Source organism: Akebia trifoliata, chromosome 1 (assembly GCF_017979445.1).
Source record: "Akebia trifoliata isolate Shusen 1 chromosome 1, ASM1797944v1, whole genome shotgun sequence".
Taxonomy (NCBI): Eukaryota; Viridiplantae; Streptophyta; class Magnoliopsida; order Ranunculales; family Lardizabalaceae; genus Akebia; species Akebia trifoliata.
This window is the reverse complement of record NC_141375.1, coordinates 6,225,758-6,369,936: the sequence shown is the minus strand read 5'-3', so window position 1 is coordinate 6,369,936 and position 144,179 is coordinate 6,225,758. Positions and strand designations below refer to the sequence as shown.

The 144,179-nt window shown below is 34.9% G+C and overlaps 6 protein-coding genes across 11 annotated transcripts in view; 1 reads left to right on the top strand and 5 right to left on the bottom strand.

Annotated features, from left to right (window-relative positions):
- The first annotated feature begins 7,163 nt into the window (after nucleotides 1-7,163).
- Nucleotides 7,164-8,378, top strand: LOC147410560 (uncharacterized). The gene has a single exon (XM_086435854.1). It carries the CDS (start codon nucleotides 7,164-7,166, stop codon nucleotides 8,376-8,378), a length of 1,215 nt encoding a protein of 404 aa, XP_086291980.1.
- A 28-nt stretch (nucleotides 8,379-8,406) lies between these two features.
- Nucleotides 8,407-11,643, bottom strand: LOC147410559 (uncharacterized). Its single transcript, XM_086436795.1, has 2 exons — nucleotides 10,240-11,643; nucleotides 8,407-10,150 (listed from the first exon to the last, which is right to left on the bottom strand). The coding sequence occupies exons 1-2, from the start codon at nucleotides 10,973-10,975 to the stop codon at nucleotides 9,183-9,185; spliced, it is 1,704 nt and encodes a 567-aa protein (XP_086292921.1). The 5' UTR covers nucleotides 10,976-11,643; the 3' UTR covers nucleotides 8,407-9,182.
- Nucleotides 11,644-43,057: 31,414 nt separating this feature from the next.
- LOC147410558 (protein S-acyltransferase 21-like) lies at nucleotides 43,058-59,835 on the bottom strand. 3 transcript variants are annotated; one of them, XM_086436774.1, is made up of 4 exons: nucleotides 59,432-59,538; nucleotides 58,980-59,325; nucleotides 44,953-45,066; nucleotides 43,058-44,410 (listed from the first exon to the last, which is right to left on the bottom strand). In XM_086436774.1, exons 2-4 carry the CDS (start codon nucleotides 59,022-59,024, stop codon nucleotides 44,279-44,281), a joined length of 291 nt encoding a protein of 96 aa, XP_086292900.1. In that variant the 5' UTR covers nucleotides 59,025-59,325; nucleotides 59,432-59,538; the 3' UTR covers nucleotides 43,058-44,278. The 3 variants fall into 3 exon arrangements, 1 of the variants encoding a protein (XP_086292900.1); XR_015176938.1 differs by having other exon boundaries at nucleotides 43,058-44,828; nucleotides 58,980-59,547; XR_015176939.1 differs by lacking the exon at nucleotides 44,953-45,066 and having other exon boundaries at nucleotides 58,980-59,835.
- A 3,264-nt stretch (nucleotides 59,836-63,099) lies between these two features.
- Nucleotides 63,100-72,053, bottom strand: LOC147410557 (glycine dehydrogenase (decarboxylating), mitochondrial). Its single transcript, XM_086436763.1, has 15 exons — nucleotides 70,299-72,053; nucleotides 69,525-69,770; nucleotides 69,352-69,429; nucleotides 69,149-69,249; nucleotides 68,874-69,069; nucleotides 68,463-68,588; nucleotides 67,846-68,031; nucleotides 67,643-67,756; nucleotides 66,899-67,051; nucleotides 65,925-66,113; nucleotides 64,936-65,013; nucleotides 64,723-64,848; nucleotides 64,540-64,638; nucleotides 63,880-63,997; nucleotides 63,100-63,340 (listed from the first exon to the last, which is right to left on the bottom strand). Exons 1-15 carry the CDS (start codon nucleotides 71,553-71,555, stop codon nucleotides 63,246-63,248), a joined length of 3,162 nt encoding a protein of 1,053 aa, XP_086292889.1. The 5' UTR covers nucleotides 71,556-72,053; the 3' UTR covers nucleotides 63,100-63,245.
- Nucleotides 72,054-80,238: 8,185 nt separating this feature from the next.
- On the bottom strand, nucleotides 80,239-116,062 carry LOC147410556 (DNA double-strand break repair protein). Of its 3 annotated transcripts, XR_015176932.1 has the most exons (7): nucleotides 115,961-116,062; nucleotides 114,754-115,291; nucleotides 114,301-114,446; nucleotides 113,514-113,593; nucleotides 113,202-113,390; nucleotides 108,414-108,511; nucleotides 80,239-80,774 (listed from the first exon to the last, which is right to left on the bottom strand). XR_015176932.1 is itself a non-coding variant. In XM_086436741.1 (5 exons), exons 2-5 carry the CDS (start codon nucleotides 115,278-115,280, stop codon nucleotides 113,307-113,309), a joined length of 837 nt encoding a protein of 278 aa, XP_086292867.1. In that variant the 5' UTR covers nucleotides 115,281-115,291; nucleotides 115,961-116,062; the 3' UTR covers nucleotides 113,042-113,306. The 3 variants fall into 3 exon arrangements, 2 of the variants coding, with proteins under 2 accessions (XP_086292867.1, XP_086292879.1); XM_086436741.1 differs by lacking the exons at nucleotides 80,239-80,774; nucleotides 108,414-108,511 and having other exon boundaries at nucleotides 113,042-113,390; XM_086436753.1 differs by lacking the exons at nucleotides 80,239-80,774; nucleotides 108,414-108,511 and having other exon boundaries at nucleotides 113,042-113,390; nucleotides 115,982-116,023.
- Nucleotides 116,063-137,907: 21,845 nt separating this feature from the next.
- Nucleotides 137,908-144,179, bottom strand: part of LOC147410555 (Transducin family protein / WD-40 repeat family protein) — a 16,758-nt gene continuing 10,486 nt past the window's right edge. For both annotated transcript variants that reach the window (XM_086436721.1, XM_086436729.1), the window contains exons 8-14: nucleotides 139,748-139,916; nucleotides 139,518-139,624; nucleotides 139,239-139,378; nucleotides 139,061-139,133; nucleotides 138,581-138,693; nucleotides 138,319-138,436; nucleotides 137,908-138,229 (exon numbers count right to left, since the gene is read on the bottom strand). In XM_086436721.1, the coding sequence (XP_086292847.1) occupies nucleotides 138,098-138,229; nucleotides 138,319-138,436; nucleotides 138,581-138,693; nucleotides 139,061-139,133; nucleotides 139,239-139,378; nucleotides 139,518-139,624; nucleotides 139,748-139,916 (852 nt within the window). In that variant the 3' untranslated portion in view covers nucleotides 137,908-138,097. The remainder of the gene's footprint in view (nucleotides 138,230-138,318; nucleotides 138,437-138,580; nucleotides 138,694-139,060; nucleotides 139,134-139,238; nucleotides 139,379-139,517; nucleotides 139,625-139,747; nucleotides 139,917-144,179) is intronic.

Below are 144,179 nucleotides of genomic sequence, written 5' to 3'. Positions count from 1 at the left end.
AAAATTCTAGAAAATATTTTCTTGAGAGTTTTCAAAAGGTTGCTTCTCGCATGATTGCAAATTGAGGTCGTGTGTTACAAACTCCTCCAAGCTCAAGTACTTGTAATTTTCTAAGTAAATTGGATGAATTCATCAAGTAAATCCAGTCGAAAAGACAAAGGAAGTTCACCCCGATTGTTTTCTCTAGCAACAAGTTCTCAAGGAAGCGAAATGTGATTGATCTTAAAATTGAGGACCTTCACTAGGCTTCAATAGCTTGAAAGACAAATGAATTAAAAACACACTACAAGGAGATCAGATGAAAATGCCAACATAAAGGTTACTCTTCACTAAAGCATTTACACTTCTTACAACATGATCAAGGAAACATCGTCGTTAGCTACGCATCCGACAACGCATCCTTGAGGGGGCATTTGTAGGCATCAAAATTTAAACGGGTCTCTAAATCCTTCTAAATTAACAAAAAGCTCATCAAATCAAAATTTGGCCCACAAATGTAAATTGAGGGACAGGGCCTCATATAGTTTGGGTTTGGGTTTTCGCAGATAAAACCCATGATCCAACAAATTCAAGTGATCCACACATTAAGTATTGGGCCTTATATCCAAATAAATAAGTTTGACCCAATAATAACCTATAAAATCCTTAAAATTGGATTTGGACAAATTTAGCCTTTTAAACAAATCAATTAAACCTCTTTAAGTTGGGGTATAATTGGAAAGCTAAATTACCTTTAAGTCTATAAATACAAGAGCCTCTCTCATTGAGAGGGCATCTGGATCACTTTCTCTCAGAAGACAGAAGCTCTCCCTCTAGAGAAGAAGAAGCTCTCAAGCCCTCCTCCAGAGACAAAAGCAAGGTTCTTCAGAGATCCGGACTCCGACTAAAGAGAAGATCAAGCATAAAGCCCTTCTCCGGAATCCAAGCAACCTTCTCAGCCGATAAAGCGCGAAGCCCGGAGAGAAGAAGGTCTACAGAAGCCTCTACAGAAGATCAAGCACAAAGCAAAACCACCGTTCAAGCAACCTTCTCAGCCGATAAAGCGCGAAGCACGGAGAGAAGAAAAGCTACATACGTCATCACTATTTTTGTACTTGACTGTTAATCAGAGGAAACACTGAGATCTGTATCCACTTTTCATCAAAAATCAATAAAATCATTTGCGATCATATTTCACGAATCTCGAGGTAGATCCGTTGAAATTTATTGTCGACAAATTTCTGGCACGCCCGGTGGGACTATCTCAACCTCTCATCTTTCAGTCAACTGCAAGAACATCACCTAAAGCATCAATGGCATCTCGCAACGTCAACGCTATCGCATCTGCCATTACTGAGAAAGGTAAGAAAACCCTTTCTTCCAATCTTGAATATGATCAAGTTACTAGTCGCGATCATCATGTGACACGAACAAAGACAAAGACTGGTGGAATCAAGCTAATGGAGCCTCTCCAGAATCACTCCAAGAAACGTGCCACGAAAACGGCTCTTACCACGAAAGAATCGTGGGCGGACATGGTAGAAGACGACTCGTCAGATTCTGGATCTGATTCGAAGTCAAGCGAGGGATCATCTAGATCTTTATCGATCACTTCTCCGTCACAAACTCACACATCCATCAGAGCAGTGATGACAGCTGGAGCGTTAACAATGGAGGAACAAGTTGCCCAAATGGCAGACACCATCAACAAATTAACAAAAGCAATGGAAGACAAAGACATTCAAATTGCAACTCTCGCCAGCCGTTTGGAGCATAAAGACAAGGAGAATGAATCGAGTGCCGGACCTTCCCATCCTCCAGGATTCACCCCTGAAGCATACATGGCTCCGCACGAAGAGGAACAACGAGCAGACTATTCTGGTTCACGAAAAGCTACTCGAGATCCACCACAAGGCTCTGTTGCTTCGCTTTCCGTTCAACAACTGCAAGCAATGATTACTGACACCATTCGTGCTCAGTATGGGGGCATGCCACAATCCTCATTGGTTTACTCCAAACCCTACACTCAACGCATCGAACAAATGCGTCTTCCGGCAGGATATCAACCACCAAAATTCCAACAGTTCGAAGGAAAAGGCAATCCAAAGCAGCATATTGCCCACTTCATCGAAACTTGCAATAACGCCGGTACATTCGGTGACTTCATGGTGAAACAATTCGTTCGCTCCCTCCGCGGCAATGCGTTCGATTGGTACACTGACTTGGAACCCAATTCAATAGATAGTTGGGATCAACTTGAAAGAGTGTTTCTCGGCCGCTTCTACAGCACTAGAAGAACAGTAAGTATGGTGGAGCTCGCTGCCGTCAAACAAAGAAAGGATGAACCAGTCATTGAATACATAGAGCGATGGAGAAATCTTTCCCTCAACTGCATGGATCGACTCTCTCAATCTTCTACTATCGAGATGTGTGTTCAAGGGATGCACTGGCAACTCCTTTACATCTTGAAAGGAATCAAGCCACACACTTTCGAAGAGCTTGCTACTCGAGCCCACGACATGGAGCAGAGTATAGCTGTGCACCAGACTCCACGACCAAGCGAGCCTCGAAGGCAAGAAAAGAAGGATGGCAAGTCCTTCAAAACTAAGGAAGTCTTATCCACCACTACCAGCAAACCTGTCAAAATCACAGGTAAAAGAAGAGAAGATCAGCCACGAGCTGATTCAACACAAGAAAAAGGAAAAGCCTGGAAAACTCTCAAAGAGCTTGAGGCAAAAGAATACCCTTTTCCCGATGCTGATGTCTTGGGCATGTTCGAAGAGCTACTGAAGTTAAAGCTCATCGAACTTCCAATACCCAAACGACCCGAAGAAGCAGGTCGCGACAATGATCCGAGGTATTGTCGTTATCACAGGGTGATTAGTCATCCAATTGAAAAATGTTTCGTCTTCAAGGAGAAAATCATGGATTTGGCACGTCAAGGGAAAATTGAACTTGACTTTGCCAAAAATGTTGCTACTTCCAACATGACGTCTGTCACATTTGGATCTTTTGATCCAATATTCTTGGTAAGTCAGTATGCAACGCAGATTTCATCTTCACAAATCCCAAAAGTTCTACCTCAACCATCACAACTCATACCCGTACATTCCGATGTTGAAAAGGCCCATCCCACGTTGGGGGCAAGGCCAAATCAAAGAAAAATCATCACATTTCCTACTTCACTTCAACAAGGACCACAATCTCATCCGACTTCAAATTCAAAGTCGAGTATCTCACAATCTACTTCAGTTGACGACGAAGGGTGGACGGTTGTCACTCGTCGAAAAAGACGTCCTACATACGTGCCAACTCTTTCTACTCCAAAGCCAAAGAGAAAGAGAAGAAAGTCAAAACCAAGTACAGGGTCAAAGAAACGAAAGAGAGCAACAAAGAAGAAGGCTTTCCGAGTTCCGCCCGCAGACCCTGAAGACATCTTTCAACAACCTCCCCGTGTGCCGGTTACTCTTTTAGAATTCTTACCAAGGAAGCTCTTGAAGGAAGCCTGCACGGTTTCATGTCACCAAGTGGAAGCGGAGGTGCTTGAAGATGATATCGATAGTAGATCAGAAGAACATCCTGGATCTTCCTGTGATGGAGACCAGAAACTGGAGAAAGACAATAACACCTCGAAAACAGAAAATTCGCAGGTCGACTGGGATTTGTCCAGTGAATTTCAAAAAGTTCAGCTTACTTCAAAGCAAAGCTCAACTGAATCAAAGCAAGAAGTTCAACCCAACATAGATCTACCAGAAGATGGTCTGTGCATGGCCACAATCACCTTTACTGACGAGGATCTCCAATTGGGGTCTCGACCTCACAATAGGCCGCTTTATGTTACAGGTTATGTGAGGGAAACTAAAATTCAAAGAATCCTCCTGGATTGTGGTTCTGCGGTCAACATCATGCCAATTCGTACTATGAAACAAGTTGGCATCTCATCGGATCAACTTGCTCGCAGTAAGTTGATGATTCAGGGCTTCAACTTGGGAGGTCAAAGAGCGATCGGCATGATAAGAGTCAAGCTCTCTATTGCAGATTTGGAGTCAACAGCACTCTTTCATGTGATTGATTGTAAAACTTCATATCACTTGCTTCTCGGCCGACCGTGGCTGCATGAAACTGGAGTAGTACCATCCACGTTACATCAATGCTTCAAATATTATCAAGATGGTGTACAGAAACGTGTAATAGCCGAAGATCAACCGTTTGATAAGGCAGAAACGTATTTTGCAGATGCGAAATTTTATTTTGGAGGGGACGTCATTCAAGAAGCACTTCCAGTTTCGGTACCTCCTTCGAGTAAGCAAAAACCTGACAAAGGAAAGCATGCTATGAATGACGCCGATAAGATTTCTCCCGGTCCTCCGCTTCAAAAAGAACGAAGTAAGAAGCAAGAACCAGAAACTCGACAAATGAAGGTGGGTCAATCAATGGTGGACGCGTCATCCACAGTTGTATCGCCAACCCCAATGCTTCGCTATGTGCCACAATCGAGACGGAAGCCGGGACAATCACCTTTCGAAGAGATTTCTTCAAAGACTATACTTCCTGTCTCTAAAATCGAATTGGAGACGTTGAAAGAAGAGTTGACATTCCCGGTTACACCTCTCCAAAAATCTTACATAGTGAGGACACCAGTGGAAAACGTTGTCCCAACTACGTCAATTGCGAAGAACCATGAAGACAACCTCGCAAAAGTAGAGTCCAAAAGTTGGTTCGGTCCTAAAACTTCAAAGTTATTCGAAATTGCTGGTTATGGAAAAGGTGAACCCGTACGATTGGGTGTACTACTACCAACTGATCAAATTCATGGTTTAACTTCAACACAAGTCAAACTCGTTCGAGCTGGAGAAAAGGTTTCATTCACACGAGCGGGGCTAGGGTATACGTCAGAAGTTCCAATCAAAATTTCTAAGATGAAGACGGCTGCTTCGCAACATACTACAGTAGAAATCATTGATGAGTCTGAAGAAACACCAGTTCCACGAACATCGGTCTTCGATCGAATTGGTGGCCACGTCTCGACCACGTCGGTATTTGATCGATTAGGTGCTTTAGATGATCATCATGATGTACGGATTCATAAACCTCGTGCGTCTGCTATATCTAGACTTGGTCAGAATGTTGGGGTAAAAATACGAAAAGAATCGCGACGTCGACCTAAGCCAATGAATAAACATGTGGAGCATAAAGATAGTAGTGGCTTGCATAGCACTATTCCATCTCGCATGAAACGACAAACGACTTTAGAAGTCTCGATATCAGATGCATTGGTTGTGAAACGACGCACCATCATCCTCACAAACCAAACGAGCAACAGCAGAACTTCAACTGTTGAAACAGACAATTCCGAAGATGTCGTTTCGGTAAATCATATTACCATTGAGGAATTCCCTGAAGAAGATTCTACGTCGTCAGATGAAGAACTCGAAGATGCTCCACCAGTTTTTGAAGAAGGCGGACAAGCCACTGTAGACGACTTGAAAGAAATAAATCTTGGGACAATTGAAGAGCCGCGACCCACGTTCGTCAGCACTCTTCTAAACCAGCATGAAGAATCCGAGTACCTCAAGTTGCTACAAGAATACAGAGATGTATTTGCTTGGACTTACAAAGAAATGCCAGGACTTGACCCGAAGATCGCTGTTCATCAGCTCGCAGTTAAACACGGAGTTCGCCCAATAAAACAGGCACAACGTCGTTTTCGACCAGAGTTGATACCACAGATTGAGACAGAGGTCAACAAGTTGATAGAAGCTAGCTTCATCCGAGAAGTAAAGTATCCAACCTGGATTTCTAATATAGTTCCAGTAAGAAAGAAGAATGGACAAATTCGAGTATGTGTCGATTTTCGCGACTTGAATAATGCATGTCCAAAAGACGATTTTCCGCTCCCAATCATAGAACTTATGGTTGATGCAACCACAGGACATGAAGCCTTGTCTTTCATGGATGGATCTTCTGGTTACAATCAAATTCGAATGTCGCCAAAAGACGAAGAGCTTACAGCCTTTCGTACCCCAAAAGGTATATATTGTTACAAAGTTATGCCTTTTGGACTTAAGAATGCTGGTGCCACTTACCAGCGAGCTATGCAAAAGATCTTTGATGACATGCTACATGACAAAGTCGAATGTTACGTTGACGACCTAGTAGTAAAGTCCAAGAAAAGGGAAGATCACTTACAACATCTACGTGATACCTTCGACAGATTACGGCGGTATCAGCTCAAGATGAATCCATTAAAATGTGCTTTTGGAGTTACCTCAGGCAAATTTTTGGGATTCGTGGTTCGGCATCGTGGTATTGAAATCGATCGAAACAAGATTGAAGCCATTCAAAAGATGCCGGCACCAAAGAACATTCATGAACTCAAAAGTTTACAAGGTCGACTTGCCTACATTCGTAGGTTCATCTCAAACTTAGCTGGGCGTTGTCATCCCTTCAGTCGATTGATGAAGAAAGATACACCATTTGAATGGGATGAAGCTTGTGAGAATGCTCTTAAAAGCATCAAGGAGTATCTTCTCAAGCCTCCCGTTCTTTCTGCACCAATTCCTGAAAGGCCACTGATTCTCTATATTAGTGCACAAGAAATGTCACTAGGAGCATTGTTGGCTCAAGAAAATGATGAAGGAAAAGAAGGTGCACTCTACTACTTGAGTCGAACTCTTGTTGGAGCAGAAGTAAATTATTCACCCATTGAGAAGACATGTTTAGCGCTCATCTTTGCCACAAAGAAACTCCGGCACTACATGTTGTCGCACACAATTCGACTCACTGCGCGAGCTGATCCACTCAAGTACATCATGACAAGGCCAGTCTTGTCGGGAAGACTAGCTAAATGGGCCCTTCTCTTATCAGAATTTGAAATTATTTACATCCCTCAAAAGGCTATAAAAGGGCAGGCGTTAGCCGATTTTCTTGCTGATCATCCTATTCCGGCTGAATGGGAATTGTCTCACGACTTGCCCGACGAAGAAGTATTCTCTATTGATGTGCTTCCAGCTTGGAGAATGTTCTTTGATGGCGCAGCTAGAAGAGATGGAGCGGGGGCAGGTGTAATTTTTATCACCCCACAAAATGAAGTATTGCCATTCTCGTTTGTCTTGACGAAACTATGTTCAAACAATGTTGCAGAATATCAATCGTTGATAATTGGTTTAGAACTCGGGCTAGAGATGAAGTTACACCAACTCTATGTGTATGGGGACTCACAACTTGTCATCAATCAACTCTCAACGGAGTATGACGTTCGAAAACATGAATTGGTACCTTATCACCAATATGCTACACAACTTCTAAGTCAGTTTGAAGATACCATCATCAAGCACATACCAAGAGCTGAAAACAAGCAGGCTGACGCTTTAGCTAGTCTTGCTGCAAGTTTGGCTATGCCAGAGGGAGAGACAATGAGTATCCCTATTTGCCATAGGTGGGTACTACCTCCTTTGATAGAAGAAAATTGCGAGTCGCATGAAACAAACATCATCGAAATAGCCGAAGTCAAAGATTGGAGACAGCCACTTATCGACTATCTACAGCATGGGAAGCTGCCAGACGACTTAAAGCATAAAATCGAAATACGTCGTAGGGCACCTCGATTTTTATATTTCAACGATAAGTTATACCGTCGCTCTTTCGACGATATCTTAATGAGATGTCTCGGAGATGATGAAATCCGAGATGCTTTAGAAGAAGCACACTCTGGAGTGTGCGGTTCACATCAGTCAGGGCCGAAACTCCATCACAGTCTGAAGAGGATGGGATTTTACTGGCCAACTATGGTGAAAGATTCTTTAAACCATGCGAAGAGGTGTAAAGCTTGTCAATTTCATGGAGATTACATTCGTCAACCACCGGAGCCATTGCATCCTACAATCGCATCTTGGCCCTTTGACGGGTGGGGACTTGATGTCGTTGGACCACTCCCAAAATCTTCAAGGCAACATCTCTATATCCTCGCCGCAACAGATTACTTTTCTAAGTGGGCAGAAGCAGTTCCCCTTCGAGAGGTCAAGAAAGAAACGGTAGTTGACTTCATCAAAAGTAATATCGTCTTCCGTTACGGCATTCCACGATATATCATGACAGATAATGGGAAATCTTTTAGCAATACGCTGATGGATCAATTCTGCATGAAGTTCAACATTAAGCAGAGATGTTCTACAATGTACAACGCTGCAGCAAATGGACTCGCCGAAGCCTTCAATAAAACTCTTTGCAAGCTTCTTGAGAAGGTTGTCTCAAAATCGAAAAAGATTGGCATGAACGAATTGGAGAAGCATTATGGGCATACAGAACCTCATACCGCACCTCCACACAAGCCACACCTTACTCATTGGTTTATGGAGTTGAAGCTGTTCTCCCTTTGGAACGTCAGATACCTTCATTAAGAATTGCAATCCAAGAAGGTCTATGATGAGAATGCCAAGCTACGTCTGGCTGAACTTGAAGCATTGGACGAAAAGAGATTGGAAGCACAACAACGACTAGAGTGTTACCAAGCCCGTTTATCACGTGCGTTCAATAAGAAAGTTCGACCACGTTCTTTTCAAGTTGACGATTTAGTTCTCGCTGTACAACGACCAATCATCCTCTCACACCGTTCTGGAAAGAAGTTTGATCCGAAATGGGATGGGCCTCATGTAGTAAAAGAAGTATACACTAATGGTGCATATCTTCTTTTAACACCAGAAGGGTTACGTCTTGGCCCAATTAACGGCAAATTCCTCAAAAGATACTATGCTTGAAAGAATACGCTCCCCAGCACGAGCCTAAACTGTTTGACAACGCTCCCCAGCACGAGCCTAAACTGTTTGACAATGCTCCTCAGCACGAGCCTAAACTGTTTAGCAATACTCATTATCGTTCGAGCTTAAACTACATGATACTCCTGACCCGCATGAGTTAAAACTGTGAACGGTCCAAAAAAAAAAAAAAGAATTGAGCTCGCTAGATTGAAAACCCGAGAGGGCGATCTAGGCAAAACTTAGAGCATCCATCTGAACTACGTTATGGTTTGATCCCGTTTTTGGGTACGTAGGCAGCCTGTAAAGTTACTTCAGGTTCAACCACATAAAAAAAAAAAAGATATACTCGTATAAGGAAAAGGGGGAATTTTATTAATTTCAAATGAAGTGAACAATGATATAATTTCCTAAGTCCTATACAGTAAAAAATAAATAAATAAATAAAACTTAATATAAAGAAGTAAGGTTCCAAAACTTCTTCTTCAAAGACTCTCTCTCGGCTTCGCAAGCAGCTATTTCATCATCATCAATGATTGGAGCATTAGATAAGCGAGTACACTCCGCTTCAACAGTAAGTAGAGCCTCCTCCTCTTCCTGAACTTGAGTATTAAGAGATTCTTTAGAAGCAGCGACCTGTGGTAGCATTTCTCTGATTTGAGTCAACTCGATTTCTATCTCAACTTCTCGTTTAGTCAGTTCAACTTCTTTATCTTTAACTTCAGTCAGTTGCGTACGTAAACTATCCACTGATTGACGTTTTAGTTGAGCTTCCTGATCCAAGACAGATAGCTGAAGATCCCTATCATCTGCTGACAAAGATGATAAAGCCTTCTCTCGTCTTGAAAGATACGCTTCTACTCCAGTTATAAGTGATTCGAAGAAGTTAGCAAAAGGCATAGGATCAGTTCTGAAAGCATTCTTGAGAGAAGAGATGATGGCCGGCATATGAAGTGATTGCCATTCTCTTAGGTTGGAAAAGCCAATATTGAGCATCAACTCAACCCTAGATCGAAGGAATTCATCACGAGCTCTATGTAATGCTTGTTGAACGCATAAGTCGATGTCACTATCATGTAAAGAAGCTTGTCGAGTTTGGGTAGAAATAGTAAGCATTCCACGTGACTTCGGAACAATCACAGATGAATCAACCAACTTATTAGAAGTAGGTAAAGCCAATGCGGTAGGAGCCGTATGTGTAGTTGAAGTTGATGAAATGCCATGAGAATTTTGACGAGGACATGAAGAAACCTCATCCCCATCACTCTTTGAGGGGTCTTCAGTAGCAATCAATTCCGAAAGCCCTCTACTAAGATGACTGACATTCAAAACATCTCCCATACCCGAGAAGGCAGGGAAGATTGGAAAATCTTCTGAGGCGAACAAATCGGCAATGGAATGTATATTGGTTGATGATTCTGCGAGATCAATTAAATCACAAAAGATTATACATTTAAAAAAAAAAAACATGAAATTTCTAAGAAAGGAAAAAAGTGTGTAAAGTTACCTTTCCTAGGAGACACATCATTCTCAGCTTCAGCTTCTTGCCTATCCGGAGTCACACTCGTATCTTTAGGCTTAGTCTGAACAACAGGCTTCAAAGAACTAACGGGACTTGATTTATGAACAACTTGTTCTACATCTACCCCAAGAATGCTGGCCTGTTCTGTTCGAGTAGTCGTTGGAGTCGGCAGTATTTTTTTGAAACGCAATTTCAATCTACGTTCTGCAATGACATTTTGCGTATCATCAATGCTAGTGTGTTCTATTCTTCTTTTTCGAGAAGGTTTTTGCGTGACAAGCAAAGCACGACGTGCCTCACGATCTTCAAATCCTTTTCTTTCATCAAAATTAAAGTTCGGAACGGAGACGCTATCTTCAAGAAGACGAAAATTAAGGGCATCCAAATGAGGTAGTACATCTTGAACCCACCAATCCCTATAACTCTTATCAAATTGTCGGTTCATGTCTTGCACTTTTGGAGGAATAAAAAAATTGACTCGACTTTTGGTCTGAGTCAAAGACAACCATAAACTGTATAACTCTATCCCATCCACGGATCTTGTGAAAGGAATCGGAGTTCCAGGGATACGTTGACGAAAGCCTTGTTGACGAGCAAACCTGTGAGGGCTATACATTTCCACCTCGTAAACATCACCATATCGAAACATAACAAATCCAGGACGACAGCTTATCATGAAAGCTTGAATTTCAGAAGGATCATCACCATCATCAGTCCGCATCCTTCTATGACCTTTTGGCGGTCAAATCTCTTCCGGATACCATTTAAAATCACTAGAATCCATGGTTCTTATCAGATTCCTTGCATCTTTAGCACTATCTTCCCAATAAAAGTATGAGTTGGAAACACCAGCTGTGCGAACCAAATACGGAGGTCCAAAGTCAGCATCAATGCTACCAAATACTCCCCGAGGAAAATGAAGTCCAACCCACCCAAATAAGTAATGAAGGGGACAATAACTCGTGGAGGCACCTACAACTTTCTGTGTTTTCATACCCCAATAAGTCTGAGTTAGACCTTTGTATAAACAACACAGAAGTGGAGGTACCAAGCTGAACGTAGTACCTCGGGCCATCAATGCTGCCACCTTGAAAGTACCTGGACGAATAACATCACCATTCTCACAAGGGAGAATAAAACGACACAACCACAAGGAGAGGTATGCAGCTGTCATAGCTTCATCTTCAACATTCTGATTTGCAAGAAAACCGAGCCTGATAAATGGATTTTCTCCCTCCTTACGACCCCCCTTAGCCAAAGAAACTCGAGAAGAAAAGGGTCTTTGTAATTTTGTTCTAGGGTATTGACGGCCATTACGATTAATGTAGAACGATTTTGCCCTTTCTTTATACTCTACTGTCAGACGAGGATTAGAAATTCGTTCAGCTTTAACGTACCAGAAATCAAGCCACTCACTGTGACTAACATAGTCACTCCCTTTTTCAAGAATCAGTAAAGTATATGCCTTGAACAGATACTGACAGGAAAGAGGAAGCCCTGAAATACCGTTGCAACCCATGAGTTCATTGAGACTGGGTACTACTTCTTCATAATACTCACCGGTGATAGAAAGCCCAGAAATCTTTTGCATTTCCCATAAAGAAATGCCAACTTCCCCACGACCTGTCACAAAAGTATTGGTTTCAGGACACCAAAACTCACACAAAGCCCGGTACATACCGTTAGGACGACTGTACTCCTTACTAGCTGCAAATATAGCTTCACCAAGGGAAGCTGTCGACTTTCTGCTTTGTAGTTTATGGCTCACGTCCAAACTCCAGTCCCAAAAACCACTGAGATATCGAATGTCGCCTCGAGGTTCAATATCCGAACCCCATCGAGTGAAATGTTGCATGATTTTCTGTGCCAAAACAGCCTGTGGACAATTAAGAGTTCGATCATGATGTGGAGGATGACATAAAGATGGCTGACGCTCCGTATCAATATCATCTCCAGGAAGTAGGTCAACCGTTGAAGGATATTCACTCAAAGCTGCCAAATCAAGTGATGTGTCCCTTTCTGTATCATGTGCCTTCAAAGGACCAGTCATCGGTGTGTGCACTACAAGTTTCAGCTCCATAGATGAAATATTTCCTCCTTTTGAATGACCAGATATCATAACATGGGGAAAACAAAGCCATTTTCCTTTCTGAGAAGGATCTGCATGGTCATCTACCCAACCTTCACGCGGTAAGCTTCGTATGGAACGATTCTTATTCCTTAAACCTTTGGAAAGGGTGTTCCTAGCCATCTCTGCGAAATTTCAATGAAAAAGAAAAGAATAAACACATTTATTCAAAAAAAAAAAAGTCTTACTAGGTACTAGTGTCACATTGACTAAAAGTATATAAGAGTATGAATAAAAATCCATCATGTTCAATAGTGCTATGGCGTTAGAGGTTAGCCAATTGACGTTTGTCCACTCTTAAGCACTAATGATAAATGACTGCTTTAGAGCTTGGCCAACTAACTGGACAAATAGATCGTCGCATGATTCTTCTACTTGAACAAATCCTGCTTCAAGTAATTTTTCAAGCCAATTGACGTTTGTCAGCCAGTTGACATTGTCACCTCTTAAGCACTACTGATGAACAGCTATGCTAGAGATTGGCCAACCGGCTGGACAAATAGCTCGTCGCATGGTTCTTCTGTATGAACAAATCTTACTTCAAGTGATTCTTTAGCCAATTGACGTTTGTCAACCGATTGACATTGTCCACTCTTAAGCATTATTGATGAACAATTGTTTTAGAGATTAGTCAATTAGTTGGACAAATGGATCGTCGCATGGTTCTTCTGTTTGAACAAATCCTGCTTCAAGTAATTTTTCTAGCCAATTGACGTTTGTCAGCCAGTTAACGTTGTCACCTCCTAAGCACTACTGATGAACAGCTATGCTAGAGATTGGCCAACTAGCTGGACAAATAGATCGTCGCATGGTTCTTCTTTTTGAACAAATCCTGCTTCAAGTAATTTTTCTAGCCAATTGACGTTTGTCAGCCAGTTGACGTTGTCACCTCCTAAGCACTACTGATGAACAGCTATGCTAGAGATTGGCCAACTAGCTGGACAAATAGATCGTCGCATGATTCTTCTTTTTGAACAAATCCTGCTTCAAGTAATTTTTCTAGCCAATTGACGTTTGTCAGCCAGTTGACGTTGTCACCTCCTAAGCACTACTGATGAACAGCTATGCTAGAGATTGGCCAACTAGCTGGACAAATGGATCGTCGCATGGTTCTTCGGTTTGAACAAATCCTGCTTCAAGTAATTTTTCTGGCCAATTGACGTTTGTCAGCCAGTTGACGTTGTCACCTCCTAAGCACTACTGATGAACAGCTATGCTAGAGATTGGCCAACTAGCTGGACAAATGGATCGTCGCATGGTTCTTCGGTTTGAACAAATCCTGCTTCAAGTAATTTTTCTGACCAATTGACGTTTGTCAGCCAGTTGACGTTATCACCTCCTAAGCATTACTGATGAACAGCTATGCTAGAGATTGGCCAACTAGCTGGACAAAGAGTTCGTCGCATGGTTCTTCTACGGATTTCATGATCATCCTTCCATATACCATGTATGGAATTCTCTTCTACATATGTAATAGAGGTACAGATGTTCTTTCAATCCCTAAGAAAGCTACACATGTGTTGGAGATAGATGAAGAAAGAAATTCAGAATCATCAGTGTTCATAGGTGGAAATCATTAAGCAAGTGTATTAATGCTGAAGCAAATGCAGCAAAGGAATCTTTCGAGTCTATGTTTGAAACACTATCAAGAGCAATGAAAAGAGAAGCCGATGCAGCCTTTTTTTTTTATTAAATGAAAAATTGGGGATTGCACATGCTATATGTTCATGTCTGTATTCCAGGACCCATGAAAAGTGAGCCTTGTTGTTCTGATGAAGAAATCAGATATGCCAACAGAATCATGACTTCCTTCTCCCCAAAATTATGCTCTGTTAGGTCTCTTCAACATTACCATTTACTTCAACATCCCCAAAAGTTATGATCTGGCCTGCCTCTATGGTGCACTACATCTTTGCCATATTATTATTTACTTGAAAAAAAAATCAATGTTGTCACCTCCTCATCATTACCATTAACATGGGTAGTTCATGTAGGAGAGAAAGGAACACAACTTGCTCATGAACGTGATCTCTGTTACAACATCAAAATTGTTGGATATGGATCCCTCAATTTCAGCCCTGAGACAATTAAATAAAAAAAATTTCTGGAGAGGAAGTAATGGTTTTAAAAGCTATAAAAAAAAAAAAAAACTTTCCTTGGATTACAGCAATACAAGAAGAAAGAAGCAAAAACTCGGAAAGAACGTACAAACAACCCTTTCCAATAAAAATGGGATGAGGATTCCTTTGGCAGATATTAGGGAGAGATCACTTACATATGATCTGATGTAAACGTCACTCCTACGAACCGTTGCAAATGCCTTCCAAGAATCTGTGTTGTGTTCTGTTTATAAGAAAATAGAGCCTTCTTCAATAAGATCTGATGTGTCGAATTAAAAAAACACTCGCTGCAAATCTCTTCAGGAATCAACCATCACTGGTAGCAGTCTTGTGTTGTATTTATAAGAAGATAGAGCCCTCATCAATGAGACGTGATGTGTCGAATTAAAACTCTCGTTGGTGGTGCGCTCTATTAATGAGAAGACTGGAGTTCGAATGTTTTTCGGACTCGTTGTGGAGTTTGTATGGGACTAAAACTCTGTTTGGAGGAGTAAGATTAAATAAAGAATGGGAAAGAGCTACAAAAGCTAGAGTTTTAATTGAAATAGAAGACTAATGGAAGATCTCGATTCTAAATTGATGAAAGATTTCAATAATAAAAAAAAGTGAGTCCGCTTTTTATATAAAAAAAAAAAAAGGAGAGTTTGCGGCCCAGTATGAGTCCGCTCAACTGGACTCAATTGATATTGAGATAACTCAGTCAAAATTAGAGGTTGGAACTTCTCGAGATCAACCCAAACGAGTCAACCTAAACAAGAATGATCGAAAATATATATATATATATACGAGCAAATCTTTCTTCAATTCTAGATTTGAATCGGATTTCAAACGAAAATATATATATATATATATATATATATATATATATAAAATAAATAAAGAAAAGCTTGAAGAGCGAATGGCCGAGAGTTGCCGAAATCTGTGGAGACGACGAGAGAACTCATAAAAAATGGTGCAAGGTTTCGTCGAAAGCAAGAGGAAGAGTAGATCCATCGAGATTCAAGAAAGCTTGACGAATTCGGAAGCTAGAAACGCCTTCATCCTCAGCCTTGGCAGCAACTCCACAATGGCTAGGGTCGTCGATCGAACCAGATCGGCAAAGATGGAGACCTAAATCTCTAGATTTCGACTCTACGGCTAACTTCTTGAAGCGAAAGCTCGCTTAAGCACCTTCGATAGATCCGGATGAAGGGTTTGAAAGGCGCCTTCGCTGATGAGAACTTGATCCCAATCGAAGACAACAGAGAAACAGAGATTTAGAAGTTTGTTTTGTTACAATCTCTATTAACACCCCAATTTTTAATTGATAAGTCTCAAAGGTTTTGCACAAACCCGTATAAAACAAACAGCAAAAGAAAATACTATCTTCTTGAAAGATAAGAAGCTAAGTTCACCAGCTTAGTAAGATTTCTTATCTTACCAAGGGTCCATGGTTCATTTTCAATAAACCTGAAGCCCATTGTGAGTCAACTTAACTTGGCTCAGTTGAAATTGAGGCGACTCGGTAAAACCAAATGTGGGAATCTTTCAGGATCAACCCAAAAGCTTGACGAGTTAATTCAAACAAGAATGCTCCAAAAAAAAAAAATGATAAAAAAAGGGGGAGACGTCAATCCTTCAAACCAAATGTGGGAGTCTTTGAGGAAGAAAATTTTGGATTCCACGCTATAAACCCACCATCAACATCACCGTTACTATTCTTATCAAGGTAGGAATTCCAATCTAATTTGGAACAAAATCTTCGAATATTGAAGGGGGTAATGCACCGTGTGAAATTTGAAGCCTGTGTGTACGTTTGAACCTTTGCTGAAATTTTTTTTTTGATGAAGTAAAAAGGCTTGGAAATGAGAGTAGAAGGGTGTGATCATGTGCTTTTCATTTATACTCAACTTTAACTTTAGTTGAATGAGAACAAAAGATATGTTCCTGTGCTTTTCATTCATATTAAACTTTAAGTTTAGTTGGATGAGAACAAAGGGACATGATCCTATACAACATACACCATGGCTTAACCAAACAGAAGTTATTCTAATGAGATTCTGCTCAAAAAAAGAAAAGTTGCTCATTTAAGTGCCTGAGTTTGTTCCCATACTTCGCATACACACCAAAGATGGTGTTCACACCTAAACCAATTCATTTGAATTCTTTTTTTTTCTCAAGGGTTGATCTCATACGTCTCAATACACATGAAAGTGTTGCTAGGCAAAGGAAATGAGGAGATAAGTATGTGATCCCATACATCTCAAACACACCAAGACCATATAAGCAACGGCTTTGGTGTCATTGGGTTCAAGAAAATATAGAGATTCTGATTAAATCTTGAGTTCGTATGATTGGGGACCTAATCTCATGCATCTTAGGTACAATAAGTAATGAGGTTGGATGTTTTTTTTTTTGGGAGGATTTTGATCCCATACAACTCGGGCACACAAGTATTAACTTGGGTATTTCGAGGCTTAATTCTTTGCATTTCAAACATATACAATCTTGAGTATTCATCCAAGCTGCAATGAATTACAAGTTTGAATATTTTGAGGATTTAATATGGTGCACCTCAAGTATACTAAGTCTCAAGATAACTTAGTAGTTTTCAAGGAAATACTATCTAAAAAAAAATTCTAGAAAATATTTTCTTGAGAGTTTTCAAAAGGTTGCTTCTCGCATGATTGCAAATTGAGGTCGTGTGTTACAAACTCCTCCAAGCTCAAGTACTTGTAATTTTCTAAGTAAATTGGATGAATTCATCAAGTAAATCCAGTCGAAAAGACAAAGGAAGTTCACCCCGATTGTTTTCTCTAGCAACAAGTTCTCAAGGAAGCGAAATGTGATTGATCTTAAAATTGAGGACCTTCACTAGGCTTCAATAGCTTGAAAGACAAATGAATTAAAAACACACTACAAGGAGATCAGATGAAAATGCCAACATAAAGGTTACTCTTCACTAAAGCATTTACACTTCTTACAACATGATCAAGGAAACATCGTCGTTAGCTACGCATCCGACAACGCATCCTTGAGGGGGCATTTGTAGGCATCAAAATTTAAACGGGTCTCTAAATCCTTCTAAATTAACAAAAAGCTCATCAAATCAAAATTTGGCCCACAAATGTAAATTGAGGGACAGGGCCTCATATAGTTTGGGTTTGGGTTTTCGCAGATAAAGCCCATGATCCAACAAATTCAAGTGATCCACACATTAAGTATTGGGCCTTATATCCAAATAAATAAGTTTGACCCAATAATAACCTATAAAATCCTTAAAATTGGATTTGGACAAATTTAGCCTTTTAAACAAATCAATTAAACCTCTTTAAGTTGGGGTATAATTGGAAAGCTAAATTACCTTTAAGTCTATAAATACAAGAGCCTCTCTCATTGAGAGGGCATCTGGATCACTTTCTCTCAGAAGACAGAAGCTCTCCCTCTAGAGAAGAAGAAGCTCTCAAGCCCTCCTCCAGAGACAAAAGCAAGGTTCTTCAGAGATCCGGACTCCGACTAAAGAGAAGATCAAGCATAAAGCCCTTCTCCGGAATCCAAGCAACCTTCTCAGCCGATAAAGCGCGAAGCCCGGAGAGAAGAAGGTCTACAGAAGCCTCTATAGAAGATCAAGCACAAAGCAAAACCACCGTTCAAGCAACCTTCTCAGCCGATAAAGCGCGAAGCACGGAGAGAAGAAAAGCTACATACGTCATCACTATTTTTGTACTTGACTGTTAATCAGAGGAAACACTGAGATCTGTATCCACTTTTCATCAAAAATCAATAAAATCATTTGCGATCATATTTCACGAATCTCGAGGTAGATCCGTTGAAATTTATTGTCGACAAACCTAAACAAGAATGATCGAAAATATATATATATATACGAGCAAATCTTTCTTCAATTCTAGATTTGAATCGGATTTCAAACGATATATATATATATATATAAATAAATAAATAAATAAAGAAAAGCTTGAAGAGCGAATGGCCGAGAGTTGCCGAAATCTGTGAAGACGACGAGAGAACTCATAAAAAATGGTGCAAGGTCTCGTCGAGAGCAAGAGGAAGAGTAGATCCATCGAGATTCAAGAAAGCTTGACGAATTCGGAAGCTAGAAATGCCTTCATCCTCAGCCTTGGCAGCAACTCCACAATGGCTAGGGTCGTCGATCGAACCAGATCGGCAAAGATGGAGACCCAAATCTCTAGATTTCGACTCTACGGCTAACTTCTTGAAGCGAAAGCTCGCTTAAGCACCTTCGATAAATCCGGATGAATGGTTTGAAAGGCGCCTTCGCTGATGAGAACTTGATCCCAATCGAAGACAACAGAGAAACAGAGATTTAGAAGTTTGTTTTGTTACAATCTCTATTAACACCCCAATTTTTAATTGATAAGTCTCAAAGGTTTTGCACAAACCCGTATAAAACAAACAGCAAAAGAAAATACTATCTTCTTGAAAGATAAGAAGCCTAGTTCACCAGCTTAGTAAGATTTCTTATCTTACCAAGGGTCCATGGTTCATTTTCAATAAACCTGAAGCCCATTGTGAGTCAACTTAACTTGGCTCAGTTGAAATTGAGGCGACTCGGTAAAACCAAATGTGGGAGTCTTTCAGGATCAACCCAAAAGCTTGACGAGTTAATTCAAACAAGAATGCTCCAAAAAAAAAAAATTGATAAAAAAAGGGGGAGACGTCAATCCTTCAATCCAATGGTTATCATTTTCCTCACAAACCCCTTAATTTCATCATCCAAAACTCTATCTTCAAATGAGCAGCCATTGTGACTTTTGAGGAAGAAAATTTTGGATTCCACGCTATAAACCCACCATCAACATCACCGTTACTATTCTTATCAAGGGTTGATCTCATACGTCTCATTACACATGAAAGTGTTGCTAGGCAAAGGAAATGAGGAGATAAGTATGTGATCCCATACATCTCAAACACACCAAGACCATATAAGCAACGGCTTTGGTGTCATTGGGTTCAAGAAAATATAGAGATTCTGATTAAATCTTGAGTTCGTATGATTGGGGACCTAATCTCATGCATCTTAGGTACAATAAGTAATGAGGTTGGATGTTTTTTTTTGGGAGGATTTTGATCCCATACAACTCGGGCACACAAGTATTAACTTGGGTATTTCGAGGCTTAATTCTTTGCATTTCAAACATATACAATCTTGAGTATTCATCCAAGCTGCAATGAATTACAGGTTTGAATATTTTGAGGATTTAATATGGTGCACCTCAAGTATACTAAGTCTCAAGATAACTTAGTAGTTTTCAAGGAAATACTATCTAAAAAAAAAAATTCTAGAAAATATTTTCTTGAGAGTTTTCAAAAGGTTGCTTCTCGCATGATTGCAAATTGAGGTCGTGTGTTACAGACTCCTCCAAGCTCAAGTACTTGTAATTTTCTAAGTAAATTGGATGAATTCATCAAGTAAATCCAGTCGAAAAGACAAAGGAAGTTCACCCCGATTGTTTTCTCTAGCAACAAGTTCTCAAGGAAGCGAAATGTGATTGATCTTAAAATTGAGGACCTTCACTAGGCTTCAATAGCTTGAAAGACAAATGAATTAAAAACACACTACAAGGAGATCAGATGAAAATGCCAACATAAAGGTTACTCTTCACTAAAGCATTTACACTCCTTACAACATGATCAAGGAAACATCGTCGTTAGCTACGCATCCGACAACGCATCCTTGAGGGGGCATTTGTAGGCATCAAAATTTAAACGGGTCTCTAAATCCTTCTAAATTAACAAAAAGCTCATCAAATCAAAATTTGGCCCACAAATGTAAATTGAGGGACAGGGCCTCATATAGTTTGGGTTTGGGTTTTCGCAGATAAAACCCATGAGCCAACAAATTCAAGTGATCCACATTAAATATTGGGCCTTACACTTAAATAAATAAGCTTGGCCCGATAATGATCCATTAAATCCTTAAAATTGGATTTGGACAAATTTAGCCTTTTAAACAAATCAATTAAACCTCTTTAAGTTGGGGTATAATTGAAAAGTTAAATTACCTTTAAGTCTATAAATACAAAAGCCTCTCTCATTGAGGGGGGATCTGGATCACTTTCTCTCAGAAGACAGAAGCTCTCCCTCTAGAGAAGAAGAAGCTCTCAAGCCCTCCTCCAGAGACAAAGTAAAAGTTCTTCAGAGATCCGGACTCCGACTAAAGAGAAGATCAAGCATAAAGCTCTTCTCCGGAAGCCAAGAAAACTTTCTCAGCCGATAAAGCGCGAAGCCCGGAGAGAAGAAAATATACAGAAGCCTCTACAGAAGATCAATCACAAAGCAAAGCCACCGTCCAAGCAACCTTCTCAGCCGATAAAGCGCGAAGCCCGGAGAGAAGAAAATCTACAGAAGCCTTTACAGAAGATCAAGCACAAAACAAAGACAACGTCAAAACATCCTTCTCAACCGATAAAGCGCGAAGCCCGGAGAGAAGAAAAGCTACATACATCATCACTATTTTGTATTTGACTGTTAATCAGAGGAAACATTGAGATCTGTATCTACTTTTCATCAAAAATCAATAAAATCATTTGCGATCTTATTTCACGGATCTTGAGGTAGATCCGTTGAAATTTATTGTCGACAAACGAGTGTGCTAAAAAGTATAAATTCTTTAGCCGATATGTAGGATTAACCAAGTACTTTAAGATTGAGGTAGTAACCATGAATATCACGTCTACTAAACATGTGAATTAAAATATTAAATTGTTCAAATATATATCTAAAAAATGTATAATTGAATGAATTTGAACTAGTTTTCTATGTACTTTACTCTTTTTCTTTTTGTTTTCCTTTTTTATGAAATAAATAGTGTTTATCATGCTTTGCCAATTCTTCATAAAGCATTATTATCACAAACAACCTATTACTTGTTGATGTACAATTCAAAAATATCATAAAAGTAAAAATAGAAGCAAAACACACACAACAGAGGAGAGCAGAACCCAGGTAAAAGCCCCGTGCAATCTCCACTCCAAAATAATATATATATATATATATTTTTTTTTTTATAAGGGATTTTTTTGACCTGCCATGCAAGCACACCCAACAAGGCAAAAGGTCGGATGACAAAGCGTACAAGTTGAGATTCAGCAGAGATTGTATCATTACCTTGCTACTTCATTTCTAGCATTTCCACACGTGGGAAGCCTCATTTCACCCAAATCAGCCTCTGGTGTGAAAGTGCAACAGTAAGTAAATGTTGAAGAAAAAAAGAAAGCGTAGACTAAACCATCTATTTTTATCGTTGTTGTTGGTGTTCTAGTGTTGTGTGTTTTATATATGAAGAGCTTTATTAGGTATACAAGAATAGAATTGTGTGTGTTATATGTGCTTTAAAGCACCTTGGTTGTATAATATTTATGCCCCAGAAAGACTTCTTTGAACAAAATCTTGATGTGTGATCTCTTAGTAATGGGTAGAAAAGCATAAGAAAGTGACCCTTATGAGGGGAAAACTCAGTATTAATCAAATTTTGGTGTCTAATGTGATTCAGATTTAATTGGTGATTCCCTAGATAATGGATCTCTAGAAAGGCATGCACCAATCCCAACTAGTAGGCCAGTATTGATATATAAGAATGTCTGTTGTATTTGCACCTACAATCTGACGTATGTGCACCACCTTAAACAATAACAACAAAGAACAAAAATTGCATCAATGTGAATTTTCATTAAGTGCACCCACTTTCAAACAAAAAGCCTTAACATCTCTTTGGCGCATCTTGTACAGAAGACGAAATGAACAACTCACATTCATATTTCTTCATTCAATCCACCACTCCAATCATTCCAAGATTCAGATTTTTCTTCTGCAGATTATTTCAAGAGAGATGTTTTTCCATTTTTTGTAAATCATTTTTGATGGGGTTAGAAGTTTTGGAATGGGCTGATTTTTGGTGATGATGATCTCCTCACCGTAGAGATCATCCTCAGCAAAAATCAGCCCATTCCAAAACCTCTAACCCATGTTTTGAAAAATGTTTTGCCAAAATGTTTGTTGCTGAACATTTCCCATATATATATATATCACATTAACTAACAAAACACATCTTGTCACTATATCAGCATATTGTCAAACATACAAATAACATAATATAAGCACAAAAAAGAGTTTAGGTTAGGAGACATGCATATCTTTAATATCTAATTTACAATAAGTATGAAATCGAATGAATCTTGCAGAATCAACTCATTCATAATAGTAGGTCATTCTTTATAAAATAGTTACATTTGCCACTAATTCATAATGTTAAGTTCGTTGATGATTGATTTTTTTTTTCTGATAGACAAATATAATTTTATTAGAAAAAGAGGAGAAGATAGAGAGGTAGAGAAGACCATTCCAGAAATCTTCTTCCGTAAAGGCAACCCCATGACAGTAATCTGGACTATTCAGTTGACCATCAAACATAAACAAATTAAAAGAAATATTAAAAAAAAATTGAAAAATATAACAACAAAGGGTTTGAGAAGAGGGGTGACTACTTACGTTATTTAAAGAGAACAATACAACGAAAATTTTGGAGATTTGGTTCTCTCGGATCAACCAAATACTGTGAATAAAATTTTTTGAAAAAAAAAATAAATTAATTAGAATTAATGTTGTGACCTAACGATTAAAAAAAATCATACAAAATCAATTGATATAGAGAAAATGGGAAAAAATACCTGTTCCAACTATCGACATATTGGGGTTTTGAAAAAAAACCCTCATTTCTTCTTATTTTTCTTCTTCTTCTTCTATTAATCATTAGAGAATGGGAGAATTAGAGAATGGGACAGAAATATCTAGTAGGAGTGGGAGAGAGTGAGGGAGGAGAAGAGGAAACGAAAAATTACCACCAAATTGGAATCCGCGAAGAATCCATGTTGAAAACGTCTTGTTTCGTCGTCTCTGTAATGGCGGAGCCTCGATTTGGGATTTCTAATGACGGTTCATTGAATGGTCGTTGGAAACGCCTCGACGATTGAAGAAAATCACCTCATATTTTGAAAAGAAAAAAACCCTCGGTTCTTCCTTCTTCAGAGGCATTTCCGTAGGAAACTCCTCCAATCGATCAGTGTTAGATCTGAATTTATAAAATTTCCAGCGGTTTTTAAAATATCGCCTCCCATGGCTCTTGATTTCATGGCTGTTACGAAAAGACGCCATTAATAATCGATCGACATTTACAGAGAAAAAAAAATTCGTGGGTTTAAGAGGCGTTTTCCTATAAAACGCAGGCAAGTCCCTTATTTTTAAGGCTTTTTACATAAACGCCCTTATTTTTGGCCTCTAATTCTTATCTTTTTGTAGTGTCAGTAAAGTTCATACTCCAACATCACCATTGAGGAACACTCTTCAACGAATAAGTTCAATCTCGTCAACTGAAAATTTCATACATATGTATGGCAACTCTTCGATCTTCATATTCTGCATGAGATCTTAGTTTGGACTAAAGGACAATCCAATGATAACTTGATTTTTATTTATCGTTACTTCTTTTATTACTCTGTACACCTAAACTTTATTTGATTGAAGATAAGAGTTTTATTTTAAAAATAATTAACCTAATTTTATTTTACTTTCTTCACTTTCTTTACAGCTCATGTTCATCAATTCGATATAAGATCACTTGTTCCTTTTATGACTTTCATGTTTAATGTTCTCTGTTATTTGTTAGTATCAAATTTACTATTATTTTGAGTAATTTTAACTCTTAAGATTGGATTAGAGAAGGTATTTTACTCTAAAAGTTTTATTGTTACTTGTTAAATAGAAATTTTAGGTTTTCTTCTGTGTAATTGTTATTATCTTTTACGTCTACGTTTTAACTTTTAATTTTTGATATTCTCTGATTAGCAATATGTAAAAACTTTATATGTCTCTAAAAATGAAAAATAAAATAAGAAACAATAAAAATCCCTTTGACTTTTCATACAATAATTATTTTTTTCTTGTTCAAATGTGTTTATGTTTTTTGTCTTTTTACTCTTCTTTTGAAGTGGGTTTGAGGTGTTAAACGTTGGGTCCCCCTCCCCCACCCTTGATTTTTTTTTTTTTGTGAACATCTAGGATTTTTTTTCTTCAATTTTTTTAATCTATTGCCCATATTTTTATTTAGTTTAGTGAAATACTTGATGAGATTATATGATTTTTTTCATTTTTGAATATGTGAATTTTTTTGTTGAAAGCTTGTAATTGTGCATCATTTCACTATTTTACTTGAATTTTGTTTTTATGGGGTAGTGTATTTTGTTCAAACTTGCAGGGCAGTGATTATATTTTTGGAGATTTCTTTTTTTAGATAAATCTTCAAGAAAATGCTTAATTAATTTTTTTTCTTATAAAAAAATCAATATTGAATTGTAACTACTACTTGATTGACTGTAGCATTAATATTACTATTTCCCCCCCTCATATTAGGTCCAATTGAAAATAGACTTATTGTCGACACCAACTTGTTGATCTCACTATAGATTTTATTTCAAATTAGTTTTCTTGAAAATATTTTTTCTCATTGGAGCATGGTGTTTAGATTACCCTTAGTAATTTTTGTCGGAAAAACTAGCATTCTTTTTTTAATGTTAAAAAATGGATTTTTTTTTTAAACATAATCATTATATTTGAGTTCTAATTATAATAATCCATGGATAATTTGTTATCTTTACATGCAATAAATAAATATTTTTCTTTGAATTTCGAGATAGAGACTTATTTATGCTAAAAAAGAAATAAGAGACTAGTTTTATTTTTTTTTAAAATAAATTTTCATGACCTTGAGTTCCTAGAAATCACATTAAATATAAAAAGTGAGATAATGGGATTGAAAATCTCATTTCTTATATTCTAATTTTTACTATTATTTAAAAAAAAAAAAAATTTAAGTAAAGATTTTATTAAAACGGAAAAAAATATAAATGGCCAATTCCCTTAGGAAACAAATTTGAACTGAGATAACTCTAAAGAATCCCCTATAAAGTTTTTTCCTTAGAATCAAAGGAAAAACTGAGACACTGTGGTAAGTAGTAGAGGAATTTGACATCATAATAAATATTATGAGAGCATTCACAACAGAATTTTTAGATATCTGTCTAAAAATTATTGTGTACCTTACATTTGTTAATTGGAATGTATGACTCCACAAATTTGTGAACTTGTAGCACATCCTACTTCCTACTTTCTAACCTGGTTTGTTATTAAGGTAAGAACTTATTTATAAATTTTTATTTTTAATACATTAATTATATAAATTATAGCATTCGACTACTTCAGTGATAATGTTAAATCAATTTAATTTCAACTTTTTTGTTAGATGACATAATTTATTAAAAAAATTTATGTCAAACACCTTTAAATGTGATATGCCACATCTATAATTGGGTAGGTCATAACTCAAAACTCATAAAAACATTTCTTGTGGGAATACTATTTTTAGATTACTCTTATAAATAAATATTCAATTTTTATAAATATGTAATATGTGAGTTATTACGAATGTTGGATGGGTGATAGTTTTAGTGTGATTAAATTTTTTGCCATTTTGTTGTCAAAAAAAGTTTCATACCTATAAAGTTTGGGTTCATCATCTTAATAGATCATATTCTTCCTTCAAATGATGCCCATATATTGCTCAAATTGCCCACAACCTGTTCTGAACTTTTTAACTTCCACTTCTATCATATCACTATTCTTCATTATCTTAATAAATTTAGTTCAAAATTTGTTGTTTCAAACTTTAAATGACTATAAAGCCTCTATTTCATCCATTATATAATATAAACTAATTTGAACTATGCATGTTTCATATTTTTATAATTCTATTATATTGTTTCATGGTAAAAACCTGCCAATTTAGACACCATTAAGCTTATTTATAGTTCATAAACATGTTCATTGTTTACATTGTAGGATCATACAAATCATTATTCATTTTCATCAAACCGCCATTTGGTTGCACCATAAGAAATTTAGTATATGAAGAGGCTTTTATTATTTTTTTCCTTACCCATAAGGTGCATATATATGTATATACAAACCAGACAGGCCATATCATTTGTAATTATTTTATTCTATTAGATTTTTATTTTTGGTTTAATTCATCAAATTATTTATTATTTTTTATATATTTTTAGATTCATCCAAGGGTGAATGTGGTATTATTTATACTCAAATTTGTAATTGTGCATAATTCCCCTCATTTTCAAGGCTAGGTCATTTTTTGCATGTCTCACACCTATTTTATTTATTTATTTTTTACTAACATTATTGTTAAATCATAAGTTTACTATGACTTTAATGTGTAGTGTACATTAATTATTTCATTTATCTTGAATCATAGTATAAAAGAAGATGTTATAGTTGTTATAGCTTTAAGAAGTAGAATTTGAATCAAAATATATTCGCTCTATGACATAGAGAAAGATTTGACTTAGGAAAAGATGATTGTATTTTTACTATCGTGGAGGTCTTTCTATATTATGATTTATTTTTTAAAGAATAAATAATGTTATCAATCTTCATCTCAAAATAAAATTGTTCACAGTAGTATTGACTTGCTAGCTGTTGGGATTTAGTTGTATAGGATTGTAAAACTTATTTCTATTTTGTTTTACTTCATCAAGGAGACTGAGTGGTTGTAGTTTCTTCATTTATACAATTCATCATAATAAAAAATAGGAACATGTACAAAATTTCTCCATGTCTTCATTACTCTTATTTTAAACTTTGACAAGTTTAACATATTTACTTTGATTTTTGAATTATTTAATGATTTATGAGTTCTTTTTACATTAATTTAGATTTTTGAATCCCTTGGATTATGTAATCCTGTCTTGTAGAACTTTGAAGTTTGATCATCTTAAAAATTACAAAAAACTAATCTAAATGGAAATGCCTGTTCACTTATTCATTGAAACTTGCATAACTTGAGATTATTTTAAAGTTTTAATCAATGAAATGAAGTTAGTTTCTTTGTACTTGATTTTTCTACTTATTCCATCTTTTATATTTTATATGATACTGGCTCTGTTATTTTTATGATGCATTATATTTGTCTTGACTTCAATATAAATTGTAAAATACATTCCATGTTAATTGCTTTCCTAATTTATTTATTACGTGACTTTGTCCTTATTATTTTTTCTATTATAACTATGATTTCATATGACGCTTACCTTTGATCAAAATAAACTAATTATAATATTGATATTCTTATGAGATGATTCCTTGTGATATGGACTTGTCTTGAATTATCACTTATCATTATGATTGGAAAATTGTTTTATGGGTATTGTATGACATGGATTTCTTTTTGAAAATTATAATAATTACTAATTTAATCTAGAAAAGAACGTTTCTTCTTTGATTTGTCATTTTCATTCTATTTTGTTACCGTAAGCCTTAGGCTTGTGTCATTAATATCAATCTCAGTTAAAAAGTAGAAAAGCTTTAGATTAATAACCTATTTAAGTTGTGTCAACCCCAATCCCCTTAACTTGGTCCAAAATCATATGCATGTGAATTTGATTATCTAAAGGGTTGATTTAATTTGAATTGATGTCACTTTTGATAATTTTGGTATTCTTTGTGCTGAAATTTAAATTTATTATTGTCTATGATGGAAAATAAAATAAGTGAAAAAAAGAATAAGAAAAAAATAATATGAACTTTAGAATATTAAAATCTATGAAAATTCTAAACAATAACAAAATTTGTATATCATCAAGTATAATCGTATTCTTAGGTTAGACACACATAGTCCATGCAAAAAACTTCATAAAAATAATCAAAACTTTCACAACATTCAATGGAGGCTTGGATTATTCGAAATAACTTGGCCAGAAAGTGTGATAATCTGAAAATAATTTTATGGAATGCATTTAATATAAATCTAAATGTATGATTTCACATTCCATCATATAATGTTTACTCTGAACTTGACTGCAGATATATGTAAGATTTTCTTTGAAAGTTATTAGATTTATGGAGAAATCATATGTATTACGTACAGTTATCTGTACTTCAAGATATAGTATTTTGGTACTTTCATATCCCTTTTTCATTATACGAGTTAGTATCCGTATAATGAAAAATGAGCATTTATGTCTTTAATCATTTATGCAAATCCATTAAATGCTTGACATAGAATATTTTTTTGCATTTGATGCTACTAAAGGGAAACAAATGGTTTTGGTCCTATATCGACTTTGGTATCATGATTGTCTACCAATTGAATTACCAAACTTGAGAAAATATTTGTCTTTTAATGGGTTTGTGGGATCATGTCACAATGGAAATAATACTCTGGAAAATGATACAAAAACTATCGAGGTTACAGATGATACTAATCATCTAGCAGTACAATATGTTTGTTACCTCCTCATTCCCCTAAAATAAAAGCACATAAAGTTTAAGATATGGTAAATGGTAAATTAAACTATTAAAGGTCACATGTGGGGTAAATTTGAGATTATATATTGGTATATATATATATATATATATATATTTCTTGTACAACATCTTTTTATCTCAAAATTATGATTTTTATGTTTATGGTCATATTTTTCTAGTGTAGTGTAGTTTCTAGAATTTATTTGTATGAAATATCTCATCCGAGCTTTGGAAACACATTTAGTAACAAATAAAAACTTTAGAATATTCATCCATTATTGGGAATTGTCGCAATCAAGTGGATGAGTTAATTAATCAAGCGAGTGTAAAAATGAGGTGTCTATAATTTCCTGAGGGGTCTTAGGGTGGTAATGGGGTAAAAATTTTAAAAAAACTCTTTGTTTGCAGAAAGTGTGCAAAATCAGTTGTTTCGAAATGTCTTGCCAAATCTAGACATAGTTGCAGAAACATGAGTTTACCATTACAATCTACTGGGTCTCAGGAACTCCTAAAAATTTATAAAACTGAGAAAAACTTCAATTTACGTGTTCCGCAGATCAACCTTGGAATTTGATTATGGGTTTTTGATCGAAGGTTTCGAATTACCCTCTGATTATAATGGTCTAGTCTAAAATTATTTTCTTGAAAATCATTAATTCATTAGTTCATGAATCATGATAAGAATTCTATTTGCATGAATATGGATAGAGAAAAAAAGAATAAAAAGATTTCTTATTCTTTTTTCCATTGCAATTGCCTTTCATTTTTTTTGTTCCTAATTATTCTTTCTCAAAAAAGAGGCCTTTAAAAAAATAAAAATAAAGGATTACTTCGTTCTTGATAGCCATTTCTTTAATCAGTAAATAGGAGCATACTCTAGACCAGGATCATGAAAAATGATTGCTTGATCATTTCTGTCAACTTTAAGCTCCCTTTAAGATTCATTTTATATTATGCCGAAATACCTCTTAAGGAAAACTTACATTATCTCTATTACTAATATTTATAATGTTAAGGATGTAACAGTCATTAATAAGTTATGTTAAGAGTCTAAATGTCTCATGCTTCGATTTTCACAAACTTACAGTTGATTTTGATTAATTTTTCATAGCGATTCTAATGGTGTAGTTGTTTTCGTTAAATTTCAATTCAAGAAATTTTTCCTATAGATAGTCCTACGAATTTTCTCGATAAATGTGTTATAAAATGTGGGGTATTACAAAATTTTCAGAGTGGTTGAGTTTTGGAGATGATGATCTCCTCACCATAGAGAACTAGCTCATGTGTGTATGAGATTTGTTTGGAAATGTCCCTATAAACCCCTTCTAAGTGACTTTTTCGTCAAGAAAATCCTTCCATTTTTATTTATATACCCTTGCATTCACCTTCTAATAATTCCCCACCAAGGTTTTCTAGTAATTCACCCATTCTTCCTATCATTACTCCAAGCTTTTCTTGGTCCCCACTTGAGTTGAATTACCTCCTTAACCTCATCTTATTAGAGCTAGGTTAAGGTGATTTACTCTTATGGCACCCCCAAATTCTAACACGAATCCCCATGATCCCATCATAAAATTTAAGGCACTAAAATACACACTCCCAAATTCTAACACGAATCCCCGTGATAATAAATAAATAAAAAAATATGGTGATAATATAAAGTATTGCAGTGTAATATTCTATTAAAACTGGAATATAAAAGTGAAAATATTCACAAAGTAAACTGAAATATAAAATAACTCTAAAAAATCTACCATGAAACAAAAGTTTGGCAACACATCATTCTAACATCAAATCATATTCTCAGTAATTAAATAAAAGGTCCTAACATCTAAACTTAACTAAGCTAGTAAAAGTAATTTTAGTTCTTGCTTGGAATCAGATTCTGATTGTCTATGCGACCAACGATTCGGTACTCTTCTGTGAGTTCTTCTAATTATTCCTCAATGGGGGTAGAATATACAACTGTAAAAGATAAGGTGAGTAACAGGGAAGTTACCTAATAGGATAACCATATTCCAATCTAATAGCTTTTTCATGAGGAAAAACATTCTAAATAATTTAAAACAGATGCAAGATTTTTCAAACTATAAATAACAGTAAAATCATTATAAACATGTTATAAACAAATGCAAAATCAAAGTAAAACCTTACCAACATAATAAACATAATATGTACAAACAATGGTAGTATATCTGTAAAGAGTGTTGAGAACCATGATTGGATACCATCCTAGTCAGGATTCAAGTAATGTTTCAAACTTAACCGGTGTGGAATCCCATCTTTTAGTTCCTAATTCTATGGCCGATCATTGCATTTATTACACTTGGGTGATCATTTATCCAGCTCAGGTTGACCGTTGATTGTGATCATAAGATACAAAGTCTCTTCACGATGTATCAAAATGTTCGACTACTACTAAACAATTAATGATCATTTACTCGTTATCTTTATTTAAGCCAATCAGGAAAATGAATGGTTCTCTGAGACTTTTCTATACTTACCATAGATTACCTTTACATCACATAGTTCACCGATAAAGATAGAGATGAAACTCCCGGATATCAGTTGTGTTATTAATCTCTTATGCATCCCATACTATATAAGAATTTAATATCGCACCATTCATACTAGGATAGTATGTCACTCAGGATGTGATACGAAAAACTACCCTTTCAAGCAATCACAAACTCTTTAACAGATCCAAAAATAACTACATATACATATTATTTTTCTTTTCAAAAATAAAAAGGAAAATACACAACTAAGTGTGTGGAATGAATATTCCGATTCCTACTATGCAACTACCTAACCCATAAAATAAAATAGTACTTATTTTCTCACAATAACTGAAACATAAATAAACATGCAATCAATCACCTCACGATAACAAAAAGTAAATTTAATCCACCAGATATACCACATGCAAACAAAAAGAGTGTGTACTTTCAACCAAAATCCAAGGCATGCAACTTCAAGGCATTCCTCAACAATTTTTCACATTTTTTATCGAATTCAAATTTTTTTTATAAAAAAAAGAGAAAAATTTTAATGTTTCACTAGAACCAACAAATCAACTTTGTTTTACAATGAGAGGAGTCAAAGAATTAAGAATCTAAAACCTCAGTGGCAAAAGTGTCACTTCACATGCGTCACAAGTAATCCAACTTGCATCGCAAGTAATCTGACACAAAATGGGTCAGATTTCTTGAAGGGTCTTAGGGTGGTAATAGGGCCAAAAGTGTTGAGCATTATGATAAATATATTTTTGTTGGTAGAAAGTGTACAAAATTTGTCTTTTCGAAATGTTTGGCAAAATGTAGAAATTTTTCAGAAAAACAAATTAACCATTAAAATCTACTACGTCTCAAGACCTCCCAAAAATTTACAAAACTGTGAAAAACTTAAATTTACGTGCATCATAGGTCAACTTTGGAATTCAGACTTGAGTTTTTGATTGAGGGTTTCTGAAAATCCTCTAATTGTAATGGTCTAGTCTATTTTCGATTTCGTGAAAATAATTTAATTCAAAAGAAATAATAAAGTCTTGAAAATAGAAAAAATTGGGAAATTTGAAAGTTACGTGTAAAACTATTAAAACAATTACACTAAGCACGAATTTCAAAAAGAACATAAATTTAACCTAGTTTAACATAAAAAGTAATAAATTTTTACGATGAAAATCTAGATGCAAGAACAATAATCTAAACTATTAGAAAGGTTTAGAGAATCCTTATGTGTTCGTGTCGATAAATCCCCGAGAAATGTAGAACTTGACTTGGTTTGAATCATACGCTCTCCAACGTGACAAAAATCCTAACTTTATGTACATTCTCATAGTTCTTGATGCGACAACAACTTCTTCTCTTATGTGAAAGCGCCCTCGATCCGCGGGGTGCGCGGATCCGCTTTTGACCCTTGAGGTTTGGGAGTCGCCACCTAGTTATTACGGTCTAGGAACCAAATTGACCCTACAATGGATAAAAAGAACTAATCTACTATAGAAATCTGAATTCGGGGATCATGTTACGGGGTTGGAAGGTGTTAGGCACCAACCCCGCCCGGCCAATGCCGGTCTCTACTTATCCCAAATAGATCTACATTGCTAATGATAAAACCTAGATTAAAAAAAAATAAAAAACCTTACCTTCGCTCTGCAAAAGTGTTATTCCCTCAGATCTGGTTAGAATGGCTCCTTGTACCGTACTCCTTACTTTGTTCTGTCTCCGGATCTGATTTCTGATCGCCGAGGCAAGGTATCTCCTTCTTAGATCTGGATGCTTTGAATTTGTTGTGGATTTTTGGGGTGTTTTTGAAAGGTTTTTGGGTGTTTTTTAGGCTAAAATCGGAGTAGGGGTGTTAGGGAAGGAGTTGGGGCTCCAAAATTAGGGTTTTGGGGAGGCTATGGAGGCTTCTTTACCTACTTTTCCTAGGATTTTTTCTTTGATACGAAAATAGGGTGTGGAGGCTCCTATTTATAAAGTTTTTAGAAGCATTTAGGGTTTGATTAGGGTTTCTTTTAGGGTTTCAATTAGGGTTTTGACTTAGTCTTTAGGGTTTTAGGGTTTTGACTTTAGTCTTATGAGATTGACTTGATTAGTTTTAGATTAGGGTTTGGATTTAGGGTTTTGACCTTAGTCTTATGAGATTGACTTGATTAGGGTTTTGATTTAGGGTTTTGACCTTAGTCTTATGAGATTGACTCGATTAGTTTAGATTAGGGTTTTGACTTTAGTCTTAATTGATTGACTTTTAATATCTTGACTTTAGTCTTTCTTAATTGACTTTAATTTTGACTTCAGTCTCACTTGATTGACTTTAATACCTTGACTTCAGTCTTGCTTGATTTACTTTTAATTTTTGGAGAACCTCCCTCTAAAATATCTTTAATTCTTTGGACCCCCAAATGGAGGGGTCCTTAAAGAAATATCCCACGAACCCTCAACAATTTTGCCTGAGAGTCCAATTAATCGATTTTTGAGGTTCAAAGTTTTGAATTAATTTCATTAATGTTTCACTTTAAATATTTAATGTTTTATTTATTAATTTCGAATTTTTTAATTATGAAAATTGTGAAATTACCGTTTTGCCCCCGGAGAGGACTTTTCACGTTTCAAGTCGGTTTTTAATGTTCTAGGATGTTTTAGAATTGGTTTTTCGTAAGGAATTCAATGGGAATGTTGGTTTGTGTCATTTATGAAAATTTTTATGTGAAATTATTGTGAATTTTATGAGGGGCATTTTCGTAATTTTGTCAAATTCTGTTAAAATTGGTGAAATGATTTATTTGGTTCCGATTTGTTATTTTATGTGTTCGAGAGAGTTTTCCTAAGCGTAACGTAGGCTCTAGGGTTGTTTTGAGGTTAGGGGTATTTTGGTAATTTAATCATTCTTAGTGATTTTTATCGTGAAGCTTCTTTTTGGTTTGCAAGATGATGATTTCTATGTTTCTGGGGTCGTATTTTCCTAGCGTAGCGTGGTTTCTAAGTTTTGTCAGTTCGAGATACCTTATCCGGATTTCTGAAACATATCTGGTAACAAAATAAAGCATTGGAATAGACATCCATCATTGGGAACCTTTGCGATCGGGTCGACGAGTTGATTAATCAGGCGAATGCAAAAATGGGGTGTCTACACTATGATGGATCCTGAAAAGGGTCTCTAAATCAATGGAAAATTCGATCGAAAAATGGAAGAAAACTAGGGTTTTGTTAAGAAGGAGAAAACGTCCTAAACGTATAGAAAATTCTGTAAATTTTCTGTGAATCAGGTATTTATAATGTTAAAAGGACGTAATAGTTATTAATAATTTATGTTAAGAGCCAAAATGTTCCGTGGTCCGATTTTTGCAAACTTACAATCGATTCTGATTAATTTTTTCATTGCGATTTTAATGATGTGATTGTTTTTGTCAAATTCCAACTTGAAATACATTTTTCTTTAGATTAGACTACAAATTTCCTTAAGATATATGTTAAAATTTGGGGTATTACAACTCTTGTGCCCATTAACCTTATCTTCAATTCAAGAGAGTTACATGTAATTTGACCACATTCAAGATGTCATGACCATTTTACTCCGTTAAAAGAATGCTCTGGAATTTGTGTGCAAAGACTCTCCTATCCCTATGTTGTTAAAAGTCTAGCTAGGTAGAATATCTAGAAAGTTAAAAAATCAGGTGCTAAATTACATGTCATTTAGCCTAGTTTTCTTAAGCTTGACTCAAAGTTAAGGGTCTTAACTTTAACCTCCTTTAGATTTTTTTATAACCTTGTTGTCTTTTACAATCCTATCATTTGATCATCATGATTGTTAAGACTCATATGAGTGTAAAAAATAATTAAGAGTAACTTGATGGAGGGTAATTGATAATTATTTGAGGTTTTATTGGGAATATTAGAAATTCTAGGAATTTAGACAAATTTATCCTTAGGGGTATCCAAAAAGCTTATAAATATGACCATTATCCAAGGAAACTAGAAGAAGGGCTCCAAGGTCCCAAAATATGTCAATTTTAGTTCTCTAAACTCTCTAATACCTGCCCAAGTGAAAATCCATCCTATCTAGAGGTCCTTTTGGGCAAAAAGACCAAGAAAAAGGGGGAAGAGAAGAGAACCAATGTGGAAAGAGTTTATTTTCTATTTTTCTTTAAGGGTCTGTTTGATTACGCTTGGAAAATGATGAGGATTTGAGTTTCCATGGAAAATAAGAATTTCAAGTGTTTGATTGCAGATTTTTCCATGGAAATCTATTTTCCAACCCCAACAAAAATCTTTTATTTGCTGGATTTTGAAATTTCACCCTCACTCCAAGGAAACTGATTTTCCATCAAAGATGGATTTTTTATTTCATTAGGTTACCCGATCGAACTCTTTTGACAAACGACTCTGCAACTTCATCTTCATTGTCACAGGTTTGCTCTTCTCTCTCTCTCTCTTTCTCTCTAATCTTTCTCGTCACATGTTACCTAATCTTTATTTTTTTTAATTAAAAAGCTCTCGATCGATCTCTTTTGTGGCTCTTACGCTCTTGCCCCCGCCCCCGCTCATGGTTCTTCAATCGAATCATAAGAGAAACTTATCGTTTCCCTCTAATCATTCTTCTCAGTCGATCTAGAAGAAAGTCCTAACTCTAGAGAATCTCTTCCATATCATATGGTAAGCTCTTTCTAACGTATCTTTTGGATTCTTTGATGGAACCTCGAATCCATCTTGGTTTGAAAGAAATTTATTTGGTATTTTATCAAATTCTGATTGGAACTGTGGAAGGTTGGGATTCAAATTTGAAAAGGTTTAATGTTTACTTTGTTCATTTGTGAAAAAATTTGAAGCATTTATGTAGGTTAGATGTTTAAGAAATTGTCTAGTTGAAGTTGAAATTTGGAAAGGTGCTAATTATGGGAAACTTTGAAGGATTTATTTATGTAGGATATTTTTTTGTTGAATTTTTGTTTGGAATTGTATGTGTTTGTTGTGATTAATGGGTTTTGATTGATGATTGTTGTCAAAATTTACGCACGCAAGTATACGTATCGAAACAAGTAATAAAGTGATAAGAAAGTATCGTTCCCACGGAGACTAAATACCAATCTATTGCTAATTACCAATTTATCTCACTCTAATTTTATCCAAACAAAAGTAAAAATAGGAATTAAAACTAAACAAGAAAACTAATAGAGAAAATAAACTTGCAGATTTAAAATCAATGAGTGATAAAATCTAGGTTTATAATTTCCCCCAAACAATCCACTTGATTTAATTCTCCTTCCCTCTATGATAAATTAATCCACTATGATTGTCATCCAAGAACACTAAATTCTCTACAAGCCTCTTCCGATGGTCATATAAAAATACCCTTCTAGACTAATTCCCTATATGCCTATGAGAATCAAATCAAGAAGAATTCATTAAGAATAAGTTCTCATAAGGAATGCACATGCAACCTGAGTATATTCCTATCTCAAATTAGCATATGTTAATCTATCTAGGTCATGAACACAAAATAACTCTGCCGATATTATTAAGATTCACCAAATCAATTCAATCAATGATCAGTTAATCAAATCGCATTAAACATTGGATAGAATAAACAATCACATGTGGGATCATAGAAGAAAGAAAGAAAACTAATCAAATATCATGAATGAGTTCCATTACAACCCTAGAATAGAAATTAGTTCTTCATTGAAAAGAAAATAAAATCACAAAAGTATTTAGCCATTCTTAGATTACAAAATTAAGAGAAGAGTTAAGGTTAAAGAAGATAAAACTCAAGAGCCGATCTCTAATTCCCGTCCTCCTTCTCAATCTTCTGCCTCCAAGAAAAATCCCAAAACTTCTGTCCCCAACTAAGGGTTAAAATTTCCTATTTATAGATAGAGTCATTAGGGTTTAAGAGTCCCAAAATCCGTCTCTAATTCGGTCACCACAAATTAACGTGTAAAGCTGGAAACGCAAGCAGGCCATGGCCTCCCAATATATCATGCCGCGGCTTGTACTTTTATATTTCTGTTATGCCATTCTTGAATTCCTGCCGCGGCCTCGTTTTCTATCAAGCTGCGGCTTGAAGACTTTTTAGCTTGTATGCTTAGCTTCCTTCTTCCGAGAGTAAACCAATTTGGAGTCAGAATTTCTCCTAAACGTATGCAATCATCCCAATGTTCCATATTGTTCCTAATCTGTAAAATAAGTATAAAAATCAAATAAAAACATATAAACACATAAAAAGTATAAAACTAACTAAACTTAAATAAAAACAACTAAAAGACTCTAAAATTAACAAAATATTATATCTAAAAGTGGTTAATTCGTAGGTATAAAACCTACTCATCAATGATTGATCGGTTTAATGGAAAGAATATAAAAGTAATTCTGAGTTTTGGATTTCATACCTCTTCAATTATATTGTTATTTCAGGGTCAGCTCATAAATTTTGGATTAGGACGTGAAATAGTAAGGATTGGTTGTATTTCCTTTGGTTCATAGCAATTTTATTGCACCAATTTTAGTGAAGCATCATTATTGATTTCTATTAAGGAATTGGTTGTATTTCACCCTTTCGTTCATAGTGATTTTATTACACCAATTTTAGTGAAGCATCCTTGGTGATTTCTATAAAGGAATTTGTGGATTGTAAACTTTGTTGGAACCTAAATTAGTCCAAGTTTGATGGTTTGAACATCTTATCTAAAAAAAAAAGTTAAACCATTTTACATGGAGAAGGATAAAGGGATCTAAATACAAGTGTAATCGATTTAAGACAAGTGAACTAATTATTCAATAAATTTCCATGAAGTTGGAACTCACTCTCGCAAATGATATGTTTGAAATCTATGCAAGAGATGACATAGTTGTTCCTTTTGGAAGTTTTCCAAACTTACCCTTATTAAAAAATATTTGAAAATTTGAGAAAGGGGGAGATAGACTTGAAGCATGATCATTATATAGAAAATTTAGTTATTCATCTTTTACTTTGTGGCGTTTGTAATGTGCATGCCCATTAGTTTATTACTTCCAAAACTTTTTTTTTCCTTTTTTTTGTTATGATTAACTAAGGCTGAATTTCTCATTTCATCTTATTTTGATAATCCATATCTTGGTTGAAGGTAAAGCTCTAAACAGAGATATTGAGACATCCATGATGATCTTCTTTTATTAATTCTACTTTAGTTTAATGTTTTGGTGCCATCAATCTTGTGCTTTGTGACTAATCAAGCTGGGATTTTTTTTTTCACTTGAACTGGATTACATATCGAGATAAAAAACTAGGGGGAAACTCCTCCCACATAATCATGATACCTTTCATCACTACAGAACTATTTTCTTTTAATTTCCTTGCAACTAAATGTCTATCAAAAATAGAATTCAAGAACACATGGTTATCACTACCAAAGTTCACACTCTATGGAATAATGCTTCTTGTTGTTATATATAAAAGAGCTATTATTGGCACTCCAACTTTTACTTATTACACCCCAACTAAAAATAAAGAAAATAAGTGAATGGGGTGTAATAAGAAAATGTTGAGGTGACAATAAAAACTTTATTGTCTCTTATTCATACATGATTATGCATTTCTTATGTCTATTGTTTAAATGCTTGATTGATAGGATGTTGACTGTACAAGAAAAAAATAGGATTGCGGTCATGACATTAATATTCAGTTCATATGTGATCTTAACACATCTTAAACATAGGCGATCTCTACTTAGGGCACCTATAATAAATAGAGATCATGAGAGAAGACATATTTTGAATAGTTTATACAACGAAAGTGACAGACATTGTCTTGAGCAACTTCGAATGAATAGAGTTGCATTTCATAGATTGTGTAGCCATTTAAGGATGCATGGATTGGTTGATCGTTGATCAGTAAAAGTCGAAGAATAAGTCTCAATATTCGTATTAACAATTGGGTATGATTTGAGGAATCGACAAACAAACTTTTCTTTTATACGATATTCTCAAACAGTTAGTCGTTATTTTCATGTTATCTTGAAAGCATTGATTAGTATGTATAAGGAGGTCATCAAGGCAGCAAAACAAACCAATTCTCCCAGAGACAACAACAACGTTAGAATTGGTACCATTACTTTGAAATAATTGTAAAGTCGGCCATGTTTACAAATTAATTTGTATCGATGATATGATATAACCATGAGATTTTGATTTAATATAGGATGTTATAGGAGCTATAGACAATACATACATTCATGCAACAATTCCTATGGATGAACAACCTAAGTACCGTAATAGAAAAGGAAATATTCGTCAAAATGTCTTGGTCGCACGTACTTTTGATATGAAATTCACATATGTGCTCATTGGTTGGGAAGGATCAGCACATGATGGTCGCTTATTAAGATATGCAATTAGACATAGGATTGATAGACTCACTATGCCACTTAGTAAGTATAATATTTGAATAATTATATTATATTATTTCCTAATATGATGACATGTAAACATGATAGACGTGTAATTTTATTTTATAAATTTGCAATATAGGTAAATTTCCCCCTCCTATATCTCATTTTCCTTGTATATTAATTCTTTTCAAGTTATAGTAATGTAGATCCTAAATTTCTTTTGTTCTATGGCTTTGGTGATATAGAATAAACCCTACATGTGAGATAATATCCCCTTATAAGTGTATAATAAGCTCCATAAATAGTGCAATCTATGATTCATAATGTAGCTTCTTTCTTACATTCATGGCTTAAGGGCTAGAGATTAAACCTTATATAAGGTGATCTTCTCTTTATTAGTCCATTAATAAGTTCCCTTTGGAACACTCATACATATAACATGCACACGCCACACTTCTAAGAGACTATGAGCAAAGGTGTGGATTTCTATGGATCCATATATACTCTTTAAACGCACAAAAACAGCCCCAAAGTGGACAAAATTCTTATGCAAAAGGTCTCTGGTTCTATTATGGTGGTATCCAATCCATTGATACCTCCCAAGGACTAAACCTACAAAAAAAGACTTTCAAGTGAGCACATAAGTATCTAAAAGAGCTTAGGGACCCAAGAGAATGAGATCCATGTGGATTTTCACTTAAGTCCTAAGCTCCAAAAAAAATCCAACAAACACCCGCTTCTAATTTAGGCTTGCGTATTACCTTTATATCCTCATTTTACAAAATAAAACTATAAATGATTTTCCTTTTAATTTATTTATAATCCCCTCTGTCTTCTCAACATCAAAAACTTGTTTTCTACTTCACTCCTGGTCAATCTATGAAAACTATCATTTGATAGGTGGGACAAGGTACCTAACACCTCCTTTATCCCTCAACCGACCTCCTTACCTAGTTTTTTAAATAAACATTCCTCTTATTTTTTGGATATGTGAGTCAAAATGAGTAACAAAAAAAAAGAATTTCAAAACTCTTTTGTGTTGTCTCTTCACACCCAAACTCTTTGAATGGTGGTGACTCTTAAACTCGCGTAGATGAAGACTCAATCCTATTTGGGAGAGACCACATATCTATAGGGTTAAGGGGGATAAAAGCAAAAAAAATAAAATTGTAGGAATATTATTAAAAAAATTTGAGGTTAAGAGATAAAATATAATAAATAATAAAGTGGGTTAAAGAGGAGATAGAGTTCGCCCATGCCTACAACACATGCATCATCTTTGGGGTTAAGGGGGTAAAAGCGAAAAACATAAAGTTGTAAAAATATAGGTTTACTTTGAAAAGCAAAAAAGAAAATAAAACTCATTCTATAAATGGGTTTAGTCCACCATTAATGACGGTTCAGATCTGATTTCTCAAGTATACGTGGGTTCAATCCACATTAATGGTGAATTTTGTCAAGCCTCTACAAATCATAGACGCTATGAAGCTCTAGCCAAATCTAAAGAAGAGAAGGAATCGATAGACGCGGGGGGGGGGGGGATCTTAAGATCAAACCTTAAACAACTTTTAGATTCGATGTTCATCGTGATCTTTTCCAAAAATTTCACTACACTATTAATGGCGAGAGAGAGGATTGAGTTGAGAGGGGAGAGGCCAAGAGGATTGAGTTGATTTCTCAAGTATACATAAGTTCAGATTTGATTTCTTTTTTTTGTTTTTTTTTTAATTAGAGACATAGTCTCTATTTTGTTTTGGATTTTAAGGGATTGAGGGATGTGAAACTAAATAGACTATTTTTAAAGGAGAGTGGAATAAAAACATATATATTTATAACTTAAACGAAAAATAGATTTCAACCGTTAGATCAAGCATGATCTAACGGATGAGCTCAGTTGTGGAGATATGAGTAGTGATGAGTGTATACGGAACGCGACCCATATATATATATATATATAGGGTGGGGTTCCGTAGACACATAAAGCTACTCATAAAGTTACATCGTTTTTGTCTTATATGGTTAAAAAGGTTTGAAATGGGCTGATTTTTTGTGAGAATGATCTCCATGGTGAGGGGATCATCCTTGCAAAAAATCATTTCATTCCAAAACTTCTAACCCCATCAAAAGTGATTTACAAAAATTGGACGGTCTAAAATTTTTCAACTTGTAAACATGGGGCTAGAAGTTTCATAATGAGCTGATTTTTAGCAAGGATGATCTCCTCACCATAGAGATCATTCTCACAAAAAATCAGCCCATTCCAAACATTTTTACCCATATAAGACAAAACACGTTGTAGCTTAATGAGTAGTTTTATGTGTATACGGATCCTAATCCATATATATATATATATATATATGGGGAATGCTAACGTCCAAGACTTTATGAGGAAGTTAGCATTGTCTAACACTTTTTTTTTTCAATAATACCCCTTCTAATTTTGTCTTTTAATAAAAAAGATAAGAGCATATTAGTCTTTTACATAATAAATACATTTATTATGTCATTAATAAATACATTTATTATGTTGACATTGATTGCCAAAGCATTTACTAAAAATATATACATATATATTTAATTTAAAATACATAAATACTCATATCATTTATTATGTAAGCAAACATTTATTATATAAAAAATCAATACACCCTTATCTTTTTTACTAAAAGATAAAATGATTAACGGTATTATTGGAAAAAAAAAATGTGTGACACATACACACACACACACACATATATATATATAAAGAGAGAGAGAGAGAGAGGAGCAAATAGGTTCATCAAAGACAATGGGCATTTTTATAAAGTAAAAGTGTTTATTATAGCAAATTGCCTGATTTTTTCTATTGTTTTCAAAACATCCTTAATTGCTCAAAATACAAACTCATGGAATTATTTGCTAAAATTCCCAATTTTTAAAATAAGAAGCTAATTATCATCTGTGTAATACATTTGATTAAAAAAATTGGTAATTATGTGTTCACATGCTAATGAAATGCTTATTTTTAATCTAATTTAGAATTAATAAATGATATACAAAAAAATTTATACTTAGGATTTCAATTGTTTATAGTGTAAAAAAGTTTGATCAATTAATTAGTTTTTTGAAAAATATAAGTGGACTATTGCAACAAATTTTTTTTTTCTTTATAGATATAATTGTGTACGAAGGAGGTCTGATCAAAATGGTTTTAAAATTATGAGGGCTAGGACATCAAGATTGTTTAGTTAGCAATTCCTTAACGCTGTGTTTGGATTGAGGGAAGGAGAGGGAAGAGAAACTCATTAAGGGAAGGGAAGGGAAGGGAAGGGAAGAGAAGGGAAGTTTCTCTTCACCCTGTTTGGATTGAAAGAGAAGAGAAGAGAAAAAATCATGTTTCTCCTGTTTGGTTAGGATTCATAAGAGAAGAGAAGAGAAATTATTATTGTCAAATGACTATTATACCCTTCATAATCTAAAAAACAAAATTCTTCTTGTATAATGATACAAAATATAAACAACCAAACATTCAAGATTAACTTGAGGGGTACCTTTCATTTGAATGCGTATAAATGAGAGTTTCTATTGTCACACCCACTTTTACTAAGAACATCCTAAGCAAAAGGTGGTGTGGCAATAGAATCTCTCTAATATAAGTATTTTGTTAATCAAACACACCCTAAATAATTTTCCTTAAAATAGAATAACTCCTTCCATGTATTTTTTTTGGATTACGACCTCCTTCCATGCATTTCTAGCCACTCGAACAAAATTAATTGATTTGAGGTTAGGATTAAATGCTTTAAGGACACGCAAAATTTTCCATGTATGACCCATGATTTGGACAGCTTAATGTTATGAAAAACATTTTCCTTACTTAGCTTAATAAGATTTTAAGCTTTCCTAAGGGTTGTTTTGCAAAACTGGATTACCACATTGGCAATCTGACACCTCTATATTTCTTGGAAAAACTCAGATAAAATAAAAAAGAAAGAAATTGGATCTTATGACCACCGAACCTCCACGGTACTCCTAAATTTAAATTTAAAATGAAAAATAATTTTTTTAAAATATTTAATTTATGAAAGCTCATGGAATTTCATCCTCTACATCATCGAAGCACTGGATCATGTTTTTGTTTTATTTTTATGCCACAAGGTGAGTCCAAGGACAACATTATGTTTAGCTAATGAGGAACCATGTCTTCTTGCTACACTTTTATTAACACAAGAAACATTTTTCAAGGACACATATAATAAGTATTTTTCAAAAAATAGGCAGACTTGAAAATTAACTTAATAGAAAAAATCTATTAATTTCCATTCAATTCTAGACACTTGAGTGAACCAATAACAATGTTTTCATTCACACATAACATTTTAATTTTTAAATACGGAAACTCTTGTATCAAAACTAAGTTCTTAACCACCTATTGAATCGACAATCAATACATCAAAAAGGTCACTTGAGAACCCAAAAAAAAAAAAAAAAATTCTGGACATGCAAATGATTTCCTCTTCGATAGAATTGTTGGCTACATTAAAACAGGCTTGCTTCCAGCTCATTTAACTCATCCATGTCTAGTTCATCATCATCATTAGGAAGTACTTTGGCATCAATGACTGGAGATTTCAGGGTACTTGGCCCTTCTGTGGCAGAATTGTTCTTGGCCTGAAAAGTTGAATTTAATTAAAATGTGAGCATTACAAAATTTGAACTCATTAAGGCTAAGAGGAAGTTTAACGTAGACGGGTAGAACATGCGAGAGAGCTAGAGGTGACATCTCAACCACCTATAACAAGGAGGTCCAACAATGTCACCCTATCCTCCTCCCTTAATCAAAGTCTTTCATCTATATACATTAATTGAAGAAGACAACCCTGTACACATGGAAAAGCTTTGACCAACTATATAGCAAGGCCTTAGTTTTTAAGACATAATCATCCACATCATCCTCGCTCACAAACATTCATTGGTTTCTCTCCTTCCAAATCTCCCACCACACAGCAAAGTGTATATGTCAAGAGAATCCTCCCATTTCAAGATGCATACACTAACTGAATATATCATCGATAAGTGGGACTAATCCCTGCAGATATGCCCAGCCACCACAAACAGGAGTATTGGATCAAGTTGTGGGAAGGGAGACTCAAACCTCAAAATGCACTACTTGAACTATTCTACTGCCCTCACCCAGAAATAATTGTACTTACCAAGAAAGTATAGACACCCATAGCCACATATTCATAAATGACATGTCCCAGGAATGGTGCAAAAAAGGAGTAGAATGCAATAGCTAGCAAGAAAAACACAGTTATATCCACAACCTGCAATCAAGAAAGATAAGAATGAAGCAGGTTTCACAAAGCAATTAAAGCACAGGAGAGCACCCAATAGCTCTCGGCAATGGTTTTGGGGGTTCCTAAACCATCAAGCAATCCATGGCATAGAAACCCTGAAACTATTTAATATAATACCATACATTGAGTCTCTTAACCAATAGAATGAATGAAAAGATTGGTAAATTTTTTTGAATTGAAAGATAATCCATAAATATCAAATCTATAGAAAAAAGGAAAAGTAAGAAAATGAAAAAGAAGGGTTGTTGATAAATTAATCCATTTAAATCCAATCCAGATCTTGTTTGAACAAGAAATGATAATGCAATCAAGGACTGCTTATTTCCTAATTCCTAGAACAATAGAGTTTTAAACTTGCTACCCAGGATACCATAACTACAATGGAATGTGCATCTTATCAATAAGAATGAATCATCTTACTCTAATAAAAAAATTTACTAAAAAAAAAAACCGAATGAATCATGGTACTGATCTTAAAGATCTCTAGTAAGAAGTTTTTTTGTTGTGTTGCAACTTGCAATAGAAGTATAGGTAGTAAGCACCATGGTGGTTAATAATCTAATAAAAAGGAGTCAAAATCTGTATATTTTAAACGACCCATTCTTTAACTCCTAGACACGAACCTTATCTTGCTACTGACCCAAGTAGGTCTAGAGTTGATAAAACAAACAAATATCTAGCTATTCAAGAGGGTGATGCAAACCATTTTCTATTCACTAACTGATGAGTGTCTCCAAACACTCAATTATACGCACATTTTCTGGATATTTATCTTGATTTTTGTACCTATTTCTCTATATTAAGATAATAATCATGATAAGCCTCAAACCACCACGTTGCATGTTAATTAGGCTTAATTATATATAAATAAATTCATTTACTAGATAAATCTAATTACGTGTGTTTCTTGTGCAGAAAATCAACAATTTGGAATCAAAATCTCAAGGCAAAAGCATTTGGGCCCACTTTGGAATGCCCTAACACTTTGGAATGCCCTAATCCTTAACTCATATTCTCCTCTTTTGTCTTTTTGTGCAAAGAAAAGTGGAGGCTACTTTTAGACTCTTCTACACACATTTTTCTCTATAAATAGAGCCTTCATTTCTAGAGAAAGGGTCCCATCTTGGTTCTCTTATCCAAGACTCCTTTAATCTAAGGCTTTTTGCCTATTCTCTTATTTTTTATATTTTCATTTTCTAGTTATTTTCTTTTGGTTAACTAGTCTTGTAAGAAGTAGAAGAAGAAGAAGTTGTAATTTTCTCCATGAAATGAAGAAAAGTTCTTTCATCTCTTGTCTTCCCTCTCTTGCAATGACATTAGGCTAAGTTCCCCTCCATTGGAGAGTGGAAAAGCCTAGAGCAAGTTCTTGTGTTATTTCTAATTTTATGCCTTTCTTTTATTTAAAATGCTTATGAATTCTCTTTAAGTTTCTTGCACATTTTATTCTTAATATAGATACTTTATGCTTAGATTAGATCAAGATAAAGTATGCTTAAATTAGATAATTTGTAGTAAGAAGTTCTCAAGAAATTCTACTTTGTTTTTGTTCCTTTATTTCATTTTAATTGCAAAACTTTCCGATCTAAGGAGCTAACACCAAGCCCTTATGATTGAGTTATAAAAAGGCTAGAGATTAGAAATTGCTCATTAACATGTTTTAGGTAGATCCACCTCCAATGGTGTTTTAATTCATAAGTTTACTTGTTTTTAATTTCATTTACTTTAGTTTATTTTCTAGCAATTTTACATCTTCTTATAAGTTCAAAAATACAAAGAAAAACAGTTTTAATTCCTTTTAGTTAATTTGAATTTTATCTTCTTAGCTTAGCTCTATTCCTCCTTTCTCTTGGGTTCGATCCCCTACTTGCCCCACAAGTAAGGTAAAACTAAGATTATTATTAACTCCGGTGAGAAGAACAACGATAGTCTCATCAGAATTTTGGCGCCGCTGCCGGGGAAAGGTAAAGGTGAAAGCGCCCTCGATCCGCGGGGTGTGCGGATCCGCTTTTGACCCTTGAGGTTTGGGAGTCGCCACCTAGTTATTACGGTCTAGGAACCAAATTGACCCTTAAATGGATAAAAAAGAACTAATCTACTATAGAAATCTGAATCCGGGGATCATGTTACGGGGTTGGAAGGTGTTAGGCACCAACCCCGCCCGGCCAATGCCGGTCTCTACTTATCCCAAATAGATCTACATCGCTAATGATAAACCTAGATTAAAAAAAATAAAAATTAACTTACCTTTGATCTGCAAAAGTATTATTCCCTCAGATCTGGTGAAAATGGCTCCTTGTACCGTATTCCTTACTTCATTCTATCTCCGGATCTGATTTCTGATATCCGAGGTAAGGTATCTCCTTCTTGGATCTGGATGCTTCGAATTTGTTGTGAATTTTTGGGATGTTTTTGAGAGGTTTTTGGGTGTTTTTTAGGCTAAAATCGGAGTAGGGGTGTTAGGGAAGGAGTTGGGGCTCCAAAATTAGGGTTTTGGGGAGGCTATGGAGGCTTCTTCACCTACTTTTTCTAGGGTTTTTTCTTTGATACGAAAATAGGGTGTGGAGGCTCCTATTTATAAAGTTTTTAGAAGCATTTAGGGTTTGATTAGGGTTTCAATTAGGGTTTTGACTTAGTCTTTAGGGTTTTAGGGTTTTGACTTTAGTCTTATGAGATTGACTTGATTAGTTTTAGATTAGGGTTTGGATTTAGGGTTTTGACCTTAGTCTTATGAGATTGACTTGATTAGTTTAGATTAGGGTTTTGATTTAGGGTTTTGACCTTAGTCTTATGAGATTGACTCGATTAGTACCTTGACTTCAGTCTTGCTTGATTGACTTTAATTTTGACTTCAGTCTCATTTGATTGACTTTAATACCTTGACTTCAGTCTTGCTTGATTTACTTTTAATTTTTGGAGAACCCCCTTCTATTATATCTTTAATTCTTTGAACCCCCAAATGGAGGGGTCCTTAAAGAAATATCCCACGAACCCTCAACAATTTTGCCTGAGAGTCCAATTAATCGATTTTTTAGGTTCAACTTTTTAAATTAATTTCATTAATGTTTCACTTTAATTATTTAATGTTTTATTTATTAATTTCGAATTTTTTAATTATGAAAATTGTGAAATTACCGTTTTGCCCTCGGAGAGGATTTTTTACGTTTTAAGTCGTTTTTCAATGTTCCAAGATGTTTTGGAATCAGTTTTTCGTAAGGAATTCAATGGGAATGTTGGTTTTTGTCATTTATGAAGTTTTTTATATGAAATGATCGTGAACTTTATGAGGGGTATTTTCGTAATTTTGTCAAATTTTGTGAAAATTGGCGAAGTGGTTTACTTGGTTTCGATTTGTTGTTTTATGTGTTTGAACGGATTTTCCTAAGCGTAATGTAGGCTCTAAGGTTGTTTTGAGGTTAGGGGTATTTTGGTAATTTAATCATTTTTAGTGATTTTTATCGTGAAGCTTCTTTTTGATTTGCAAGATGATGATTTCTATGTTTCTGGGGTCGTATTTTCCTAGCGTAGCGTGGTTTCTAAGTTTTGTCAGTTCGAGATACCTCATCCGGATTTCTGAAACATATCTGGTAACAAAATAAAGCATTGGAATAGACATCCATCATTGGGAACCTTTGCGATCGGGTTGACGACTTGATTAATCAGGCGGATGCAAAAATGGGGTGTCTACAAAAGGTAGTAGTGGTAAGTTTTGATTTAAAATTTTTTTTTTTTTCATTTTTATTTTATTTTACTTTTTTTCTTTTGGTTTCTTTCTATAAGTTCAAGTGTTCTTGAGATTTTAAGAGAGAAGAAAGAAGAAAAAAACATTGAAAAAAAAAAAAAGTCATTTTCGTTTTCTTTTTCACCCTTGACAGCAGAACTTAAACTAACTGTAACTTTCTACTCCGATCTCCGATTATCTATTAGTATATATCGATTTGGGGTAGAACGAAATTTTCTATAAAATGTGACAAAGTCAGCAAGATAGCGGTAAGTCAGATTCTGTTTTTGAGTCCATTTACTATCATTTCTGCTAACATTTCTGTTTTGCTTCTTGTAGGTGAACATTTTTTTTTCTTTTTTCTTCTTTTCTTTCAATTTCCTTTAATCTTTAGTTAGGTTTATTTTTCTATTTTAGAAACTCTTGTATAGGATTTCTTGTAATTTTTATTAATTATCCAAGAAGGCTTGGATTGTAATAGACTAAGGAAGGACGACGGGTGGACAATACCGTCACGGCTCCTTAAGTTCGCACACCAAAATTGGAGTTGGTGGCCTAAGTCGACTCAAACCGTCTTCACCCCGTCTAGCACGGGAGGTAATCCCGAAACACCCACGCCTCTCTTTGCTAGTGGGTTACTCCTTGCCTTTGTATGTTATTTTTCCAATTTGCACACACTTGGAATAGTTAATTAAGTAGTAAAGAGCACCCCTCTCCTAGGGATGGCATGATAAGATAAGGATTGGAAGTCATTACCAATTCCTTGCTCTAATTAGGATAATCAATTCACTAGTCATCCAATCAAATTAATTAAAATCAATTAGACTTGACTATAGGGCCCACGAGCTCAATAGGAGAAATTCCACTTCAAGTTGTGCCAATTGCGCTTCTTGGTCATTTTTGTATCTAGTAAGATCTTGCCCTTTGAGGGGATAGACTCAGTCTATTCAAGAAAGGAAGGTATTTAAGCGTGCTCTTGCTTATGCATTATGCGCCTCCTCCGATCTGGAGATCCGAATGATTCAAACTTGATTTCATAGAACCGAGTTGGAAGGCTAGTTGCGCTATTTCTACCCAGTTAGGAGCTGTCTAGCTTTAGGCAACCTATCTAGGTCCAGTCTTTTCTTTTCGTGATTGTTTGATCGACTGTGTGATTTGTATGCTTAGTAGACGTTCACAAAATAACGTGTTAGAACCATTTGATCCTGAGATCGAACGTACCATCAGTAGGATACGCAAAACACCATCAGTAGTTATGATGGGTGATCGAGAGCGAACTCTCAATGAGCTCTTCGCTCCAGCTTCCGCATCTCCTCCCACATGCATTGTTTTACCATTGAACAATGCACCTCAGTTTGAAATTAGGGCTGCCACCATCAATATGCTCCCTAAGTTCCACGGTTTAGAGCGTGAACAACCTTACACCCATCTTAATCGATTCTTGACTATATGTCAAACTTTTAGAAATCAGAATCTAGATGAGGAGAGTATCAAGCTTATTCTGTTCCCGTTATCCTTGGAAGACCACGCAGCTACGTGGTTGAACTCCCTAACACCCAATTCCATATCTACCTGGGATGTTCTATCCAAGAAATTTATGGCCAAATTCTACCCCGTGGCCAAAACTGAGAAAATGAAGGACTCTATTAGAAATTTTAGAGCCCGTCCTGATGATGAATTTTCCCAAACTTGGGAAAGATTCAATGATTTATTGGTCAAATGCCCACACCATGGCATTGACAAAGCACAGTTGGTGCAAAGTTTTTATAGAGGATTAACAATGAATCAACGTACCTTAGTTGAGTCAATGCATAAGGGTCAGTTCATGAACCAGACTCCCAACCAAGCGTATGATTTCCTCGTAGAGTTAGCTGAGAGTGCTCAAAATTGGAGCACTAACCAAGAAGAATTTGATAGAGACGATCCGGTTAGAAAGACAGGCATGTATGAGATGAAGGCAGACCCTGATCTCAAAAATGTCATGTGTAGTCTAGTAAGTGGGATGAATAATCTCACGAAGAAGTTAGATGCCTTTGCCATCTCAGCATCCAAACCTCACCTAGACCCTCGAACAATTTCGCAAGTGACTGTCGAACCGAGTTCTTTGTGTGTCATATGCGACGGCAACGACCATTTGGTCGAGTGTTGTCCCACCTTGCCTCAAATCAAAGCTGAACAAGCAAATGCGATTAATGGCTATAGTACTTTTAGGAAGCCAACTACAAACTCTTTTAGCCAAACGTATCACCTAGATAATAGGTTCCATCCTAATTTCTCATACAGACAGAATGAACCTATTCAATCTAGTGGTCCATCAGGTTACAATAGGAGTTTTCCTAGGCAATCTGGTTCTTCCACAAACCAAGCTATTGTTCCTCAAGTCCCTTATCAACCCCAACAATCTACCGATTGCAGAGCCATCATACCAGATCCCATGACCAATTACCAGCAGCCTGCCCAACAACAGTCGTCTTTAGAATCTATGATTGCCGAGTTGATGAGGCAGCAACAGCAGTTCATCCAAACTCAACAGCAAACCCATCAAAATCAAACTCAGATTAACCAGGTCACTGCGCAATCCATAGCTAAGATGGAAGTTCAGTTGGGGCAGTTAGCTCTTTCCTTGAGTGGGAGAGAGAAAGGTCAATTTCCTAGTCAAACTATCCCTAACCCTAGAGGTCAACCTTTGATTCCAAACGGATCAAAAGGTCAATACGAAGTAGGAAGCCATTCTGGAGCTCCACAAGACTCAGTCCAGGCTATCCACACCTTGCGTTCGGGAAAGAAGGTGGACAACAAGGTCCAACCTATTGACACGGGAGGAAAGGTCTTAGAAAAGGACAAAGTTCAAAAAGAAGCCATAGAGTCTCCAACAGAGAAGAAGAAAGATTTGGAAAATCCTCCTATCATTTTGCCAATTCCAAAAGCTCCATTTCCCCATCGCCTTAGAGATTCTAAAAAAGGTAAGCAGTTTGAGGGTGTCTTAGAAGTCTTCCAAAATGTGCATATCAATATCCCATTCCTAGATGCCATTAAGCAGATACCTTCTTATGCGAAATTCTTAAAGGATTTGACCACAGCTAAAAGGAAAACACCATTTCCTCGGGAAGCTATTATGGCAGCCCAAGCTTCGTCACTCATCCAACAAACGATTGCACCAAAATTTAAGGATCCTGGATGTCCGACAATTTCTATTCATATTGGAAATCAAGTGGTCGAAAAATGTCTCTTAGACTTAGGGGCCAGTGTGAACCTTTTACCATATCGGTTTATAAACAATTAGGTTTGGGGGTTTTGAAACCCACAGATATCACGTTGAGTCTAGCTGATAGGTCCATAAAAATTCCAAAGGGTATAGTTGAGGACGTGATAGTTAAAGTCAAAGATTTCTATTTTCCTGTTGACTTTGTTGTCTTAGACACAGAGCCAGTCATCAATTCGAACAGTCATATTCCTATCATCTTAGGACGTCCATTCTTAGCCACGTCTGACGCAGTCATTCGTTGTAGAAACGGAATTATGACTTTAGCATTTGGGGATATGAAAGTGAAACTGAACGTCTTCCACAATTTCCAAGGAATTGATGTAGATGATGGTATGGAGGAAGTGAACATGATAGATACGCTAGTCAATCAAACGTATCAAGAATTAGGGTACTCTGATCCCCTAACGAAATGTTTGGCTCACTTTGGCCTTGACTTGGACGTAGAAGAGTCTATAAGCGAAGTCAATGCTTTGCTTGAATCCGTTCCACTCTTAGATTCTGTGCGGTGGCACGCAAAAGCTGAAAGTCTTCCTGTACGCACATCCAATCTTGTTCCTTCTCATGTCGAGCCTCCAAAATTGGAACTCAAGTCTCTTCCAGAGACCTTGAGATATGCATTTCTTGGCAAGAATCAAACCTTGCCTGTGATCATTTCCTCTCACCTCAATGAAGTCCAAGAGGGAAAGTTGTTAGGAGTATTAAGGGAACATCAAGAAGCTATTGGTTGGAGCATAGCTGACATCAAGGGAATTAGTCCATCTGTGGTGATGCACCACATTCGTTTAGAGGATTTTGCTAAACCTTCCTTAGAACCTCAGAGACGACTAAATCCTGTCATGAAAGACGTGGTTCGGATGGAAGTGATGAAATTGCTAGATGCGGGTATTATCTATCCTATCTCTGACAGTCGTTGGGTGAGTCCTATACAAGTAGTTCCTAAGAAATCTGGTATCACTGTGGTAGTGAACCAAGACAATGAATTAATCCCCACTCGAGTCCAAAATGGATGGAGAGTGTGTATTGACTATAGGAAACTCAACTCGATGACTCCTAAGGATCATTTTCCCTTACCTTTCATTGATCAAATGTTAGAGCGTCTGGCAGGACATTCTTACTATTGCTTCTTAGATGGTTATTCCGGGTACAACCAGATACCTGTTGCTCCAATCGATCAAGAGAAAACAACGTTCACCTGTCCCTTTGGAACTTTCGCGTATCGTCGCATGCCTTTTGGATTATGCAATGCACCCGCTACTTTTCAACGGTGCATGATGAGTATATTTTCCGACATGCTAGAAAGATATCTCGAAGTGTTCATGGACGATTTTTCAATTTTCGGACCAAGTTTTGAGGAATGTCTCGATCACTTGACTTTGGTCCTTCAACGTTGCAAAGAGGTCAATCTAGTCCTCAATTGGGAAAAATGCCATTTCATGGTAACATCGGGGATTGTGCTAGGGCACATTGTTTCTTCTAAAGGGATTGAGGTAGATAAGGCAAAGGTAGGTCTAATTGAAAAATTACCACCTCCTAGAACGGTCAAAGAAATTAGGTCATTCCTAGGCCATGCGGGTTTTTATCGTAGATTCATTAAAGATTTCGGGAAAATCTCGAAGCCTTTATGTGAGCTATTGGGAAAGGATGTTCCTTTCGACTTTTCAGAGTCATGTCTCTCTGCGTTCAACAAGCTCAAGTCCGAGTTAACCTCGGCACCCATTATTCAACCTCCAAACTGGAGCATTCCATTCGAAGTTATGTGCGACGCTTCAGATTATGCAATAGGCGCTGTTTTGGGTCAGCGAATTGAAAAACAACCTCATGTTATCCAATATGCTAGTAAAACCTTAAACGATGCTCAACTTAATTACTCTACAACAGAGAAGGAAATGCTAGCAGTGATCTATGCCATTGAAAAATTCCGCCCCTACCTCATAGGATCTAAAGTCGTGATCTACACAGACCACGCAGCATTGAAGTACCTTCTATCAAAGAAAGATGCTAAAGCAAGGTTAATCCGTTGGATTCTACTTCTACAAGAGTTTGATCTCGAGATCCGAGATAAAAAAGGGGCAGAAAATGTCGTAGCTGATCACTTGTCTAGGATAGTTAACAAGCCATCCGAGGAATCCTTACCCATCTCTGAATCCTTTCCCGATGAGCAACTTATGCAAATCTCTCAAGCCAATGTTCCATGGTATGCGGACATTGTCAACTACCTAGTTACAGGTCAATTCCCAATCGAAATGACTAGTCAAGAGAAACTTCGTCTTCTGTCAAAAACAAAATGGTATTTCTGGGATGAGCCATACTTATTTAAGTATTGTCCTGATCAAATCATTAGACGTTGTATTCCAACCTGTGAGCAAGTCAGTATCCTAGAGTTTTGCCATAATCATGCCTGCGGAGGGCACTTCAGTGGTAAGAAAACCGCCATGAAAATCCTACAATGCGGTTTTTTCTGGCCTAGTATTTTTCGTGATGCCCACGAGTTTAGCAAATCTTGTGATAGATGTCAGAGATTAGGAAAAATCTCTAAGAGAAATGAAATGCCTCAAAATCCTATACTGATCATCGAAATTTTTGACGTGTGGGGTATAGACTTCATGGGACCTTTTCCTATCTCCCAGGGTTATCAATACATCCTAGTTGCCGTTGACTATGTGTCAAAATGGGTCGAAGCTGTGGCATGTAGAACTAACGATCACAAGGTTGTGATAAAATTCATCAAGGAGACGATTTTTTCAAGATTTGGTACTCCGCGAGCTATCATAAGTGATGGTGGCTCGCATTTTTGCAACAAGATCTTTGCTGCGTTGATGAAGAAATACCTCATAACGCATAAGGTTGCCACACCTTACCACCCACAAACAAGTGGACAAGTGGAGATTTCTAACAGGGAAATAAAGACTATCTTAGAAAAAACAGTCAATCCTTCAAGGAAAGATTGGTCTTTGAGATTGAGTGATTCACTCTGGGCCTATAGGACTGCATTCAAGACACCCATAGGGATGTCTCCCTACCGGTTAGTTTTTGGCAAGGCCTGCCATCTCCCTGTAGAACTAGAACATCGTGCATATTGGGCGATCAAACGCCTCAACTTTGATTTTGATAAAGCCGGTGAGAAGCGAAAGTTACAACTAGACGAGTTAGAAGAGATTAGAAATGACTCGTATGATTGTGCCAAAAGGTACAAAGAGCGTACCAAATTCTTTCACGATAGGCACATTCTTAGGAGGAATTTCATTCCTAATCAAAAAGTTTTGTTGTATGATAATAGACTCCACCTTTTTCCTGGAAAACTTAAGTCTCGATGGACTGGCCCATATATTATCCAAACAGTTTACCCCCATGGTGCTGTTGAAGTCCTTAATCCTAAGGACGGATCCACTTTCAAAGTGAATGGCCAACGTCTCAAACCGTTTCTCGAGTATGTTCCGCAGGAGGAAGTTCTTTTTCTCGATGATCCCGTCTATCAAAATTAACTATGTTTTCGTCTAGCTAAAGACGTTAAACTTAGCGCTTCTGGGAGGCAATCCATGCACTTCAAGGGACATTGTGTTAAATATCAACAGGACTATAAGGTCTTTCTCAGGTGCTATCTAACCCACTTCATTTCATTTTGTCAATTTCAATTTTACCTTTGCATGTATTTGTTGAAATATTGAGGACAATATAATGTTTAAGTTTGGGGGTGTATGGGTTGGATTTCCATTTGGATTTCCACTTATTATTTTCTTCTTTTATACAAAAAAAAAAAAAAAAATTGAAAAATATTTGGTTGGCAACTTTGTTGTATTTTTCTCAAAGTCTTAGCTTGTATCTTTTAAGCACTTAGTGAAAATATTTAATCAGTCTTTCATTGGAAGCTATGATCTGGAGTCCCCATTTATGTTTCTCTTAGGCAAAAATTAGAGCAAAGTTATCTTTTGGTTTATAGTCACTTCTAATAAGGTTACCAAGAGTCTAGATTGTATTAAAAGAGCTTGTTACCTTCTTTCTACCTAGAGTTTAAGGAAAAACTAGGTTTGATGAACTTTGACTTCCTTGTTCAATTGGTTGGTTGATTAGAAGAAAAACAGAACTGGATTGTATACACCTTGTACAGCAACCATTGAATTAGACTGGGTACCTTGAAAAGGGCTGCCTACTTTTCTTAGAAAAATAGTGAAGAAGTAATATAAAAAAAAAAAAAAAAAGAGAAAAAGTCAAAGATCCAAAAGTTTATGTAAAGTTTTAGTAGGGTGAAAGCCATCAAGTGTAAAAATGTGAGTATACTGGAATATCACAGATAAAGCCCCTTAGAGGTATTAAAGTGAATATCCACACTTCTCACTACCCCAGACAGGATGCTAAGTTTAGAATTAAACCCTAAGTTACTCCAGTTATTCTTGAGTAGTTAGAAGGTTGAAACTCATTTTGGGAAATCGAATCTCTTAAATTTCTAAGTTAGAATCACTATCGCTCAAAGGTCAATTTAAGTCTAAATTTTGTCGTAGAGAAATAAGGGTTGGGACTCTATACCAAGCAGTACTTCTAATTGATTGACAAAAAAAAAAAAAAAAAGACTTGTGTTTTTCAATATAAGTTTTGATTTTGACTATTTTTACTTCAAAGTTATTTTCAAATTTTGTGGGTATATTTTCTGCAAACCCTCACGAGTCAAACTCGTCCACTAGGGGTAACCTAGCGGTTCAAGGGCTTGCTGCATTCGCTAAATGCAGTCGAGGTGCCTGCGAAAGTGGCAGTTTTATTTTCTAGGGACTAGAAAAAGGTAAGTTTGGGGGTGTGATGAGTGTCTCCAAACACTCAATTATACGCACATTTTCTGGATATTTATCTTGATTTTTGTACCTATTTCTCTATATTAAGATAATAATCATGATAAGCCTCAAACCACCACGTTGCATGTTAATTAGGCTTAATTATATATAAATAAATTCATTTACTAGATAAATCTAATTACGTGTGTTTCTTGTGCAGAAAATCAACAATTTGGAATCAAAATCTCAAGGCAAAAGCATTTGGGCCCACTTTGGAATGCCCTAACACTTTGGAATGCCCTAATCCTTAACTCATATTCTCCTCTTTTGTCTTTTTGTGCAAAGAAAAGTGGAGGCTACTTTTAGACTCTTCTACACACATTTTTCTCTATAAATAGAGCCTTCATTTCTAGAGAAAGGGTCCCATCTTGGTTCTCTTATCCAAGACTCCTTTAATCTAAGGCTCTTTGCCTATTCTCTTATTTTTTGTATTTTCATTTTCTAGTTATTTTCTTTTGGTTAACTAGTCTTGTAAGAAGTAGAAGAAGAAGAAGTTGTAATTTTCTCCATGAAATGAAGAAAAGTTCTTTCATCTCTTGTCTTCCCTCTCTTGCAATGACATTAGGCTAAGTTCCCCTCCATTGGAGAGTGGAAAAGCCTAGAGCAAGTTCTTGTGTTATTTCTAATTTTATGCCTTTCTTTTATTTAAAATGCTTATGAATTCTCTTTAAGTTTCTTGCACATTTTATTCTTAATATAGATACTTTATGCTTAGATTAGATCAAGATAAAGTATGCTTAAATTAGATAATTTGTAGTAAGAAGTTCTCAAGAAATTCTACTTTGTTTTTGTTCCTTTATTTCATTTTAATTGCAAAACTTTCCGATCTAAGGAGCTAACACCAAGCCCTTATGATTGAGTTATAAAAAGGCTAGAGACTAGAAATTGCTCATTAACATGTTTTAGGTAGATCCACCTCCAATGGTGTTTTAATTCATAAGTTTACTTGTTTTAATTTCATTTACTTTAGTTTATTTTCTAGCAATTTTACATCTTCTTATAAGTTCAAAAATACAAAGAAAAACAGTTTTAATTCCTTTTAGTTAATTTGAATTTTATCTTCTTAGCTTAGCTCTATTCCTCCTTTCTCTTGGGTTCGATCCCCTACTTGCCCCACAAGTAAGGTAAAACTAAGATTATTATTAACTCCGGTGAGAAGAACAACGATAGTCTCATCACTAACCAATCCAAATACTAGACCTTTTGTATAATGTGTAACAGACCATATATGGGATTCAACATTATGACTCATCATTGTTACCAAAGGGTGCTCGGTCAAAATTTTCCTAACATCTTGAAGTCAAGATAACATCCTTCTACTCTGGTATTTGATCTCCCACTGCAACATATTTATTTCCAATTCCCAATGGAAGTGAATAAACTAAGATATTACAAATATTGATTCAATTGAAGTGGTTCAATGGAAAACTAGGATGTGTTTGCACTCTGAAACCCAACAGGTGACACACATCTTACAGAAGCTCAGCCTCAAATCATTCCCATTCAAGGTGTCTTCACTATATAGAGGCTTAAGCATTTTTAGTGAAATGAAGCCACTACCATGAAATGTGCAATCACATCAACATGAGGTGTACATGTAAACAAAATTGATGGATCAAGGTTTTTAAAAAATTCCACTAATTCCATGACAAAGGCGTAACACCTTACATGGGAACAGTGCACCACACAAATCCCTCAGCCAAGTCACTTAGAAACTCTTCAAAATATTGAAGAAATATAGACAATTTAGAAACTCAGACCAAGCAAAACTTCCACATCTCGTGAACTACAAATATATATTAATAACAAAACCCACATTGTAGAATTCTCTTAGAAACTCTTCAGGGGCAGAACTTTCAGAAACGAAGAAGACAATCCAATAAACTAACACTATAAAGAAAACGAGATACATCTCCATAATCCAAATTCGAAAACCATTTTTTAGAAGATAATAAGGATCACTGAACAATAAACAACAAAACGCTATAAATCCATTGAACACCAAAATCCTTCAACAACAAAAAAACCGAAAATTTCCAAAAATTATCAGAAAAAAAATCAGTAAATAATGATGTACCTGAAACGTGTGAGCAGGGAGTTGCCACCCATGACGCCTAGCCATGACAAAAACCGAATTGAAATGTCGAAATCAACAGCATTAACAGTTAAAGAAGAACACAGAATCCTTTAATAAAGAAACCCAGAGCAGATCTCTAGCCCTAAATGTAAAAAAGCTACTAAATCAGAACTGATCTATTCTTCATTTTCTTCTATTTTGATCATAGAAAAACAAAGTTCTTGAACGGTTTTGAGATATGTCAATCTCGACCCATATGTTCAAATCCTATTTTCAGACGATCTATGAACTTGATTTGATTATCTCTTCTAGGGTTCCTGCAGTTTGAATAGTGGATCGAGGAGCCCTGGAAACAGAAGAAAAAGGTTTTAGTCTGGTTTTACCATGTTCGATGATAATGTGCTTTTCACCGCAGCGTTTTATCCAACATTTCTGTTTTAGTTTGGTTTTACCATGTTCGTCTCCTAGTCGAGGTCGCCGCCTTCGTCCCTTCTCTAGGGTTTCTTCTTCGTCTTCTCTAGATTTCTTCTTCGTCTTCTTCGTCTTCTTCGTTCATTCTCTAGGTTTCATTGTATTTTATAATTTAGGGTGTAACTAGTAAAATTTGGGGTGCCAATATCATGTTTCTTTGGAAATTAAGAAAATGTTGAGGACAAATTTGGAAACAAAATTTTGTTCTCTTCCCTTCCCTCCTCGTCACTCCGATTTCGGGGGGAACAAAATTTGGCAATTTTTCCCTTCCCTTCCCTCCATTTTTCTTCTCTTCCCTCCTAACTTAACAATCCAAACAGGAGAAAGGAAAAGAAAATTGCAAATTTTCTCTTCCCTTCCCTCCCCTTCCCTCAATCCAAACACAGCGTAAGTGTGCTTGAGCCAAATGTGATTGAGATATTATTAACTTTGAATAGGGCTGCAACCTGGGCAAGTTGGAGGGTAAACCTAGGTTCAACCCAAATAGTAGATCTCTCAACCTGTGCTCAACTCAATCCAACCACTGGGTCAGAGTTCATTAACCCAAGCTCAACCCAATTTTGAGCTTCTAAAATTGGGTTGAGCTCGGGTTAGTCTGAGTTAGGTTATTTTGGGTAGGTTGAGCTCACTGAACAACCTTAGATTCATTTTGATCAACAAATAAATTGTATATTTTAAACAAGGAATACAATATTAAAAAAATAAAAGCATTGTTAAATAAAATCCATCATTGAAATAATATTTAGACAGCCCATACAAAAACTAAATCAATGCTCACATTAATAAAATCGAATTGTCTACAATCCATAATAATAAGATTAAATAAAACATAAAATAATTAAAAAAAATACCAATAATGCTTTCCTTCACTCTTAATATTTAATATCAATATCATTAATAAAATGACTCTTCATCTTCAAGAAATCTATGCATATTATATATAAACATAAATATCAATGGATTCAAATAGAAAGAAAATTAAAAATAATTCTTTAGTTACTACAATATATATAGGACAAAATAATTAAAACAATAATACTCTAAAAATAAATTAAAATATATAATTAATATGAAAATATTTATATATTAGTTTATAGTATCGGATTCAGGTTGAGTCAGGTTGCTAGAACCCTAAACCCAAGCTCAATCCAAATTAAGGTCAAGTTGAGATATTCTAACTCGGGCTCAACTCATCTTCTATATAACTCAATCCAAGCTCGTCCATCAATCGGGTTAAGCCCTGGTTAAGTTTAGGCCAGCCCGCCCAAGTTGGAGCCCTAACTTTGAATAGAGCGAAATGGAGAAACATGAATCATTGGCCAAACCCAAATCTTTGAGATAAGGCTCTTTTATTATTACTCTCGCAAGTGGACACTTAAATGTTTTCAATGATAGTTGGCTCAAAGAAAGTGCAATTAAAGTAGTATAACTTGAATGATGAATGATCAATGTCCTCCATAAAAGAAAGAGATTACATTATATATCAAAAATTTAGAATGTGATCTTAAACAACTTATTAAAATAAAAATGAAACTATTAATAACTAAAAGTAATAAATTATATAATCTTTAAGAGTTTCATTCGGGCAATATTCTTCACTTTTATCCAATTTTAAGCCTATGAAGATCTTCATGATGGGTTGAACTTCTGGCCTAGTTGGATCTGGGTTACCAATCGAACCAATTCATGGTACGGTTAGCATTGGGTTCGTGAAATGCAACGAACCAACAAATTGCATCAATTTACCGTAATTTTTTATATATCCCTCCTCGTGTTGATAATATTTCAGATGGCCCTTAAACTTCCAAACAGATGCAATGCCCCCTATGACCTTTGTCTTTATAAATAAATTAATCATGAAAAAAGACCAAATGCCCTCATTCTTCAATATAAAATTGAAAAAGACTTGAATTTTTTCCCCCAAAGCCTACCATTTTCAAACTTTTTATTTTTATTTTTTACCTTTCTCTTCATTTCAACCTTCAAATTCCCTCATCTATATCTACCTCTATGAACTAGGTTTGTTTTCGAGTAGTGAACCACGAATCACGAATCCAAATTCGAACTGAATGAACCCACGAACTAGTAACATAGTTTGATGCCTCTAGAAAGAATTGAAATTGAGCTGGACTACGGACTTTAAAATTTTTAAAATTTTATATAGATTTTTTGGATGTCATCGTGGGATCCGAAAAATTCTATCAACATCTGATCTATGCACACAACTCCAGCTTCAATAAATGTTTCTGCAATGAGTAAAGAATGCCCTTTTCCCATGGTTGCCATTAATGGGATCCTTTGCTTCTTCAGTGGGAGGAAACATTAAGTACCATGTATTTTCAACAAATACCATTTCAAGAAGCTACAAGACTATAGTCCAATTACTCCTAATTACAAAGGTTTTATTTTGGGGAAATTTTATTGATGCGCCGAGAAATTCTAAGGGCCCCTTATATTTTTTTGGGCACTTCAAAAAGTTAAATATTGTTTTAGGCACTCTATGTTAGAATAAAAAAAAAATTATTATTATTATTTTTTTAATTTTGACCCATCCTTAGAAGTTAGAGGCGTCTCAAGTATAACTTTCCTTTATTTTATTTTTCTATTAAGACGAGTTTTAGGAAATAAACTATGAGGGTTGGCTTGAGATGATTTGGGAATGCTCAACGAAGGCCAATCAAAATTCAAGTTAGAAGAAATATTTAAGTTGAAGGTCCTCAAAGAACAAGAAGAAGAACTCTAATAATATGGGTAGGGATTGTAAAATAAGATATAAGCTCAGTCTCAACTCTCAAGGACTTGCACTTTGGATAGAGCTCCTTGACGACTTTTACTTCTGCGGGGAACTAGCAAACGTTTGGATAGAATTTCTTGACATTTTTGCTCTTGCGTGGAAAGACTTTTACTTTTTGGTGAGAAACTCCAAAAATCTACTCTTGTGCAAAGAGGTTGGGCTAAGGCATTGGTTTTGGACATAGTAAAATGTATAATTTTTTTTTTTTTATCTATTCGTATAAAGACGAGGTTTGGATATTTGATTCAATTCAGGATCCTACAAAGAAAGAAAGAAACATCAATAACTACAGCTAGTGCACAAAATGGGTCGACATTTATCCAAAATCTGAGTAATCCAAAATTCAAATTTTGCGGGTTTGGGTCCTTGGAATAGATCCGAAAGAAAAAAAGGGTTGGACGTGGTTTGATGTCCCATAATCCGAGTCAGATCTAGGTCGGATATGGATCCATTCATATATCAGCCTAGAAGCAAATTATACATTGCTTTGAAAATTATAATTTTAGATTGTTTTTGAAAATATCCTTTTTTTACTACGTTAATATAACATAAATTCTAATAAAATAAGACGATTCTAATGTTAAAAAAGTATATGAAGGGAAAAAATGTTGGAACTATCTGAAATTATCCAACTCGATCCAACCCGAATCAAGCAATTTTGTCATGTCAGATCGGGACAAAGTGAAATCAAAATGGTTCGGATATGGTTTATCTAATAGGATCCAAGTTGGATTCAAATATATATTCGGATCCAAATAAAGAAATATGGATCAGGACATGGATAACTCTGATCTGAGCCGAATCAGATCCATGTTTAGACCTAAATACACCACATAAGTTGCAATCAGGAGACAATTTATCGAAGCAGCGGATCAAATAATATATTAGGAAGATAAAGAGTATCCCTCGATATGGGTTGTTTTATATACAATTTTAAGAAGAAAAGGTGGTTTTCAGTTTCTAAAGAAACCTTGTAGCACACAGCAGCAACATACAAGAGACTAGGCAGTAGCCGCAGCTTGTTCTTCAACCACCTGTGAGGCTGGTTGAAGGGTGCAGACGAGATGGCGGTCACCGTACACGTTGTCCACACGTCCTGACCATCAATATCACATAAGATCAAGTTAATATTAAGCACCACATCATTTAAAAAGAAAAAAAAAGAGCTTATATTTCCATACCAACTAATAAATAAAGAGAGCTTCTATTGGCACCCCAACTTTTACTTATTACACCCCAATTAAAAATAAAGAGAATAAGTGAATGGCTGAGAACAAGTAAAAGTTGTTCAATCTTTAATTGCGGTGTAATAAGTAAAAGTTGGGGTTCCAATAGAAGCTCTCAATTGGTGTCTAGGAGGTGGAGATAAACTTTCAAATGGAACAAAGAGAGAGGGAGAGAGAGAGAAAGAGAGGGATAAGTCTTACATCCTTGCATCGCCTATTCTAATTAGATTCATTCACTTGTGTGTTATAAATAAAAGTTAGTGTGGCAATATAAACTCCTAAGTAAATAAACAAAGCAACAGGAATGAATAATGAGCAAAATAAGGAGAACCATGAGGTCATCTTTGGAAAGATTTTGTGTTAATTTATGTTCTTCAGAGCAAATAAATGGTTGGTAAGCTACATGTACCTGTTGTAGGCCAAAACTTGGCAGCTCTGAGCCAAGAGGCGGGGAAGGCGGCATATTCCCGTGAATATGGTTTTGTCCATGCATCTGCCATGAGCAGCGACGGAGGATGAGGTGCTCCCTGCACATGTTACTTCTTAGTTACTCTCTCCAAAGCTTCATTAAAGTAAACTTAACTGTATTCTCAGGTATGATGGGTGTACATGCATGTTAAAATTATACAGATTCTCATGCCTTTTAAGATAAAAATTCATTACTGCGGCACGGTTTTAAATCTCATCCCAGACTGAGATGACTTGCCCAAGTCATCTCGGTATCATTCAGGAATGAGATGGATATACATGGTGTCTCAGTCTCTACACCATGTTGCCAGATAAATGAGATGACTCGGACGATACTTTGAAAATCTTGGACAAGTCAATAATACTCAGCCGAGCCAACTGGAATTTTGTAGATTTTGATTAAAATAATTAATCTTTTTATAACTACACATCTTCTAATCTCTCTTATTTTATTTAAAAATTATAATTATTTTCATTCAAATGTATATAAATAAATCTTTATAGACTGAATTAAATGGTTTATCTCGTCTGAAACGAGACGTCAAACCAAGTTTTGAATCCATGAACTGTGGTGAACAAACTTAGAATCTTCGGTATTTACCTTAAGGACGTTGTTGTGAATATCAGCTTTCCCACTCTCAATCGTAGCCATTTCTTCTCTAATTGATATAAGGGCATCGCAAAATCGGTCTAGCTCAGCCTACAAGACAAGTTAAAGTTCAAATAAAACTAAATAAAAGAAAACTGAAAACGAAAAAAAACTATTTCATTAGAAAGAATATACCTTGCTCTCGCTTTCAGTGGGTTCAATCATAAGTGTGCCTGGCACAGGCCACGACATTGTTGGTCCATGAAACCCATAATCCATGAGACGTTTGGCAATATCTTCAGGCTCAATCCCAGCAGTATGCTGTACCAACAATCAAATACAGTCACATGAGCAAAAGATTTACATCAAAAATGAGTAAATATCGTAAGAACTGTTAATTTTAAGTACCTTAAAGCCTCTCAAGTCAACGATGAACTCATGGGCAACTGTTCCATTGACACCACGGAAAAGAATTGGGTAGTGCTCCTGTAAAACACGATGTGCAATTAAAACAAAAATAACAATAAAAAAATGAAGAAAAAAACCAATCTGCAGGATCAACCTGGCATGGGAGCTGAAGCTAAAGTCTAAACCTCCATTTTAAAAGGTGAAGACATCCACGTATTTTTCAAGAAGTCATTTTTTAGTTTAAGGTGCCGACTGCATGTAGGGCATAAAATGGGTCGGATTTTATCCAAAATTCGAGTGATCCGAAATCCGAATTTAGAGGGTTTGGGTCCTTGGAATAGATCCAAATAAAAAATGGGTCGAATATGGTTTGATGTCAAGTCCCGTGATCCAAGATGGATTCGGGACAGATACGGATCAATCCATATATCTGCCTGGATCCAAATTATATATTGCTTTCAAAAGTATATTTTTATGTTTTCAAAATATCATTTTCTACTACTATAATATAACATAAATCTTATAAAATAAATGGATTATAATGGTAAAATAGAATAGTATAGCAACTACCAAACAAGTACAGAAGAAAAAAATGTTGAACTATTCGGAATTAGCCAATACGATCCAACCCGAATCAAGTAATTCAGTCGGGTCGGATCCGGATCTGGATTAAGTGAAATAAAATGGTTTGGATATGGTTTATCTAGTAGGCTTCGAGTCGGATTTGGGTTCAGATATAAAAAATTGGATCTGAATATGGATATACTCAGATCCGAGCTGAATCCAACCCCTTCTAAGCCCTAACTGCATTTCACCTGTCCATCACCTTCTCCAAAGAAAGCTCATTTAGAATGGTTAGTGACAAAGTTACCCTTGTTTTCTTTTTAAAAAACAAGGGTTGCAACCTGTGCCTGTCACCCATGTATTTTCAAAACCCAGAGTGAGTTCAAAAAAAGAATGCAAAAGATCATTCAAGAAGAATAGGAGACCTCCAAACGTTTTGCCATGTAGTTTGCGTTCAAGATCGCTATCTTTGATGCCTCTGTGAGACCCTTAGACCCCATCATTGCTATGTACGTGTACGAAATGGGCAAAATAAGTGCAGAGCCCCAAGGTGCTGCAGAAATAGTACCAAGCGGCTGAGACTTGTCAGGGGCTGGTAAACCACCGGTAGGTACCTTCATAATATGACACAAGAGAAGTTAGAACCTCGACCATGGAGATGTTCTACAATGGGTTCTGCATTTAGCAAGAGAAAAATTAAAGAAGAACCTCTGAACTTTGAAACTTGAGGAGATTCCAAGTTTCAAAGAACAAACACCAATATACTCTTAGCATGTATATTAACATCATGAAGTTTGTAGGAAAAAGAAGATAGCCCCTCTAAATATAATATATCCTATACCCTAACAAACAGAAAAATGGACTTCTTTTAATAGGTGAAAAAACATGCATATAAAGACCCAATAATACAACCATACATCTATTTGAATTTATATCTCAAGAAAGTGTTACTAGACTATTTTCGCCAAGTTTCTGTAATAAAAGCTATCTTGCTTCGAGTTTTCAAACCAGTGCCAAGTCACTGAATAAATTAGTTTAGGCCCACTTTCTACTTTGGAGGTAGGAAATGTATATGTACTGGTACCCATGTCATAATAAATTTACACCAATACCTGTAATTGAACTAGAACCATGAAATCTATGATTGAATTAACAACCAAGTCCTATTATTTCATTTTTATTTTTCTTATAAACCATGGAATAATCTGTTTTGCGTGGATATTAGATACAAGGCAAATCTTATTAAATATATTCTCAAGAACATGCACCCCAAGTTCAGAGTCAATTTTTTATAAGGTCTAGTCCGTGCACAAACAACTTTACATACTATAACAATTCACTTTAAACTAGCAATTTATAATTTTAAAATTTGATTGTTAAAATTGACAGATTATCTTACCACAGGATGAGATGGAAGAAATGGTGCCAGGTGTTTCTTCACACCAATTGGACCCATGCCGGGACCACCTCCACCATGTGGGATGCAAAATGTTTTATGGAGATTAAGATGGCAAACATCCGCTCCAATCCAACCTGGGCTTGTCAAACCAACCTGAAATGCGAGAATATTTTCATCAGAACAGAATATAAACCAGAACAGAATCTACCATTAAAGAATATGTAAGAAACAAATAAATATAGTAGTAATCCACCACAAAGTTTAAATTAGTAACAAATAAGAATGAATCTTTGAAGGAGAACATCTCAATGCATGTCAACTTGACAATAGAATAAGATCAGAATATGAAAATAAAATACTGGCATTTAGTTTGTAAAAATACTATGAAAGTGACAATCACTACATTGAAGTTAAAAGGGAGAAAAAGTCTATGCTTATAATTTATATTCAACAAAACGCTTAATTTAATGTCTCATTTTTCCTTATTCTGCATATTTTTCTCAAAGAAAATTGCAGAAAAAGTAAACCTCTTCAATTCAAAGTTTTAGAATACTTATAGACTTTCTCCGTTTCATTTTATGAACTACAATTCTCAGCTCTAAAATCGCAAGCAGAAACAGGAAGTCATTGCTAAAGAAACAAAATAGATCCACAAACAATACTTCAAAGATGATAAAACTATCTATCTTAATATTTCTTACAATTGGTCATCTCAAATATATTCACAATTCAAAAGACACCAACCTGTGCATTCATGTTTGCCCCATCCATGTACACTTGACCCCCATTGTCATGAATTATCTTGCATATCTCATCAATGCCTTCTTCATAGACTCCATGAGTTGAAGGATACGTAACCTAAATGTTCATTTAAAAGAATCAATACTTTCAGAAAGTTTGTGTTCAAGGTGAATTCAACTACCGAACAGAAGGCAAAATGTCTTTACCATAAGGGCAGATAGGTTGTCCCTATTTGCTTCAGCAGCCTTTCTTAACTCTTCGATGTTAATGTTTCCCTTGGCATCGGTTCCAACAGCAACAATTTTCATTCCACACATAGCCGCACTAGCGGGATTTGTCCCATGTGCCGAGACTGGTATAATGCAAACATTTCGGTGATGGTCACCTCTCGCCTAAAATTTTTATTCAACAAATGTATCATTATAAGCCTGGGTACAATCTCAAAAACTCTTCTTGCTACAACGGCAACAAACAATCTAGAAAAAACAATATCTTTACAAAGTAAGATTTTAAGTCTTACTAAGGGTAGTTTTGCTTAATGGAAAAACTCAGATTGAAAAAAAAAATTATTTTTTTGAGCCTGATCCAAGGTTTTGGAAATGGACAACTACTGAACTTCCATGGAACTCCCAAATTTAAAATTAAATTCAACGGTGAATATTTTTTTCAGAAGTACATAGCATTTTATCCTCTACAACCCTGTGGGATCAGATCATGTTTTTGGATGCCACAAGGTGAGGTCAACAACCCTTAGTAAGAGTTGAAATCTTACTAAGTTAGTAAGGCTAGTAGGACTCAACAATTTATGGTTGGACCAACTTACCAAGTGGTATGCGCGTATAACCATCAGCCCAGCATACTCGCCAGCAGCACCAGCATTAGGTTGCAATGAGAAAGAGTCGAATCCAGTGATTGTACACAAGAGATCACCCAAATCGTTGAACATTTCCTACAGGAAACCCATAAATTAAATCTGTTAAGGAGATTTTGCTTACTGGTGCTTAAGAAGATTCGACGGAATTGTAAGTTCCAAGCATAGAAAGAGTTTCGGAAAAAGTCGCCAAAAGATCAATATAGCCGGGAAAACATCGGATAAATTAAAAAATAAAATATTTTTTCAAGTATAAAATGTAACATATATATTAGATCGAAGACATTTAAAATAGTGATTTTTTCAAAAATTGCAGATTTTTTTTACTATGGTTCCAAGTAGACGATGAATAGTTTCAATTACCTGATAACCTAGTGCTTGTTCAGTAGGGGCAAAAGGGTGAAGGTCTGCAAAGCTAGGCCATGTCACTGGCATCATCTCCGTTGTAGCATTCAATTTCATGGTACAAGATCCCAGAGGAATCATACTATGGCATAAGGAGAGATCTTTTGATTGTAACTTATGAATGTATCTGAGCAACTCATGCTCCGTGTGGAAGCTGACACATGGTAATGAGGGTCAGATTGGCTCATAAAATGCAAAATCATATAGAAGTGGGTCTACTAGAAAGTGTTTACGTGTTAAATATTGGGTGTGTCAGATATGGGCTCTGTCTCACGAGCCCAGCTGGGATCACATTCTGAACCTCCGGTGCAAGAGATGCAGCAGTGAAGGTCACCTGAGAGTTATAATTAGAAAAAAAAAAGGTTACGCTTGTACTGTCAAATAATGCATTTAAGTTCGAAAATTATCAACATGTGATAGAGATACCGATACTCACGGGTTTGCCAGAAGCAAACACTTTGAAAAGTTCATCAACATCTTCTAAGGTTGTTGTCTCATCAAAGGAAACAGTTACCTGAATGAAATGTTACGACACACCTTAATTAGAACTCGTAACTTCAAAACATAATTCATCAATCAATGGTCTGTCTCAAATGAAATCAAACTTACAGTCTTTGAATCCACAATCCGCAAATTGATCTCACTCTTGCAAGCAGCATCAGCAATGGCATGCGCATTGGCACACTTGATCTTCACCGTGTCAAAGAAGGGATGCCCTTGAACTTCCACCACTCCAAGTTTTTTCAGCCCAAGAGCGAAAGTCCCAGCAAGACCGTGGACCCGTTGAGCTATGGTTTTCAGGCCTTCAGGTCCATGATAGACAGCATACATGGCAGCCATGTTTGCAAGCAATGCCTATATATTTCTTTTATTAAAAGCCCAACCCACAACTTAACACATATTACATACACGCAAACGGACATGTATCAAAAGGGCTTATTTGTAATTTAAATTGTTGATTAAAGGGTTTTTGAAGATGAGTGGCGATCCAGAATGATGTCCCGATCCTATAGCAAAATAGGGTGTGTATGTGGCATGTATTTATTGGAAAAAAAACAAATTGGGCTGAGTGCCTAATAAAAACAGATTGATTAGGAGCCCAAGGTGTCTTAAACTCCTACCAAAAGACGCCTCATAGACACCATTCTGGATCCTGACTCTTTGAAGATTACATAGTAAAAAAAAATACTTCTGTGATCTTGAAAACTAAGCAATGTGATGGTTTTTTACCAAAATGACCCTGATTATATTAAATTTAAATATAAAAGTGGGGGCATTTATGAATACTAAAATTTGGTGTTGAACCACTTCTACTCCGCCTTCTCTCATTATAATAGTAAAGATAAAGATTAAACAGAAGACAGACAAAGAGCAATCTCAGACCTGAGCAGTGCAGATGTTACTAGTGGCCTTGTCCCTCCGGATATGTTGCTCCCTCGTCTGCATTGCCATACGAAGTGCAGGTTTTCCTGACGAATCAACACTGACCCCAATAATTCTTCCGGGCATCATCCTCTTGTACTCTTGTGAGGTGGCAAGGAATGCAGCATGAGGGCCGCCATAACCCATCGGAACACCAAACCTTTGGGCAGACCCAACAACAATATCTGCCCCCAATTCACCGGGAGGTTTCAACATTGTCAACGCAAGGAGATCCGTTGCCATAACAACCTTCACCCCATTTGCATGAGCATTCTTTACAAACTCCCCATAATCCAAAATCTCACCCTCGGTGCCTGGATACTGAACCAAAACCCCACAAACATCACCCGATTTGTAATCAAAATCTTTGAGATCGGAGGTAACTACTTGTAGATCGAACCCATCTGCTCTAGTCTTACAAATATCAATAGTCTGTGGATGACAATTGCTCGCAATAAGAAAAGTCTTTTTCTTCCACTTTTGAATATTATTACACATCGCCATTGCTTCAGCGGCCGCGGTACCCTCGTCAAGAAGCGAAGCATTAGACATGGGTAGGCCCGTAAGATCCGAAATCATCGTCTGATAATTAAGAAGAGATTCGAGACGTCCTTGCGCTATCTCGGCTTGATATGGAGTATATTGAGTATACCAACCCGGATTCTCCATAATATTCCTCAATATCACGGGTGGAACGAATGTATTATAATAACCCATCCCAATATAACTCTTAAAAACCTTATTTTTCGAAGCTAATTTCTTCATGTGATCAACCATTTGGCTTTCTGTTAATCCCTCATCGAATTTCGACAATTTCATGGATTCAATTCGGATCGATTTAGGAACAGTTGCATCTATTAACGAATCTAGATTTGGAAACCCACATGATTCAGCCATTTTGATCTGTTCTTCAGGGGTGGCCGAATTATGTCGTCGAGGGAATGTGTCATTGGGTTTCAACGAATCAATATGTATCGATCGGGTTTGAGAACCAATACTAAATCCCACATTACCCATCACATTCTTTCTCATTAATGCATCAGATGATGCAATTACAGATCTAAAATTTGAACTCAGATAACATGATGGAGCGAGAGAGGAAACATACCTCGACGACGAAATTAAAGAAGACGAAGAAGAGTTTTGCCTCTGATTCTTCGATTCGGAAACCAAACGCTTAACAATCGATCTGTTAGCGAGTCGTCGAGCACGCTCCATTGTTCGAATTTTTCTGAGAGAAAAATTCCCAAATCTAAAATAAAAGAAAGCTTAAAAATAATTTTTTTTTTTTAGAAGAATTAGAGCGAACCCATGAAGGTGTGGGCAGAGAAGATGAAAAAGTTTCAAATATATATTGAAAATTCAAATAGAGAGAGGATTGGGTGGTAGTGGTGGTGGGTGAAGGGTGCGTAGGTTAAGAGGGTGCGCAAGTTAAGAGGAAAAGGACAAGTTAGAGGAGATTATAACCAACGTGGCTACCATTTTGTCTTCAAAATAGATTGACTGTAATCGAAATCCATGGAAAATGGATTAAATTTCAATGGATGAAATTGGTTTCTTTCTCTCTCCTCTTTTGCTCCATAGATCTTAAAGAGGAGAAAAAAATTAATAGAAAATACAAAAATAAATTGAAATTTTTGATATTTTCTTTGCTTAGAATCACAGATTCGAATCTTGGCTGCGTTCTCTTTCACTCGCAGCTTATCTTCAGATCTCACCTCACAATTCAAAATCACTTTTTCTTCTCTCTCAGTATTTTGTCTTTTTATAGTGAGATTGGTTGGAGATAATTCAAGGAAAAAAAAAAAAATTCTAGGGTCCATAGTTAGGGAATTTTCGATATTGGAAATTTCAAAATCTAGGGTTATATTGTGAGATTGATTGGAGTTACTAAAATCAGAATCTTCAAAGTCTAGTTTATTGGAATCAAAGGGATGATTCTACTGTTACAGAGAAATCTTGGTTTCCGCTTTCGCTTCACGAGCGCGGTTTGGAGAAACGGTTTTAAGGATCGGATTGGTAACGGTCGAGTCCGGTTTGACCGGACAATCAAATTGGCTCAAACCAAATTTGAGAAACTTGTAGTCATGGTCACAAAATTCTCCCATTTTTACAAATTAAAAAAAATTGAAAAATTCTCCAAATATTGGAAAACCTTATTAAATTGGTGAATCCACTAATTAATCCATGATTTATCTATTTATAATAGAATATAGAAATATTTTTACTCTTGAACCTTAAAATTTAATTTTCTTCAATATTCAAATCTCAAGAATAAAATAGGTTTTTCAAAAAAGTTGATGATTTTTTTTTTTAACCAAGGTGTCCGGGCCTCTTAGAACACCCGACTAATCCTTGGACACTTGTAATATCAATCCCTCCCCTTTATACACACATCAAATAATATTCAGGATAAATTCTCGAAGATAACTGATGTAGGATATCTACATGAGGAATACCATAATTTCAGATCGAGTTGACTTGGTTAAATTTGGTCAATTCAAGTTCGACCAACTTGGTTCGAGTCGATCTGATTGGGTCAGTACTCAATTCAATTCTGATTTTAGTCCTATGTGTTTAGTCTATTTTAATTTTAGAAGTTGTTAGATTAGTTTCTCTTTCAATTTTAAGAAATTTTTGTTTTATTTAGTTTTTAATTTATTTAATCTCTAATTTATTTTTAGGTTTCTATTTTTTTTTTTTTAATTTCATTTTTATTCTTTAGGTTATTATTAGAAATACTTAGAAGTGTCCATATTGAATTATAATAGGTTTAGTCAGTTGTTATTATATTATAGATATGTTAGGAAAATTGTCTTTTATTATTTTAGAATATTTGTAAGTTGTTATTATGAAGTTATCTATATAAGAAATTTCAAAAATAAAATTTAATAATTATCAATTCAATTATATTTTCTCGCTTAATTACTTTTTAGTTTCATACTTTATTTTCTTTCAAATTAATGTTTGTTTACCTATTAAATCTATTGATTCACACAGTTCCTCTATATCACTAACCCCTAGAAGGAGATTTTAATTCAAAACGTTTATTTCTTGGCCATCACTAAGAAAATCAAAATTATCATTCTTTTATTTTTAAATTTTTTTAAAATTAATTTACCTAAACTAATCAAATTAAAACACTATCGAATCTAAATCTTAATTAGGATTTCTATTAAACTAAAAAAATTTAGAATTGTTTTAAATATTTATTTAAAAAATAAAATTTAAAAATTTTAAATAAATGATTTAATTTGTGTATTATAATATTTATGTTTTATGTAAAGTATAATTTTATATTTTAAAAATTAATTATATAACATAAAAGAAAAATGTTAAAATGACAAAAAGTATTTATTGCAATTCTCACAAGTCTGACGTGGGATGTCCACATAACCATAGATGTGTTTCCTCGCGATATGAATAAAAATCATCTACGATTATGTATACATGTCCACACCAGAATTGTGAGAATCACAGTAAATATTGTGTCACCCCAACACGACTCAACATAAAAAACTGTTAATTATATTTTAAGTCTAATAATCATATATCTTTCAAGTTTCAACTACTTTAAATTTAAATCTAGAGGATGTTCATTCGGCCGAGTTAGACCGGACCGACCGGTTTAACCGGATACTATGGATATCGATTAGACCACAATCGCGATTCTTAAAGCCGTTCAGTAGTTGTAGCGGTGGCTCGAGAATCAAAGATTCAGAGAATCTTGCAAGTTCGAATAATGAGGATTTCAAAAATAGACCGTACTAATAAATCTAGTCTTACGAACAAAAAAAACAAATAAAAAAGAGTCCTGATAGCATGACTTACCACGTGGCATACTCGAATGATTCCGTGACGTGGATAAGTTCGGGAACCGTAGATCTGTACGCCTCGGGATACAATTTTTATGGGGAAGTGCAATCCATCTCGAGGCGTTCAGATCTAATGTACCTGAACTTATCACGTCATGGAGTAGTTTGAGTATGCCACGTTGCGAGTTATATTATCACGACTCATTAAAAACAAAACTATATAAATTTTTAATTGGTTGACTGTCATCAATCACACTCCGCCCACTCTTTCTGTCAATAGAATCCTCCTTGGGTCGAAAGTGGAGTACAGTTATCCGAATGTCTTAACCGCTAGATCAATATTTAATGATGTAGATCGAAGGGCTATTATCTTAGGAAGATGTAATGAGAGTGTCCATCAAAGGCGGACACTATGTTAGCTTTCAAAGTTGGAATCTAATAGATCTAGGTTGGTAAGCGACCTACCGACGACAATTAGGAAGAAAAATCTTTTTTTTTTTTTAATTTAATTTAATTTTTTATTAATTAAAATAGAGAGCTACTATTGACACCCCAACTTTTAATTATTATACTTAATTTTTCAAATTATTTATCACACCACAATTAAAGATTAAAACACACTATTCAATCATTAGAAAGGTTTGGCTCAAATTATTATCATCATTACAAAACATTATAACACTCTACTCAGACAATTTCAATAGTTGATACAATTATGATTAGGTTCACATAAAATCTTAAATCCCAAAAAAATAGAAATTTATTTTAAATATTTTTTAATGATTAATTGGATCAAATATGTGGTGCATGGGACTGTCAATGGAACGGGTTAATCTTGATATTAGGATCTAGATCTGATTTGAAAACAATTGGATCGAGTATGGATTGGATCAAATCCAATTTCATATACAAAATAAAAATAAACTTCATATATTTAAATAAAGAATAGGAATGTGTAAGATGAAGATCCTAAAAGAATAGGAAAAATAAATTCATATCTTGACATAATCAATCAGAAGATGTTTTGACCATCTATTAAAGAAAACATAACAAGTTGATCTTGTAAGATTCCTAGAAAATTCTTCAATTTCTTCATTTTCTTCTCGCATTCTGTGAATAGTCGAGACATTGAGAACATCAACCTTTCGAGGAGCTCATTCAAGACCTCTTTAAATTATGAAAAAAAATAAAAAACGAAAGCTTTAATTTTTGTTCATCAGAAGAGGGGCAAGCAAAGAGACATTTTCGTCATTTGTGGATCACTCAGATTAGTTTCATATAAAATTGAATGAAGGAACAAAATTGCTGAATGAACTGAACATTTTTTTTTTCATCAAAAATTACCAATGAAATCACTTGAATACCATTGGTTAGAAATCACCAAACAAGGTTGTTTTCAGGGGCGGAGCTAGTAAGGAGTTGGTGGGGGCAATTGCCCCCACAGAACTTTGAGACACCCCTATATTTTCAACCAATTACATGCCCCATTTGTCCCCACTCCCTCGCCTCTCTCCCCATTTGCTCCCACACACCTCACCTCCCTCCAATTTTTGCCCCACCCCCACACCCCACCTCAATATTTTGTTGATGACATTGCCTCTTGACCGGGCCTTCTCATATACTAATTGGAAATGACCTAAATATCCATTTCTTCAACTTCTAATAAAAAAACCTCTGAATTGCTTCCTTAAACCATTCATCTTCAAGTTCTTCAACTATGCAACTAACCATAGTTTGCCCCCACTACCAAAAAATCCTAGCTCCGCCCCTGTTGCTTTCATTGTTTATGTTGATTAAGGGGTGGGCAATGGGACAAAGGACCAAAGGGAAACTAAAAAAACTTTGAAGCAGCTATCTCGTTTTGAAGGAACCCTTTCCTTTGAATTATACTTGGCATTTCTGAGGAGGTATTCTAAATATTGACAAAAATATAAGGATGTAAAATAAATACAAAATAACACGTGTCTTGTAACGAGGAGGGTTCCTTCAAAATTTTCAAAATTGGACTCAGACCAAATGGGTGTATGAAAATATACCCACGCACCTATGTTAGTCTAAAGAAATATTGACTTAAGGGGAAATAAAGAATGAAAGCATTTCACATGCGCATTTGGATGGGTTTGTCTGTTGTTGATTGGATATTTTGGACCACATGACATGAATTACTACATGTACACCTAATTGGCAACAAAAAGCCATTAAGCCGTGTGACACACTATGGATATGCGTTTACTTTGGATTGTTAGGTTATGATTTTTGAAATGAAAGAATTAGATTACAAAAACTGATTTTCAGGTTCTAGAATCATGATTGGTAACAATAATGTTGAAAATTTATTTCAAATTACCGAATCTTAATTTTATTTTGCTCAAAGTGACAAAGTTGGGGTTCGAAAATAATTCAGCAATAGAAAGTTTCAACAAAAATCAACTAAATATCAATAAAGTCAGAAAAACATCGGATAAATTAGGTAGTCAAAAGCTCTTTCTTTCATCAGTGATTTATTTGACAAGACCAACCCGTAGTCTGATTCAAGTGCTTCCGATAACGTATTGACGGGTTCATTATAAGAATAGCCTTTTTAAGTATAAAAAAATATGTATTTCATTTAGTATAACATAAAACTTAAAAAATTCAAAAAATAAAATAATGTGATTTTTTTTCTTCAAAAAACCGTTGATTAAATCATATGATTAGTTGTGTTTTTATATATATATAAAAAGAAAGAAATCAAAGATTTTTTTACAACTTTTTAAAAAATCGTCGACAACATTTAAAATCATAATTTAATCACGACTTTTTTCATAAATTCCCAGATTTTTCCACAACGAGGTAGATGGATTTGGTTCCACTCCAATGTGAGAAGTTGAGAGAAATTGACCTTTCTCTCATGTGCATAATTTAATAGTGGGGTATATTCCATAAGACTTAGCTTACCTAACTTAAAATATTTAATTAAGTATTCTTTTAGGCTTTTAGTTAGGTATGTGTTAGATTCAATTTCTAGGATTAGTAATTTTATTTTATTTTAATTAGGTTGCTTTAAGAGCAGTTTTCAATTAGTAATGAATTATTTTTTGGTTTCTCTTAAATAAATATGTAGGCCCCGATTAATGTGGAAAACTATGAAATTGGTTGGTGCTTTATTGAGAATTGAACAAGAACATTTTTGGGAAAAGCACTTCTATGGTGTTTTTGGTTGTTTGGAGAATACAAAATGAAGAATATTTTGTTTCTCTTTCGTCCTCGTTTCATTATTCTCTTAAAATAAATTGTCATCGTTGTCTGTTGGGGGTTGTTGTTTAGTATTTTATTTTACGGAAGGACCAAAAAGACTTTGGACTATGTTTCGTATTTTATTGTTTCAATCTTGATTTTTCATCTTCAAAGCCAATCATCTTCATCTTCAACCTTCAAACCTAAGGAAAGATTCAATATTTAGGAGTTAGAAAATAAAAGAATTTTGAAAGAAAAATGTGGGGTTGGTTCAAAATTGTTAAGGCAACATTGAAAATAATGGATTAAAGATTGACTTAATAGAATAATTATTATAAAGATTAAAGAGCTTAAAGATGATGGATTGGGGAAAAAAATAATGTTTTGGGATTTCAAGTAGAAGATGAGATCATCTAGAATTAGTAGATAAAAGGAGACCAATGTCAAAGAGAGCATTTAATCAAATTTGAAAGCATAACGGTAAATCAATTACTAACATGATGAGTTTTCTATAGCCCCTTCCCCCACCCCAACCTCAAAAAAAAAAAAAAAAACATATCATGGGTTCACCCTTACACCTTATCACATTTTTGGGTACCATGTGGACATGTTCTTTTGTGCAAGAACAATATATATACATATACACCTTAAGTCTTACCTTATATGCATATGTGTTTGAGGTTTTGGAATCGACTGATTTTTTATGAGAATGGTCTCTATAGTGAGGAGATGATTCTCACAAAAAATCAGTTCATTTTGAAACTTCTAGCCCCATGCTTACAAGTTGAATAATCATAAACAATTCATTTTTTATAAACCACTTTTGATAGGGTTAAAGTTTTAGTATTGACTGATTTTTTGTGTGAAGATGATCTCCTTACTATAGAGATCATCTTTAAAAAAATCAGCTAATTCCAAAACTTCTAATCCATGTAAGACACAACATATAAGACAAATAGTAGGGTGCTAAACATTTCGTGCAGGAGTGACCACAAGATTGGGTCTCATATTGCACACCTTGTCGTGAAAGTGGATAAAAATCATAGATGCTTTTTCACTCGTATCTCGAATAAAGCATCTATGGTTCTCATGCACTTTCATGTAAAAGTGTGCGCTATGAGATCCAATCTTGAGGCCACTTCAGCATTATTCTTAGACATTTCAGACTCGACTGATTTTTTGGGGAAATGATAAAGATTATCCTTACAAAAAATCAAGTCATTCTGAAACTTTGAACTTATTTAAGACAAGACACTTTGTCTACCGGACACCACCCATATATATAAGGTTCCATTCGTAGACAACACAAAGCCAACAACTTTATCCTATATGGGTTAGAAGTTTTGGAATGGGCTGATTTTTTATGATGATGATCTCTATGGTGAGGAGATTATCCTCACAAAAAAAAAAAAAAAACAGCCTAATCTGAAACTTCTAACCCTATAAAAATTGGTATATAATTGTGAACCTATGACTTTTTACCATTAAAAGTTTGTAATCACTTTTGACGGGTTAAAAGTTTCAAATCCAAAGGAGGAAATTTGTCTCTTATTAAAATCTTGCAATCTACGTCATGTGACATTGGATCATATTTTTTTTTAAAGTCACCTAATTTTTGAAAGAAATTAAAAAATTTATTTTAAAATTTCATTTTTTTTTTTCGCCCAACCGATTAGACCCACCAGTTGGCCCGCTTTAGACCGACCCGATCAGTCATATGAGTCAACCACCAATCCGGTTTATATATATAGACACACTCATGGGTTGGGTATAAGTGTCATTGGATTTTGTGTTTATTATAAGCAATTCTGGGAATAATTCAAGAATTATACCCAAATTTAACAAATCAAAAATACTTTCAGCAAAGACAGTTAAAAACACAAATTAACTCATTTTTTTGTAATAAAAAAATTATATCCCAATATCGCATGATAATATTTTCATTGTTCTCTATACACTTAAAGATTTCATCATTAGACAATCACTAATTGTTAATTGTTAACACACTAATCATTGTTTGTTATCGAATCTCATGTTTATTAATCAATAATTAATTTTTTCACTCATTTAACATATCTTCTCTCTCCTCTTGGAATTTTTGAACAAAACTCTTGATAACTCAATTAATTCAGATACTATGTGCTTTGCATTACGAAGATTTGCATAAAAAATGTGTTTAGTTTTAATTATTTTTCCATATATTCTATTTTTAGGATGCGATCCAACATGAAATTTACTGATGGTGATTTAAAAAAAAATATAAAAACAACATTTCTTAAAATGATAGACGAGTTTTCTAAATATTTGGATGAGTACTGTGCAAATTTTTATATGTAAACACGAATTTTTGAGAGTTTTTTGGAGTATTGAAGTCGGATCATACCCAAAACATTCTCGTATCACATTGACATTCTTCAATTTTTGACCAAATTTTTAAATGATCTACTAAATGTATATTCCGAATCGTACTCGAATTAATCCTGTAACGATTTTTTGCCATATACCAAATTGCTAACTACATGAGATCTTGTGCCATTTCTCGAGTCAACCAAATTGCTAACTACATGAGATCTTGTGCCATTTCTTGAGTCAACGGGACCAATAGATATATAATGAGTATTGCATATCATTGCAAATAAAATAAAATCAAAATTTACATATATGCCAAAAAAGTATTATATTTAGAAATCATTATTGTATCAAGTTTAAATATCATTCTAATCAAGTATTCATATTCCCAAAATTATGAAGAAAATTTATAAAACAACATATTCAATCAGTAACAGCAAGAAGATGATGAAACGAAATAAAGTACCCACTTCACGACCGAAAAAAAAAAAAAAAAAAAAACTCAATTGGTAACTAGAAGATGATGAAAAGAAATCAAGTACACTCTTCACAGTGACAATTCTTACATTGAAAAAAAGAATTATAATAAACTTACGCGGTCTGTACACAGCTGACGTGGCAAAGACACAAAACCATAGATCTTTTTATTTGAGATACACAAGGAAAAAGATCTATGGTTATGTGCCCTTGCTACCGCATAAACAAGAAAAAGATCTACGGTTCTGTGCCCTTACCAAACATACATCAAAACCCTTCTAAGTCAGTCAAAATTATCCAAAATAATTCTCCATGGGTAACAAGGTCTTTCTTCCCAATCCACTTCCGGATGGGAAGATGGAATGTTGGATTAGCCTCCACAGAAATATTTCATCTTTGTGCCCACGATTGGGAGACCTAAAGAGAAGATTGACTTGATTGAGGGGAGAGCTTTGAGGAAGAGACCATGAAAATATACCATAATTCCTGACCCGGCCGAGAGACATCTAATAAGGTGCTGCAGTTCATATTTCTTCAGATCTACCCTAACCACTCTCTCTCCTACTTTAGAGTAGTAGTCCTGCAAGGTTTGAGGTCAAGGACAACCACAGTTAGGACCTTGAATTCTAATAAGCTTTACATGTATGAAGTTGGGAATGTGACACAGAAACATTTCAGGGAAAATGCATGCCAAAGGAACGGTACAACACTACTACTCAAATTAGTCACCTCAAACCAATGCCCATATGTACAAGCAAATAATCAGATGGTGTACTACGTACCATTAGACTTAATTTCCTCCAGCAAATCCCTTTGCTGATACTAATTTTCAAGGAATTCCTAAGACCTTGAAAAGTGTTCTTCAAGATAAGAATATAAAACATTATATATAGTTATGCTTCTCATCTTAGTTTCATTGGACTTGCCCTCAATTGCTTCATATTTGAATTTTTATTTTTTATTCTCATTTCAAATTTCTCTATAAAAAATTAATAGGATATCAGTCTTTATGAAATATAATTGCATAGAACAATTCTCCAAGATACATTCAATCGTAAAAACTTCAAGCATTGCTAAACGTTTTTCAAATGGCCGTCTCCTAGCTCAATGGCAGAATAATAAGTAATCTAAAGTCTAAACCACAAATAATGCAAACCAAGATTTGGAAGAATGAGTATCCAAATCCCCAATTTTATGATGGATCTCTTTACAAAATTACAAACCAAGCAATGAAATTCATTAGTATCATAACTTTCCAGGCACAACATACTAATTATCTTCATCAAGAACTTTCCATTGACAACTACATTACAAATAAGACTATTTACAGGTAAAATGAATGCTTTGGTAGAGATTGAAGACGTAAAACCCATATCCTCTTTTCTCCATACCACGTCTCCCCATCAAACATCGAGCAAATTGGAGGAAATTATTGGGTTCAATACTTATCAACTCCCACCAGATATTAGGACTTAGGTCTATTTTCTAACGAGTAATTTTGGGTGGAGTTGTAACTACCACCCTTTGAGCTTGGATTTTCAACTACGCTGAAATTGGTAGTTGAGGATGTTCATGGAATTATGATTAAGAGGAAATGACCACAAACAGTAAGATGGAGCTTGAAAACGGTAGTTGCAACCCCAACTCCCACTAACTCTTGTCAACCAAACACATACTTAGCATGAGGGACACGTGCAATGTTGTTAAATGCAATCATATATGCGAGTCCCCAAAAAATTTCCGCATACGCTACCACAGCATATGTGAAAATCTAGCTGTTGGTCCAATATGCGGTTGCATATTGTATATGCAATGGCATATGCTCCAATGGTCAGAAATTTGATTGTTGGACCTTTTTTTTTTTCTTTTTTTCTTTTTTTGCTTTTAAAACACCAAAAGCTCTATAAATAGAGCACTCTAACCTTCTACCCTCCCCTTCAAGCATTCAAGATCAAGAATACAACTATACAAGAAGTCAAGAATCAAGATTCATACATCATCATTCATCAAGCATTCAAGATTAAGATTCAAACTTTGATATTCAAGATAAAGAATCAACTCATCAAGATTCTAAATCTTCATCTCTCCAAGAATCCAAGTCTCCCTACACTACACTCAATCAAATTCAAGTCACTCTTAAATCTCAGGTCAACTCACCATCACCTTTATTTTTCATTCCAAAATCAAATCTCATCTTAACTCTCGACTCTTGAGGTGTTTATATATTATTTTATTTGTTTATTGTTAATTTGTTACTGTTAGTTAGTTAACTTTTTGTAAGTTAGAACTTAGAAACTTAGAACAAACTTTGACTTTGATTGAATACACAAATATAGACACATGTCACATACTCACATTTGGATTACCTAGAGCATAGATGTTGGAACAAAGTAACATACTCACATTGTCACTTACACTTAGTTAGAAGTTAGAAGTTAGAACACTTCACTAATCACTAAAAATTAGAATTTAGAAGATCATAAATTCTCATTTTAGAATTTAGAAGAACATCACACATTCACCATCACTACTACCATCGTGTCTTCCTCATCAACTAACTCTTCCTTAAGGCCAAAGTCTAATGATCCCGGCTGGAAATACGGGCTTTATCGTAGCGCAATTGAAAAAAATCAAGTAGTGTGTGAGTTATGCGGCTACACAACCCAAGGTGGCATTGCACACAACAAACATCATCTAGTGCATATGTCGAGATCAAATGAAAGGGCATGTTATAAGATTACATCTGAGATCCAAAGAAAGACCATGAATAAGGTGTCTAAGAAAATACAAGATGATGCAATTAACTTAGAAAGTTACATGGAAGGTGGTGGGATTGATGAGGACGACGATGACATCGTCGCATATAGTACTCCCACATCAATGGGAGGTAGTCAACCACCAGTTCCTCCCCCACGAAGAGCTTTTAAAAGGGTTTGAGCACATGGTCCACTAGATAAGTGGTGTAGATCACATCCAAAGAATGTGGTCGATCAAAGAACAAAGAGTAAAGATTCAATTCAAACAATCACAGAACGTAGTAATAAAGATAGGAAAACTACCATCCAATACATAGTTAAATTGTTATACCAAGCCGGTATTGCTTTCAACACCATTAAACTAAAAAGCTTCAAAGTAATAGTGGAAGCTATTGATTAATTTGGACTTGGCCTCAAACCATCTTCGTACCATGAAATACGAGAGCCATGTCTAAAACAGAGGTAGAGTTTACCCAAGATTTAATTACTGAATATCAAGATTCTTAAAAAAAACCTATGGATGTACTTTAATTGCCGATGAATGGACAAATAAAACCAGTCTAACACTCATTAACTTTTTATTTAACTGTCCCATAGGAACAATGTTCCTTAAATTTGTGGATGCTTCGACCCATTCTCATACGGCTGAGTATTTATTTCAATTGTTAGATAAAACAATTGGTGAAATTGGTGAAGAACATGTTGTCCAAGTTGTAACAGACAATGCTACCGCCTATGTGGCCGTCAACCGCCTCTTAATGGATAAGAGGCCTCACTTATAGTAGTCTTCATGTGCAGCACATTGCAGAGATCTCATATTAGAAGATATAAGTAAATTACATGTGTAATGTCGTAATGTAACTAAAGCTAGAAAAGTTGTTTTTATGTATAAACATACTTTACTTTTACAAAGAATGTGTGCTAATATAAATGGTAATTTACTTAGACTTTGACATAGCTAAAGCGTGTGAATCAATAGATTCGATAGATTGTGTTCAATTGAACACTCAAAATCAATTTGAATCAATAGATTCATTTGATAAACAGGCAATAGCTTGAAAGAAAATAAAACATAAATTTAAAAAAGTAATTAAGAGAGAAGATAATTGAATTGATGATTATTATTAATTTTTGAATTTTGAGCTCTTTATATATATAACTCCATCATAACGACTTATAATAAATACTAAAAATTAACATTCCTAACCTATCTAGGACATAATACTAACTTTCTAATCCTATTAGAACTCAAATTGGACACTTTTAAGCATTTCTAATTATAATCTAAATAATAAAAACGAATTTAAAATAAATTAAAAACTAATAAGGAATAGTACTCCTAAAGTAAATAAAAAATAGAAACAAATCCTAATAGAATTAGAAAACCCCTTAAAATTGTAGATGTCCTACATCAGACCTGCAACCACACGTTTTGCTACTGTTTTTCTGACACTACAAAGTATTCATGGGAAAAAGGTAAAACTTAGGAGTTATGTAGTGTCAATTAATTGGAACAATGGGCCATGGTCTAAAAAGCTTGAAGGCAAATGGGTCGCTACAGTTGTTGATTATTCCATTCGGGTGCTACGAATGTTGTTGAGTTATGTAGTCGGATCCTTCAACTTCTTCGAACAACCGAAGTCAGTTTGCAAATATCTGGAAGGTGTCGTAGCTATGCCAAATGCGATGGATGTAAACACTATGCATAGAGTGATCAAAATCAGTTTGAAAGAACTTGAACTTAAACACAAAGTGTTGTTGAACAGCGTAGGTTTTGTGGTGTGATTGAGCACTCCCCTACTTGGACATGGTCTATGGATTTTTTTGCTGAATAAGGAAAATGGCTCTTAAAAGCTCTACCAAAAGCCATTAAAGCTCCATCTGGAAAAAGCTTTAGAGACAAATCTACATTTTGTAATCACATTCATATTGTTATGGTAAGGACCAATAGAATAGGAGCCTTCCTTAAGATTTTGGACTTTGCCTCGAGAAATCAATGCAGCCCCCTCATTTTCGCGGAAGGGGTGAATGGTTCTGGTTGGAAAAAGTTGCAAAAAGGTCTCATGGAACTCATGGCTCCTACCCATCTTAGTGGCTTCGGTATGGGTGAGACCCAAATAGGTACGAATGGGACCAACAAAAAGTTTTTTATTCCCATTCATATTCAAGCAGGATTTATAGCTAACTTCTCAATGACTATTCCCTTTCAAGGATTTGGTCACTAAACTAGGAGTATCTTGTGCGAAGGTTTGAGTACCACAATCTGGATTGGACTTCAAGAGGAGATTTTCAATAATGTCCATCTGAGATATGAACTGGTCCCTTATGGAGAGAATCGTAGAATCCTCTTAGCAAAATTGACAGATTATCATAAGTGGTTTTTGACGACTAGTCCAATTCAAGTAAGGGAGAGTGAGGTTCCGTTCCGTCAATGATTTGCCTTATCTAATACTTTGTCTAAGCACTAAGTAAAAAAGAGAGATGTGGATCAATATTGTGGGGTTACCACTTATGGAGCTCGGAGGCATTCAAGATGCTGTGCAAACCTCTAAGAGGTTTGATCAAGGTGGATACATTAGTGTTGAATAGAAGTAGCTTTGTGGCGGCTAGGGTTCTAGTAGGCAATCCAGGTATTAACATTGCTAGAGGTGCTAAGGTGACTTCTAGCCATCACTTCTTTGAGATTTCGTTCATTTGGTTTAGGAACTTAGTCCTTTTCCAATTGGGAAGACAAAGGGAAAGTTATGATGGAGGAAAATGTTAGGGATGAAGCTTCTAAGAAAAGGGTGGAAAGAGTTTCGTGAAACTGGTACATAGGAGAACCCTCACAGAAGATGGAGGAACTGGGGACGATAAAGGCCTGGGAACCTTCGGGTTTGGTTGGCTTAGACCCACTTCAACAAACCAATCAATGTTGGCTAATTGTGGCCCAATTTACATCAATTCCTACAAGGTTGCCTTAAACTTGGCGGTGGACCAGAGGGAGGTAGATAAAAAATCAGAAGATTGTGATCAAAGTGTCAATCCTACTGATGTGCCACCATTCCGTACATCAGAGATCAACCATAGAGTGGTGGGCAGGGGACAAAGACCGTGCTCAAGAAGTTAGTGGGAGAAAAGTGACCCTACAGATCCCATCGATGAGGGGAGTGATTTTGAGTCCCGGTTTCCTCGATCAATGATAATCATCCATCTGATTCAGACAAATCCTTTGTTGTGAACTCATTTGGGGGACTCCCCATTGTGTGTGGAAGCCTTTCCAATAAGTGCTGACACGTTGCATAAGTACAGCTGTTCAGAAGTTCTTGGGGACCGTGAGAAATAGTATGGTACTGATACAAATGGTGTGGAAGAGAGGGACGAGGTGGGAAAATCGACACGTGTGGCACACGTATGCTCTTTGTGTAGGAAATCAATTGCTAATCTTTGTCGCAAGTTTGTGGGCTAGGGCCTTGCAAGGATAACACAGAGTAAGACCCGCAAGCTTTTTTACAATTTGGGTGCTTTGATGGGTTGCGGATGCAGATTTATTGGATGTTCTCACCTGCTCGTATGGGATGCAACTTCTTCGATGGATCTTCATATAGGTACAACGAGGCCACATTTGGCTTCTCTAAACCAAAAGGAAAACTATGGATCAAGGTTCTGTTAGTTCTTATGAATCCCCTTCTTAGTGCCAAAAAAGGTTGGGTCTTCTTGTTTTGACCCTTTTCTTCTTTATGCTAATTTCCTCTCTTTCCCTCTTGGGTTGTCTTTCGATTGTGTCTGTTACTTGACAAGTTTTATCCCTAAGTTTGTAGGTCTTAGGGCCAACAACTCTCACCATTACATTCTTCATCTTTTTTACTTTCATAATTTGGGGTCACCTTGGAAATCAAAATGGTGCCCTAGAGATGTAATCATGCAGGGAGAGAGTTTAGGTACTTTGTTTTTCCCAACACCTTTCTCTATGTCTAGACATTTCTTAGACTTCTCTTCTGTGAGGGATTTGGTGAGTAGAAATAGGGAGGCTCATACTTGCGCTAATCAAGAACCAGATTCAATCAAGTATAGGCTGGAAATCAGAATCCCTTAGGTGAGTCCAACAGAGGAGGGGAAAGCCAAATTGATATTGATAGACAAAATAAGAAAAGTATCTTGGTTGGGGAAATGTCGTTGTGGCTTCTAGAACATGTTTTAGATATAGGGTGTGGCTGTAAGAGTGGCAAGGGGTTAATAATTGTAGGGGAGCAGAACTATTGACAAAGTTTGTTCAGGGTAAGAAAAAGGAATTCAGTGAATTTTTTAATAGAGAAACCAACATGGGCTTTGTGAAGTGCTAAGAGGGTCATTTCATTCCAGAAGACGATCAGAAGCAAGTGTGTCAATGATGGGGATAATTTTATAATAGGATAGAAGCAGGGAGGAACAGATCTGGGGTTTCTAAATGGGATTACTCTAGAAGTAGTTGATGATGTTTGAAGCTTGGAAGAGAGCGAGGCAAAAGGTCTAAGGAGGTGGAATTGCTTCAAAAAGACATTAATGATTTTCCTTTGAAATCTAGTGGTAGTAGGAGAAGAGTAAGGGTCGTACGGTTTCTAATGATGATTAAAATCCTGTCGTGAAATGTTAAAGGTTTGGGTAATAGGTGCAAAAGAGCTTCCGTGAAACAACTTGTTAAGTACCACACTCCTCACGTTGTTATTCTTCAAGAATCAAAGTTGGATCTTATGAATGATTTGATTGTGTTTGAGGGGTGGGGTGGGAGTTCAATCAAATGGGTGGCTCTTCCTGCATTGGGTTCTACAGGAAGTATTATTGTTATGTGGGATACTAGATTTTTAAGAGTTACAAATCTTTTGGTTAGGGCCTTCTTTGTTTCCATATTGTACAATTGTATTAGGTCGAGCGAGACATAGGTTTTATCGAGTGTGTATGGCCCGACTAGATCGTGGGAGCATGATCATTTGGGGTGGGGAGGGGGGAGAGGGGGGGGGGGGAACTTGAAGATGTGTCGTATTGGGTATAGGCCTTCGTGTATTGGAGGAGATTTTAATGCCTTCGTTTTGTTCAAAAGAAAAGAGGGAGCCCGCACTTGTGTTTCCAGTATAAGAAAGTTTGTTGAGGTCGTCAATAATAATGAGTTAATCGACTTACCTATGAGGGGGAGATTTACTTGGTCCAACAATCAAGATACTCCTACTCTGTCCAAACTGGACAAGTTTCTTGTGAGCCTTACATCAAAAGATCTTTTTGGTTTTATATTTCAGTTGATTACCCCTAGACTTGTGTTGTACCATTCTCCCATTCTTCTTGAAGCGGGGCTCAATTTTAGTCATCAAACTCCCTTTCGTTTTGAGAATATGTGGCTGGAGAGTGATGGTTTTCTTGAGATGGTTAGATTGTGGTGGCATAGCTTTGAAGTTTGTGATAGACCGGGAGCGATTTTTAGAAAGAAGCTAAAGGGGTCGAAAGTTAAATTGAAAGTGTGGAATCAAGAGTCTTTTGATAGAATTGAGGTTAGGAAGAAAGTCTTACTACATGATTTAGATGCCTTGGATAGGGAGGAGGAGTTGGGGGGTGTTTGACGATGCGAAAGAAGTCAATCAATGTAATTTGAAAGCCAAATTCCAACAAGTAGCTCTTTTAGAAGAAATTAATCGGAAACAAAAGTCTAAAGTGAGGTGGTTGAAGGAAGGTGATTACAATATAAAGTTTTTTCATCTTGTTGCCAATTCTAACAAAAGAAGGAATTTCATTGGGAATATTTTGGTGGAGGATAGATTACTTGAGGACGAAGAGACCATTAAGAACTCCATCGTGGACTATTATCAGAAGCTTTATTCAAAGGAGTGCGAAGAGAGGCTTTTATTGGATACCTTAGGTTTTGATAATATTTCCGAGAGTGATAGGATTTGGCTTGAAAGACCGATTGGAGAGGACGAGGTTCTTCAAGCAATTAACAACGTGCCTAGTGAAAGACCGATTGGAGAGGACGAGATTTCACACCTATTAGTCTTATTTTGTCTGCCCATAAGATCTTATAAAAAATTCTTGCCTAAGATTAAAAGTAGTGATTCCTAATATTATTAGCAAAGAGCAAAGGGCTTTCATGGTTAACGAGTGCATCGACTCTTGGAAAAAGAAGGGTAAGGCGGGGCTTATATGTAAAGTTGACATCGAAAAGTCCTATGATCATGTTAATTGGAGTTTTCTTTGGTATCTTTTAGATCGTATGGGTTTTGGTGAGAAATGGATTAATTGGATGAGAAAGTGTGTAGACACCCCATTTTTGTATTCGCCTGACTAATCAACTCATCAACCCGATTGCAACGGTTCCCAATGATGGGTGTTTATTCCAATACTTTATTTTGTTACCAGATATGTTGCAGAAATCCGGAAGAGATATCTCGAATTGACAAAACTATAAAAAACACACCACGCTAGGAAAATATAACCCCAAAAACATAGAAATCATCATTTTTCAGACAAAAAGAAGCTTTATGATAAAAATCACTAAAAAATGATCAAATTACCAAAATACCCCTAACCTCAAAACATCCCTAAAGCCTACATCACGCTTAGGAAAACCCTTTCAAACACATAAAACAACAAATCGAAATCAAATAAATCATTTCACCAATTTTCACAAAATTCGACAAAATTACGAAAATGCCCCTCATAAAGTTCACGACCATTTCACACAAAAAAAATTTCATAAATAACACAAACCAATATTTCCATTGAATTCCTTACGAAAAATTGATTCTAAAACATCCTGGAACATCAAAAATTGACTTGAAACTCAAAAGTTCTCTTCAGGGGCAAAACGGTAATTTTTCAATTAAAAAAATTTAAAATTCCAAAATTAATAAATAAAACATTAAATAATGTAAAGTGAAGCATTAATAAAATTAATTTAAAATTTTGAACAAAAAAAATCGATAATCAGGCTCTCAGGCAAAATTATTGATGGTTGCCTAGATATTTATTAAAGGACCCCTCCATCTAGGGGCCCAAAGAATTAAAGATAAAATAAAGGGAAGTTCTTAAAAAAAACAAAAATATATTCTTAGTCAATCACATAAGACTAAAGTCAAAATCTTAAAGTCAATCAAGTAAGACTAAAGTCAAAATCTTAAAGTCAATCAAGTGAGACTAAAAGTCAAAAACCTAATAGAATTCTAATTAAATAATAACTCTATTTAAAACAATCATAATTACATAATAACTCCATTTAAAATAATTCTAATTAAAATATAACTCTATCTAAAACAATTATAATTAAACAATAACTCTTTCCAAAAGAATTATAATTAAACACAAACTCTATCAAAACAATCACTTAAAAAATCTATAAATAAGATTCCACACCCTATTTTCGTATCAAAAAATAAACCCTAAGAGAATTAGGTCAAAAAGCTTCCCTAACCTCCCATAAACCCTAATTTTGAAGCCCTAACTCCTTACCTAACACCCATACCTCAACTTTAGCCCTTCAAAAACACCTAGAAGCCCTTCAAAAACACCTAGAAATCCATAAACAAATCCGAAGAATCTAGATCTAAGAAAGAAATACATTGCCTCGGAGCTCAGAAATCAGATACGGAGACAGAACGAAACGATGAGTACTGTACAAGGAGTTACTCTATCAGATCTGAGGGAACAAGCATGTTGTCTTCAAAAAGGTATCTATTTCTCATTTTTTTTACTTATGTCTTTTAGCAATGTAGTTTATTTGGGAATTAGTAGAGACCGGCGTTTGCCGGGCGAGATTGGTGCCTAACACCTTTCAACTCCGTAACGTGATCCCCGGACCCGTATTTTTCTTTTGTAGATTAGTAGTATTTGCCTTTTTAAAGTCAGTATTCGGTTCCTAGACCGTAATAACTAGGTGGCGACTCCCAAACCTCAAAGGTCAAAAACGGATCCGCGCACCCCGCGGATCGAGGGCGCTTTCAGTGTGTTTCATCAACTTCCTTCTCTATTTTGGTTAATAGAAGCCCAACTGGCTACTTTAAAAGTTCTAGAAGACATAGACATTCGTTATCACCTTTTCTCTTTAATATAGTGGTCGAAGCTTTGGCTAAAATGCTCCATCAAGCCACCTCTCTTGGAGCATTGTCACGTTTTGGAGTAGCTAATAATGGGCCGCAATTCTCACATCTTCAATTTGCAAATGACACGTTAGTTTTATGGATGCTAACACAAGTCAAGTCTACTTTCTTAAGGGGCTCCTTTGTTGGTTAAAGGTGGTGTCTAGGCTGCCCATTAATTTGATAAAGACCAATCTTTATGTTGTGGGCAAGGTTCCTGATATTGAGGAATGGGTGGAGTTTTTGGATTGTCAAGTTAGATACTTGCCTTGTTCTTTCTTGGGACTTCCCTTGGGAGCTACTTATAGATCTTTGACTGTTTGGGAGGCCCTTACTGAGAGGGTGAGGAAGAGGCTTAATGCGTGGAAAGATAGGTATTTGTTTAAAGGGGGGAAAATGACTAATTAAAAGCACGTTGTCCAGTATTCTAATTCACTTCTTATCTTTGTTTGTGCTATCCAAGAAGATTGAGTTGGACCTCGAGAAATTGGTTAGAGATTTCATGTGGAATGATAGATTGAGTAACAAAAAGTTCCATATTGTGAATTGGAAGTTGGTGTGTCGTCCTAGCAAATTAGAGGGCCTTGGCTTTAGAAGATTTAGATTCGTGAATAAAGCTTTGCTAGGGAGGTGGTGTTGGCATTTTGGTATTGAATGGGAGGGACTTTCGAAAAAAATTTATGGCAACGAAGTTTGGAGAGATGCAGGAGGGTGGAGTAGCTTACCTAATACTACACCATTTGGTTGCGGTATTTGGAAAGGCATGTCGAGACTAGGAGGAATCTTGGGTGAACATGTTCGTTTTGAAGTATGGAGAGGGGATTGCATTCTTTCTTGGGAAGATAGCTAGTGTAATGAAACCCCGCTGTAGTTTTTGTTTCAAGGCATGCACTCTATTTCCACGAGCAAAAAAATGTATGTTTCTGCCTTCTTGGTTTTGAATGAGGAGTGAGTCCTGGGATTTAGGTCTTAAAAGAAGACTAAATGATTGGGAAATCGAAGACGCAATCTCTATCTTGGATTTGTTAGCCACAACGAAGCCTTCGATAGGCGGTGTTGATCGCCGAATGTGGAAAGGTACTTTGGATGGTCGTTTTTCTGTCAAATCCTTTTATTCCCTTCTTGAACACGATCAAGGGGCGTGTTTTCCTTCCTCAATTATTTGGTCCTCGAAGGTGCCGACCAAAGTTTCCTTTCTAGTGTGGTTGGCAAGCTTTGAATAAACTCCCCACGATTGATGCCCTTTGGTGCAAAGGTCAGTGTTGATGAATTATTGTTGTTTGTGTAAATCTAATGGGGAGTCGGTTGATCATAGTCTCATACATTGCAAGTTGGCCTTGCCATTTGGTCTCATTTCCTCTCTCTTTTCAAAGTTTCTTGGTGTCATCCTCATTTGGTCCTTGATCTTTGACTTGGTTGGAAGATTCCCTTTCTTGGTACTTACGTAAGTATTCTTTGGAATTTAACACCCTTAGCAATTTATCGAAGTTTGTAGAAAGAGAGGAATTCCCAGACTTTCAATGGGAAGGAAAGCGCATTACAAGAGATTATCTTCAACATTTTCGACTTGTTCTATTGGTGCAAACAATTCAAGGAATTTTGGGGCGTCTTCTTTGAAGATTTTGTTTTTAGATGGGATTCTGTGATTAGGGGTAGTTTGTTTTTTTTCTTTTGCTTTCTCAATTATTTTTTCTTTTTCTTTTTTGCCTTTGTGTTTTCTTCTTGGTCTCTTTGTAGTTTTTCGAGGACTCCTGGTCCTCCCATTAATAAAAATTCTACTTATCAAAAAAAAAATATTGGTTGCTCAAATTATCCTATCCCAAAACTTTTGGACAGGCGTTGTTAAAGCACTTAGAGATTCCATGCCTTTAATTATTGTGCTTAGATTAGTAGATGGCAATAAAAAGCCACATGTGGGTTACATTTATGACTTTATGAAAAAAACAAGTGCCTACATCCTTAATCCAATTGTATACTTCCAATCTGCCAATAGTGATGAGGCGGATTTGACGCATATGGTTGGATTCATTGATGCCATGGAAAAGATGATTCCAACACATGAAGAACAAGATAGGATCTCATCGCAATTAGATCGATACAAGAACTGCAAAGGAATTTTCGTCAGGGAGATTGTAAAGAGACATAAAACTACGAAGATTCCAAGTATAAATAATTAGAAAAAAAATTACATATATGTATTGTCTTTGTTTACTTTTAAATTAAAATACTTATAAGTTGCTAACAATCTACCTAAATGATACAGCTGATTGGTGGTCCGCTTATGGAGTTGATCCAATTACAAAGATCCGACCTTGAAGAGATTAGCTATTAGAATACTTGGCCTAACATGTTCGGCATCAGGACGTGAACGTAATTGGAGCATATTTGGGATGGCATAACTACTTAACTTGTTACTTGTTGTCTATTATTAATTGTTAATTGTTAATTACTAATTAAGTATAAAGTATTAACTTATAATTTGTTATGCATTGGACAGATTCATACAAAGAAGAGAAATAGACTTGAGCAGAAGAAGCTCAATGATTTGGTCTTCGTGCAATAAAATAAAAAATTGCATGAAAAATTCAAACAATGGAAGGAGAATTCGGGATTTTAACCCTATCTCCATTGAAGACTTGAGAGGAGATCATGCATGGCTAATCGATGCACGAGACGAGCCGGTGTTTGAAGGAGAAGATTTAACTTGGGCCCAAGTTGAGCAAGAACCTTTTGCACCGGTACCTAGGAAAAGCTCAAGCCAAAGAAGAAGGGGAGGACAATCAAGATTACAAGATGAAGACGAACTACAATAGGAAGATAACGAAGATGAAATGAAGAACCATTGAGAGTAGATGAGATGTTAGTGAGATTAGATGATGAAGAGACAAAAGAAGAGATGTATGTAGAAAGTAACAATACAAATAATGATGGAAATGGAAGTGATGATGGCGAAGGCGGTGGTCTTAATGAGGTTCCCCAATGGATTAGGGATGGTTGTGTGGAATATGATGCAAATTATCAATATTAAAGACTATACTTCGTAATTTTTAACTTACAATTTTAATAAAGATTTCAGGTTTTTTACTTGAATTTCATAAAGTTTTGTTGATCTTTTATATTATATAAATGTTTATGAGTCTTACATAATTTATTGTGATTTTTCTTGATTTTTCAAAAAAAAAAAATGTTGACCAATATGAGATTTCGCATGTGCATGCACAGCCTATGCAAGTCGCATATGCTATTTTACAACACTAGCCACATGTTAACGTATCACTGAATACTTGACAATCCACTATCCCCATGAAATATGAAAGGAGCTCTCTAGGTTATTTAAGATTCATAAGATTGACCAAGACCTTCCCTATAATATAGGATATAAGACCATACACTATTCGTATGTACAAGAAAGGGATTGTCTAGAGTTTTATGAACTTTTCATTGGGTTGGAACATAAGACATGTTTATATGCTTTTCCTATTGTAAAGGTAGGGCATATTTTTCTGTTGTTTTTTCATTTAAAAATCAGTGGCAATTGAAACAGAAAAGAAAAACTTACCATCCACACAACCAATCTAGAGATCAGTTTTAACAAGGCGATCTCAATTGGTTATGAGAGCTCTTTATTGCAAGAAGAAACCATTTGCACATGGCAAAGGTCTAGAGTAACATCCCAGAAAGCCCACGACAAAACATTATTCAAACTAAAAGTGACATCAATAACAAAATGAATTCCAGTATTAAAAAGAAGTGGAACCCGACCATATCCACGAGACGGTGCACCGATGAGATTACATATATACTACATACTACTGAAAGGACTTACAGCACCACACAGATAATTATAGACAAGAAACAAATGAAAAGCAAACTAAGATTGGACTTAAAATAGCTAAAACGGTGGCTCTGAACCATAGATGTGCCCCCTTTGCAAATTGCAATTGCATTGCGATTCACATGGCAAAAATTAGGTCTACTGCAAAGCTATTTATTTGGGACAATCACCATTTAGAATAGCTTGCAGGGAAGAAAGAAAGAATTTTAAGTCCACTCAAGCATAAAACCATTAACAAGACCAACTATGAAAATATATTAAGTCTACTTCTTCCATCCATCCTTGAGAAGTTAAGAGAATCATCTTCAACGCTAATGCTATATTTACCTTTCTCAATTCCATCTTTTGTGACAATAAAGTGTAAAAAGGTTATATTTAGCATGTTGCACTCTAATGCTTCATTTTTCTTTAAAAAGTCATTTTCTCAATTTCTCCTATCAATCATTCATCCCACCAATCCTCATTCCTTCTATTTTCTATAAATTCGATATTTTTAGATCATCAATATTCATATTAAGGCTTAAAAATGGTTGAATTTTATCTGAAAAACGAGTGATCCGAATCCGAATTTAGTGGGTCTAGTTCTTTCAAGTATATCTGAATTCAAATATGGGTTGGATATGGGTTCATGACTCTTAACTTGAGACAAATACGGATCCATCCCTATATCCAAATGATATATTACTATGTATGTTATATTTTTATATTTTTCAAATTATCCTTCGTTTACCAACATTGTTGGACATAGTAGTCAAAGCCTCTCTTCAAAACAGGAGAGGTCTTGAGTTCAAGTCACCTTTTGACCACACCTTAAGCATTTTCCCTTGAAATAACCTTCACCTATTTGAAATTATCCAATCCGAATCAATTAATTCAGTCGGATAGGACCTAGATACAGGTTTCATGAAAGAAAAAAATGTTCGAATATGATTTTAACTAGTTGGATCCAGATAAAAAATTCGGAAATAGATACGGATATACTCATACTGACCCGAACCCAACCCGATTTACATCCTAATTCATATTCCAACAATAAAATGAATAATTCGAGGAAAGCCATTTTGAGAGGAAACATTGATGAATCTTCATCGGATGAAGATCAAAAATCAAATATGGTGCAATTTCTTTCATAAAATATCTACGAAATAAAAATGCAACAAAAAAATCAATCAACGTGTAATATTGGTTCTTCAAAAGGTCCCCGACACATTTCTCGTGATAGTCTCTGACAACGAGAAACTAATTAAAGATTATTTGTCACACCCCAAACGTGTGACTTTAATTATTTGTCAAATTCAAAAAAAAAAATTAAATATGATTTTCACCAAAATATCATCAGATAAGCATGGAAAAAAACATATTTTAAACCAAAGCGTTTAATAATACAATTTCAACAAATAGAAAAAAAAAAATTTATTGAAAAATTAAAACAACTCGGAATGGAATGTCATATACCGTTTGAAACATGATTTAATCAGTTTATAAAATAAAATATAAAACAAAATTTTGATCTAGATTTATCATACCAAGGTGTACTGTCATCTTGAGAATAAAATTGTCACATTTTAAAGAATAGAATACTACAGACAGCAAACTTAGTATTTTTGAAAACGACCAAAAGGGCTAAAAAGCCAACATCTAGATCTAAAACTTCTTGTATTTTAGAGAAATTTTGGTTAGTACTCTAAGCACGTCAAAATTCGATTTCAAATCGAGTTAAACGTGTACTTCTGCAAAACCTATTTTTTTGTAATTATAAGTAAAAATTCATAACTATTAAACATCCGATTTTCACAAACCATATCAACTTGGGTTTGTATTTTTGATTGCTATCCAACCCATTACAAAAATTTATGTGTCAATTTTAAAATGGTCATCATGTGCCCATTATTCTTATGAAAAATCGGCATTCAAATAACAAACCAAACCTTATTCCATTTAACAACTACAATCAAACAATAAGTTGCAAACATGAAATAAAATAAAAATAGATTTTAATCTAAAGAAAATTTCGGTAAACAATTAACTACTCAATTTTTGTCTTCATTCACTGGAACCGCTCCTAGATCTGAAATGTTGGGTATAACACTATAAGCTTTGTAAGAAAAATCACTATTTCAACACAAATAACATGTTAGTAATATTTGCATGATATCATATGAAACAAAAATAATAATTATGATCTTACATGCACCAATTTTCAACATTTAGAATTCAACATTGGCACTCACGACCTGGCTCAAACATTCGTCGTTATAGCCTAACTCAAACATCATTATGGTTAAAACATCATCACTAATGGTCTAGCTCAAACATCACCATTTAACATAATATTAATTTAATCAAATAATATCATAGCATAATTTAACCACATAATATCATAACATGCATACTATCATTTGGAATTCATAAAGAAAGTAAACTTACTGAAAATTTCTGAGATTTAAATATGTTGAATTTCTTGATGATCGAAAAGTTCCATTCTTCCTAATCGGGTTCAATCGGAGGTGCTTTGACTATGTTATGGACTCACAAATTTCCACCGTTGATTAATAGTGTCTTGCGAAAAAGAATGATTAAGGGAGATGCTAAAGTTTCCAACAATGGTAGGAGTCTACACAATCCCCCCTTAGTCTATAAATTTTTTCTTAAACTTTCAAAATTTGAAACCCCTCTTTTTACTTAATGACATTAGGGTGGTTACTACTAAATTTTAAATCAATGAATTGTATCTCCTAGTTTAACTTGCAACCGTCAATCTTATCCTTCTATTTAATTTAGTTAAAATCCTAACTATTGATTTTAAATAAACTGGTAGATAATTAATTGACAAGATTAAATGAATATTTAAAATATTTTAGAACTCTGACTTTTCAATTTGATTTGGTAAAAAAATATGCCATATGACAACTTACTATTGGAAGATAATTGATTAAAAGTCATCCTACTAAAATTTTCTATTAATATTTTCAACAAACCCCCTCCTATATGTTTATATGACTAGGTTTTCTAAATAAATCTTAATTACTCTTCATCAAAATAGATCTAAGGGTTATAAATCAATGACTTGTTGTGAAAGAAAAAACAAATTAAACCTCCGCAACCATATCTCTAAATTTTGCTAGATTTGATTTTATCCCTTCCTAAAAGGTCTCTCATAGGTTTGCACAACCAAGACACCTCAATTAGGTTAAAAGAAAAAGAAAAAATAAAATAAAAAGGTCATCAGACCTTGCCTTGCCTTCGGTCTAACCTCCAAAACCCCAATTTGCACCTAAATAGAAGAGACAAAATATCATTTTGATATTTGTTTAAAAAAATAATCTAAAGATAGACTTAGATATTAAAACCCTATAAAAAATCTAATAAATCCTCATTTTTTGCGATTGGATTTGACATGAGGTTTGAGAAATTCAAAAAAACTCATAACCATAGAGGGTAAAATCATCCAAAAACTTTTCATCTCCTAAATTTTCGGAAACTTGATATGTTGTGTAAAATTTAATTATAAGCAACTTTTGTTGTTCGTTCGACATGAAATTTAGACGTCTCGATGCCCAAAAATGCAAATTATCACAATTAAAATGACGATTACGTCCCTAATGGAATGAAACTTATTTTTTCACCATTTCGAATCTAGGAATCCAAACCAATACACTCAGGTACCAAATTTGAACCTAACTTAACATTTTCAAAAAAAATTATCAAAATACCCTTGTAAAAATTACCATCTTGCCTGTAATGACAAACGAAGGAAATTATGTAAAAAGGGTCATCTAGAGTCACCAAATTTATTAAGACCCTGACTAAAACTTTATTTTTTTCTCTTAAACCCCTATTTACTTCTAGGATATCACAATCTACCCCACTTATAAAAATTTCATCCTCGAAAATTGTCACTTTCCGAAATTGAGTACTTATTCTTATCGAGTGATCACATATAACTTGGGGTTCCAAATAGTAAAATCAAAGTGGTGTACCTTCAATTAAGGTGTTTGTTTCTTCCATGTTTGGTGGTGACAAAGCAAATACTCAACTTTGAGCTCTAGGTCCTTGATTTCCTCGTTGTTAATGGAGTCATGGTTGGAACTGTTGTTGGGGTTGGCCATGTGGCCTTTGTTGAGGAGGTGGAGGTGGATACTGTGGTTGATGTTGGAACTTTTGTCGTTGTGGACTCTATTGGTTGATCATTTCAAGACATTCCTTCTAAAGTGCCATGTCTGGCCACAATTGAATTCCTCGAACCACATGTCAAATCCAATCGTCAAAAATGAGGATATATTAGATATTCAATAGAATTTTGATATTTAAATCTATATTTATATTATTTTTTAAACAAGTACCAAAATGGTATTTTGTCTCTTCTATTTAGGTGCGACTTAGGGTATGGAAAGTTGGATCAAGGACAAGTCAAAGGTCCAATGATTTTTTTCTTTTATTTTCTCTTTTTTTTACCTAATCAAGGTGCCATGGTCGTACAAGTCTATGAAAGTTAAGAGTCCTTAGACAAAAAGGAGGAAGAAAGGAATTTGAATATGGAGGAAACAGGTAAAAGAATGGAGTTAAAAGTAGAATTCCAAAGAGTGGCGCTTATGGAGGAAATAAGTTGGAAACAAAAATCGAGGGTCAAATGGTTGAAAGAAGGGGAAAATAACACAAATTTTTTTCACAAAGTAGCCAATTTCCATAGGAGAAGTAATCAGCTTGATAAACTAAACATCAATGATATTTTGGTGGAAGGAGAAGAAGAGATTAGGGAAGGTGTGGTGGATTTCTACAAAGATCTGTACAAGGAAAAAGAACCTCTAAGACCTCGGCCAGATAACCTAAATTTCAAGACTCTGGAGGAGAGGGTGTGGTTGGAAAGACAAATAGGGGAAGAGGAAGTTAGATCAACTCTTTTCTCGATGAGTGGAGATAAGGCACTGGGGCCGGATGGATTTAATATGGAATTCTTCAAACATTGTTGGGATATTGTGTCGATAGACTTCATGAAAGTCATTAAGGAATTGCAAGAGAAGAAGTGCTTGGACTACAACCTTAATAGCACATTTGTGACCTTGATTCCCAAGAAATCCAGGGCGGATAAGCTAGATGATATTAGACCCATTAGCTTAGTGAGTTCGGTGTACAAAATTATCTCAAAAGTGCTAGCTTCACGGTTGAAATATGTTCTCCCTAGTATTATCGATGATGAGCAAAGTGCCTTCCTTAAGGGTAGGCAAATCCTTGATGGTGTTTTGATAGCCAATGAATGCCTTGATTCTAGGATAAAAAACAAGGAAAAGGGGATGATAGGGAAAATAGACTTACAAAAGGCGTATGACCATGTGAGCTGGGGTTTCTTAGAATATATGATGGGGAGGATGCGTTTTGGAACTATGTGGATCAGTTGGATCATGAAATGTGTTACTTCGGTGTCTTATTCGATTTTGATCAACGAGAGTCCGCCTGACTTTTTTAGGGGTTCAAGAGGGTTGAGGCAAGGGGACCTTCTATCCCCTTTCTTGTTTCTTATTATAGCTGAAGCCCTAGGAAGATTGTTTAGAAGAGCGGTCGATTTAGGAAAGCTTTCGGGATTTAGGCTTAGTGATGGACCTCTGATCTCTCACCTACAATTTGCAGACGACACTCTAGTTTTTCTAGATCATTCTAGGGACCAAGTGAGGGTGCTTCGTGTTCTGTTATGTTGCTTTGAGGCTATGTTAGGTTTACATATTAACTTGCATAAGAGTAAGCTTTTCGGAGTAGGTGAGGTGGAAGATATACACTTGATGGCCGCAACTTTGGGGTGTGGGCACGATACTTTACCAACTTCTTATTTGGGCTTACCATTGGGAGCTCCCTACAATAGTATCAAAGTTTGGGATGGGGTGATTGAGAAAGTGGAGAAAAGATTGAGTACGTGGAAGGCCAATTATCTTTCGAAGGGAGGGAGAGTTACCTTGATCAAAAGCACATTGACGAGCATCCCGGTTTACTTTCTCTCGCTATTCACGATTCTGAGGTCCGTTGAAGTTAGATTGGAAAGGCTAATAAAGAACTTTTTGTGAAATGATAAGAGTAGTAGAAGGATGTATCATTTGGTTAGATGGAAGGTGATTTGTATGCCCAAGAAGAACGGGGGATTGGGAATTAGGGGACTTAGAGTAGCGAATAGAGCGTTGTTAGGAAAATGGATCTGGAGGTTTGGAGAGGAGAAGGGTAGTCTGTGGAGAAAGGTCATTAAGACTAAGTATGGGGAGAGGAGGCTAGGTTGGTATAGTGGAGAGGCTAAAGAGTCTTATGGGTGTAGTGTTTGGAAGGGGATTCTTAAAGTGAGCGAGGATTTTGACAAAGGGATTAGTTTCAAAGTAGGGATAGGAGACAGAATTAGATTCTGGGAAGATAGTCGGTGTGGCACATCTCCTCTGGCAACTCAATTTCTAACATTGTACGCTTGTTCTATTAAGAAGAACCGCTCTATCCAGCAATGTTTGATTCGCATAGATTCCAATCCTAACTGAGATTTGGGATTCAAGAGAAATTTTAATGAATGGGAGCTAATTGAGGTGACATCTTTCTTTTTTTTTTGATCGGTAGGTGACATCTTTCCTTGATCTCCTGCATTTGGTTCATCTCAATGAAAGCGAACAAGATAGATGGGAATGGAAGTGGGCTAAGGACTCAAGATTCTCTATAAGGTCCTTCCATCAATAGCTCATCTCTCTTGTTGAGCGAACCTTTTCGGGGTCCATCATTTGGTCCAAATCAATTCCCTCAAAAATTTCTTTTGTTGTTTGGTTGGCCTCTCTTGGTAGAATTCTTACGATGGATAACTTGATTGTTCGAGGTTGGATCACCCCTAATTGTTGCCCCCTTTGCCCATAATATTTAGTCTATCTTCCTTGGTCTTTTCCGTATTAGTTGGGTCCTTCCTAGTAAGTTCTCCTCTTTGTTAACAGAATGGGTCAGCAATGATTTTCACCCCAGAAAGACTCCTGTGGGCTATGCTTCCATCGACGATTGCTTGGGGGGTGTGGAACGAGAGAAATAACAGGGTGTTCAATGGTAAGGTTAGAAGTTCTCATGCAAGCTATTTGGAGATCTTGGGTTCCTTATACCTTTGGTCAAAACAACATATAGAGTTTGCAGGATTATCTTTTGATGATTTTGTTTTTAGATGGAACTCTTTTTGTAATCTTTGATTTTTATTTCTCTTGTTTTTTTGTTCTTTGCGAGGCTTCCTCGACCTCTTTGTAATTTGTTCCCCCCCTCCCCCCCTTTTCTTTTTCAATATATTATACTTTTCAAAAAAAAAGTTAAAGAGTCCTTTTAAGAATGAATAAAGCTCTCCAAATCTAGCGAAATTTGGATAAATGGTTGTAGAAGTTTTTTTTTTTTTTTCTTCCACAACAAGTCATAGATTTATAGCCTTTAAATCTATCAAGATGAAGAGTGCTTAAGATTATATAAAAAACCTAATCGTGTAAACCATATAAGAGGGGCTGTTGAAAGTTTTAAGAGAAAATCTTGGAATGGTGGTTTTCAAATCAATTCTTTTCCAATAGTAAATTGCCACATGGCATTCCTTTGACCAAATCAAATAGAAAAATTTAGAGTTCTAAAATATCTTAAATTTTAATTTAATCTTGTCCACTAATTATCAACAATTTATTTAAAATCGATGACTAAGATTTTAACTAGATGAAATAGAAGGATGACATTGTTGGTTCCAAGTTAAAAGTAGGAGACACAATTCACCGAGTCAAAATTTAGTACTAACCACCCTATTGTTGTTGTGCAAAAATGGTGGGTTTCAAATTTTGAAAGTATAAGGAAAAAAAATCTATAAATTAGGGGGGAATTGTGTAGACTCTAACCATCGGTGGAAATTCCAAAATCTCCCTAAATCGTCCCCTTTCTCAAGACACTATTCAACCAACAGTGAAAATTTTGTGAGCCCAAAACACAGTCAAAGCTCCGTCGATTGAAACTGATTCAGAATGAAACTCTCCGATCATCAAGAAATTCAACATATTTAAATCTTAAAAAAATTTAGTAGGTTCACTTTCTTTACGAATTCCATGTGATATGTATATAATATTATGTGGTTAAATTATGTTATGGTATTAGGTGGTTAAATTAATATTATGTTACAATCATGGTCATCGATTTACATGATGCTATGAAAAAGTTGTTTAATTGAAAATAAAATAAGACAGAAGTCCTTGGGTTTGTAATCCCTAAAAGCTCTGGAAAAAATCTTGGAATAAGATAGGTCATGTGCGACGAATGTTTGAGCTAGATCGTGAGTGCCGACGTTGAATGTTATATGTTGGAAATTAGTGCATGTAAGATCATAATAATATTTTTTTTATTTCGTATGTCATTATGCCCATGTTACTAAGATGTTATTCGTGTAGAAAAAGTGATTTTTCCTACTAAGCTTTCATCGCTTATGGTGTTTTATACCCAACATTCCAAATCTAGGAGCAGTTCCAGTTAATGAAAGACAAAAATTGATGATTTAATTGCTTACTGAAATTTTCTTTAGATTAAGATCTATTTTTATTTTATGTTTTTTTTATATTTCATATTTGAAACTCTTAGTTTGATTGTAATCGTTAGATGGAATGAAGTTTAATTTGTTAATTTAATGTAGATTTTTCATAAGAATAATAGACAGACAATGATCGTTTTAAAATTTTGACCCATAATCAAAAAATTTGTAATGGATTGGATAGTAGTTGAAAATACGAACCCAAGTTGATATGATTTGTGAAAATCGAACTACAATTTAATAGTTATGAATTTTTAATTGAGATTACAAAAAATAAATTTTGCAAAAGTCCATGTTTGACCTGATTTGAAACCGAATTTTGACCCACTGAGTCCAAACCAAAATTTCTTTAAAACACAAATGATTTAGATCTAGATATTGACTATTTAACCTTTTGGCTATTTCAAAAATACTAATTGTATTATCTGCATTAATCTAATCTTTAAAATGTGAAAGTTTTGTTCTTAAGAGGACAACACACCTTGGTACCATAAATCTTTAAATTAATTACATAAATTCTTATAAAGTGCATTTGCTTTATATTTTATTTTAGAAACTAATTAAATCATATTTCTAATGGTATATGGCACAGTCCATTTCAAGTTGTTTTGATTAGTCAATAAAATTATTTTTTCCAAATTGTCAAAACTGTATTATTAAACGCTTTGGTGTAAAATATTTTTTTCCAATGCTTATCTTATGATTTTTTTGTGAAAATCAAATTTAAAAAAAAAAATAATTGAACTTTACACGTTTTAATTAAAGTCACATGCCTGGGGCATCACAAATGGTATTAGAGTTGAGGACCGCTCTTCCTGTCTGGTGGGAAGATTGTCATGGCCTCGCCGGTACGCCACTTGCCAGACGTGAAAAGGGCTACGAAAACCACTGTGTCAAAGTGGAGCCGTTCCGTTGCATAATGGAAGGGCAGGGAGGAGTATGATTAGTCCCACATCGAACCAGAGAACATTCAGAATCTGAACTATAAGTACAAACCAGACCCTATATAGTACAACGTGCTTAAAGTCGTGCGGGCTTTGGCTCAAAGCGGACAATATTGTACTATTGTAGGCCTAGAGCGTCACATTATTTCGCTGAGAATTCTCTCTACAGAATTAATATTTTTCGGAGGCGTTTTTAAATGAGTCGCTTACTATTTCTTCAAATCTTAAATGCTATACAACATCATGATTATTTCGTCATATCCACAAGTCATACGAGGCCACTGCCACAGGTATAATTGTCGGTTCATGTACATGATCGATGTATTATCCATGCCATTCAACCAGACAATTCTTCCATTTCCAATGTATACAACCAAGCTTCCCAACATTTTGGGGCAATAATCTAACAATGTCCGCCTACGTTGGTGATCTCAGATATTCTTTTTCAAAAATATTGATGTTCGCTAGACAAAATCTTTTTAAAAACTCAATTGTCATGCTTTTGCTAATTCTTACATAATCATCAACAGCATTGACAGGCATACCGTAAGCAAGCACCCTGAATAACCAAACAATTTCGATGCCGTTATTTTTTGGATGAAATAATCATGTTGTATAACATTTAGGATACAAAGAAAAAACGGTTCCGAAAAATATTGGCTAGGTAGATAAGGTTCTCAATAATTAGTCTCTCATTGTCGGAGACACTATTAAGATATGTGTATCATTGACCTTTTGAAGAACCAATATGTTAAATTGATTGATTGTCTCGTTGCATTTTTATTTCGTAGAACTTTGATGCAAAAAAGTTGCACCATATTCATTCTCCGATCTTCATCGGATGAAGATATATCGAAATCTGCTCTCAAAATTATTTTCTCAAATTACTCACTGTAATTTGGGAATATGAATATTGATGATCAAAAAAATATTAAATTCATAGAAAATAGAAGGAATGGTGGTTGGTATGAAGAATGGTGGTGATGATGGGTGGTTGGTAAGAGAAATTGAGAAATTGACTTTTTTTAGATGAAGCATTGGAGTGCATCGTGCCAAATATATCATTTTTGCACTATATCATCTCAAAAATGGGAATTGAAAAAGGCAATATAGCATTGACGTTGGAGATGCTCTTATATGTTTTGTCTTTAAAAAAAAGATGCCTCGGGCATAGAGTTTCACGATTCAAAAAAGATTAGATATATCTAGGGGTATGGGTTTTAGGAGGAACTTTAATGATTGGTAGCTTGAGCGCATCATTGATCTCATTAATAATTTGTCTTTCATGCTCATAGAAGGCCAAAGGATGAGGACTATGTCTCGAGATTGAGATTTATTGGTTAAATTGTTCTTCAAAGTCATTCACCCTCTCCTTCGATAATTTTTCCTCAAGTCATGGATTGGGGCCAAAAGGTTCCTTCCAAAAGAGCATTTTTCATTTGAGCGGCCACTTAGAATAACATCCTTATCCTTGATCACATAATATCAAGAAGCCTTGTTGTGTAAATTGCTATTAGCTTTGTAAGGCTAGCAAGGAAGATGTCTACCATCTTATCCATTGTCCCTTTGCGTAAAAATCCTGGTCCTATTTCCTCTCTCCGTTCAAATTTGTTTGGGTATTACCACTCATATCTTGTTATTGTTCCAATCTAAGCAGTCTTTAGCGTGCCTATTGAAGGAAATGATCTTATGGAGTTTCAATCCTTTTGCAGTTTGTTGGACCCTCTAGAAAGAGCAATAATCATTCTTTTGAAGGGAAGGTCAGCTCCTCATTAGCACTATGGGATATCTGATCTTTTGGTATAAGCTTTGTAAGGAATACAAAGGTGTATTCTTTGAAGATTAGTTGTTTAGCTGGGGTGATCTAGTTTATGAAAATGAACATTTATTAATTTTGTATGGCTCGTTTTTTCCAATGTGTATTGACTGCTTTTTCTTTGAAGATAATAGCAGGTAGGTTGATTGATCTCCTCTTCTTTTACTTAATAAAACCATCTACTAGTCAGAGAAAGCAAGAGAGGTCTAGTCTCCCTAGGGCTATCCAACATTCTACAATCCTCTAAGGGATATAGTTACATTAAACAGTTGATTAGTGAAATGAACCACAAGAAGTATTTCACAGTCGTTGAAATATCTTTTGAAGCAAAAATTCTATAGAAGGTTATCCTCAACCCTGACTCGCTTCATAAATCTATCATTGGTTAGGTGTTTCCTTAAAGAAAATGAATACAAATTCAGAAAGTGCTCTAGCTGTGTTGACATCACTTATCTTTCCAGAATCAAACTTTATTCCCCTTTCCATCTGAAAAGGATGTCTTTTTTTCTGAAACTTCAAAAGAATTTTGACGACGCCTTTCCACGCAAGGCACTCAGATGGTCCCCTCACTAACCCAGTTACTTACCCAAAGTTTATGACCCCTATTTTGGCCTCCATACCCTTCTACATGGACTCTGATGTTTAACCCCAAACCTCAATAACTATTTACCTAGCAATGTGACGTTCATTTCATTAAACTTGTGGATACCCAAGCCCCTTGTGCTATGTGCCTACACATAAATTTCCACTTCACCAAGTGGAGTTAGTGCTTGTTGAACTTTTCATCCCAAAGAAAGTCGAGGATCAACTTATCCAACCTTTCACACTTCTAGATATTTTACTCCACCTTCCATTAGGGCTTGCTAGGAATATATGGCAACCAGTTCGGATTTGACATACTTGGCAGGGAGCTAATTTAGTATAATTTTGAAAAATATGGTAAAAGTTTTGGAATTTTTTTCTGGAAAATTCCAGCAATTATACAATTGCTATTTTTGGGATTCTTTCCAAAAACCCATCTTCAACTTCCCTAAAAACCTTACCTTGTTCTTCATTAACAGATATAGGAAGTAGATCAAAATGCTTGCAAGGAAACTTTTATCAATGACTTCTAACAAAAAGGGGCATCCAATCAAATGCATTTTCTATTATTTATCACAAGATGAGTTTCTCACAAGAGCTTGCAAGACTTGTTGTCGATAATTTAACAAGTAATTATTCTCTTTTGTAGCCTGCTTTGGGTGGAGTCCCTTTTAACCCAGCTTATCAATCAAAAAACAATGAGGGAACTCTTATCAATCTCAGTTTCCCCTGTTGGGTAAGGCACCTACCTTTCCACAAACTTAAGTGACACCCCCACTCTGTCAATGACTGGTCTCCTCACTACCGTTCACATTCTAATGACATAAATCTGAAAATCCCTTGTAGAAGACATGCCACAAAAAAATAAAAAAAAATGGGGAGGGAGACAACAATAGAAGTGCATTGAAGCAAAAGGATACAAGAAATTTGACAAATTTCAGAATTAAACAATAGATGACATTTAATCTAGGAGGGCTTCTCAGATCAATTTCAAAGCAAAAGAATTGCAAGGATCAAAGATCCCAAATTAAAAGCAGTAGTAGGAAGACACAAACAAGAATAGAAGAGAAAGCATTGGAAGGTGATTGATCATCAGCAACAACCAAGCAGATGATGAGATCCAGGTGCCGTAATCTGGAATAATGGTCAATCAAGTCAAGCATTTGCTCATCATCATTGATTGGGGATTGATGCATGTCACGAGGATAATCGATTGGATCCAAGTGATACCGCCTCCAAGATCAATTTTAAGAACCAAATTCGATCATTCTGCAAAAAGGACCAATCTTTCAACTACTTGCCCCTAATCACCTCCAAATGGAATTGGGGGCTTATTTGCTTTAGTTTCAGCCAATGTAACAGTCGAGGAAAATGAGAGATTGGTGAAGCAGAAGAGAAGAGGTCATCTTGTTTTGCAAATTTGTTTTTTATTAAGATAAAATCTATTGATGCGAGGACAAGGGGTCCTCAAAAAAGGACAAACGACAATTACTCCCTAATTACAGTCTCCTTGTCGTCGCGTGCATTCGACGGCAAGGAGAGTAACTTACAAAAGCTTCTTTTCAACATCTTTGGTTTGTTATTATTTTGTTTTGCAAATTAGTGTCTATATTTTCATTATTATATATTTCCAATAAAATAAAAAACGTGGTGAACACGAGAACATTACCAATGTGTTGATGTTTAGTGGAATGCCAAAGGAGTTGCTGCACCACATCGAACCATCTTTTGTGTTGGCTTGGTGGGCTGGGGCGGAGAGCCTTCTATCTGCAAATTTTTTTAAAATAAATAAATAAAAAGGGAACATCAGAATAGAAGAGAATGGCATCTAAAGATGGTCAACAGGATATTATTGAGAACTTAAAAGATGCTCCAATAAAACATGTATGACAAACAGAAAACTGACTTAATGTTAAGTCACACATAGCATCAAATTTCAACATATTTCAACGACATATACTGAAATATTTCCACTTCAACAAGGCTCGACATGAAATTTAACCAACAATTTATTTTTATTTATTTCTTCGTAAGTTTAAGTTTGAAGGCAAGGTGAACAAAAGAAAGCACTATTCATTTAACAATATATTTTGATGAACAGTAAATTTCGAACAAAATAAATAAGTTTCGGGTATAAAATACAAAATTTTAGTGAACCTGTTTAAAAAAAAGTTAAATTCAAACAAATTATTTTTTAGGAAAAAAATATTCTAAAATTATTGATAAAATGACAAAAGTACAAAAAACTATAAAGTACTTTCAGAAACGACTTGTAAAAACACATAATATGGTATTCATTAGTACAAATGAAACATGATCAGTTATGTATCTATATATCACCTTATTATAATGCGTTCATATTAGTATGCACGCACGACTGACCATGTTCTAGTTAGTTGGATAAATTTGTAATTTACTCATACATATTTAAAATATAGAAACATAAAAATAACAATGCGTGGATGTAGTAGTAGTATCTAATAGTTTGTTCATTACATAGTAAAGTGTATGTAGTTGTTGTGATGTTATTATTTTCATAAAGAATGTAATCATTTTTGGCTGTTAGGCTCTCAAAAACTTGTCATTGCATGGTTAAATGCTAATAATCTTCATTTCCACACTACATATGGTTGTTAATGTAGTCTGATGGCTTATGGATGTTTTTTTCTGGTTTAATTTATCATTTCCTATAACTTCAATTAAAATTTCCTCGATATTTCCATGCTTTCCATGATATTTCTATTATTACCATGAAAATTGTATCAACGTTCATGCTGATCAAAACATTTCAATGAAATATTTTCATATCTAGGCTGATTGAAATAGACACCAAAGATATTAAATACCCCCAGAAATTTAAATGATTATGTGGCCAAGAATCAGACAAACAAATCTATAAGCCTTTCATCCAGTAACGCTTAACCCAAATAGTTACTAATTGAGCAACCCTGCCTCACCAAATGATAAAATCAAGTTCAAAAGCGAGAGGATGAGCCATGTGAGCATCCATGAAAATATACAATGCATTAAAAAAAAGGACCACAAAACCTACTTATCACACCAATAAGCCAGGTCACTAATTAACCCACAACTACATTTGCTTCATTCTGGCTTGTTGGCTCCTTGGCCTCTCCTTTTGAACCAAGGATGTGAGTCACTTATTTTCTTCAGCTGATGAGACCTTCGAGTGACCTTGAGTTTTGGCACCTCACATTCCTCTGCTCATTCCACCTCTCTTATGTTAAACATGCGTCCATCCCTCATTAAGAATGATAAAATTTACTTGATAAATGCAACCAAACTGGCATTAAGAATGGGTATCCACTTTATCTCACGCAGTAATTCCAAAAACTGGTATGAAATCACCATTCAGACAATCATCTCGTTCAATTTCTGGAACACAAATCTCATATAAGAATATCAAGTGCAAATTGACGAATGGGCTATATAATTAAACATTTTGACGTCCTGAACATTCCACCATTGGCTTCATTAGTACTTGTATTTGTTCTAGTAAGTTTCTCTAAATCTCAGGAAGCCATCTTGTCAAAAGGCTTATATCATTTACATCTCCAACTTGGTCAAAAAATAAAGCTTAGAATCGAATGATATATACCATAACCAACAATCACTCACTAAAATGCTTTGTGACAGAAATCGTTTGAAGTATCAGACCATCCTTGAGATGTGTCGTCCATAAAGCTATTTCAAATGAGCAATAGCTTTAACCATATCCTTATATTCATGTTGTCCAGTCCAATCTCAAGAGGTCATAAGACCAGAAAATAGAAGATTTGCATTCAGAGCAACAAAATGGCCATCCTCGGCAACGTTGGGTCCAATACCCTAAACCCTAAAGTCCATCAATATTCAACTTGTACCCTCAAATCTCAAAAGCTCGCAAGACTAGGAAGAAAATAGAAGACTCTCCTTAGGAGCACCAAAATGGATTTAATTTGCAAGAGTGTCCACTTCACATTAAAATCAAGAACAGTTCAATGCATGTGTATCTTTTTCCCAGCTAAATGTGAAAAAATTCCGCTAATAGTACCATCCATAGCTTCAACTTACCACCAGCCATGCCAAGACAATAGCATGAAACTAACAGTAACCCGTATAATTTTTTAACAGACAGACATATTCAAAGGTACTTTGGCAACAAACTTGTATAACGAAAATATCTGGTCAAGACAAAAAGAACAAGAAGTGTAATAAAATCAAGCTTTATTTGACTCGTAGATATTTCCTTCGTTATATTTTTTTTTAAATAGCCAAATAGTTTCTTAATATCTAAACAATGTCAAGTGACGAAAATAAGCAATTGTAGTTAGTGCGCATAGAGCCCATAGAAAATAAGCAATTGTACTTGCCTATGAAGTTCAGACCACTGGCACGCACACCATCCTCTTGTTCAGAAATTCCAGCATCACCTCAACTCATGCAGTTTGGACGGGCTATCTCAACAACTGAATAATATGGCAAAACTACAAGTGAAATAATTAATTAAACATTTGTAACAATTATATTATACCTATAGAATACTCCTTAGAATTAACCGATTAGGAAAACGCTCAATTGAAGGACCCACGACAAAGCCTTCGATCTTAATTTACTAAGCACAACTTCAACATGATTACTCAATCCCAAAAATGCTCCTCCATTTGTTTGCCAAGAAAAAATAGAAAACCATAACGGGATTGAAGGGCACTAAGAATCAATCATACATACTTTCCTCCAATGAACAACCAATAAAGTCAAATAGATGCCTCAATCAGAAAAATGCAATCTTCAATCTTATAATTCCATACTAATGCAAATATTATCAATGAAGTCTTATCCCAAATATTAGAGTCATCAAAATGAATCATACTTCGCCATCAACATTGCATCCTTGAAGCCAGCTCCAACCAAATTCATAATGACGATTAAGACAATAAGGCACCTTTGGTGCAAGGCTAATAGACAAGACCAATGAAGCATGATCCCTAGCCAACAGTATGTCAACATCAAAACAGACATGGCACGTGCAAATGCATAAAAGCAGCAAACTATTTTCTTCTATTGCCCATAGGCATTATATAAGGACACCACACTCCATTCTCCAAAGGCAACCCAAATGCCACCTAATATTAATTCAAACCACCAACTTTTTTTAATGATGTAGGGGGGAGGGGGGGTAGGACTCGATCTCACATCTCTCGAAGGCAACCAAGGACGTTGAATCACTGCTCCACCACCTGGGTGGCAAAACCACCAATTATTCCAATCAAGCATACTTCTTCAACATATAAGGAATGCTTCTTAGACCCTCACTCAGTGGACAATAGGATGCACTTCACCCAAACTTCAGAAGCCTCTCTGGCCACAAATATGATCCAAAAGATAAAAACATTCATGGGAATGTCCAAGTTAACCTTCCACAAAAAATATCTACCAAGAACATAAGTTTCAGCAATTTGCTAACAAGAAGAAACACCATGTTTTCCCATATTGTAAAGCAGCCTGAGCAAAAAAAATGTATTCTTTCTAATATTTCTTTTGATATTGCTGCTCATAGAACCCTTGTCTCAGAGCAGGCGTTAAATCAAAATCACTTGAATTAAAGCAATATAATCTCCCCTTCCTTCACATGAAATGATCAATGGAACTCTACAATATGTGTATGAATATGATATTGTTTGTGTTTTTTGTGCAGTTCACATATTTCACATGCATGCCTTACATGTAGCATCTATTTCTAATAATATATACTAAGAAATACTTCTACAGCAATAACTCGGTTTGGCCTCCTTGCTTTGCCTTCCAACAAGGTCTCCTCAACCTCGTTTCTTTGTATTTTCCAATCTTTTGCAATAGAATATCTTCTATGTAACCAAAAATAAATATTAATACAATGTATACAATACTCATCTCAAACCGAATAGAAATATGAGGATATACAGAGCAACAGCACCATTTTTAGAAACTGTAAATAACAACCATCTCACTTCAAAGATAGTGTGGATATCGGAACGCAAACAACATAGTGGCATTTTGTATATCTGTCAAATCTGGTACCTAAGACTAGAAAATTTCCAATGCCTCCATATGCCACAACCAATTATTGAGGAATTTCATGTAAATAATCATGGCGACAAATGGAGGATAAGATCTATCTTTTGGAGTAATAAACAACAATGGAGAAAGTTAACATTTCAGATCAAAATGCTACACCAAAACATTAACAATATGATAAGATATATAACTCCTGCTTTAATGGACCTCACATCAAGGATGATAGCACAATGGCAACCGACAGAAGTTCAACCAGAATATCACAAAACTAACTTTATAGCATCATATGGTTCAAATATAACAAAACAGACATCATTGTCTTGAGAAATTAAAACAGATCTATGTCACAACTCCTATATAAGTTCAGTTTATGAAGACTAGTAACATTTAGATTAAAGATTACTTATGATGCACGCATCCCTTGATGGATTTAACATTTCCAACCCTTTCAAAATTGGAGAACAAGCAATCAAACAATGGGGTGGGCATTTTGCAACTCATCCAGATCTCAGCGACGCCCAAGGCGTGTCTTCTCAAGTCCTGCCCATGAACCTGAACCCATGCCATACAGAGGGCCCTTGTCAGCAACACCCTGAAATGCATCACAGGGAATATGATAAGTTAACAATATAACAATACAATCCTATATCAGGAATTCAAGGTCCACAAAAAGGAGAAACAACTATCAAATTTCTTCTTATACGAGCAGTCATACCGAGTGAAGGCCATATCCATCACCATAAGAAGAGGGAAAGCCTCCTTCAGGGCTGCCCAGTTTAATTCCATACCCTCCACCTAGTGCCAGCAGACACCAACAGAAAAAATTAGAAGAAAAGAAGAATATTGAAAATGACAATTGAAGGAACGGATATGTTATCAATAATTTTCTGTATCATGCAGAGTAGCTAGGGAAATCCAACATGGGGTGCGTACCAGTAATTAAGTATATTATATCTTTCCTCAACTACTAGTTAAATAGCTAATAATGGTTCATATATCACCACCTATAATTTTCTTTTCTTTTTCTTTTTTTGATATATGAAATTTTTATTAGAAAGCTGGTCAAGGTGACCAGTACAAAGGCCACAAGATAAAACATATTACTACAATTTTCCTTTTTTGACTTCTATAATAAGGGTCTTGTTAACGTGTGCCCTCAAATTCCATAATAATATATGAACATTAGTTTTATTTCTAACTTTTCTTGTGTACCAGAGTTGCAGCCATCAAATTCCATAACATTTCCCCCTTTTCCACTTTCTTTGTTTACATAAACTACTTTTGATTCTTTCAGTGATACTTGTCGGGAAGATCGGAAGTTTGGTGTTAAACCACAAGTCAAAATATTAAACATGACAAAACAAACTGAACAAAATACAGAAAATTTCAACATGCAATAGAAGGAACCAATAAGTAATATTAAGTTGCAATTTTCAACTTCTCAACACGGTAAACCAAACGAGATTTTCTTTAAGATGCAATGACTGTAGGATAGGAAGTACCAGCACCCCACGGTCTACCATCGCCACTTGAAAGGTCTGCACGCAGCTTTTCAACTTCACGAGCCATGGAAATCAAGTTCTTTTCCATTGCCTGCCTTTGTTCCACCAACTCAACGTTTGCCTTCTTTTCGTATTCAAAGGCAGCCCTATAAAATGATTTTCATCTTTCAGCATTCGAAACATCCATATATATTATGAATGTACCATAACAAACTGACTCAAAAAGGCTATATAATGACATAAGGGAGATTCTATTCCCACACCAACTTTTGCTAACAGCACCCGAATTCAAATGTAAATCACCACAGAGTAAACACACATATTGAGGTGCTGTTCGTAAAAGTTGGTGTAGCGATAGAATCTCTCTAAAAGAACTCTCAGTAGCACACAACATTAAACCAACTAAAATGCCTTTTCATCAAAACCAGGAAAAAAGGAACATTTAAGCTCAACCTAGCACGCATAAGCTCTTGGTGTAAGGCATCAATCTCTGCCCTCAGATGATGAATCTGTTTATTATCAGCTTGTGCCCTTGATATTTCTTGTGTAAGGTTCTGAACTTGCCCAGACAAGTCCTGTTTTAAGGTATTGAGTTTTTGAACTTCCCCACGTAATTGAATAACCTCATTTCTCAAAGGTTCGGTTGCACGTAGATCAGCTTCAAGCTTCAACCCTTTCTCAATAAGCTCCCTAGAATGTGCTTCCTTCTCTGCACGAATGTCTCCAATGGCGATATTCATTCGATGCATTTCCTCCTTTGCAGCACCTAATTCACGTTGCATCCCCACACGATCTTCAGCTAACCTCCGATTTTCACCTAAAATCCTCCGTATCTCAACATGTTGCATTTCAAGTTCTTCTTCCAAGACTGCTGGGTGAGGTGGCCGAGGCACAGGAACCCGAACATATGGGCCCACAGGGGCATAACCACGGCGACCATTGACAATAGCATGGCGTGGCATACGATTTCGACCCGCCATTATGCCTTACCCTGAAAAAAAAAACGACAAGTAAAAAACTAAAAAAATGCTCGCAACATGCTATAGAACATCAAATGCTACAACCCACAGTGCCCACTCCATTAGAACCCTCCGGCACCTAAGGGTGTTTTGGTAATTTAAATCACAAGAAATTATATTTTAAAAAAATCCACTAAATTTTGAAGTCAGGTACCTCAAATACAAGTTCTTGAAAAATGGAGGCCAATCTAAATAACCTAAATTAATCCTAAAAAAAGCTAGTTTATAAGGGATAGTTTTTTTTTTTTTTATTAATGGGATTTTAGGGTTTCTGCATCTGGAAACCTGGGATTAAGCGTTAAAGGGTGCAAAGAATACATATTTTCAATTTGGGGATGAGAAGAAATCAACCCTAATCAATAATCTCTCATCATTATTTAATTTGAAGTTTAAGCTTTCAATAAGTTTTATTATTACTCAATCTAATAATATATCTATGTATTTATCATCAAATCAAAGCTTATAAGTAGAAGTTTTTCTAACAAATTAAACCCTATGTTCTTTAAACAAAACAGACTAATAAAAAACCCTAAAAACAAGAAGGTAAACCTCTAGGTTACATAATAAGAGAAATAAGGCTGTAAAGAAACCCTCCTATTTTCTTAATATCTTCGTCGAAGAATCATAAGAGAGATACGGACCTTTTTGAGGAAAAAATCTACCTTCAACGACAACAAAAGTACAGAACAATGTTCGTTCGATTGATGTTCTACGAGTCGCTAATGAAGGAGGCCGAGTGAAGGGGTCCTTATAAAATTCGGTATTTTCGATTCGTTTCGCCCCACACGGATTCCGTGTTGACTCTTCCGAGTCATCTCGTCTTCCAACTCGCTTTACAATTACGTTTAGGAAACTGCTTAAGTAACATTAAAATGTATACCGATTGTACATTTACCAGGGAAAGTTATTTAATAGTCCGTGGCGCTATCTTTTCTTTCTGATTAGTCCTTGACTTTTAAGGGTGAGCTTAATAGTTCATTTAGCAAATTCATGTTTTATAATCAGTCATTGAACCCCATTTTAGACATTTTTCATGATTGAAATATCAAAATTGCCCTAATCATTTAAATTCATTATTTTAATCCAAAAAATTTGGATTTTCAGCATTCCAATCAATTTTTAGAGACTCCATTCCAACTAAAAGGATTTGAAAATAAAGAAATCATTTTCAAATATTTTTTTAAGCATTTTGACGATATATATATATATATATATATATATATATATATATATATATATATATAGGGGTTTTATATATATTTGCTTTATTTTTTTCTATCAAAATCGATCAAGGAACTTCTTTTGGTTTGAAATCATCTACACAAGTTGTTATGTCAAGTTTTAAGTCAATCTTTCCATGTATTTTAGTTGAAAAAAACTTGAAAAAATCAAATCGAGTAAATTTTACAACGTCGAGGTTGACAATTCCTTTTTTTTTAAGTTCAATACTTTTATTCTCGAGGTCGACAAACTTTTTTAATTATTGTCGATCTCAGTTGTTTTATTTATTGTTGACCTCACCAAATTTTTATTATCGACGAGGTCGACAATATTTGAAAAAAAAAAAATTGTTAACCTCGACAATAAAAATATTAAACTTAAAGAAAATGCCAACCTCGATGCTACAAAATTTACCCAATTTCATTTTTTTGAGTTTTTTCCAACTAAAATATGTGGAAAGATCGACTTCAAATTTGATGTAACGACTTGTGTGGATAATTTCAAATCAAAAGAACCATCCTTGATCGATTTTGATCCAAAAAAGAAGTAAAAGAATTGAAAAACCCTAGCTTCATTTTTTTATTATAAATCCTTGAAATAAATAAAAAAGAATACATTTAAAAGTTCAAAATGAGAAGTATATCATTTTCATTCGTCATTAATGGCAAAAAAATGGTCGAAAATGATTGGAATTGTCGTTGGAAAACCTAAGTATGTGAAGAAGAAAATGGGGTAGTTTCGGTATTTCAAAAATATTATAACCTTAGATGAGATTGATGGACTGAATAGAAAAGAGGGATTTACTAAATGGATTAGTTCACCTCTAGAAGTCAAGGACTAATCAGAAGAAGAAAAAAAAAAAGTTCGTATTAGGGTTAAATAATTTTCCCAAATTTTATTAACAAGCTACCAAACTTTATGGGCAAGCTAAATTTTAGATTTTTTTTTTAAACAATGTTTTTAAGGACACTCGGTTTGTGCGTCTTCTTCGACAACTCTGCATCCTCTAACAAACCAACACACAGCTATGCAAAATGCTGATCTTTGTTCTTCTTAGTCTTCTTATTCTCTATCTCTATTTTCTTCTTCTCCTCCTCTTCCTTCATCCAGTCCTCCTCTGATCTCTTTCTTTATTCTCTCTCCGATCACCATCAAATTTCATGGAATCGTGGGAATCGTTGAAGGATGAGAGGAGTGCAAGGGGTGCCCTTTGACATGGATTGCCCACAACAATTTTTTTTTAGAGGGCCCATAGAGTTCCTTGGCGTATCAATAAAATTTCCCTTATTACTATTATATTGAGAAAAGGCAAAGTAGAAGTCATTCGACACCAAATTTAGGATTCCAAAAATGCCTCTAACTTAACATTTAAAATTAATATAATCAGGATCATTTTGGTCAAACACCAAAAAGATTGCAATCATATATCCCTAAAATCACATTAGTTAGTTTTTTAAATTATTGAATTATTCTTTTTTTACTATATAATCTTCAAAACCCTGTAATTAATATTTTAATCACAAATAAGCCCTTCATACATGTGTACTTGCATGTGCCACCTTTTAGTTTGTTTAATGTATTTTTATATGAACAATGCTAAAGTGACTTTCAGTACGAATTTGTTGTTAAGAAATTTTTATGGTAAGTTGATGAACCAATGGCATGACACTATGTGTATTAGAAAAACACTAAAATTTTGATACTTAACCACTCAGAAATTTTCTCCCTAAATTTTTTGTCCACCAACCAATCAAGCTTGCTTTTTTCAATACACGTAGCGTCATGCCATTGGTTCATCATCTTAGCACATAAATCTCTTAACAGCATATTCATATTCCCTCCTTAAACACCGAACTGACATGGAGTTGTGCTCAGAACCATATATGTTTTTCCTTGAGATATGAGTGAAAAGCATTTATGGTTCTGAGGACAACTCCAAGTCAACTTAATGATGAACACAGTGTCCCACACAGTCACTCTAGAATTGTTTTTTTTTTTTATAAAAAAATAATTATAAAATAAGATAGATTAGAAGATTATTAGTCATTATTCATATTTTTACTCAGAAGACTCAAAATGTTGCTCAAATCATCTCGGTTGTCAAATGACACATTGTGTAACATGATTTACATTGAATAGCCCGTCCATTCTTGAACAATAACAAGATGACTCAGGCAAGTCATCTCGATCTCAAACGAGATTTGAAATCATGAGTAACGCACAACATGGCACACCAAATAGTCCTCGACTAAAAATCTCAATTGTCGAACCAATAGGAATTCATTGAACATGTCTTTAGTTTTTTTTTTTCTTTCATATGAATGGTTCTAATCATTTAATTATGGTAGTCCTATAATATTGTCAACATCGAAATTCCCATCCCGACACACGTAATGAGATGACCAATAAATAGATCTATAAAATTAACACTCTCAAGTTTTGTAAGGAAAACAAACACTGATTATTAAATCTCTTGCTATCAAAAAAAAATATTGGGTGTGATTTTGATAAGGAAGACTTGCTAATCTTTTATCTTCAAAAGGATGTTGGATGTGGTTGAGATGAGAAATACGAAGGACAATTATTGGCCATATTAATCATCAAAATGGATGTTGGGTTGGTTGATTATCGAATGCCTTGGTCGTTAAAGGGTTGTTGGGGAGTGTTTTTTTGTTCACAGTCCAATAGTCGTTTGACATGTGGCACAAATGACATCAGTAATAAGAGAAGAAATTTGTGACATCTTTTAAAATACTAACACAAAGCTCTATGTCAAATCTCGAGGTAATAGGTGGTGTTTCAAAATTTCGGCATGATTTCCTTTATTTATGTTAGCATTCTAAGGCACTTAAATACTTATTTTACTTGATAAATAATATACATAATATTATGTATATATATACAAAATAGAATAATAACGAAAGCTTATATACATCTAACAACGTAAGATATGTTAGAGTGCGGAAGAAGTAAATAATATATAAAATTATATTAAAACGTCTCTCTCTAACAAAAGTCTTAACGCTCAACCCAAAATTTATATTCAACCTGTACGAAACTGACTACTAGTGGGTGTAACCCCAATACTTACTAAGTAACAGACTTTGGTTGTCGATTTGATCCACCAAGTAATCCTCATTGATTGGTTCTACGCCCGTCTCACCAGCTACAAGCTCTTAAACTAAAAAAAAAGAAAAAAAAATGGTGAGAAACAATGATTACCTAGTAGGTCTACAAACAATTCCTAGTAATAACCTCTCATAAATATGAACGAGTAAGCATACTAAAATATTTCAATACATATAAAATTTTACAAAATAAACTACAATTAATTGGTACATATAGTTAGGGATGAGCAACGAAATATTTTTAAACTCACATTATAACAATCAACAGTACTCACTATAATAATTTCTTCTTACACAAATCTACTTGACAAAATGAAAACATTAAAAATGCATTTCATTTTATAATTCAAAATAAAACAACAGATACATAATACGTAATGGTGGAGTAGTATAATTAAAAAGTTGAGATTCACGATTGGATCATTTCTAGTCAGGACATGATGTTATAATACTTTACTGGTTTTTAATTCTTGATTTTGTAGTTGGTCGCTGCACTTACCACACTTAGTTGACTATTTATCCGATTGAGAATGGTTGTTCGAAGTAACCATAAACAATGAGTCTCTTTTCGATATATCAGTACGTTTAACTACTTTAGATTGTTAGTGATCACTAACCAATAATCTTCGTTTATGCCTATCAGGCATGTATGAGATTCCTAATATACAATCATATTAGTGTACAACCACATTTACATTACAATTTTACTGGTAAAGATAAAAAGAAATAAATCGGATTCCAGTTGTGAGTACACTCTCTATGCATCTCATATCACGTATGGGTTTGATTATCCCTACCGTACATCTCAAGATAGTATATCACTCCAGATGATATGACAGACTATTCCTTCAGGTATTCACAAGTTCTTTAATAGTACACAAAATAGCTACATATATATTTTTATTTGAAAATAAATAATAAATTAACATTATAGAGTTGAGAATGGATATCCAGTTTCCTACAATACAATTGTGACCAACTCGCCTAAAATAAATAACAATAAACAGCGCATAATCATAAATAAACATGCAAGTCACCTTGTGACAAAAGAAAATAAATTAGCCATGGATATCTATTCATCGACCCATATATAACATCACAATGTAAAATGCATACATCCTCATCGGGTGTGATTTTGACATTTTACCATTTCATCACTTTTTCCTATTTTTTTTCGATGTTTTTATTTTTCGATTTTTTTATTTTTCGATTTTTCGAACACAATATTCATTTTTTGATATTCATCAACTTAATATAAGTTCATTGAATATTAAATCATTTTTCAAATTTTGAAATTTATTTTTATTATTTTAATTGAAAAATTACAAAAATTGGACCAAAATGGGGTTCGAGCAGTGCACATGACCTAACTGGCAGAAATAACTCAGTGAAATGTCTCACCTACATATAATTTGTTATAAAACATAATTAAACCCATCAAACACATATATTTTGCATGAATTTCAAATAAACTACAAAAATTTTATATTTGAAAATGAAATCGAAAGATTTATAAAAATCCTAATTGCATTTTACCACTCTCTAAGCATTAGAATTGAAGAACGTGTACCGAAATCGAAGTAGATCTGACATGGAGACGACTAATTTTTGAATTGACCCTGATAATTTTGAAGATTTTGACGGCGTTGTCTTTTTTCCCTTTTACGATGGAAGATGGTTTGAGATCGAAGTCGATGGTTGAAAGATCGAAACCCCATGTAGGGTATGACTGATTTTTGATGAAATACAAAGAAAGAGAAGAGAAAAAGAAAAAATGATGGGCAAGATTTGTAGAGTTCGATGCTACAGACGTTTTTTTCTTCTTCACTAAGCATCGATGAAGACCTATTCATGATTTGAATTACTTTTTTGCTAATTCGATTCTTGAGAACCAAAACCGATGGGTACCCATGATTTTTACCGGTTTCGATTCCGATTCCAAAATAATTTCAACCAGAACCCGGAATCGAACTAATATAATAGTTATGGTTCTAAATTTCTTAGGAGCCAACCATTAACACCCCTACCCACTTCCCCTACCACCACCACGACCTTTTCCAACTCCACCAAAGCTCCTACCACTACCATCACACGTCTACCACTATCATTACTTCTTCCACCACATGCACCTCTCCGACCTTTATCATCGCCTCTCCTACCTCAACGGTCTCTATTTGACATTCTACCTCCACGGTCTCCTCCACTACCATAGCTAAAACCCCTTCCTCCACTGCCACGAACCATATCAACCCCTTCACCCCTACCGCTGCTGGACCGAAAAAAAAGGAAATCCATTGAAACTACTACCTCATCTTCCAACAGAAAATGATCAAGGAGGTCCTCTGTGTTGGAATATTATTATTATTTTCTAAATTAAAACTAGTTTGTGGCATTTTCACATATACAATTTTATATAAATACTATATTGTAATTTGTTCAAAACATGAGGGTGAATTTGGAAATCATATTTGTGGTCTGACATTAGTTACTAACATCAAATATGATGGGTTAGTAAACATCCTATTAAAATTTTAAGTGATAGTCACCTAATACTAAAATTTTACGATGGGTAGAAAAACTTAGGGGTGCAACTCAATTCGGTTCAAACTAAGAACCGAACCAGACCGTGCAATTTGGATTGGTTTGGTTCGATTTAAATTATTACTGGTTCGATTTCGGGTTTAAAAAATGAAGAACCAATGAATTCGGTTCGGTTCTCAGTTCAGATAATATAAAAAATCATACCAAATCAAAAATCGAACCATTATTAATATAAAATAAAATATTAAAATTATAATTGATTTTTCGTTTTTTACACAACCTAAACCCTTCGGTTCCCACTTTCCTCTATTCTCTCACTCTCGTCTCTTGCAGCGATCGTGCGGCTGCGGGCTCAACTCTAGTTGCCAGCGGTCATCCTTCTCTCTCTCGTCTATTGTTATTTGTGCGACTGTGCGACAGTGTGATAGTGCGGTTGTGTTTGCATCTCAAGTCTGGCAACCGACTGTGGGTTGCAGCTCGCTCTCTCTCTCTCGTCTTGAGGTAAGGAAGCATCTCACTTGCTCTCTCAACGTGCAGCTGCAGGTACCTCTCATGGAAACCCATTTTGTTTTGGGTTTTGTAGTTTTGGAAAAAATTAATTTTTTCGATAATTTTTTGAAACTTTTTTTTTTAAAATTAATTTAACCGAATTTACACAAATTTATCATGTGTTTACATAATTTTTGTACATTATTTTGACAAATTTGTGTACATAATTTATCAATTCGGTTCAAACCCAACTTAATTCATCATGTGTTTCCTAATTTTGACAAATTTGTGTGCATAATTTTTGATAAATTTGTGTAAATTTTCTTTACAACCCATGGAACCGAACCAAACCAAACCGTATTAAGATCGGTTTGGGTTGGTTCGGTTCTAGTTCTTATACAATGAAACCGACCTTAGTCGGTTTGATTATGATTTTGCTGTAAATCGAACCAACCCGAACCAAGTTGCACCCCTAAAAAAATCTAGTATCCTCTTTATAAATAGATGGTTGTCCCTAGGGGTGCAACTTGGTTCGGGTTAGAAAAAAATCAAAACCGAACCGATAAAGATTAGTTCCATCATATGAGAACCAGAACCAAACCGAATTGTTCTAGAACCGACTCAACCCAAACCGACCTTAATTCGGTTAGATTCAATTTGATTCCATGGGTTGCCAAGAGATTCCCTCATTTCTGCCGAGAGATTTACTGTTTGGTCGTAAATCACAGTCGTAGAGAGAGAGATGAGCATGTCGCACGTCGCAAGTCGTAGTCGTAGAGATAGAGAGAGATGAACCTATCGTAGGTCGCAGCTGCAGGTCGCAAGTCGTAGCCCCTGAGAGAGAGAGAGAGAAAGAGAGATGAACCTGTCGTAGGTCGCAGTTGCAGGTCACAAGTCATAGCCGTAGAAAAGAGAAAGAGAGAGAGAGAGAGAAAGATAGAGAGAGAGAGAGAGGGAGAGATCAGCTGGTGGTAGGCTGGCAGCAGGTTGTAGAGACGAGAGAGAGATGAGGTTTTCTAAAAATTAAAATTTTAATTTAAATTTAATATTTTATTTTAAATTAATATTGGTTCGATTTTTTGTTTTGTTAGGTTTTTTATATTACCTAAACCGAGAACCTAACTGAATTCATCGGTTCCTTATTTTTTAAACCCAAAATCGAACCGATACCAATCTAAACCGAACCAAATCAATACAAATTTCATGATTTGGTTCGGGTCTTGGTTTGAACCGAATTAAGTTGCACCTCTAATCATAATCATCAAAGTCCTATCCCAAAAATTTTCGGCCGGTTTTGTTAGTTGTAGTGTGTTCATATCCACTCTCACTATCTCATAAGCTTAGAAGATATTCCAATGAAATTTAAGAACCTAAAACATGGTATATAAATAATAGCAAAAAGTGATAAAAGAACCAAAATCAATACTCTACCTAAAATAGGGATCAAAATGAATCAATAAGTTATATGTAAACAACACAAATTGAGTTCTCTAAATTCAAAACACATTACACATTTTCACGAAACAGACTTTTTTTGCATTTATTAGGAAAAATGTGTTTTCAACACTGAAACTGTGCTACCCACCTTGGGTATGGACTAAGAGGAAATAGGTAGTTCTACGAAAAGTAAATCCAAACAAATTTCTTGGGCCATCAGGGTAGACTCACATACCTGAGCCTCAAGAGATATGCCTGTGAGTTCCAAAGCTAGCTCTGCTGCTCTAAATTCAAAAGGCAGGTCATCTGAGTTGAATCAGTACAAGTTGTAAGCTTTTCAAGCAAAGTTCATTTCTAACAAATAGAAAATCCTAACAAAAATGCCATAAAAGATTGTTGTAAGAGAATATTTGCTTGTCATGTAACACAAAGTGATAATTAAAATCATACAAATTTGGTTTCTATCTATAATATTGGAGGATGGTCTTTTAATTGTTTCTTATATTTAGATAAAAATAATGTTTTAAAGGGCTTTTTGTTGACTAACAACCCTTGACATTTATAAACAATCTCAACCACAACCAGATACCAAGATATGGCTATAGGCAAAAATAGGAAACAAGAACAACATAAATCCTAATTTCGCCATTCAATTCTATCTTAAGCCAGAAAATATAAAAATTCTACCATAAGACTTAAAATGCCCAAATAGATGGCTAGGACAAGTGAAATAGCTCATCCTAGCATATTGTGCTATCCAAAGATCTTGGTTTTAGAAAATTTTAAAAATAACACCCCTCACCCCCCTCCCCTCCCAAAAAAATAAAAATAAATAATAATAATAATAATAATAATAAATAAATAAATAAAAAGTAAGTATAATTACCATTTTGATCTTTGCTAGTTTGAAGGTGCTTACATAGTTCTGATCCGTATTGCACAACACTTCCATCCAAGGAATTCATCAAAATAACCTTGTCGGCTGTGATTATACACCTTATTTTTTAAAAACTGGCCACAATTGCCATCTCTCGGCCTAATATTGTAGAAGGATAAATGAACATAGGATCCAAAAGTCAAAAATCTTTGGGATTTAGGGAACAATGTCTCATGAGAGTGGCGTTATTAAGTTCTAAAACTTTTGAATTCCCATCCTTTTCGATCCATATCCAAGAATGACCTCCATGGCCTCTTTTTTTTAGGCTCGAAAAACCAAATCCCTGATTGAGATGATTTTCAAGCCCATTTATATCAATTCTTGCAGCATGAGAAGAGGAGGGCTCGGTAAGACCAGGGGAAAGAAATGGAACTCACAATTCTTCCTTTAGATCTTATCTTTCTTGGCATTAGAACAACTTACCCCAAGCCGGAATTCTGATTCTGTCAACTGAGAAGCAAATTATTTAATTTAACAACTTTAGTGATCATTACTCGCCTGGCAAGTTCAAAAAACAACATATCCAAAAAAAAATTGGTAAATATATGATCTTCTGGAATAGGACAATGCTGACTTGTTGAGTTAATACAAGGAGATGACCTTTAAATCTGTGGACACGTTCCAGGTCGGTGCTAATTTTTTTTTTTTTTTGATGATGAGTGTTTGAGAGTGCTAGTCGATGATGGTAGTTGATCCAAGACTGGATGTATGTCCATTTTCAGTTCTTTTACCTGCCATACCAAAAGATCGTAATAGAAGGGACATGGAATCAATCATGTATGATGTACTTCAAACTTCCAAAATTGGATTTACTTGTACTATAATCATCATCTACAATGCTTCAAAATCACAACATTTTGGGATGACAAAATGAATCTAGATTTACCATTCAATTCTACTATAGCTAAATGAAAAACTCCCAGTTAAGCTAGATTGACTCGAGTTAAGATACCCAATTTTCTCATAAAAAAATTGATTTTGAACCTAGAAAAATTGCTATTTAATCGATTATATTAAAAAAAAATTGAAAAATTTTCATTTACTAAAATTTTAAAAAAATATATTATTTTATCATTTAAGAATATGAAAATCATATTTTATATTTAATAAAATTTTATTTATGCATATTTAATTTTTCCAACATTTTCCAGACTTTAACCTCTGAGAGACAACATGTTAATTCAATCAATGTAGAAATGATAAGAAGAAATAAAGTCAGAATTTAAATTCCGAAAAAACTAACATAAGAAAATGTGATAATTTGATTTTGAAAAATCAGATCTAATCTTTCATAGTATACATAAATGGTGTGATCGATATTGTATTCTCTAGTAATTAGATAAGAAATTTAACTTCAATACAATATATCACACCCAAAGGCCAAATCAAATAAATAAGAGAGATTCTATTGCCACACCAACTTTTTCTATAGCCACCTCAATTCACATGTAAATTTTTTTTTTTTTTGATAAGTAGTATCTCATTCAAGAACAACACCAGGCCTGTCGAGGTGATCAGCCTAGTAAAACATTACAAATATGACGCTACTCATGCGAAATACATCAAATCCCATTCCAATTATACATAAAATACTCGAAGAAAATCCCCCTAAACTCCTTATAGACTTTGGATCAACAAAAAATAAGACCCAAGATGGATATAATCGTATCTGTACAGTCTTTCTATTTCCTCTAAAAAAATATGTCTATTTCTCTCAAGCCACACCCACCAACAAATTGCGAAAGGAGTAATATTCCATAACAACCTCAGCACGCCACTAAACGAGAATCCAATTGACGACCAACAAGTGAAGACATTCTTTACTGTTTTAGGTAGGCAAGTTAGAACTCCAAATAGGTTAAAGAAGTTAGCCCAAATACCATGCACAAACTTACAATGAAGAAGCAGATGATCTGATGATTCTTCATTGTCCATACAAAGTATACAACAACTCGCCCTGCACAGTCCACGTCGTATCAAGAAATCCACTGTTTGAATCCTTCCTAAAGACGCCATCCAAAGAAAGAATTAACACACATCTTGGGGGTGCCGTTAGCTAAAGTTGGTGTGACAATAGAAGTTCTCAAAAATAAATAAATAAATAAAATGCATAGAAAGATTAGATACCTAGGGCTGGAAACAAATATGTGCTTCAGTTGATCTTCCACAATACAAAACCCTTGTCAATTCCATTCAATTCGACAGTTGGGGATGTGTGACATCATGGGCCAATCTTCGCTGCACTCCCTTCGCCACCATTGTTCTAGCAATGAACATCTTTCAATGCTGAGAGTTCGAAGCGAGGTGGGTAGTCCCTCCTCTGACAAGGTTGCGAGTCTTTCACAATGGTAAATGGACAATTTGTCAAGGGAGATGAGGTTTTTAAATCCCTTTGGAAGAGATGTCAAACTCTCGCATTCGCTAATATTAAGAATCTGGAGGAGAGGGAAATCACCTTCTTCAGTGACACCCCATTCCACTAAATTTGGGATAAACACCATAGTAAGGTGTTTCAACGATGGAAAAGCTGTTGGTCTACCACTACTGTTAATCATGGTGCCATCATCAACAACACAAAACTCAGGACCCACATATCTTACTTTATCCATTCCCCATATCACAAGTTTCTCGAGTGAAAGTAGCTGGTCGAGCGTAGGGAGGGTTTCACATGATCTACAATTGAATAACTGAATCTCCACCAGTTTTGAAAATGATGGATACCCAATCCAACTTGGAAATCTTACACCATTGTAGCATTCAATACTTGGCTTTTTGAGATTTGAATAATTGAATCTCCACCCGTTTTAGGTTTCGGTTGAGCTAAGCTCGATTTAAATAAAAACTTAAGAATTTTAATATTTTGTTGGGTTATGCCCGATTCAGAAATCTGACCCGCTTATCCGACTTGTTTGGGTCAACCCCTGACCCAGTTCGAGTCAAACTGGTCCAGCCAAACCAGTTCAGGTGGTTCAAAAGTGAACCAAACCATATAAAATCATTTTTTTCCTATAAACCTTTGAAAAATCATAACTAATTCGTTTTAACTCTGATTTGGACAAAACAAGAGTCCATTTTAAATATTTTTTCTAATTCTATTCAATAAAAATGTTAAAATAATTCATTGACTACAACATATAATAGTAAAGTTCAGATTAAGTTATACCATTTTGAAGAACATATCTATAATTACTTTCTTTTATATTGAAAATTTAGTTGTTATTTTTTAATGCACCCACATGCAAACAAGAATAATTAGAAAGCAAATTTAGATATATTAAGGTATAGGTCTTACTTATAGGGTTTAGGAAGACACTTTCAGTGATCGTTCAAGGAACGTGATGAAAATAGGATAGTAGTCTGCCTAAAGGTGACCGTTCTATGGAAGTTACGAGTTCTTGAATTTTGAGACTTAGTATCTCACTAAGATCACTTTGTGACACTTTTTTGCATGAAATCACTAACTTTTGCCTAAATGTGATTTATGGATATTTGTATAGATCAAGTGAATAAAATAGTCATAAGTGTGAAGGGAAGAGAAGGGTAACCTTCTTGCCTAAAGGTGTGGATAGTGTCTAGATTGAACCAGAACATGAGTGGTTAGGTCTATATGCGTACTCCAACGTAATTTTAGGGAACATATAGCATATTGAGATCTCAGCCCAAAGGCGAGTCTTGATGATGCGACTTGTTTGTACCTGCAGAGTGTAAAGTTCACCCTTAATAAAACACTCTGAAACAATTCAACCAAAACCCCTAGTACGAGTTGAAAGAATTGAATCCCACAATATATATTAATGTTTGACCAAATTTTATTGTAGCTATGGATAGGTCATTGATTCAAAAGAGTCTGGCAGGGATTGAGCCTCTTAATGGCTCTAATTACTCATCCTAGAGGATGAATATTGACATTTTGTTGGGATGCATGGATTTTGATTTTGTTATCTTTGAGGACATGCCACCAGTTCCACTTTCAGATTCTATTGAGTTGGTGAGGACCCATTTTGCTAAATGAGAAAAGGCTAATAGATTGTCCATGATAATCATTCGAGCATCTATTAGTGAGACTTTTCGAGGTGGTATTCAGATCACAGATACAACTAATGAACTATTGCAGATCATCAAGAAACAGTTTTTGGGAATAAAAAAATCTGTTCAGTATGAGTATTTGGGCCAGTTAATGAATCTGAAGTATGATGATAACGAAAATGTGTGAGAACGTATTCTGAACATGTCAAAGCTCGTCATTGGACTCCGTGAGCAAGAGATTATTTTTAAAGATGACCTTTTGGTTCACATGACAGTTTTATCTCTACTTAAATCTTTTGATACTTTTAAGGTCAATTACAATGCACAAGAAACTAAATGGGTCTTGAATTAGTTGATTTCTCTTTATATTATTGAGAAAGCAAGATTGAGAGGATCGAAGGTTGAGTCAGCTCACTTGGCAATTCATGCAAGTAGTAAAAAAAATTTCAAGTACAAGGGCTTCAAGAAATGCAGCAACAAGAACTTCAAATAAGGAAAAAGGTTCAAGGGTTTTAAGAATCAGAAAACAATCAAAGATAAGACAGAAGTTGAGAAAACAGATAGTGAAGAGTGCTGGTTTTGTAAGAAGAAGGGACACATGAAGAAAGATTTCTTTGCTTATAAGAACTGGTTGTAAAAGAATCCAAGAGGTATTAATTCAGTTCTAATTTGCCATGAGTCTAATTTAGTTGATGTTCCTTCAAATTTATAGTAGATTGATTCAGGCGCATCTGTGCATATTTCTCATTCTCTACAAGGGTTTGTCAGTAGGAGAAACCCTAGACCAGAGGATATGTTTTTTCTTGGGAATGCAGGGGCATTGCAAGTTGAGGCTGTTGGAGCTTATCGCCTCATTCTCGATACAGGACACTCTTTGATTTTAGAAGATACTTTTTACATCCCGTCTTTTAGACGGAACATTATTTATTTTATAGATTGGACATTGCTGGTTATGTTTTTCCTTTTATTTTTTGCGATAGTAGGATGCACGTTTTTTATCATAATGATATTGTTGGACATTTATTATTATTATTAGATGGTCTTTATCAGCTATCTTTGGATAGTTTGATTGCTTATTCTCTGTTATGTTTATTTATTGATTCGCATCTTCCGGGGTCTAAGCGTCCTAATTCGTCAGAAAACTCTTCTATATTATGGCATTTGAGATTAGGTCATATTTCTAAGTAAAGACATAAGTTAAGGAAGGAATTCTAGGTCTTCTAAATTTTTAGATTTTGATGTTTGTGTGGATTACTTTAACGGAAGCTTGAAGCTACTGGAGTTACTGATTTACTAGGTTTCTAGAATATGGTCAAAACAGTGGGAGTGAAAAGTGAAAAAATGTTATATTTGAAAAGAAACGTAATGATCAACCAACATATTTTATTCTGCAACCTTTACCTCATTTGGTGGCTTTACCAATACGTACAATCGTTGTAGAAGAAAATGCAACAATCCAACCAGAACCCAATCCTCAAGCGGTAGTGGTCCTAGTTCCACAACCAATCATTCCCATTAAGTGATATACCCGAAAACGTAGATCTGCTATAACAGACGATTGTGAGGTATAGTTTCAGGAAGAAAATATTAGCAAAAGAGATGTATTCAGAGTTTATTTGATGTTACGAAGCAACCTGTCAAGCAGTTTTGTTGAAGAATTTTATCGATGAATTAAAGATTGTGGATTCCATTGATAGACCTATTGTTATCTATTATAATAAAAAGGTTGTTACTGATTTTGCGAAGAATGAAAGAGTGATAAGAGGAAACAAGTACATCAAAATAAAATATCTTTTAGAATGTGAAAATATTCGTAAAGGATTGATTGAGATTACTAAGATAGATTCTAGCAATATGATGGCTGACCCTCTCGCAAAAGGATTCCCGCCAAAGTTTTTTAAGGAAGATATAACTCGTATGGGAGTTATCATGTCATTTGTTCATGTTATTTAAGTGTTGAGTTTATTTTATACTTGTTTTGATTTATTTAATTGTTGAGTTTATTTTATACTTGTTTTGATTTATTCATACTCTTGATAGACTATTTATTGCTGCTTAAAGAAATTAATCATGACTAGTCATTATTTATGTATTATTGTGTACACATGTTATCTTTGCCTATGAGTAGATTTACTCTTAAAGTGTTAAAAATGCTTGGACTAGATGTGACTTGGCATCACGTTAATGAAGTCTTCATTCTGGATAGAAAGGTGATGGAATATCACATGGTTGGTTGCTAGTAAGATATCAGAATGACATACGATGAGTATGAAGCTAGACACCAAGGGAATGTACATACAAACTACATTGAGGAGTGTATATTGCCCTAATACCATAAAGAAAGTTCAAGGTAAAGGTAAACTCCTGAATTTATTGAAGGTACTAATTTTGAGACCATAGAACTGTCTTAAGGCCAACAAATGAGCATTCTGTGACATCCATGATCCATCATTAGTGGTATCTTTGAATGAAGGTGACAGTTAAATATTATCTAAAATATTTTGAATAATTATTTTTCAAAAGAGTGCACTCGATTATTAAAAAGGTAACAATCCAGAGAGTTGTTTTTTAAACAAAAAGGGTATATGTGAAGGTCAAGTGGAAGATTGTTAGAATTATTATTATTATTTTCATTATTAAAATATTTCTTGTGGTCTTTTCACATATACAAATTTTATATATAAATACTGGATTGTAATTGGTTCAAAACATTAAGGGTAAAATTGAAAATCATGTTTGTAGTCTAGCATTGGTTACCAATATCAAATATGATGGGTTAGTGAATATCCTGTCAAAGTTTAAGGGATATTCACCTAATACTAGAATTCTACGATTGGTAGAAATCTAGTATCCTCTTTTATAAATAGGTGGTCGTCCCTCCCACTCTACATACGTAGATTATTCTATTATTGAGATATAGGTTCCCATCACTAAAAGTGTAGGTAGAGTTGGGGTAGTGCACCTATTCTTCGTAGATCAAGATCAACGTATTCTTCGCGGATAATTAGAAAAGTGAATCCAGATCAAGATCAACGTATTCTTCGTAGATAATCGAAAAAGTGAATCTAGGTATTTTATAATTACTATTTGAAGGATTTTTTGTGAATTTCTACTTTGAATGATTTGGAAATATTGTCATGCGAATTCTAGAATATGAGATGAGATTTTGGACTTTTTCAAAGTTTTCCTTTTTGTGCGAAATTCAAGGAATAATCATGTAATGATTAGGATAATTTTAGTCGTAAGATTAGTTTAACACATCCAATATAAATTGAAGATGATGATTGGACCATACCCTTGACCATAGTCTTTTCTATTTGACCTTAGATTTTTTCTTAGCTCGTAGTAGAGACCAATCATTTTGATTACGCGGGTTCGATGCCTAATACCTTCCGAAACTCTTAATTTGACCCCTTACCTATTTTTCTTACCCAGGAACTGATCTAGATCTATTTGGAATTATTTTTGGTTCCTAGACCTAAACTAGGTGTCAACTCCCATTCCTCAAAAAATCCCCCATTGACCAATCAGACTCCTTTTCACTATTTAGTGAAAAAAGGGTTGAGGTAATTTCAATTATAAAATTTTTCTTTCCGTTGAGACATATGGAGATTGTTAAAACTAAGTGTACTAAATTTCTTGAATTTGATCAAAATAATGGGAATGAAAAATGAATGAAGATTACATTTGAAGAAAAATGTTGTGAGCCACCAATGTGTTTTATTCGGCAGCCTTTACCTCATTTGGTGACTTTACCTATCCGTACAGTTGTTGTAGAAGAAGATGCAATAATCAAACCAAAACCCACTCCTCAAGTAGTGGTAGTCCTAGTTCCACGACCACTCATTCCCATTAAAAGATCTACCCGAGAATGTAGACCCGCTATTATAGATGATTATGAGGTGTACTTTTAGAAGTAAGATGTTATCAAAAGTGATGTAGATGATTCTTCAACATTCAAAGAAGCCATAGACTCAAATGAATCTCAATTCTAGCAGAAAGCAATAAAAGAAAAATTAAGAACTATGAAAAAAAAATGAAGTATGGGAACTAACGACACTTTTAGAAGGTTGTAAGATAATAGAATGTAAATGGATTTTCAAAAGTAAAAGATATTTAAAAGATAAGGTCAAGAGATTTAAAGTAAGGCTTATGGCGAATGATTTTAGGCAAAAGCCAGATATTGACTTTAGTAAGACTTATTCTCCAATTTCTTCTAAAGATTTACTATGGATTATCGTGGTAATAGTGGCACACTATAATTTAGATTTAAATCAGATGGATGTAAAATTACATTTTTGAATGGTGAACTGGAAAAGGAGATTTACATGACACAACTTGATGATTTTAAAATTGATAAAAGGGAACGTCTTGTCTACAAGTTGAAAAGATCAATTTATGACTTGAAACAAGCATCAAGATAATAATACTTAAAATTTGATCAAGTGGAAACTAGATACAGTTTTTAAAAAAAATGTTGTCGACAAGTGCACATATCTCAAGATGAGTGGGAGTCGATTCATTATTCTTGTGCTCTATGTTGATAATATATTACTAATAAGCAATGATGTTTGTCTCTTGTGTGATACAAAAAAATTCTGTAAAATTTTTTTGACAATAAAGATATAGGGGATGCTCAATATGTTCTAGGGATTAAAATTCATATAGATAGACAAGCTGGATTTTTAGGTTTATCATAGAGAACATAAATAGAAAAGTTGCTCAAAAGATTTGATATGGATAAATATGCCTCGGTGAGGCACTTATGGTGAAAAAAGATATATTTAGCCAAGATTAGTATCCTAAGAACAAGATTGAGAAGATGGAAGTCGATGCATCAGAATATGCCTCAACAGTCGATAGCCTTATATATGCAATAATTTGCATCCGACTCTATATCAGTTTCATTGTTGGTAAGCTTGGGAGATATCAACAAAATCCTGGTATTGCTTATTAGAGAGTAGTAAAAAAATTATTTTGATATTTGCAAAGAACAAAAGACTTTATGCTAGTATACAAAAAATTGAGTGTGTTTCGAGTTGTTGGTTATTCTGATGTGGATCATGCTAAATGTCATGATAGCTTAAAGTCTACTTCCGGTTATATTTTCATGTATGCTCATGGAGTTATTTCATGGAGAAGCTCAAAATAGATCATTCTGATATATTCGACTATGTATTCATAGTTCATTGGATGCTAGAAACAACCCGTCAAGTAGTTTGATTAAAAAAGTTTATCTGTGAATTAAGGATTGTGAATTCTATTGATAGACCTATTGTTGTTTATTGTGATAACAAGGCCGCTATTGATTTTGCAAATAATGAAAGAGTGATCAGAGGTAATAAGTACATTGAAATAAAGTACCCTTCAGTATGTAAAAATGTTCGTAAAGGATTGATTGAGATTGCCAAGATAAATTCTAATAATATGATAATTAACCTTTTCACAAAAGGACTTCCACCAAAGGTTTTTAAAGAACATGTAACTTGTATAAGAGTTATCATATCATTTATTCAAGTTATTTAAGATTGAGTTTTTTTTATATTTGTTTTTGATTTATTTATACTCATGATAGACTATTTATTGTTGCTTAAAAAAATTGATCATGATTAGTCATTATTTATGTATTGCGTACACATGTTATCATTACTTGTGAGTAGATGTACTCATAAGTGTTGAAAATGTTTGGGTTAGACGTGACTTAGCATCATGTTGATGAAGTCTTCATTTTGAATAGACAGGTGATGGAATATCACATGGCTGATTGCTAATAAAATATCAAAATGACATACGATGAATGTGAAGCATGACACCTAGGGAATGTACATATACATAGAGACTACATTGAGCAGTGTACATTGCCCTAATACCACAAAAAAAAGTCACGTAAAAGTAAACTCTTGAATTCATTGATGATAATAATTTTTGAGACCATGAAACTGTCTTAAGACTAACAAATGAGCACTTTGTTATATCCATGATCTATCATTAATGATATCTCTGAATAAAGTTGATAGTTAAAGATTATCTGAATTGTTTTGAACAATTATTTTTCAAAAGAGTGCACTCAATTATTCAAAATGTAATAATCCAAAGAGTCATTTTAAACAAAAGGTATATGGAAGGCCAAGTGAGAGATTGTTGGAATATTATTATTATTTTCTAAATTAAAACTAGTTTGTGGCCTTTTCGCATATACAATTTTATATAAATACTGGACTGTAATTTATTCAAAACATGAGGGTAAATTTGAAAATCATACTTGTGGTCTAGCATTGGTTACCAACATCAAATATGATTGGTTAATGAACGTCCTATCAAAATTATAAGTGGTATTCACTTAATACTAGAATTCTATGATAGGTGAAAAAACCTAATATCCTATTTATAAATAGGTAGACGTCCCCCCCCCCCCCCCCTTCTTTATACAAAATTTTCTATTCTTGAGATAGAGGTTCCTATCACTAAAGGTGTAGGCAGACTTAAGGTAGTATACCTATTTTTCATGAATTGAGATCAAAGTATTCTTCGTGGATTATTAGAAAAATGATTCCAGGTATTTTATGTTTATTATTTTTTTAGATTCGATTATTATGTTTTGTTCAAAATCAAATCTTAGATCCATGTTCATTAACATATAGTTTTTTCTCAACACTCCGTAGCCAGATCCACCACGGTCGGTGGTTCATCATTTTATGATCCTCTCTATGCTTGGATTAGGGTTGAAAGAGGTGCTAGGGTTTTTTGCGCTCGGATTGATAATGAAAGAGGTGGGATTAGGATTTTTTTTCTGTATTTCAGAATGAAAAGGGAAGGTCTTGTTGTTGATAAACAAAAACCAAAATAAAGTTGGGGATTTGCAAATATGTTGCGTCCTAAAAGCAGGCTTTTTTACCATTTTTTTATATTACCGTTGGGCCAAAATCTAGCCGTTGGAGATTTGAGATTTATTCGAACCCATATTCAATTTAAGTTTATATTTGAGTAAAACTCAATTTGATACGGGTTTCAATAAACGGCTCAAGGGATGAAAAGTTATCTTTTTAATCAAATTTTGAATTTGAGTATAGGTTTGAGTAAGGGATGGAGATGGCCTTAGAGTGACAATGTGATAATCCAATGGGATCAACGAGCTATTTTAAGATTTTAGATCTCAAAATTGAAATTTGTGGGTAGGGGACGTGCTGCGTGCGGGCCAGAGAGAAAATTTCTCTCTATTATTGATGTCATTTGTGCCACATGTTAAACGCCTGTTGGGTTGTGAGCAAAAAAACATTTGATTGTTGGGTGTGGCTTTTCCTCTGTCCAGGCTCTGTGTTTTGTCAACTCCAAAGGCTTTACTTCTTGGGAAGGTCTAAGTGTGCTTAATCTTCTTCTAGAGGACGTTTTATATCTAGACATGGTCTTATAGACTCGATCTTCCCTAAATATGTTGTATTCTTGTATAAGAGCTTGTGAGCTTGATTTTCTATAATGACTAAAGTAAGCCTTCATGATAAAAATGATTTAATAGTGGAAAAAGATTGGAGAGCTTGATCTTCTCTAGAATCAGAGTTAAAGATCTTTAAGATAAATGATGTAGAACCCCAATAATGTTCATGTTTGTTACTCAAGGGAGTCTAATATCTAGGAAAATTGTGTTTGCATGTAATGAATAGCAAATATGTTTAACAAAACCCAAAATGAGACGAATGGGCACTAAAAATCGGGACAGGATTTCTTTCCAAAATAACCGGATACCTCTTTCCCACATCTCAAAACTCTGTTCTTTCCCACCAAATGATGTTTTTCAGTTTATCAAGCAAAAAAAGGCTAGGAGAAAACAGTTGTCCGTCTGTCTCAACTCTCAACCAGAATTCAATCGAGTTAACAAAGAGGCGTCCTTTTTGGATGAGAAACAAGTGAAGAGAGACGATATATCATTTAACTTATTTTCAAATTTATTGCAAAATGAATTAGGCTTACGTGACTACGTAAGATTTGAGTTATCGGATCCACATCTATTGTCACTTCCCACATTGGCAAAATAACACCACAGCTCTCTAATGTTCATGGCCTAAACCAAATTTTAGGAAGATAAAACACATTTTTTTTGGCTCCAAAAATGGCCGACCACTACACTTTGAAATTTCAAATTCAATTCCAATAATGAAAAATATCTTTTCAATTTTTTTTTTTAAGTTATTGAAACTTTGTGATCTACGTCCAGCTGAACATATTTTAGAAGTTGAAGATGCCTGATTTCAATATTTCACTTTTTATTTCAATAGATTTGACCCACCAAACAAATTATTGATATTTTAATATATTGTATATTGTATCTCTAGAGGCACTTCAAGGGTATTACCATATAATAATGTTACCATTACTATATTTTATCAAAATCCAAAGGCCTCCGATAACTACAAACAGTTCTTAATTGACACCTTTAATCACTAGTAAAAAATATATTTGACTGTATTCTTAACACTTGAAACATGATAAATTCTATAATTTCAACAATATTTTATTTTCTTACCACTGAGCCCTTTAATAATAACCAATGTCTCATTAGATTCACAATTTCTTAGCACATAAAACTAACAAAATGTACTTGTGAAAAATTAACTAATAAAAGTGGATAAAGTGAAGCTCAGTATGCATGATTCCCATATTTTGAAATCTGGTTCTAACATTTTGGGAGCGGGATTCAACAAAGGATACACTCTCAAAGTGTCGGACCAAGTTTTGGGGTGAGAATACCCCTTGCAAAAGAATTTACCACAAATGTATGTATACCAAATAATCAGGAACTAATGCAAATCCAAGCTAATACCAATGCAGACATTATTTCAAATAGAAGAAAAAGAAATCTTTGACATTTTGCAAGTAATAACTTACTTATAGAATAGCTCATGAAAACATTGTAGCTTTTCAAGAAAATTTTAAATGCTACAAACCATCTCGATGATCTGTGGTGGTGGTGGTACTGCCAATATTCACATCACAACCTAATAATTTTAAGCTTCGGCCGATGGAAGAGTACTTTCGACGTTAGAGGGCATCAAGGCATTGAAACCATCTGCAGCGGTAGACAAGATCATTCCTGGGACCTGAGTATGCCAATGTAGTTCCTTCAAGTCTTTTTGACCCTGTTCAACATTCCAAATAGAATTTTAACACACATAACAAAACTTTGGACAGTTAAATTGTTCTACAAAGAGAAGCCAAGAAAAATAACCTGATGAACAAACAGCAGTTGTGGTGGCAAATCTTCGGGGGCATTCACTTGCGCTTTCATTCTAGCTTTGAATTCAGCCTCTTCTTCCTCGTCTCTCTCCAATGAAAGGTCCCAAATCCTGAGATTAAAGAAAGAAAATTTTGAAGTCGAACTAAATAAAGGATTTCTGCCCTTCTATTTTACTTTTCTATTAGGTATTATCAGTTTTGTCATCTTTGGATAATTATTATTGGTATCTATATATGCAATATATATTTCTTACGTTAGCTGATTGTCTCCTGATGAAACTGCCAAGGTGGATGATTCATGTGGACTCCATTCAATGGAGGTGATCGGGTGTTTATGGTATTCGAAATGTGCCACAAGAGAGTCACCCTGGATACAAAAAAAAAGAACGGTAAATAACGAATCTGAAAACATAATATTCTTTCGGGTCATTCAATTGTCCGCGAAAAAACAAAAAAAAAAACTATACTTCTTGTGATTATTATGTTATATGATCAGAACTTTTTATTTTTTTATAGGTGAGATCAGGAAAAAAATTATATTAGAAGAAACAAAAAGAAATTACATAGGTCAGACATACATCTCCTGGAGGTTCAGAAACCATCACCATCTATTTTATTTTATTTTTTCTTTTAATATGACAATCTTTATAAGCATGCACATTCCTTAACAAAAACATTTTGATAGATTCATATCCCTTATTTGTGAAAAAAGAAACCGAATTCCAAAGTACTACCTGAAGCAATCTAAGATCACGAATAGAAAATGTACCATCATCACTTCCAGAAGCCAACATACAGGTAGCCAGCCTGTTCGTAATTGGGATCGAACAAGTGCGGTCATTATAAAGAATATGAACTAAAATAACACAGAAAAATCCGTGAAAATAGAGAAAGAAATAATTTTTTAAATACCGATTCCATGAGATCACATTCACATCTGCATTATGCGCCTTTATAGAACCTGCTGGTGATTTCCCTAAACGGGTATCCCAAATTGCAATAGTTCCATCCACAGAACAGGATGCAAAGACATCAGATTCTGTAGGGCTCCACTGCATGGACGAGAGAGTAGACAACTTTCGTTAAGAAATATAAATACAAGATTTAAAGCCAAACAGAAAAGAATAGTAATTAGGACACTGATTAAAGACTAAACAGAACAATGTGTTGGTTGACAAATTAGTATGTTACTTGGAGGTCTTCAACACTCGCAGTATGTCCAATAAATGGAGTAGCATCCACATTCCATGTTCCACCAGGGGAAGGCTCCCATAAATGAATACAACTTTTGCAATCCCCTTCAAATATGAAAATTTTCTTCAAATCATTAGAAATTGTTTCTTTAGAATAAGAAATTATAAGTTCAAGCTCATCTAAAGAAAAATTCAACTCAACAGATATAATAAAATTATGAACCATACCAGATACAAGTCTTCCAGGAACCACAGGATTCCAATCTAAAGCATAGCCTTCGTCTTTGTGTCCACCATATATGAATAATGGAGCCTGTGAAAGTATGGTAGAAGCTCCTGTGCTAACTTCCACTTCAGTTTCTGCTAAAGTATTTAAATGAGAGCTGAAGTCCCAGATCTGCATAGAAAAAAGTAGGTAATACAAAATTATATATTAGAACCATGAATGGTCACTATAAGTAGCTCTTATATTTCTTATAACCCATTTCCATTTGTCTTCCGTCATTGATGAGTGCAGAAAAACACATGTAAGGGTAGTTAGAAGATACTAATAGCACTTTTGTAATAAGTTAGCTTGAATATATAAGAGAGAATTAGAGACAGAATCTCTTAAATTCATTTTTCCCAAAAGTTCTCTTCTCTAACACTCTAACTTCAGGGATAAAGTCTTCTTGGTATCAGAGCAGTGGATCCAAAGGATGTGTGTAAAGCAAAGCAAAAGACAAAAACCAAGCAAAGAAGCGCAACCATTTCCTGCATTCAGATGACGTCAGCAGCAGTAATAATGACATCATTTAACATGATGTTGATGCTCTGAGCGCAACTCGTTTACTGCATTCAGATGACATCAGCAGCAGTAATAATGTCATCATTTAACATGCTGTTGATGCTCCAAGCTCAAATGTGAATGTGTTTTTGAAGAGATCTTGATTATAGACAATTAATGCCTCAAGTTTCATGTGATTTGGATCAGTTTTGAGTAAGATAAGGAATTTTTAGTGAAAAATTAATAAAACACTGAAAAATACAGATCTGCTGTTTCCCAACCATCAGGTTCAGACCAAAATATTTTTCTGAGTTTGGCTCGAAGAGGTGTGGTCTTTTCTTTATCTTGTGGTTGCAAGTCATTTGGATACTTATTGAAGCCTCGGTGATCGCTTCTTCAGCTCCCTTTTTCTGGCTTTTGGCAAAATATGACTTCTTTTTTTATAGAAATCATCAGAGATTGGGGGTTTGTGGTGTATTGAAGAAAGGGTGTCATGTGTATGCAATCCAGTGAAGCGTGTGACCTCCGTGGAGCTTAATATTGTGCATACTCCTAATCCAAAATTTTGTTGTGGATCAACAAAAAACATCACCAACTCGACTCCAAAGTATGAACAATTTCCAGAAAAGTGACCATTCATTAATTGGGTAAGTTCAAAAACTAAGGGAGTTGATGATGATTGAGGGACTAAACTTGGTTGTCTTCCTCTCATCTTAGTTTTCCTTTCTCCATGGTGATTCAGGGGATCCCAACTATGTTATCGCCTTGGCTGATGCAGTTTTGTAGGGAGGCGGGTCTCAAGAATTTCTAAAAATTGTTATACCCTAATCCTACGTAAATACCCAAAAGAAATCATGATCCAAATGAAGATAATCTTAATCAACTTACAATTCTAATCTAAAAGATAATCTTAATCTAAATCAATTTGAATTTATCAAAGAAAATCTATAAAAAGACATTTCCCACTCCAACATTCGTATGCAATCTTGAAGCCCAAGAGAAACCCATCCAAACTTCCCAAAACTTCAATTCAATATCCACACCTTACGCCTTTATTTTCAACCAGAAAACACTCAGGAAAGCCATCAAATCATTGTCAACACTCGCAAACCATCAAGAAAATTTTCATTTTTGAGTTAGGAATAGTTGTCCAAGAATAACGCAAGGAATCGCCGTATTATTTACAGATTTGTTAGGGAACTGGAACTGCAATCAACAAGTTTTTGAATTTATTTTTCTAGAGTTAATGTCTTTTTACAATGTAGACATTTTTTATTAATAGTAGAGAGCAGCTTTCACCAAGCGAGATTGGTGCCTGACACTTTCCAATCCCGTAACCTAATCCCCATACCAATAATCTCTATTGTAAATCGATTTGAATTCTATTCGGAGTCAACTTTTGGTTCTTAGACCTAGAACTAGGGGAAGACTCCCATTAAACCTAAAATCGGGTTTCCCAAAATCCAAAGCGGATCTACACACGAATTGAGGCGCTTTCAATGGCGACTGCAATGAAGACCTTTGAGGATCAAACTCGAAATTTTCAAAGATGATTACATTGCAAAAATTTGTTTTAAACTTTTTGCTCATGTGTTTTCTTTTTTACTTTTTTGTTTCCTTTTGTGGGTGTTGAAACATAGGATTTTATTTGTTTCTATATTTCCCTACTCATAACTTCATTGACCATGTTATCCTGATCTTTTTTCACATTTGGTAATGGGATCATGAGTATTTGGTGTGGAGAGATAAAATCCCCTCCCATTTGGACCGTTCATTTCGCACCAATTTGTTGGAATCTTGAGATGGACACGTGGCATTATTTGGGTGGAACTCTATCAAATAAAGAAAGAATACCATAATCCCAATTTGAGAGGATTCTTTCCTTTTAGATAATTACTTTATTTGGATAAAGGTAAATATGACAATTGTAATTTAATTAGAGTTAGGGCTCCTATTTTAGGTTTAGGATTTTTCTATTTAAATGGGTAAAAAGACATTGTAAAAGGAGGAGTAAAAAGGGAGAGGAGAAGAGGGAGTTTCGAATTGGGGGAGAAGGCAATCATGTAATATTGGATTCAAAATATAATGTGAAATGGCTCCTCGAACCCGTAAATGTAGGCACCTTCGTCAAATCATGTAAAACATCTCTTGTGTTCTCTATTTGATCTTTATTTCTATATAATTATATGATTTGTGTGTGAAATCTTGATGGGGATTAAGCTCTACTCTTGAGATGGGTTAGATTTAAAAAAGTTCAGTATTTTAGCCTCGTTCATTGCGGGAAACGAGCCCTACTCTTAGGGTTGACTATGTTTGAAAACAAAAGGTCTTGGTTCCTCCCAAGGAACCAAACTTAACCTCTGTGGTCGACAAGTACACAAAATGGGAATTCGACATCTTTGTCGGTTGATCAGTGCAAAAGATGGAAATGGAAAGATTTGGTTCCTCCCAAAGAATCAAGCCTGACCCCCAGGTTGGTCGATTTATTAGATGGAAAGTCTTGGTTCGGTGGAAGATTAGATTTGTGTTAAAGACGGATCAAAGTAAACTTAGGAGCTCATAAATTGAATCAAGGATGGTGTTTTTAGAGGTAATTTTTGTAATTTACGTCAAGCTACCAGAGATTCATCGATGATCCTCGAGATCTCAACCCAGATCTAGATCACATCCACACGAACCATACAAATAACAGAAAATCATAGAAAAAATAAAGAACACGAGATTTTTATGTGGTTCAGCAAAAATGTCTACATACACAGGCTTGAAGAGCCATTCCACTATAATATTTTAATATTACATGATTTTCCCCTCCCTTTCCAAATCCCCATTTTCCTTTCCTCATTTTCTCCTTATTTACAACGACTTTTACCCCCTTTAAATAGAAAAACCCTAAACTTAAAATAGGAACTTTAATTCTAATTAAATTAGAATTGTCATATTTACCCATATTCAAATAAATAAATTATCTAAAAAGGGATAATCCTTACAAATTGGGATTCTGCCCTAAATAGATAGAGTTCCACCCAAATAATGGCACATGTTTGCCTCGAGATGCACGTCGATTGGAGTGAATGAACGATCCAGATGGACGTGGATTTTTATCTCTTCCACACTTGATATTTAAGTTTCTTTTTCTAATAAGGGTTCCTTGGTTTGACTTGTCACAACCATTGGCGTAAAATAATGGTAATGATAAATCGATATTGTTCCTAATCTAGCATATGTACTTCGTTCCATTAAGGTTGACCTTAGAACAATCAATGGATCATAGTAGATAAGGGTATCAATGGATAATCGAAACACCGAATCTGAATTCAAAAAATCGAATATTATCCGATATTTTTGGATATTAGATTCGAACTCGGATAAATTTATTTATTTGAAATCTTATAGGATATGGATATGGATTTGAATATTGATATATCGAATCCAATAACATCCGATCCGAACTAATATTTACATATTATTTTATTTATTTATTATACAATATAATATAAAATATAAAATCTTAAAAGGTTTTTTCCTCTTCAATCTCTATTCTCTCTACATGAGTCTCCACATTATTTAGGTTTTGAGAATGTGAAAGCCACCATTTTTGTCAAACCATCATCTTTTCCAAAGATTTTCGTTATATTTTCCAACGAATTCCGTCATCATTTCCAGCGAGCTCCATTTCCAGGTAAACCCTCTCCTCTCTCTCTCTCTCTCATCTTAAACCTTGATCCAGATTCGAGCTCAAACTCTCTCCTCTTAAAACCCTAAGCCCCCTTTGTAGAAAACCCCATTTTTTTAATCCAAAAATTAATTTTCTTCTATTTCCCCCAAAAATCTTATCTTTCCTTGAGGCTTTAAGGTTGAAGTAAATTGAATGCCAAAGGTGGTAGATGTCTGATT

What these genes read in the sequence shown, in the direction of transcription:
- LOC147410560 (XM_086435854.1), top strand. Translation starts at nt 7,164, where the DNA reads ATGAAGTTACACCAACTCTATGTGTATGGGGACTCACAACTTGTCATC.
- LOC147410559 (XM_086436795.1), bottom strand. Translation starts at nt 10,975, where the DNA reads ATGCGGACTGATGATGGTGATGATCCTTCTGAAATTCAAGCTTTCATG. An exon ending in TGATGTGTCTCCTAGGAAAG is followed by an intron (nt 10,151 to 10,239) that starts GTAACTTTACAC and finishes TTGATCTCGCAG; the next exon opens with AATCATCAACCAATATACAT.
- LOC147410558 (XM_086436774.1), bottom strand. Translation starts at nt 59,024, where the DNA reads ATGGCTAGGCGTCATGGGTGGCAACTCCCTGCTCACACGTTTCAG. An exon ending in TCCCTGCTCACACGTTTCAG is followed by an intron (nt 45,067 to 58,979) that starts GTACATCATTAT and finishes TCTTGATTGCAG; the next exon opens with GTTGTGGATATAACTGTGTT. An exon ending in TGGGTGTCTATACTTTCTTG is followed by an intron (nt 44,411 to 44,952) that starts GTAAGTACAATT and finishes TCAACTTTTCAG; the next exon opens with GCCAAGAACAATTCTGCCAC.
- LOC147410557 (XM_086436763.1), bottom strand. Translation starts at nt 71,555, where the DNA reads ATGGAGCGTGCTCGACGACTCGCTAACAGATCGATTGTTAAGCGTTTG. An exon ending in ACACACCCAATATTTAACAC is followed by an intron (nt 69,070 to 69,148) that starts GTAAACACTTTC and finishes ACCATGTGTCAG; the next exon opens with CTTCCACACGGAGCATGAGT. An exon ending in CCACTGAAAGCGAGAGCAAG is followed by an intron (nt 64,639 to 64,722) that starts GTATATTCTTTC and finishes CTTGTCTTGTAG; the next exon opens with GCTGAGCTAGACCGATTTTG.
- LOC147410556 (XM_086436741.1), bottom strand. Translation starts at nt 115,280, where the DNA reads ATGGCGGGTCGAAATCGTATGCCACGCCATGCTATTGTCAATGGTCGC. An exon ending in TGGTAGACCGTGGGGTGCTG is followed by an intron (nt 113,594 to 114,300) that starts GTACTTCCTATC and finishes TGCTGGCACTAG; the next exon opens with GTGGAGGGTATGGAATTAAA. An exon ending in ATGGATATGGCCTTCACTCG is followed by an intron (nt 113,391 to 113,513) that starts GTATGACTGCTC and finishes GATGCATTTCAG; the next exon opens with GGTGTTGCTGACAAGGGCCC.